Here is a 133,074-nt window from a genome sequence, read left to right as displayed (position 1 = left end):
TGAATAAAATGTGTACGGCTTTGTATTTTTAGCTCTTTGGCCCAGGCCCCAGCCCCAGTCAACCCGACCTCTGCCAGCCGCGGCCCTGTCTTTCCTCAGTTCCACGTTCTTGCTTCTCTTGCTGCTCCCGGATCATCTCCTTGTCAATCTCCTGGACAACACGGGAGAGCTCTTTGAAGTTGCGGAAGATCTCGCCATCTGGCAGGTGGATGCGGCGCATGAGGTGGATCTCTACCTTAGAGTTCATGCACTGTCCCCTGATGTGGGTGACCATGGCATACTTCCCGCTCTTTGGGCTCCAGTCACTTGGAAGCCGCCATTTTGTTTTTTAAATACGTTTCATTGATTTTTTAACAGAGTGGAAGGGAGAGGGATAGAGATTTAGAAACCTCAAAGATAGAGAAACCTCAATCAGCTGCCTCCCGCACACCTCCTACTGGTGATGTGTCCACAACCAAGGTATATGCCCTTGACCGGAATCCAACCTGGGACCCTTTAGTCCGCAGGCCGATGCTCTGTCCACTGAGCCAAACCAGTTAGGCTGGCAGCCGCCATTTTGAAAAGGCAAAGGTCAATCCCTCTCTTTTATCCTCTCCCTGTGCCCCGGATCCGGCATTTTAACTTCCCCGTTTGGATAGCACAAAATGCAAGTCCAAAACATTGTACAAGTATACTTTTTACTACACAAAGGTGGATTAATACCTTTGTGTTGTTGTTGGTGTGTGTGTGTGTGTGTGTGTGTGTGTGCCGGAGCGCGCGTGCGCATCTGTGTGTGTAAATCCGCAGTCACACATGGACACTTCTTGATCTGAATGGTCCTTCAGCATCCATGAGCACCCTTCAGCCCCTGCCTTGTCCCAGACAGCGTCCCCTGCTTGTCCTTCCCCCCTCTTGTCCAGCCAGAACTGGGGAAGTCCAGTCACCTGGCTCTGCCCTCCCTAGAGGAGGCTGCAGGATGGGGGCTTGCATTGGCGCTTCTCGACCAGCAGAGGGCAGGGCTGGCTCTCTGGCCCCGCTTGGGCTGGGCCATCTGGTTGACTTCCAACCACCCGCCCCCCGCCCCCCTCCCCCCCTCCCCCCTCCCAGCCTTACCCCGACTCCTTCTCAGGGTGGATGGTTAGGCCTGGCTCAGAGACCAAGTCCGCGCCAGGTCACATGAGCTTGCAGAAGCCTCCGCCCCTTGAAAGGCTGGATCAATGTCATTTCTAAGGAGGTTTTCCGGTGGGGTTTTTCTGTTTGTTTATTTGGTTTTTTTTTTTATTGGTTTATTATTATTATTACTATTATTTTGGTTTATATTTTATTATTTAATTTATTTTATTTTATTCTATTTTATTTTACAGCCCGTCTCTGGCGGCGGGGACCCCGCCATCCACAGAGAGAGCGCGGTTTGACCAGATGGCCCGAGGCTGACTTGGTCTCAAGCAAGGACCCCATCATGCATAGAGAGCCGGGGTCTACCAGATTGCCCGACCTGGACTTCAGTCTTAGATTGTGGATCAGAGTGATTTGGGTTGATCGAAATGTTGACAGGATACTTTTTAAAAAATATATTTAATTGATTTTTCACACAGAGGAAGGGAGAGAGACAGAGAGTTTAGAAACATTGATGAGAGAGAAACATTGATCAGCCGCCTCCTGCACATCTCCCACTGGGGATTTGCCTGCAACCAAGGTACATGCCCTTGACCAGAATCGAACCCAGGACCCTTCAGTCCGCAGGCCGACACTCTATCCACTGAGCCAAACCGGTTTCGGCGACAGGATACTTTCTGTTTTATTTATTTTTCTTTATTTGATCTGCTTGACCGGGAGCGGGGGCAGGGCCGAAGAGCAAAGAAATGTTGACAGAATACTCACTTTTTTTCTTTCTTTTTAAAAAAATATATTTTATTGATTTTTTACAGAGAGGAAGGGAGAGAGATAGAGAGTTAGAAACATCAATGAGAGAGAAACATTGATCATCTGCCTCCTGCAAGCTGTCTTCTGCACACCTCCCACTGGGGATGTGCCTGCAACCAAGGTACACGCCCTTGACCGGAATCGAACCTGGGACCTTTCAGTCCACAGGCTGACACCCTATCCACTGAGCCAAACAGGTTAGGGCTTTTCTTTCTTTTCTTTCTTTCTTCCTTTCTTTCTTTCTTTCACGTACAGCCCGCATACAATGATACATTCTTATCATGAATCCACATTTACTCTTATTTATTTATTTATTTATTTATTTATTTATTTATTTATTTATTCATTCATTCATTTATATGTACAGCCCGGCTTATCACAGCGTTATACATTTATGAGTCTCTCAAACAAAACCCCAGAAAACACGTTGCAATGCTTACCCGTCCTGTTTCTAATCCTATCAACGCTTCAACCCTTTAGGGATGTTTCCAGGCGGCATTGTTGGCATTGTTGGCATTGGCGGCGGCGGCGGCACAGTGGGGGCGTGTTCACTGAAAGGAAATTCCTAAATCGCCCCATATTCACTCGCGGAGGAAATTTCAAAGTCTAACTGACAGTCTTTCATCCGCATCGTGGGAGTGTCTGTCCTTCTTGACTGCTAGGTGTAAACAAGAGACAAGAGAGAGAGAGAGAGAGAGAGAGAGAGAGAGAGAGAGAGAGAGAGAGAAAATGAGAATATGAAGCTTTCAACCCCCCCCCCCCCCTGCCCCCCGGCAGTACCCGACCCTGCGTTCTCACCACTCTGATGATGACGTGAGGACGATGCAACCTGTCCTTGTCATGTGCCACCTTCCTGGTGACCGCTTTTATAAGCCTCAAAGCGAGGTCGGACAGAGGGCCGGGTTGGTCCGTTGTAGTCACAGGGTGGAGCCAAATCAGGGACAGCGCTTGCGCAGTCGGCAGACAGAGGGGCATGAATGGAAGGCAGTGGATCGCCATACTAGCACTTTGGATGGAGGCACATCCATGATAAATAACACAAAGCAGTACCTGTACCTCAAATGGAAACTTCTTTCGCAGACATGAAAAATGCAGGTCAAGTCACTTGGACACTATGGACCGCTTTGTCCTGTAGAAATGGGCAGGCGTGAATTAGGCATTCTGAACTTTGTCTTCCTTTGGGTTTGTCCTTGTGATCCAAAGGAACTCTCCCCAGACAGGAAAGGTATTAGGTGGACTGAAGTGGACCACAAAGGGATTTCTGGCTGGAAACCACAGACCACACCACTGGCGGCGACCGACTGGGTGTGCCGTGCGGTGCCATGCCGTGCCCTGCCATGTCCCAGAAAGTCATAGTCAGGACTGAACCGAGGACCTTCCTCTTTCTCTCTCTTTCTTTTTCTTTCTTCTTTCTTTCTTTCTTTCTTTCTTTCTTTCTTTCTTTCTTTCTCTCTCTCTCTCTCTCTCTCTCTCTTTCTCTTCTCTTCTCTTCTCTCTCTCTCTCTCTCTCTCTCTCTCTCTCTCTCTCTCTCCTCCTTCCTTCCTTTCTTTTTTCTTTTTCTTTTATTCTATTTTTTTGGCCCTTCCACCCCTAAACTTGGTGCCAAGACAGAGGGGACACACCTCTCCCTCTTCTACTCCAGCTTCCCTGCTGTTCCCCTTGCCTCAGATTTGAGTCTCTGCCAAGAGCAAGCATCGGGCAACCTACTACAGAGCCTTGCAGTCAATGGGTAGTCCTTATTCTTGTGTGTGACCTTAGCTGAACTTCACACAGGTTGTTTTCTGCATAGGTGTCATTCGAGGAGAACAAACAAAATACTCAGAATAAGAGCCATGCCCGGTGTCATGGACTAACGAGGTCCTTTGGCATCCTCTCTTCCCCAGCTTCCCTCCTGCCTCCCTCCAACTCTCTCCCTTCCTCTTGCTCCCCCTCTCCTCCTCTCCATTCCAGTCTATTCCAATCGCCAACCCCCCCCAGATTCTGTCCATCCTGGGGCTTACACACAGTATACATACATACATACTTACATACATCCGTCCTACACCTGAGTATCAACCAAAGACTTGGAAACAATGAGGAGGAGACTCAAGAAGTAATGCCATTCAAAACTAAACATTAAGTCATTGTGTAAATTCTGTGAAAGGAAAAGTGGATAGGGTATGCCTGTAAATGGCATAGCTCTCCCTGCTCACCTAGCCTTTTCAATGACAGCACCCACCCCATACCCACCCCCTTACTGTCATGGATGCTTTTCATGATCCCTGAGAGGAAGAAAATATCCCCTGTTGCTGATCCCTGGCTTTTCACACTGCAGATGACCCTCTTGGACAGATGCAGGAACTCTCTCCCTCCCAGTCCCAGAGAGGATGTTTTGACCCACCCTTGATCTCTTTCTTGGTTTGTTTTCTTTCAATGGTGGTAAACACAGACCTCCTTTGAACCTTTGATAAGCCTACAGTTTACATTCACACTCCTTTAGCTTGATTTTTAATACAACTCCCGGGGTCAGGATCATGACTTTAGAGTCAGGGTTGGTTCGCCCAATGAAAGGACTCGTGTGTGTGTGTGTGTGTGTGTGTGTGTGTATGTATGTGTGTGTGTGTGGGTTCCCCGTTTTGTTTTCTCCAGTCTTTCTAAAATGTCACCAGTGGATTTCATGTAACCCATGTACGGTCTCCTCCTTGGGTTGGAGTGTATAAAATAAGGGGATCGACATTGCCATTCTTTGGAACATCATCTCCCGCCATTGAGATTGTGCTTCCCGGCGTACGAGTGACATTTCTGGACAGTTTGGTTGAAAGACACTCACAGAAATTCTGCACAGGTTGGAACATTTCTTACGTTGTTGACAAATGCCACACACGCACACATGTGTGTGCACTTGGTTCACAGTTGCTGCCTGTGGGGCTCTTTCAGGTGTGTCCATTTTCCTTCCTCTTTTTTCACAGGGAGGAAGGAGGCAGCGAGTGTAATCACCAGTGAGTGTGTGACATGAGACTGAGGATTTCCTGTGGAAAGAGGGTGAGCGGACGGATGGGCGGAGGGAGGAAGGGAGGGAGGGTGGGAGGGAGAACACATCCATCCACCCACTGATCCATCCATCCATCCATCCATCCATCCATCCATCCACAGGGAAGTTAAAGATAAATGATAAAAGGGTGTCTGTCCTGAGTGGCACACTTGGAGCCATGTGTGTGGTGGGGGGTAGGGATGGAGGGATGGATGATCAAAACCGGCAACTGGAGCAGTGTGTGCTGGCCGGTTGGTGACCCAGAGTTATTGAGTCAAATCATCCCTCACCAGGCCTCCCGCGACCCTCATCGCTCCACTCCCACCTATGTCTCTCCTCCTAGGGGATCTAAGACACCGAGATCTACTGTTGACCTTCGCCTTGGACCTTGGACTCACGCCCCTCAAACCCCTCCCTCTCGCTCCCCACATCCCCTCCCGGGATTCCCAAACGGGTGAGGGCTTGTTCCTGGGTTGGCAGTTAGAGGGCACTCTTTTCCACCCGGACAGGCCAGGCCGGTTTCTCAAACAGCCTCCCTCCCCGAAGTTGGTGAGCTGTGGGCCTGAGGGTGGGGGGACTTGGAGAAGCTGGAGGCGAGGTCCGAGGCCCTGAGGTCACTGGAGACCTTTCTGCTTTTGAATGAAGCCCTGGAGTGAGATCCATTGGAATGAATCGCCCTGACCTCCTCCCCTCCCGCTTGCTCCATACCCCACCCCCTACTCCCCATCCCCCACTCCAGCTCCCTTCCTCTCAGCCCTCAGGTCAGGGGCTTCTGAGACTCTGGGCCTGGGGCAGGGAAGGCCTGGGGAGAGGGGAATCACGCAGGCAGGGGGAAAGCTGAGTTGCTTCCTGTGAGTGTATTTGAGCCCCAAGGTCCGTGTGGGCCCAGCGGAAATCTGTGTCTGTGGGGGCTACCCTCCTGCCTGCTAAGAGGTGCTGTCCCACCCTGGCCGGTCATTTCCCTGCCCCATCTGGGAGCTGGGCTCTCCTGCCCTGGTTCTGCACACAGGTGTGCGCCCGGCTCTCCACTCTCCACACAGCCTGGTTCCCAGGACCTGCGGTGAATCACTCAGATCCCCGCTCCCGAGGCCAGTCCTTTCATCTCAGACCCCACAGCTGCCCTTGGTCAGCCCTGGGTGACCAAGCCCTTATTACCTCTGAGGCCCTCTTGCCTGCTGGGAGCCACTGAGCAAAAGGGTTTTATCCTCCGCTCTGAGTTGCCTTTCAGCGGACACCACTTCAGTCCGGCGCTGAAGCTCTCAGTGGACAGACAGGCTGAGGTGGCCAAGCCAGGGCAGGCTGCAGGCAGGGACCGGATCCCCAGGTCAGGTCCCCTTTGTCCAGCCCACCTGTGTTCTGTCCAGGTCGTGGGAGATGGCACTGCCCCACATGGGGGAGTGGCAGCTTGTCACAGCAGCCAGGCTTGCGGTGGACTCAGAACCAGCTCAGGAGGTGCGGCATGCTCCTAGTTCCCTGGTAAACCAGTTCTCCGGGCAGGGAGAGTCCTTGAATGTAGCATCTGGGCAATTTCTGTGGTGTAAATACTCCCACCATGGCCCATTCCAGGCTCCCATAGTGACATCGGTGAATGCACTGAGCTCAGAGTTGGGGAGACAAGCACAGTCTGCTCCCCCCTTCCCCCAGCACACCTTGTGTCTCTTCCTACCTACCTCCCCTCACCCCCAACTACACTGCCATGCCTTCCATGGGGCTGAAATGCTCAAGTCCCAGCCGTCCCTGCTCACAAAAACCTCCGCAGGGTAGGGGATTTCACTGTACACAGCGGCCTTGAAGCTCTTGGGATCCTCAGCAATAAAGCACTTTACATCCCCCCCCCCCCCCCCCCCGGCCAAAAAAAATGATAAGGATAACCAGGAAGCTGATCATGCCCACAGGGGCCTGGAAAGACGGGGCAGGCCCCTAACATTCCAAAACAGGTCTAGCTGCAGGCAAGGTGGGTAGCATTCAACTCAGTGGTGCCAGGAACTGGCCAAACCTCTCCCTCGTCCCACTTTCTAGTGGCGGGGGTGGGGGTGGGGGTGCGGGCTAGGTTGCCAAAGAAGATTAGCTTTTTTGTTTTCTTGGATGGAGGGACCCCTTGAGTCTAATTTCTCCCAAGTGTTGGTGAGTATGTACACCCAAAAAGGGGACTCTCAAGGTACCGCGGCCCGGTTCCCCATCTATGGAGACACATGGGTAGCGAGCTGAGCTGAGAGTGAGAGGCATCTCTGCCATCCTCTGGGGCTGCTTGGGGCCATTCTGAGCGGGGAGGGTCCCCCATGAATCGGGTCGCTCGGGCTCTGCGTGGAAGTTCATCATGGAGAAACGACTGTTGGCAAACAGACATACGTTTAGTCGGTCTCCAGATGAGATTCCTCTCGGGATGTTCCCTTTTTAAAAATCATCATTCTTGCCGTAACCGGTTTGGCTCAGTGGATAGAGCAGCGATGGCGAACCTTTTGAGATCGGCGTGCCAGCATTTTGAAAAACCCTAACTTAACTCTGGTGCCCTGTCACATATAGAAATTTTTTGATATTTGCAACCATGGTAAAACAAAGACTTATATTTCTGATATTCATTTTATATATTTAAATGCATTTAACAAAGAAAAAAATCAACCAAAAAAAAATGAGTTGTGTCATAGGTTTGCCATCACTGGGATAGAGCGTCAGCCTGCAGACTCAAGGGTCCCAGGTTCAATTCCGGTCAAGAGCATGTACCTTGGTTGTGGGCACATCCCCAGTAGGGAATGTGCAGGAGGCAGCTGATGGATGTTTCTCTCTCATCGATGTTTCCAACTCTCTATCCCTCTCCCTTCCTCTCCGTAAAAAAAATAAATAAAGTATATTTAAAAAAAATAAAAACCATCACATTCTCCCCTGTTGGTTCAGTCTCTGGCTCATTGAAGTCTACATACACATGACCCTTCTAATAAAACCCCACAAAAACCAACAACCAACATATGTTGTCGTCACTGGCTTAAAGACAAACACGCAGACAGACAGACAGACAGAGACAAACCTCTCTGTCCCTATAAGGTGAATTGGGGACGATTTGAGCAGGAAAATATAGGTTGCCCCTGTCCCATGCCCTCATTGAAAGGGGACAGGTTCTGATTTTAAAACAGCCATCAGTCGGTTGGTCGGTCGGTCGGTCGGTGGGGCACCCCTACCTACCGCTGTGGGCACACAAGCTTGACTCCCAGGGAGAGGGAGACTTGGTTGGGTAGGGTTAAGTACAGGTAAAGTAGCCCCGGCCGGTCGGTCGGTGTCTCCGAGAGCTTCAGGACCTTCACCTGTTAGGATCATTGCCATTTTTCCAAAAGCGGTATGAGTGAGGAGAAGGGGAGATTCCCTCTCACAGTCCTCGGATCATCCCGAGGTTCGCTTCTGTGTGTTTTCTCTTTGTAAATCCAATGTCTGTCTTTTGTTGTTGTTGTTTTCTACACTCTTTCTAAGGGTGACCTGGCTTCTGACAGACAGCAGAAACAGACGCCTCTACCGTTTCACAGCGGACCTCATGGACAGATTCTGTTGCCTTGCCCTCAGAAACCAGCAGGTGTATACGTCGTGTTCACGGAAAAACATGCAAACCCGTAGAGAACTTTTATGAGTTTACTTGAGCCAAACTGTCCACACTTGCCGGGAAGCAGAACCTCAAGGGGTTGGGACAATGCTCTGGAGAATGGCTGTTTTTCACTGTGTTTTATTCATTTTTCTCTAAATTATTACTTAATACATTTTTATTGATTTCTGAGAGGAAGGGAGAGGGAGAGAGCGATAGAAACACCCGCTAGTGGGGATCGAGCCCACAACCAGGCCTGTGTCCTTGACTGAAATCGAACCCGGGACCCTTCGGTCTCCAGGCCAATGCTCTATCCACTGACCAATACCGGCTAGGTGTTACTTTGTTTTATACGTGACAATCCAATCCAAGGAGGAGACATACGTGGGTTACAGGAAATCCACTGGTAATAGATGAGGGAGAGAGGGAGGGAGGGAGGAAAGGGGCAGTGGGGTGGGGAGTCGGGGTACACCTCTGTGATTGGATATAAAGCAAAATGATAGATGCATACTTCTTTTTTAAAAAAATATTTTTTTATTGATTGCAGAGAGGGAGGGAGAGAGAAACATCATTGATGAGGGAGAGTTGGGGATCAGCGGCCTCCTGCATGCCCCATAGTGGGGCTCGAGCCCGTGACCAGGGCGGGCATACTCCCTGGCCCCGAATCGAACCCGGGACCTTAAGGTCCGCTGTAGGCTGACATCGGCTCTTCCCACTGAGCCAAACTGGCCAGGACCACACCTACTTCTTTTCCTTAGGTGGGTGTAGGATAGATAGGTAACAGGCAACAATACACCTGATAACAATAAAAATGAAAGAGTTTATGGTCTCTTTCCTGCAGGGCGTCCAGGGGCATTTGCTTGTGTGTGTGTGTGTATGGGGGGGGGGGGGCGGAGGTGGGGGGGAGGGGGGGGAGAGTAGGGGGGCTAATGTTATAAGCTCCTCTGACATTTCAGAGGTATGTTGTCTTAGATGCAAAAGGACCATAGGTTCAGTTAAGGTAAACGCTGACCTGGTCAGGGAAGACTCAGTCCTAGGACGCGACTACCCACCACAAGTGCTCTTAGTGACAGCCTCCCTTCAGACCATCCCTGCAGTCGATTTAGGCCTTTCAGTTTGCAAGACTGCCAGGCAGGCCTTCCCCTGAGCTCATGGGGTTAGCATGTGGCCCCTTTTGTCCACAGTTGTGTGGGAATTAAAGAGTCATCCTTTCTGTCAAAAAGGGAGCTTAGGCAGCCTCCATTTTGGCTCCAGGAACTTGGCAGCCGCCATTTAGAAACGGCATAGGTCAACCCCTCCCTCTTATCCTCTCCACCTCCATCCCAACCCCGGTTTTAATTTAGCTGCTTTGTTTATCTGTTAAACAAATTCACATTTCATTTATGTTGAAATACACTGTACGAAATTGACTTTCTTCACCGAAAATAACAGCTATGTTTTCTGTATTCTTCCTAGATAAACCACAAAACACATTCGTGAAGGTTGTCTAGGTTTTGCTTATAAATTGAGACGTGGCAGTAGATGTAACCACGGAAAAAGACAGACAGATCTGTTGTCAGTATCCATGGCCTCTGATCTTGTCTTGACCATGAAACAGAAGTGTTCCGCATATTCTAGCTTATGGAGCCCTAACTGGTTTGGCTCAGTGGATAGAGCATCTGCCTGCTGACTAAAAGGTCTCAGGTTGGATTCTAGTCAAGGGCATGTACCTTGGTTGTGGGCATATCCCCAGTAGGAGATGTGCAGGAGACAGCTGATCAATGTTTCTCTCTCATCAATGTTTCTAACTTTCTATCCCTCTCCCTTCCTCTCTGTAAAAAAAATAAAATACATTTAGAAAAATAAAAATCATCATTCTCCCCTTTTGGTTCAGTCTCTGGCTCATTGAAGTCTACATACACATGACCCTCCAAAAACAAAAAAACCCCAAAAATACCCACCCCACAAAAACCAACAACCAATGTTGGCATCACTGGCTTAAAGACAAACACGCAGACAGACAGACAGACAAAGACAAACCTACCAGGTGAATTGGGGACGATTTGAGCAGGAAAATATAGTTGCCCCTGTCCTAAGCCCTCATTGAAAGGGGACAGGTTCTGATTTTAAAACAGCCATCAGTCGGTCGGTCGGTCGGTCGGTCGGTCGGTGGGGCACCCCTACCTACCGCTGTGGGCACACAAGCTTGACTCCCAGGGAGAGGGAGACTTGGTTGGGTAGGATTAAGAATGGGTAAAATAGCCCCGGTCTGTTTGCGTCTCTGAGAGCTTCCATACCTTCACCTGTTAGGATCATTGCCATTTTTCCAAAAGCGGTATGAGTGAGGAGAAGGGGAGATTCCCTCTCACAGTCCTCGGATCATCCCGAGGTTCGCTTCTGTGTGTTTTCTCTTTGTAAATTCAATGTCTGTCTTTTGTTGTTGTTGTTTTTTACACTCTTTCTAAGGGTGACCTGGCTTCTGACAGACAGCAGAAACAGACGCCTCTACCGTTTCACAGAGGACCTCATGGACAGATTCTGTTGCCTCGCCCTCAGAAACCAGCAGGTGTATACGTCATGTTCACGGAAAAACATGCAAACCTGTAAAGAACTTGTGTGAGTTTACTTGAGCCAAACTGTCCACACTTGCCCGGAAGCAGAATCACAAGGGTTTGGGACAATGCTCCAGAGAATGACTGTTTTTCACTTTGTTTTATTCATTCCTTTTTCTAAATTATTATTTAACACATTTTTATTGATTACTGAGAGGAAGGGAGAAACGTCCAGGATGAGAGAGGATCACCCATCTGCTGCTTCCTGCACACTCGCTACTGGGGATCGAGCCCACAACCGGGCCTGCACCCTTGACTGAAATCAAACCCGGGACCATTCGGTCTCCAGGCCGATGCTCTACCCACTGGCCAAAACCGGCCGGGGCGTCACTTTGTTTTATACGTAACAATCCAATCCAGGGAGGAGACATAAGTGGGTTACAGGAAATCCACTGGTGATAGATGAAGGAGGGAGGGAGTGATGGAGGTACCAAAATGGGGCGGGGGACCTCTGGGATTGAATAAAAAGTAAAATGATAGATGCACACTTCTTTTTAATTTTTTTAAAAAAAATATTTTATTGATTTTTTACAGAGAGAAAGGGAGAGGGAGGGAGAGAGAAACCTCATCAATGAGAGAGAATCTTGGATGGGCAGCCTCCTGCACGCCCCCTAGTGGGGCTCGCTTGAGCCTGTGACCCGGCTGGACGGGCGGGCATGTGCCCGGGACCCGAAATCGAACCCGGGACCTTAAGGTTTGCTGCAGGCTGACGTCGGCTCCACCCACTGAGCCAAACTGGGCAGAGCCACACCTACTTCTTTTTCTTAGGTGGGTGCAGGATAGATAGTTAACAGGCAATAATACACGTGATAACAATAGCAATGAAGGAATTTATGGTCTGTCCTGCAGAGCCCCCAGGCGCATTTGCTTGTGTGGAGGGGGTGGGGGGAGGTCGCAGAGTGGGGACGGCGGGATGTTACAAGTTCCTCTGACATTTTATAGCATAGGTATGTTATGTCTTAGACGCAAAAGGACCATAGGTTCAGTTAAGGTAAACACTGACCTGGTCTGGGAAGACTCCGGCCTAGGTAGGACGGGACTACCCACCACTACTGCTCTTAGGAAAAGTCTCCCTTCAGACCATCCCTGCAGTGGCTTTAGGCCTCTCGGTTTGCAAGACTGCTAGGCAGGGCTTCCCCTGTTCTCATGGGGTTAGCATGTGGCCCCTTTCGTCGTCCACAGTTGTGTGGGAATAAAGGAGTCATCCTTTCTGTCAAAGAAGGGAGTTTAGGCAGCCTCCCTTTTGGCTCCAGGGTCTTGGCAGCCGCCATTTTGAAACAGCAAAGGTCAAGCCCTCCCTCTTATCCTCTCCACCCCACCTCCCCCTCCCACCCCCGTTTTAATTTCGCTGTTTTGTTTTTCCATTGAACAAATTCACATTTTATTTATGTTGACATAGACTGTACAAAATTGACTTTCTTCACCGAAAATGACAGCGATGTTTTCTGTGTTCTTCGACCAACTACAAAACACTTTTTTGTCGGTTGTCTAGGTTTCGCTTATAAATCGAGACACGGCAGTAGATGTAACCACGGAAAAAGACGGAATGAAACAGACCGATCTGTTGTCAGGATCCATGGCCTCTGATCCTGTCTTGACCATGAAACGGAAGTGTGCCACATATTCTTGCTAAAAAGCTTATGAGGATATAGGCTGAACGAAGGAATGTAAAGAGCAACACTTAGATGTGGGTGTAAGGATGGCGGGTTCTTTCTTCAATGTTTCAGTCGTTTGTGTAAGATCATCGAATAAAGACAAAAATCCACACCGAAATCCTTGTCCGGCAAGCTCACGTTTCTTTCACTAGCTGGTCATTTCACTGTTGGTTACAGATTTCCCTGACAAAGATCAATCTTTCTTTTTTTAAAATTTTTTAAAAAAATATATTTTATTGATTTTTTATAGACAGGAAGGGAGAGGGATAGAGAGTTAGAAACATTGATGAGAGAGAAACATCGATCAGCTGCCTTCTGCATACCCCCCACTGGGGATGTGCCTGCAACCAAGGTACATGCCCTTGACTGGAATCAAACCCGGGACCCTTGAGTCCACAGGCTGACGCTCTATCCACTGAGCCAAACTGGTCAGAGCTGTGTGTGTGTGTGTGTGTGTGTGTGTGTGCTTTTATTGATTTCAAAGAGGAAGAGAGAGAGATCAATGATGACAGAGAATCATGGATCAACTGTCTCCTGAACACCCCCTACTGGGGGGTGGAGGGGCTCTGGGGATCCAGCCCGAAACCCGGGCATGTCTCCTTGGCCCGAATCGAATCTGGGACCCTTTTGTACACAGGACGACACTCTATCTCCACTGAGCCAAACCAGCCAGGGTGTAATTTTCCTTTTTAAATCCCCTCATTTTTATTGAGTACATTGCTGGCCATTAACTATCCTACTCCAACCTAAGTAAGAGAAGTATGAAGAAGTATGTGTCTATCATTTTACTTTAATTTTTATCCAATCCCAGAAGTTTCCCTCCCCCCCCTCCCGCTTTGCTTTCTCTCGCCTCCCTCATCTATCACCAACGGAGTTCATGTAACCCACTTACATCTCCTTTTTTGCTTGTCATGTATACAACAAGGTTAAAACACACACTCACACACACACACACCCTCCATTCTACGGAGCGTTATCCCAATATGTTGAGAATCTGCTTCCTGGCGGCGGACAGAGGGGTCCGGGTTGTGGGCTCGATTCCCAGTAGGGGGCATGCAAGAGACAGCCGATCCATGATTCTCTCTCATCGTGGATGTTTCTAGCTCTCTCTCCCTCTCCCTTCCTCTCTGAAATCAATAAAAAAGGAGTTTAGGCAGTCGCCATTTTAGCTCCAGTGACTTGGCAACCACCATTTTGAAACGGCTAAGGTCAACCCCTCCCTTTTATCCTCCTCCCCATCTCTCCCATCCCCCCTTTTAAGTTCACTGTTTAAATAACAGGAAATAGAAAACATCGTACAAGGACACTTTTTACTACGTAAAGGTGAAATAATACATTTGTGGTTGTTTTTTTAAAAAATATATCTTTATTGATTTCAGAGAGGAAGGGAGATGGAGAGAGCACTAGAACATCAACAATGAGAGAGAGAGAGAATCACCGGTCAGCTTCCTCCTGCACACCCCACACTGGGGATCGAGCCAGCAACCCAGGCATGTGCCCTTGACTGGAATCGAACCCGGGACACTTCGCGGTCCACAGGCTGATGCTCTATCCACTGAGCCAAACCGGCTAGGGATGTTTTGTTGTTGTTTAAAGAGAGAGTGAAAGGGAGAGGGAGGGGGCAGGGAGAGAGAGAGAGAGAGAGAGAGAGAGAGAGAGAGAATTGTTTTTCCACTTGTGTATTCATTTGTCCCTAGCTTTTAAAAAAATATACAGCAGTAGCAATGAGGGAATTTGTGGTCTCTACCCTGGGACCCTGGGCTGTGCCCTGAGGGCACGGGAAAAAGGAAAGTGACTAGTTACCAGGGCATTCACTACTCCAAAGACATGTGATTCTAGACTCTAGGACCTAGAGGCATAGAAAGACAATAGGCTCAGATGCCAGTAAGTTCAAAGGTGATCTCTCTCAGGGGAGATACCGGGCCTAGGGCATGACTGCCACTCACTATACACTGCTTTCCACTTTAAAAAGTTTTTTTTTTTTAATTCAGAACATCCTGGGTGGTCACTTGAGGTGTCTGAGTTTGCAAGGCCAGGTCTCCCCCGAGTGGGTCAGGTTAGCATGTGTCCCCTTTTCATCCACAATGCAAAGCTTTTTATGTATTTACACCTTTCATTTTATCCTATTGCATTCCATTTCATTTAATTCACCGATGTGTCCCCCAATAAATTCAATTCCGAAAAAAATAATAACTGAAAGGAAACAGAGAAAATGATTCCTCCGTTGTTGCCCCGTGAATACTGGCCGCCTTTAGGTCTTCAGAGGTCCCCTCCCTACCCCGTCCCGGCCCCCTCCCCTCCCCTCCCCGGGTTGAGGTTTTAAGGGTCCCGGGCCCGCAACAAGTGTTCTGGGTACGTCCTCTGGGTCATCTGTTAGGCCCCACCCCCAAAAAAACTTTTCCAGTCCCCGCTCCGCTGCCAGGCTATGTGTGTGCGTGCACGGGGCCTTCCTGGGCAAACCCTAGGTGGGGGACGCCCCCCCTCCCCCGCCCCACCACCCGCCACGGGTCCCACTGGAGAGGTGGGTGCGGGGAGGAGATCGGTCACCCTTGCCCCCTGCCCCCCTCCTCCCCCCAAACACACACACAGCAGGCAGTGGGGCTCCTGCCCTGGGCTAGGCCTGGCCCATGGCCCCGGAGCTGCCCCACTGACGTTCTCGCTGGTGTTTGCGCGCCACCTGGCAGCCGTTTTTATATGGTCTTTCCCTTTCTGCTGGGTGGCTGTCTGGCTGGGCCCTGGAATTCAGTTCATTCTGGAAACCTTTTGCTACTGGGGTGCCACTGTGTGTGAGTGTGAGTGTGTGTGTGTGTGTGAGGGGGGGGGGGGTGGAGGGGAAGGGGAGAGGGAGGAATCCCGGGAGAAACTCCCCTGTCTTCCTGTTTCTTAAAGGAAGGGCGCTAGTCAGAGCCACTACAGATCCTTTGCGTTTTCTGGTCAATGGACTGGCCTGGCCCGCATACCCCCATGTCCTGTCCTGCCACGCTTTCTTGCAGAAATACCTCCACCCGAAGAGTTCTTCACCTTTGTTTAAAAAAAGAAAGTAAGAAAGAAAATGACATCAACAAAGGAGCAAACAGACCCCAGGCCCTCCCCATCCCCTGCAAGCCCCCAGCCAACAAACAGAACTCCAGCTGCTCTCCTCCTACCGCATGCCCTTACCAGAGTCTCTCACTGTCTTAGAAATACGTTGGGGGCCGCTCAGCGACTGACTCCTGTCCCCCCACCCCCCCCCCCACCTCTGGCACAATTCGGTGCCTGGAACCAACCCGATCTTCTCCTTTCCTTCCTTAAGTGACTATGCTGCCACTGCAGCTGCTCAGGCGAGCCAGAGACAATATTCCAAAGTGGCCAGATGGCAAAAAAGACTCCAACTGGACATAAAGATCGAGGGGTTGGGGGTGGGGGGAGAGACGATGAGCGCACACGGGGACTCGTTTTTGCACTTCAGGCAGGAAGCCAGCTGAGAGGCAGAGGAATCTGTAGGAACGGGCCTCCCTCATCTCTCCTTTCTCCTCCCCACCTACTTATTGGCTTGCCCACAATCGCCCCTCTCCTTTCCACCCAGTATGAGAAAGCATGGATGTTTTGCCACCTCTCCGGCTCTTCCACGGTCTCCTTAGGAGCTCTCCCTGTGTCACAGCAGACACTTTAGGAAAACAAAAAAGAAAACGGTGCCCTCATATCTCTCTCTCTCTCTCTCTCTCTCTCTCTCTCTCTCTCTCTCTCTCTCCCCTGTGTGTCAGGTGAATTTTTCAGGGCTGCCTCCTCCACAAACCCTAAGAAGGTGGAGGTAAGATTTTGGCTTCGGTGACATTTTCCTCTCTGGCATCTTAGAACGTTACCAGTGACTTCCAAGTGTTTTCAAACACTTTTGCACCATTTCCTGCCATTTGGAAGTGAATTTCAAGTGGTTTCCAAAACTGTTGTACAGTGTCCTGCACTTTAGAAGTGATTCCCAAGTGTTGCCCAACACTGTCCTACACTGCTTCCTGATCTAGATCAGTGATTTTGATGCACTTAAACCAATTTTAGATAGTTTCCAGCCATTTAGACGTGAATTCCAAGTGGTGTCAAATACTGTTCTACAGTGTGCTGCTTTATATAGCAGTGATTCCCAAGTGTTTTCAAACACTATCACTCTGTTTCCTGCCATTTAGAAGTGAATGCCAAGTGTTTTCACACACCGTTCTACACTGATTCCTGATCTTTTAAAAAATATATTTTCATTGATTTCAGAGAGGAAGGGAGGCAGAGGGAGGCAGGGAGGGAGTGGGAGAGAGAGAGAGAGAGAGAGAGAGAGAGAGAGAGAGAGAAACATCAGTGATGAGAGAGAATCTTGGATTGATCGGCTGCCTCTTGCACACCCCATCACCCCGTACTGGGGATCAAGCCCACAAACCAGGCATGTGCCCTTGACCGGAATCAAACCTGGGATCCTTCAGTCCGCATGCTGATGCACTATCCACGGAGCCAAACTAGCTAGGGCTAGTTTTGTTTGTTTGTTTATTTTGTTTATTAAAGAGGGTGTGGAAGGGAAGGAGGGAGAGATAGAGACAGAGATGGAGACAGAGAGAGAGAGAGAGAGAGAAAGAGAGAGTTGTTGTTCCAGTTGTATATTCATTCTTCGGTAGCCTTTTAAAAAATAGATATTTTTGCCCTAGCATTCTGATGACGCTTCCCACTTGAAAACTGGATGTGGTATGTATGTATGTATGTATGTATTCAGATGATATTTTCTTGAGTTGTCCACTTGAATAACCTGAATGTTTTTGTTGTTGTTTTTTTTGTTTAGTTCCATACAAAGATTCCTATTTATTCATATCTGATTTATTCATTTTTTATTTTATTTTAAAACCTGTATGGTTTATGAACCGGTGCCTCCCTAATAATTTCAACGAGAGAAAGAGAGAGAGAGAGAGAGAGAGAGAGAGAGAGAGAGAGAGAGAAAGAGAAAAGATGAGACGATCGGATCCATGAGTACTGCCTCATTTAGGTTTCAGCTCCCAGGTTTTTGAATATGGAAAAACTTCTTCCAAGTTATAGACACAAGATCACTGTGAGTTGTTTGAGAGCCAAACGAGTGCTTCAGAAGAATGGTCATGTTCCGAGCGATCCAACTCTTTTTAAATCCTATGCAGAATATGGCCACTTTGTGGTCATTAGGATAGCAGCTCTGGAAGCAGTTGTTGATTATACTAAAGTGGACAGGAGTTATGAAGAACTGCAGTGCCTCCTTAATATGATTCAGAATGACCCTCTACCCTATGTAAGACATAGGATTTTACACATGCTGACTAAGAACCCACCATTTACTAAGAACATGGAGTCTCCCTTATGCAATGAAGCCCTGGTGGATCAACTTTGGAAACTTATGAATTCGGGTACTTCACATGACTGGAGGCTACGGGGTGGCGCTGTGGACTTGTACTTCACACTTTTTGGCCTCAGTAGACCTTCCTGCTTACCCTTGCCAGAGCTTGTGTTGGCTCTTAATCTAAAAGAGAAAAAAGCTCCCTTGAATCCAACCATAATTCCAGAGGTCATCACAGGCAACCAAGAAACTGCAATGAATCCAAGTGGCCACGCACAGCTAGCTGGATTTCAGAACCCTGAAGTTGATCATCTTGCCAAGGAAGCATCATGTAATATATCAGCTCATCAGCAGGGAGTGAAGAGGAAGTCTGATACAAAACTGGGGTCCCCACTAGAACCTGGTCAAATACTGGAGAAGAATGAGGATAGCAGTAAAGTTAAACTGAAAATTAGATTTTCAAGTTCTCAAGACGAAGAGGAGATTGATATGGATACTGTTCATGGCAGCCAGGCGTTCATTTCTCAGCATTTGAACATGCTTGAAAGGCCGTCTACTCCAGGGCTTTCTAAATGTCAGCCAGCTAGCTCTCGGGCTTTAATGCTCCAGCATTCACCAGGGGGTGATTGCACACCTGTCACAAAGCCCCAGTGGGGGATGGAACTTGCATGGAAGGGATCAGGTAAAGAGCAGTCACCTTTGGAGATGAGTATGCATCCGGTTGCAACAGCCCCACTCTCGGTATTTTCTAAGGAACTGACATCCTCCAAAGACAGTGTCCACCATCACCACCACCACAACGAGCACAAGAAGAAGTAGCACAGACATAAGCACAAGCACAAGCACAAGCATGTGAGCAAAGAGAAGGACAAGGAGCCTTTCACCTTCTCCAGCCCCGCCAGCAGCAGGTCTATTCGCTCTCCTTCTCTCTCCGACTGAAATCTTTGCCTCTGTCCACAAGAGGTATAACTGAAGCTCTGGCCTCTGTAAAGAATGATAAAAGGAAAAAAAATTGCCTCTCAGAGAAATTCGGAATCCATTTAAATTCTAAATATTTGATTTCTATTATTTACACAGTTGGGATGTGATAAGGAAATTGTGTTTATGTTCTGAATAAACGATTTCATCCCATTACCTTCTTAAAGTGTGCGCACACACATGCAACCCACACACAGAGCAAACGATTTTTCATACAGGCCCTGTACCCAATGGCAGTACCCGTTCACACCACGGACTCCATGCGTGCTGCCAGAAACCATGTTTGAAAGCCTTTGACGGATGTTATTGAGCCAAATTTTAAACAGAATCTACTGCCAATCCTGTGGTGGAACCACTGTTTCCAGTGACAGATTACATAACACCGTTTGGAACTACTGAAGAAAACAGAAGCTTTTCTATAGGAGTCTCTCTATTGCAGTGTGTGTGTGTGTGTATGCGTGCGCACGCGCGTGTTACCCATAGAGTCTAAGCATCAGAATTTATAAACAAGACTACATTGTATTTTCTTTTGTCCAAAAATCCTGAAATTTTTGGAAGCAGCTTTATAAAAAAATTGAAAAAGAAAGAAAAAAATTTTAAAACTCTTTTGATAATGCATTTGGCAATTACGATGTTGGAATTTAACAGAACCATGAGATCCAATTCTTAAATCAAGATGTTTAAATTATGTTATTTTTTTCTTTAATATAAGTGAATATGTCCATACGTAGAATATATTTGCTAAATGTGAACAATTTACACACTGAACACATTCTAAAGTTATTTCTCTGTGACACAAGCTATAATACGTTAAAATGGTGTTGATAGACTGTTTACCTACTTGGACATAGACAATTTGGCCCTCATGTGAGTATACACAGGCATTTAAAAGACATGAACATTTTGGTTTCATACTTCAATAGTTTGTATGTTTTTGTTTGCCACGGATGGAAAGGACAGACAGATATATGACAGGCAACGATAAGCACTGAAATAGTCCTTAAAAATCCAGAAATTCTACTGATAAAAAAATACAAATGGTACCGATGTTTGTAACCATTCATTGCTGAGAAATAGAATCAATTGCAATGAATGAAGAGAAATGAGCAAAGAAATAATAAAATAACATAAAATAAAATACCCACACCCCCAACACTCTTCAAGGGTCCTGGGTCCGAGAAGCCTGCACAAGAGGTGATGGTGAAGCACACCAGGCATTGCAGCCACGTTCAGGAGAACCTTTCCTTGAGATGCTTTTGGTGAATGCCACCTGAAGGGCGTTCCGTGCGGGAGCCTAGCCTGGGGCATGAGCGCCCCCACCCTAAACTTGACCCCCAAGGGGTGACGATGCTTCAGTCCTGGGGCCGGCTGATTGGTGGGTCAATGGCTCCTCCCACCACGCTCTGGGGCTATAAAAGGGAGCAAGGTGAGAGGCCCAGGGCCTTCATTTGCAGAGCTTCTCAGCCCTTGGAGCTTCGTCATCATCGTAGTCGTCATCGTCTTCTTCGTTCTCCAAGGGGGCTTTCAGGGGAGAGATCTCGCAAAGAACCTGTCCTGGGTTTAGAGGTCGCTGAAGCACTTGGCTAGAACCTGGCTAGGCTGTTGATAAACTGAAGGCTGTCTCCGTGTCATTTCTTCTTCACTGACTCCATGCACACCTTTGGGAACCCCTGCACTTGCTGAGTTTAAACCCCAACAGGCGTTATGCTCTTTTACAAATGGGTCTCTGAAGTCCACACTCCTCCCATCATAAGCTTTTCTGTCATAGGGTGGTGGAAAGTCTCTGTATCTCTTAAAATATTCACATTCTGTTTCCCCTTCTGGTACAGTGCATTTATCTCATCACTGGACTTGTAGGTTCTCTTGATTTTCTAGAAGGTTCCAACAACTCTGGGCTTAGAAAGCCTTCACTTTCTTCCGCCTTCGAAGTTCCTTATGTTTACATCCTGGACCATCTCCTGCAGCACTGTCCCTCTCCTTCTCTTTTGACTTTGTACTGTCCTTCCGATCGTGGCTGTCTCTTGTTGAAAGCTTTTCTGGATGGTTGCTACCACCTATGCTTCTACTTCTACGACTTCTCCCACCCTAATCATCTTCTCTGCGGCCCCTTGTAAGGGGAGAATTCCTGATATGAAGCGGTAGAAAGCTCTCTGGAGAAAAGTTCTCTCCATTTGCTGATGGTTGAGGCTGTGCTCCAGCAGCATAACCTTTGTAGCGATTTTCGTACCACTCCCTGTATTTCCTCTCCCATTCTCGGTAATGCTCTCTTACAAATGGGTCTCTAAAGTCAACACTCCTCCCATCATAAGCTTTTCTGTCATAGGGTGGTGGGACGTCTCTGTATCTCTTAAAATATTCATGTTCTGTTTCCCCTTCTGGTACAGTGCATTTATTTGGAGACTGTCCCCTAAATGCTTGAGGGGACCTTGATCGAGAAGGATGTCACCTATATAGTGGTGACCTTGACCTAGATCGACGACGATATCCATGAGATCTAGACCTAGACCTTGGGCGGTAATTTCGACTCTTGCCTCTGCCTCTTCTGGGGCATGGCAGTGATCGCGAATAGGAATGAGTGTGAGTGGCTAAGTGACCAAGAATGAGAACGTGAGCGCCCTGAACCACATCTTGATTTAGCGTAAGCAGAAGGACTTCTGGAGTATGAGGAACCACTATAGGGATATTTAGACTAAGACTCTTCTTGTAGCCGTCGCTGCTCTCTATAGAATTCTTCCCTGGACAGAAGTGGTGCTTGTGCTGTTGGGATGGTATTTGAGTGAGCAGTCTGCACTCCTGATGATCCCCAAGGTGTCGATAAGTTGGCAGAAGGACTTCTGGAGTATGCGGAACCACTGTAGGGATATCGAGACTCTTCTTGTAGCCATCGCTGCTCTCTGTAGAATTCTTCCCTGGACAGAAGTGGTGCTTGTGTTGTTGGGATGGTATTCATGATGGAAGTGACAGTCTGCCCTCCTGATGATCCCCAAGGTGTGGATAAATTGGCTGGCGCTGCAGGGAACCCAGGGGGAGGGACGCTATATCCAGCAGGTGGTGACTGTCCAAGCAAAGATGAGTTTCCGAGCACAGGCACCTGGTAACCTTTCTCCTCCACAAGGGCAGTCATTGCTATTGAAGAGGTTCCCTTTGAATGTTCGAAGGCGAGGGCTGCGGCCGGCAATATTTTACGATCGGAATCCCGGAAAGGCCCATCTGATTTTTCCGAGTGGAATGATTTGGAGACCGTTGCAGTTACATCGGGTACAGGCACTGGGGTAGGTGGATTTCCAGGAGCAGCAGGGGCTAAGGAAGTCTGATTAGAATTGAACTAAGGTATAGAGGGAGCCGGGTGGCCTGATGACGACGCCACTGGAATCATCGGAGGATCTTGCTGTCTTGATATTGGAGATCTCATCAGAGGCTGTAGATTCCGCTGAAGGAGTGGTCTCCGAGGCGGTGTCGGTGGCGGTGGTGGGGGTAAGGGTTTCCGTAGTCCTCTTGTATAACCACCAGTTCCATTTTTGAAGTTATTAACAGCCTGTCGCAAGGCTTTATTGGCAACTAAAGCATCGGGAGAGACATCATGTTGATGACACGTTGGGCATGTATGGTCCTCTGATTCCAAGAGCGCTGTTCTTATACACTCATCACAGTAGCTGTTCGCACAGCAGGGAATGATAGCGGCATCAGTCACGATGTCTTTGCAGATGGGACAGAGCAACTCGTCTGGGATAGGGTCGTCCTTTACAGAAGACGAAGAGGGCTCCTCTGGGAAGAAAGGTGGCTTTTCTTTCTTCCCAATTGCATATGCCTCTGCCTCTATAGTCGGTATTGCGTATGTCCCGGTGCTGGTGAGCTTTGCACCTTTCATGGTAGGATCTGTCACTTCCATCATGAAACTTCTGGGGATTCCCGTGCTCTTTTTAATCCTAGGACGAGATTCGACGTTTTTGACCCCATTTGTTGGGCAATTCTTAATATAATGGCCAGGTCTACCACAGCAGAAACAGGTGTAAGATGGAGGTGGTGGACCTAGAGGCTTCTTCATGTAATTGATGGGGTCGTATGCACGGCCAGACTGCCACATCATGGCTTTAATTTTATCTTCTTCAGAAGCATTGGCTTCAGCCAGATTGGCAGCCTTTGTAAGCTGGGCCAGAGACATAGGTGCAGAAGAGTCGTCAGTGACTTTTGAAGTTCCCATCACTGGTTCAGTTCGACGTATAACGTCCGTCTGGCTTGTAGATTTCACACCTCCAATAGGAATTCTTCTAACAATGACAGACGTATTCTTAGGAATCAGAGCATTATCGTCAGTGTATTCTTCCTCGGTCTGCGCTTGCTGATCTGCAGGTCGCACTTGGCAGCTTTCAGCTTCTCTCTCCCCATAATCTGCGTCTTTAGGTCGCGGAGGGAGATGTGCCGCCCAGCAAAGGTGACGATGGCATAGTTGAGTGTGGAAGCGAATTTATAATGCACACAGGACATGGTGCCAAAGGACTCCTCGGGTTGGGCGAGGAGACGTGGACACGCTCAGTATACGTATACTTATGAACTGAAGAGCAGAATATGGGCATACACAGAACACTCGCGAGTCACCAAAGGACCGAAGGCCTTGGGTTGAACACCCCCTCCCCACAGCAGGGGCGTGAGAACCGCAATCCAGTCCCCGACCACGGACTCACTTCATGTGCAGGAGGGCGGCCCGGGGCTCCGCCAACGGGCACCGCGTCACCCGGTCCGGGTCCCCCTCGCTCAAGCTCAGGGCCAGCAGGTGGTGCAGTCCGCGGCGGTGAGGCCACACGTTACAAGTCTGAGTGACCCAGTGGGGTCCGGGGTCCGTAGTGTGGCCGCACCTCCCGGGGGCTCTCTCCGTGGTTTGGAGTGACCCGGGCCCCGCGAGAAGGCCAGAGTCGGCGAAGAAGAAATGACACACAGACAGCGGTCAGTTGATCAGCAGCCTAGCCAGGTTCTAGCCAGGTGCTTCAGTGGCTTCTATGTCCCGGGACCGCGTCTTGGCGAGACGTCTCCCCTGAAAGCTCCCTTGGAGAAGGAGGTCGGCGACGGTGACCAAGACAACAAGCCTAGGGCTGAGAAGCTCCGCACCCAGGACCCTGCTTTCTTTTATAGCGCCAGAGCGTGGTGGGAGGAGGCAAATCAGCTGCTCGACCAATCAGCCCCCCCTGGGCTGTGAAGTCACAAGTTGGGTGCACATGCCCCCAAGCTAATATCTTTCTGTCAGTTGGTGTGTGTGTGTGTGTGTGTGTGTGTTTTAAAATATATCATTATTGATTTTGGAGAGGAAGGGAGAGGGAGAGAGCGATAGTACATCCACGATGAGAGAGGATCAGTGGTCAACTGCCTCCTGCACACCCCACACTGGGGATCTAGCCCGCAACCCAGGCATGTGCCCTTGACCAGAATCAAACCCGGAGTCTTCGTGGTCCACAGGCTGAGAGAGAGAGAGAGAGAGATAGAGATCAATGATGACAGAGAATCATGGATCAACTGCCTCCTGCACACCCCCTACTGAGGGGTGTGGGGGCTCTGGGGATCCAGCCCACAACCTGGGCAGGTGCCTTTGGCCCGAATTGAACCTGGGACCCTTTAGTATGCAGGCCGACACTCTATCTCCGCTGAGCCAAACCAGCTAGGGTGTAATTTTCCTTTTTAAATCCCCTCATTGTTATTGAGTACATTGCTGGCCATTAACTATCCTACGCCAACCTAAGTAAGAGAAGTATGAAGAAGTATGTGTCTGTCATTTTACTTTAATTTTTATCCAACCCCTGAGGTTTCCCTCCCCTCCCCACCCCAGTTTACTTTCTCTCGCCTCCCTCATCTATCATCAACGGAGTTCATGTAACCCACTTACATCTCCTCTTTTGCTTGTCATGTATACAACAAGGTTAAAACACACATGCGTGCACACACACACACACACCCTCCATTCTACGGAGTGTTATCCCAATATGTTGAGAATCTGCTTCCCGGCGGCGGACCGAAGGGTCCAGGTTGTGGGCTCGATCCCCAGAAGGGGGCATGCAAGAGACAGCCGAGCCATTATTCTCTCTCATCATGGTGGATGTTTCTAGCTCTCTCTCCCTCTCCCTTCCTCTCTGAAATCAATAAAAAAGGAGTTTAGGCAGTCGCCATTTTAGCTCCAGTGACTTGGCAACCACCATTTTGAAACGGCTAAGGTCAACCCTTCCCTTTTATCCTCCTCCCCATCTCCCCCCCCCTTTTAAGTTCACTGTTTAAATAACAGGAAATACAAAACATCGTACAAGGACACTTTTTACTACGTAAAGGTGAAATAATACATTTGTGGTTGTTTTTTTAAAAAATATATCTTTATTGATTTCAGAGAGGAAGGGAGATGGAGAGAGCACTAGAACATCCACGATGAGAGAGAGAGAGAATCACCAGAAAGCTTCCTCCTGCACACCCCACACTGGGGATCTAGCCCGCAACCCAGGCATGTGCCCTTAACTGGAACCGAATCCAGGACGCTTCACAGTCCACAGGCTGATGCTCTATCCACTGAGCCAAACTGGCTAGGGCCGTTTTTTTGTTTTGTTATTTAAACAGAGAGTGAAAGGGAGAGGGAGGGGGCAGGGAGAGGGGAGAGAGAGAGAGAGAGAGAGAGAGAGAGAGAATTGTTTTTCCACTTGTTTATTCATTCGTCCCTAGCTTTTTAAAAAAATATACAACAGTAGCAATGAGGGAATTTGTGGTCTCTACCCTGGGACCCTGGGCTGTGCCCTGAGGGCACTGGGAAAAAGGATAGTGACTAGTTACCGGGACATTCACTACTCCAAAGACATGTGATCCTAGACTCTAGGACCTAGAGGCTTAGAAAGACAATAGGCTCAGATGCCAGGAAGTTCAAAGGTGATCTCTTTCAGCCTAGGGCTGAAAGGGCGAAGGCTACGCCCTCCACCTTCCCCCAGGGTAAGGGCTACGTCCTCCATCTTACCTTGGCCACGTGTTGGGCAAGGAGCTTCTTCACGGAAGTCTAAGACTCTGCTAGCCACACCCAGGAACGGGACATCGACTTGTGCCTGGCCAATCAAAGCACAGTCCTTTCTCCTCCCTTACTCCAACCGCCCCCTATATAACCGGTCTCTGTGAGGGGTTCGGTCTCTCTTGGCCACTTGGCTAGCCGATGTGTCAGTGGGTCTGGTGGATGGAGAGCTCAAGCTAGCTTGAATACAGATTCTTATGCTTTTACATCGAATTGGCTCCCTGATGTGGTTTCTTGGGAATCTTGTAATCTGGGCACAACATTTGGGGGCTCGCCCGGGGTTCCCAAGACCATGTAGGGACTCCCCCAATTCGTAGAATCTGCATGGCCGCGGTAAGTGTCTGTGTATTATGTTTGTCTGATCTGTGTGCTTTATCTGTTCTGTGTGAGCTCACTTCTGAAATCTGTATTCGCCCACATTGACCGTGGATGCACATGGGGGTCAAAGGGCGGGAGGAGTCGAGGGACGCCTCGATCCTCCATCTGTATCTGTAGGGGTGTAATTTTGCTTCCGAAAAGTCGGGATGTCTGTAGAAACCCCAATCTGAGACGAGGTGGGCAGTTCCTGCCGGTTTGGCGTAAGCCATCGTCTGTCTCTTCCATGGAAGTGGAAGGCTGTTCTTTGGGGCCCTGTTTGTCTGTCTGTGTTTTTGTTTTCTGTGGACTTAGTGGACGGATGTTATGGGACGGGACGGACTCAGACTGCTCCTTTGGGTATTGTGATTGATCAGTTCAAGGAGATTGCGGGAGGCTTTAGAGCTCCCTCAGAAATTGGGAAGTTGTTAGGAATTGGATGGATTGTTTAAACTCTGAATGAATGTCTGGTGAAAGTATGTGAGTTTAAAGGCAGGGGATCACTGTGCCTAGGGCCGCAGGAAAGGAAAGATGAGCCTGGATGCGGAGGCTGAAGGCGGCTCGGCTGCGGCAGCAGCCCTGGGGGCTCGGCCTCCGGCCCGGTCGGTGGTGGGTGCTGGGAGAGACCCCGAGGCCACTGTTTTTCCCATTCGGGAGCTTCCTCGCGCTGCACGCGGCCAACGGTCGAAAGGGTTGGGGTCGCGGGGCCCGTCGCAGCGATGGGGTCCCCTTCCCTGCCCCGGTCCTGCCGGGGTTGTGGCTCGCGCCGAGGCCGAGTCCTGCGCGGGGTCTTGCCCCGGGGATGAGACGGGAGAGGCGGCGGCAGCCCAGGCAGCCCGAGCCCCGCAGCTTGGGCCTGCGCTCGGCGCCATGGGTGGCGGCGCGCCTTCGGGGGGCGGCTCTGGGGGCTCGGGCCGGGCGCGGACAAGCTCGTTCGCGGAGCCTGGCGGCGGCGGCGGCCTGCATTGGCCGGCGTTGGCCCCGGGCTTGTGGCGAGTGAGTGGAGCCAGATGGAGCGCGGGGGGGCGGGGCCGGCGCGTCGCTCACGCGAGGCGGGAGCAGCGAGGCCCCAGTCGGCATCGGGTCGGGGGAAGGTCCCCCGCGGAGCCTGAGGGCCGGACACCCGAGAGGCCGGGGGCGGCGGCAGCTCTGGATGCGAGCTGGCCTCTTCCCATGGAGATCGCCCCAGCTAGGAATATAAAAGTTTTAAAATGCATCCGGGATTTCTGTGCACGTGTAAAGGGGAAGGGCCAGTTTAAAAACGAGTGGGCTTAGTTTTGAGCTGAACCTTTTTGCTGTGTACAGAATAAAAACCCGAGACTGTTTTGACCTTAAAAAGATGGTCCTAAAGAATGTGGTCAATTTACATCTGAAAAGACCAGGAAGGCCTTTTACTGGTTTCTGTAAATTGATCTGTCCTTATTGTTTGCAGGGCTCAAATGTGGTTTTCCAGAGCCCATTGGAAGTAAAAAAAAAAAGAAGCAAGCAGTTTACTCTAATTTGCCTCATGAGACTGAATGTTTAACTTGCCAGCTAAAAGTTTAAGGTCTTTTTTTCTCTCACTGTTGGGAAGTCTGAAGCTACACCCTTTTTTGGTAGAGGGCAGGGTAGACACGCCCTTCCCCTAGCATGCAGGTGGTCCGGTTCCACCAGCAGTCATCTTTAGAAATGTTAATTTGCATTTCAATGGCTACACCTTTTGCTGACCAACCTTCCCAGAAAAGGTCAAGCGGCCAAGGGGTGGCTCCTTTGAAATCAGCTTTCTACTAGTATAACTTGTTTTTGTACTCATTGATATCTTTTAGGGATTTAAATCACCTTTTCTATCAGAGAACAGTTTAGACAGCCACAATGCTGAGCTGCGTGACTTAGCAGCCGCCACGTTGGCCGAGTTTTATGGGGCTGCAAGCGTGCTTGCTTCGCGGATTTATTTTTAAACTAATCTCTTAAATCTAGAAAACCCTGCTTTCCTTAAACTAAAGACAATTAAAGGTTATAGCCAAGTCTTTAAAAGAAACTGATAGCAGTAATCCAATTTCTAAAGTACAATTATTTCAGGTAGAAACTGGTTTCTGTAAATTGATCTGTCCTTATTGCTTAAATATATATAACTAGTGAAATTTCTATGTCTCTTAAAAATTTTGAATATATTACTAATCTGAGAAATGTTCATTATTTACATGACACCTAGAAATTAAGGCCAAGAGTTCTAACTGGAAGGCATGACTTTGGTATGAATAAATGATAGACCAATGAGCTGGGACTGGTCACTGGTGGATTGTGAGAAGGACTGGACGTGGCCTAACTTCTCCTCCCTTGGTACCCCTGAAACGTCAGAGGGTACTTCTGGCCTTGGTTTTCTTGGGTTTTGGTTTTGAATTTGTTTGTTTATTTATTTGTGATAAATGCCGTTTCTATCTGGGTAAGACATAGGTCAAGGACTTGTTCACTGAAAGAATGTAAATATAAATATTTAATATTTGTATATCTACTTGGATATAATTGTTCATATACATATGAAAGTCTGAGAAAAAAAAAAAAAGAAAGGCAGACGCTTGACTTCTTAAGGCTGAGTGCTCTGACCGATAGCAAAGCACCCTGAGCGGCCGCTGGGATCTTTCTCCAAGGGCGCTTGCTCTCTGCCAGAGGTGGAATCGGCCTGCCTAACTAGTAAACATCTCTATCTGTTTGTTTGCTGGGATTTGCTATGTGATATTCTGTGCTGGGTTGGGATTTTGGAATTCTGGAGTAAACTTAAAAGGTATTTGTACATTTGAGGATAGAGCTCACAGTTCCTCAAGGTAAAGACAATGGGCCTTGGAATCTGTAAAGACAGGCGGGGAATGGGTGGCTCTCCTATCATGTTTGGCAGGCCCCACCCCCTATCATTCCTGACTTTCTTGCTGCAAGAATTGTCTCTTTTCTTGAGAGGGCTCCAGAGGGCGCACGAGGACATTTGGCTGCGCCTCAGCCCCACCCAGGAGACTGGCCCAACCCCAACTCCTCATCAGCGCAGACCAGGAGATTGGGTCTACTATCAAAAGGCACCACCTGGAGCCTCGATGGAAAGGTCCCTACACCCAACTCCGAGGTGCTGGCGACCCCCACCGCTCTCAAGATAGACGGCGTCGCGACCTGGGTCCATCACATCCACGTCTGGTCAGCAGACCCATCCGAGATCTGGAAAAACTTCGTCATCGATCGAGAACAATGCAACCTGCTCAAGCTACGGCGTGCTCGACCTGCCTGATGCTGGTAACATTGAATAGACTTAGATAATGCCTGCGTCTTCATGGACATGGCTCCAAAAAGACAAGGACAATTCATAGGAAGGTCAAGAATAGACTTTAGTATCACATGTTTAGTAGCAGAAGATGTGGCTGCCTAAAGCGGCCATGATGCCTATATTATGCTTCATTGTATTGATGTGTTATATTGACCTTTAATTCTCTTGCAGGTTTGAATGTATGTTGGTTGTCCTGGAAGGGTACTATGTGGGGTGAACCCCAAAAAGTAAAGGGTGCCTAGCTGCCAAGAGGGCAGGTGCCCACCTGGGCAGGGAACAGTGCCCATCAGGTTTTGGTCTCTGTTGAGAGACAGCTAACAGTTGGCAGCCTGTGTACTGCTTGCAGGCCTTTGTGACCATGCCCATGTCAGGGGTAGTCTGAAAAAAGTAGAAGGTCTGAGGCATGGTTATGCATAGAAAGAAAGTGTAATGCCAACAATTAAAAGGAATTGGCAAGGAAAGTCAGAAAATCTTAGAGTAGATCAGTATGTCTTTCTTCTTATGTAATTCCTCCGAAATTTGGCAATGCTAACATGGCAATACGTTTCTTTGCATAGATTCAATAAGACCGGTTCCTAATAGTGGTTTTATTAACGGAAAACTTTGACTGGAGTATCATATTTTAAAGAGCCCTGTCTAAGCTCTAAAGACTTGAAGCCAGTAAAAATGCCACGAAGAAAGCCTGGTATCCTGCTTGGAAGCCCTGAAGATGGCTGGCGCTGGAGGGTCAGGCCCATGCCCTACCATCACTGGCGGTTGGTAAGAGTAGAAGGGGAGCAGTAGGGATGCCTCTACGTTCCTGCGGAACCCCCACACACTCTGGACTGCAACGGGTAGGAGGGCTACTGAGATGGGCCTTAAAGCCTGGAGCATGGGCTCAGGTGGAGTTGCTGCAGGTGAGGGATTCACCTAACTCAGCAGATACTGCAGGCGGGCCTGATGGCAGCTGGATGGCGTGGCTTCCTGGCCCTACGGGGCACATTAAGATTCAACCATGAGATTCCAGCAAAGGTAGTCAGTCACCATTCTTGTTGTGTTTATGCAAACATCAGGACAGTAGATAAATTAATCTTGATTTGGCTTTTTGATAGCCATGGAGGAATTTTAAGAAGAAAAATCCTATTTCAATAAAAGTTGTTAAAGCTAAAATGATTTCTTCCCCTTCCACCAGTTAAGATATGCCCAGTACGGGCCTCTAGCAACGGTGGAATGGAAGTGCAGTCCGTCTCATGACTGAGCCGGAAGTTCCAAGACAAAGGGGGGAATGAAAGGGCGAAGGCTACGCCCTCCACCTTCCCCCAGGGTAAGGGCTACGTCCTCCATCTTACCTTGGCCACGTGTTGGGCAAGGAGCTTCTTCACGGAAGTCTAAGACTCTGCTAGCCACACCCAGGAACGGGACATCGACTTGTGCCTGGCCAATCAAAGCACAGTCCTTTCTCCTCCCTTACTCCAACCCCCCCCTATATGACCGGTCTCTGTGAGGGGTTCGGTCTCTCTTGGCCACTTGGCTAGCCGATGTGTCAGTGGGTCTGGTGGATGGAGAGCTCAAGCTAGCTTGAATACAGATTCTTATGCTTTTACATCGAATTGGCTCCCTGATGTGGTTTCTTGGGAATCTTGTAATCTGGGCACAACAGGGCCTGACTGCCCACTCACTATACACTGCTTTCTACTTTAACAAGTTTTTTTTTTTTAATTCAGAACATCCTGGGTGTCACTTGAGGTGTCTGAGTTTGCAAGGCCAGGCCTTTCATTTTATCTTATTGCATTTCATTTCATTTTATTCACCGATGCGTCCCCCAATAAATTCAATTCCGAAAAAAAAAATAATAACTGAAAGGAAACAGAGAAAATGATTCTTCCGTTGTTGCCCCGTGAGTACTCGCTGCGTTTAGGTCTTCAGAGTCGTGACACCCGGCCCCTCACCCCCCCACCCCCCCACCCATTGAAGTTTTAAAGGTCCCGGGCCCCAAAAAGTGTTCTGGTTATGTCCTCTTGGTCCTCTGTCAGGCCCCACCCCACAAAAAACTTTTCCAGTCCCCCTTCCGCTGCCAGGCCGTGAGTGTGCGCACGCGCATGCACGGGGCCTTCCTGGGCAAACCCCAGGTGGTGGAGCCCCACCCCGCTGCCCCGCCGCCCGCCAGGGGCCCGGGCCGACACGGTCCCACTGGAGAGGTGGGCACAGGGAGGAGATCGGCCACCCTTGCCCCCTGCCCCCCTCTTCCCCCCAAACACACACACAGCGGGCAGCGGGGCTTCCTCTTGGGCCCCGCTGGCCTGGCCCACGGCCCTGGAGTCTACCCACTGAAGTTCTTGCTGGTGTTCGCGCGCCACCTGGCGGCCGTTTTTATATGGTCTTTTCCTTGCTGCGGGGTGGCTGCCTGGCTAGGCCCTGGAATTCAGTTCATTCTGGAAACCTCTTGCTACTCGGGTGCCACTGTGTGTGAGTGTGAGTGTGAGTGTGTGAGTGTGAGTGTGAGTGTGTGTGTGGTGGTGGTGGGGGGGGGGGGGGGTGGAGGGGAAGGGGAGAGGGAGGGACCCCGAGAGAAACTCCCCTGTCTTCCTGTTTCTTAAAGGAAGGGCGCTAGTCAGAGCCACTACAGATCCTTTGTGTTTTCTGGTCAATGGACTGGCCTGGCCCACATGCCCCTATGTCCTGTCCTGCCAGACTTTCTTGCAGAAATACCTCCACCCGAAGAGTTCTTCACCTTTGTTTTAAAAAAGAGAAAGAAAGAAAGAAAGTAAGAAAGGAAATGATATCAACAAAGGAGGAAACGGACCCCAGGCCCTCCCCATAGGCCCTCCCCATCCCCTGCAAGCCCCCAGCCAACAAACAGAACTCCAGCTGCTCTCCTCCTACCGCATGCCCTTACCAGAGTCTCTCACTGTCTTAGAAATACGTTGGGGACCCGCTCAGCGAATGACTCCCGTCCGTCCGTCCCCCGCCCCCCTCCCCTCCCCTCCACCCGCCCGCCTCTGGCACAATTCGGTGCCTGGAACCAAGCCGATCTTCTCCTTTCCTTCCTGAAGTGACTGTGCCGCCACCGCGGCCGCTCAGGCGAGCCAGAGACAATATTCCAAAGTGGCCAGATGGCAAAAAATACTCCAACTGGACATAAAGATTAAGGGGGGTGGGTGGGTGGAGAGACGACGAGCGCACACGGGGACTCGTTTTTGCACTTTAGGCAGGTAGCCAGCTGAGAGGCAGAGGAATCTGTAGGAACGGGCCTCCCTCATCTCTCCTTTCGCCTCCCGGCCTACTAAGTGGCTTGCCCACAATCGCCCCTCTCCTTTCAACCCAGTCTGAAAAAGCGTGGATGCGGCTCTTCCACGGTCTCCTTAGGAGCGCTCCCCTTGTCACATCAGACACTTGAGGGAAAGAAAACGTTGCCCTCATGTCCCCCCCGCCCCCCCTGTGTGTCAGGTGAATTTTTCAGGGCCACCTCCTCCACAAACCCTAAGAAGGTGGAGGTAAGATTTTGGCCTCGGTGACATTTTCCTCTCTGGCATCTTAGAACGCTACCAGTGACTTCCAAGTGTTTTCAAACACTTTTGCACCGTTTCCTACCCTTTGTCAGTGTACTGACTGCACTTTAGCAGTGATTCCCAAGTTTTGCCACATGCTGTTCTCCACAATTTCTGATGTTGATCAGTGATTTCAAAGTGCTTTCAAACACTTTCATATAGTTTCCAGCCTTTTAGAAGTGAATCCCAAGTGGTGTCAAATACTGTTCTACAGTGTATTGCTCTTTAGCAGTGATTCCCAAGTGTTGTCAAACACTGCTCTACACTGATTCCTGATGTTTTTTTAAAATGTATTTCTTTATTGATTTTAGAGAGGAAGGGAGAGGTAGAGAGACTGAAACATCCATAATGAGAGAGGAACATGGATCGGCTGCCTCTTGCACGCCCCCTACTGGGGATTGAGCCTGCAACCCGAGCATGTCCTCTTGGCCAGAATGGAATCTGAGACCCTTCAGTCCGCAGGCTGATGCTCTATCCGCTGAGACAAACCGGCTAGGGCTTGATGTGTTCTTTAAAATATATATTTTTTATTGATTTCAGAGAGGAAGGGAGAGGGAGAGATTGAAACAGCCACAATAAGAGAGGATCATGGATCGGCTGCCTCCTATACACTTCGTACTGGGGATCTAGCCTGCAACCCAGGCATGTGCCTTTGGCCAGAATCGAACCTGGGGCCCATCAGTCCGCAGGCTGACGCTCTATCCACTGAGCCAAGCAAGCTAGGGCATGTACATTCTTCGTGTAATAAAGCAACTTAGTGTGTGACAAAAAAATGTCTTAGCACAGAGAGAATGCTCTACCTGCCCTAAGAAGTCAGCTAGGACAATTTGTAAATCTATGGAAGTGGAAACTGCTTTCTCAAATTGAGTCTTGTTTAGTGGGAGGCGAATGACTTAAGGATCATGTCCTGTGAGTTTAGCACATTGCTGCCTCCCATCTAGGATTAAAGAGCAAATTAAAGGTAGATAAGGCGATAATATTTTGGAGGGAGAATGGGAGCAAAACGACCATTCAGTGAACCTCATTTCAGGAATTAGTTCCCTATAACTCCTGTAGGGGAATGTCTCGTGGGAAATAGAAAATAATTGAAGAGAATGCTGGGGAGAAATTCTATTTAAATATCGTGTATTGAGAGCATTCCCAACCAGGCGGAGTTCTCCTATTCCTTCAGCAGAGAGCTGTCTTGGGGAATTCAAAGCTGGATTCCCTTTTAATATGCTAAACAGGTTTTGTAAATTTGCTGTGGGAATGCTTAAAACCAGTCTTATCCAATTTATATCCCCCAGAAATTTTTGAAAATCATTTAGAGTGTTTATTTCCCTATTATCAAAGATAACATTTTGGGGTCTGATGGTTCTTTCAGTTAAGATATACCCCAGATATTTCCATGGTTTTGTCACATCTGTACCTTTTCAGGGGCTATTAAAAGGCCTCTTAAGGCCGTTTTTTTTTGTACTGAAGAGTACAAACAATATAACAGGTTCCTATCAGGGGCTGCAAGTACAATGTCCTCCACACAACGGATAATTTTTCCAGAAGGGAACTGTTGCCCAGTTGGCGTAAGCGTCTGATATACATGATACTGACACATAGTTGGGCTATTTTGCATTCCCTGTAGGAGGACTTTCCGGTGGTATCTCTGAGCAGGTTCCTCATTGTTAATTGAGGGGAGAGTGAATGCAAATTTCTCCCAATCTCGGTAGCCAAAGGAATGGTATAGGAACAATCTTTTAAATCTATTATAATAATGGGCCATTCTTGTGGGTTCATGGCTGAGGAGGGATGTCCAGGCTGGAGAGCCCTCATGGGTTGAATATTAGAATTAATGTCTCTTAAATCATGTAAAAGCCTCCACTTTTTATAATTTTGGGGAATTACAAAAATAGGAGAATTCAAGGGGCTATTAGAAGGTTCTTTGTGCCTAAATTTTAACTGTTCTTTCATGAGTAGATGTGCCTGTTGTAATTTTCTCCCTTTAAAGGCCACTGTTCTACCCAAATAGGGGTTTAGCTTAACCAAGTAAAGGGTAGGGGAGATATAACAACGGTGGTCATTTCTAAAAAGGTGTCTGTAATGTTAGCCCCTACTTCAAAAGGAGATCTCGTCTCCACAAATTCACTGGAATTTGTAAGATTAGGGGTTATATGTAGCCAATTTGCCCAACTGGCCCTTTACAGCATAACAGGCTGAGAACTTTGTAATGTCTGGAAAACTTCCCCTATTGCCACTATCCTTTGATCTTGTTTTACTGTGGGGCATGAGGAGGGCAAATCAAGATGCCTAAGGATAGATCCATCAATCTGGTGAACTTTTCCCCCTTGGATTTCTATAGTGAGGAGGGGCCTTTCCCTGGTTACTAGGCGATTCCAATAAACCCCTTGCTCTTCAGTACTGCCAAACTCTCCTTGGTTTCTCTCCTTTCCTAAAGCATTTGGGACCCAGCATGGTAGTAACCACAGCTGTGCGATCTTCATTTGCACAGGGAAAATATGCAACTGGATTTATCCCTGGTAATCACTATCAATCACTAGGTACTACTGTGACCCCTTTTAAGTTAAGGTTATAAAATCCCAAAATGATGCCTACTGTGCCTGGTGGCAGTGGACCCCAAATTCTCATAGGGACCCTTTTAGGTTCATCACCTTCCTTGAGAATTAGTTCTGTTTTGGTAAGTCCAACCCTGGGCTCGCAGCAGTAGCTGCTCAGAGGGAGCAGACAGTGGATTTTCTGTCTGCCTCACAAAGGCCGGTCAGTTGTGTCCTGTTTTTTTGTGAGGCCTGGGACTGGCCCCGCTGGGAGCTTCCCTGCAGTGGTGGTAATGAATTGCCATATTTGTCAAATTTAGATTTACATTGATTGGCCCAATGTTGCCCCTTATGGCAGCAGGCACAGAAAGATGGGGCCAAGATATCTCAGCCCAGGAGGCTGGCATTTTAGTCCTCCAATCCTTTTTAAAATGCCCCCACTTTTTTTTCTACATTGGTAACATTTGGAACCTTTCTTGCCCTTATTCACAGCTTGAAGGGCTATGGCCAGCATCTGAGTCAGGTGAGTTTCTGTTCCTACTAGCCACAAGCTCTGATACATTCCCCCACCCGTGGTGGCCTTTCCCCTGATGGGCTGTATAGCTTTTTGACAATCAACATTGGCATTCTCATATGCCAGTTGTAGCAAGAGAATATCCGCAACCTGGCTATGACTGATCTGCTGGCAAATGGATTAAGGCGATTTACAAAATCAACATAAGATCCCTGGGATCCCTGGTGTACATTAACAAAAGAGCCTTGCTGGGATCCGCCTTCTAGAATGCGCTCCCAAGTCCATTGTGCACAGAGAGAGGTTTGGGTAAACACTTGAGGGTGCAGGTCTACTTGCTGTTGTACATTAACATGGTCCCCATCCCTGGAGCATTGGGGCCATAATGTGACCAGCACCTGCTAAGTTATTTTGGTTAGCCTGCTGCTCCCAGACCTCATCATATTGTGCTCTCCATAATAGATATTGACTGACAACCAGAGTTGTTTTGGCCCAAATCTGCCAGTCCCAAGGTGTCCTGTGATAATTTTCAGAAACAGCATTAAGGAGTCCTTTTGTAAATGGACTGTTGTCCTCATTTTCTCTAACACTTTTCCTTATTTCTTTTAAGGTGTTAAAAGAGAGCAGCTCATAAACTCTATTACCTTGTTGATTTTTCATAATTAGGCAAGCCAAAAGCTCGCCTTCTAACATGGCTTGCCTGACACAGGACCCCATAACTAAGGATCTAGTTCAGTGGTCGGCAAACTCATTAGTCAACAGAACTAAATATCAACAGAACAACGATTGAAATTTCTTTTGAGAGCCAAATTTTTTAAACTTAAACTATATAGGTAGGTACATTGTTATTAACTTAATTAGGGTACTCCTAAGGTTTAGGAAGAGCCACACTCAAGGGGCCAAAGAGCCACATGTGGCTCGCGAGCCGCAGTTTGCCAACCATGGATCTAGTTGATGAGCATTCCCACACCAGAGGTGGAGGATCGGGAAATATTTCCTCCAGCGGTAGGGCTTTAGTATTACAAGCTCTACAGGTTCTGCTTCAAGGAAGGGGGGGGAGTAGTAAATTCTCCTGTAGCTCGGTAGGCTTTTGATCTTCAATATGAAATGGGCACAGTGCAGCTCAAATAAAGAGCCCACATAGTTAATGATGATAAGGGCACTCATTTTCTATGGGCTTGATTTCTCTTTAAATTCCTGCCCACTTGTTCCCAGAGATTAAGGTCTAGTGTTCCAGCATCGGGGAACCAAGGATTATAAATTATAACAATCTATAATAATAAAAAGGTAATATGCTAATTAGACCGGACAACCAAACAACCTTCCGGAGGTCATTCCAGACATCTTTCCTGATGAAGCTGCAGCAGTGGGGACTGAGGCAGAGGCAGGTAGGGGCGATCAGGCAGGCAGGCAAGGAGTTAGGGGTGATGAGCCAGGCAAACAGAGTGGTTAGGGGCAATCAGGCAGCCAGGCATAGTGGTTAGGAGTGATGAGACAGGCAGGTGAGTGGTTAGGGGTGATGAGGCAGGCAGGCAGAGTGGTTAGGAGAGATCAGGCATGCATGCAGGCAGGCAAGCAGTTAAAAGGCAGCGGTCCCAGATTGCAAGAGGGTTCAGGCTGGGCTGAGGGACACCCTCCCCCCAGAACGAATTTCATGCACCGGGCCTCTAGTTTTTAATAAGCCTGTTGTTGTTCTTCTGTAACAGAGGGACCACATGCTTTTAATAACTGTTTCAACATTGTGATATATTGCTGCTGTTCTGTGGACAGCTTTTGTCCCATTATGAAACCTTAGCTGAGAAAGAATTCCCTCGAACTTAGAAATCCCAAGTGGGCTCCAATGACTTACTGCACAGTTACTTTCGTTTTTGAGGGTTCTGTTGTGTTTTGTTGTGTTCCTTGGTCCTCACATGGAGCACCACTTGCCAGGGCTGACCAGCAGACCCTAAGCGACAGATAAATAAATTACTCAGACACTCGTTTCTGTGAAAGCGAGGCTAAAGAACTGCTTGGCTATAGGCACCAAGAAGCCCTGTTCATCTGCCTCCGTAGGCTTTTATTGTAACAACAGTTTGAACTAAAATTAACCTCTAGATACAATCAGCAGGGAATGTATCATTGAGAAAACAGATGCTTCTACAAGGTCGGGTCTAAAGGACTAAACAGAAAGATTACAGCAAAATACCCAGGGGCTCAGACTTATTTGGAAAAGTCAAGACAGGGGCTGCCGCCTTCAACAAGGTCCCCCTAAAAGGCCCCCGACCTTTTGGAGAATCCTCTTTACAGATTTCCAACCAAGTCCCGTGCTTCCCTCCATTCCCCCACATACATCCATCCTCACATTCCTTCACAAGGATCCTGGATCATCTAGATCCTCCACCAATGCACATAATCCTTCACAAACATTTCCATTCCACACTCTATATTCCCTGTCAGTCATCAGAGTCTTCCCAAATTCCTCACCTTGCTACATCCTGGGGTTCTATGAACTGACCCTGTGCTTAATCCATCCCTGGAGCCTGAGATGGGACCTCCCAAGTGACACCAGATGCCTGTAAGAGAAGGTGAAGAAGGGGCTCACCTGGGGGTGGGGGAGAAGAATATATTGTTCTCTACATCGCTGCTCTGGAGATTTCCTATTCACTTTCCAATTGGCTGGACCGACTCAGAGAGAAAACTACAGATAACACAAGCACAGAAACACACAGGTACAGAACACCCCCAGCCTCTGCTGGGCACTCAGGTGCCAGGCTTATGTCCAGGCTACAGGCTCACACAGGCCGACACAGTAGACATGGGCAATACCTTGAAGGGGAACACACACACACACACACACAGAACAAACAATTGGGGCCACCCAGACAGTGCCACAGGATACACACAATGGACATTCCTCCATATGATGGCAGGAAATCCTATCATCAATCCTGTCCCAATAAACAACCTCTCTGCCCCATCAACCTCACATCCCATAGTATATTGTCCCTCAGAGTCCAGGGTCTATCACCTTACTTCAGCAGTAGGGGTCTTCTCTGCACTGGCCAAACTTAAGGATGGGGACACCACCTGCATTACAGCCTTCCACCCAATGTGTTATGTTGAGACCAAGTCTCAACTTCTGGAAATGCTTATATTGCAGAATGTTCTTGCCATTGAAAAAAAAACATAGCACTGTTATCCGGAGAATCCATGGTATCTCCAGGACTGGCTGGAAAATTACACAGAAATGTAAAAGTACAGAGATTCAAACAATGCCTGTGGGGCCCATGGGTATGTGTGGGCTGGTTGAAGGTGGGTGAACTGATTTCAGGGCCTCAAGTATCAGGGGCTGCTCCTGAATACCTGGGAGAATTCTGGGCTCCTCAACCACTCAAATACAAAACACCTCAGTCTCAACTCCTGGCTGAATGGGGCAGAGACTACAAGGGGCATGTTCAGGCCCAGAGCTTTTTCCAGGCCCTTAGGTTTTAGTCTTAGGGAGCACAGGTATCATGATTCCCTGTGGGTGATTGTGCAACTCAGCCCATTCCTCACCCTCCTCACTGACAGCAGGGGACCCTCCCCTACTATTCTCTCCTTCACTGTGTGTTCTGCCCGCATGAGAACCCTGCTGGCTGCTTCACCACAGCGTCCCTGGTCTGTGATGGTGTTCACATGTGTTGACTCATCTGGTAAAAACAAACAAACAAACAAACAAACAAAAAAAACCAAAAAGACCCCCCACACATATATATTGATTAGAGAGAGAGAGAGAGAATAATGGGGAAACTTCCATTTGTTGTTTCATTAATTTTATACACTCATCGTTTGATTCTTGCATGGGACCTGAGGGGGGAATGGAACCTGCAACCTTGGCATTATTGAGATGATCATTTAATCAATTGAGCTCTCTGGCCATGGCCAAATTTACCAGGGGTTTTAAATAAAATAAGTCACTAATGTATCTGAGAATAGATAGATATTAGAACTACCATGATGGCAGATAATGATAGAAGGCTGGGGTAAGATTCTTAAAATTTCATAACTGTTTTGTTTATATGAATACTAGAGGTCTGGTGCAAGAAATTCATTCATGGGTAGGGTCCGGCCAATGATCAGCACTGATCAGGTCTTCGGCCTGTCTCCCGGGGACTTTATTTATTCTGTGCTTCCCCCTGGTGGTCAGTACATGTCATAGTGAGCAATCAAACTCCTGGTCTTAGGGTCAAACTCCCAAGGGGGCATTTTGCATATTAGACTTTTATATATATACTAGAGGCCCGGTGCACAAAAATTTGTGCACTCAGGGGGAGGGAGGGTCCCTCAGCCCATCCTCTGCCCTCTCGCAGTCTGGGACCTCTCGGGAGATAACGACCTGCTGGCTTAGGCCTGCTCTCGGGTGGCAGAGGGCAGGCCCAATCCCTAGGTGCAGACCCATGTTGGGCTCAGAGCAAGGCGGATCGGGAGGTTGCGATGCCACCCTCAGTCACGCACAGGGTAGGGCTGATTGGCGGTTTGGGGCACCACCCCCTGTCACAGTCAAGGCAGGGTCGATGGGGAGGTTTTGGTGCCACCCCCTGTCACACACAGCAGGGCCAATCAGGGGGTTGAGGAGCTCCCCCCTGTCACTCACAGAGTAGGGCCCATAGGGGAGTTGGGGCACCACTCCCTGTCACACACAGAGCAGGGCTGATCAGGGGGTTGGGGCGCCACACCCTGTCACAGTCAGGTCAGGGTCGATGGGGAGGTTATGGCTCTACCAGGTCACACACAGAGCAGGGCCCGTGGGGGGCGGTTGGGGCACCACCTCCTATCACCCACAGAGCAGGGTCGATCAGAGGGTTGGGGCGCCGCCACTGTCACACTCAGGGCAGGGCTGATGGGGAGGCTATGGCTCTACCCCGTCACACACAGAGCAGGGCCCCTGCGGGGGCGGGGGGGGTAGTGGGGGAGGGCTGAGGTGCTGCACCCTGTCACACACAGAGAAGGGCCGATCAGAGGGTTGGGGCGCCGCACCCTGTCACACACAGAGCAGGGCCGATCAGGGGGTTGGGGCTCCACACCCTGTCACACACAGAGCCGCAGGGCGATCAGGGGGTTGGGGATCTCCCCCTATGAGGCACAGACAGGGCTGATCAGGGGGTTGGGGCGCCTTCCCCTGTCACAAACAGAGCAGGGCCGATAGTGATGTTGTGACCCCGCCCCCTGTCACACACAGAGCCACAGTGCAATCAGGGGGTTTGGGAGCTGCCCCCGTCATGCTGATCCCAGTGCTGGGAGGCTTCGCGGTTCCACTGATCCCGGTGTTGGGAGGCATATTACCCTTTTACTATATAGGATAGAGGGCTGGTGCACAGGTGGGGCCAGCTGGTTTGCCCTGAAGGGTGTCCTGGATCAGGGTGGGGGGTCCCGCTTGGGTGCCTGTCCAGCCTGGGTGAGGGGATGATGGCTGTTTGCAGCTGGTCACACACCCTTCAGGGTGGGGGTTTCCACTCGGGTGCTTGGCCAGCCTGGATGAGGGGATGATGGCTGTTTGCAGCTGGTCACACACCCTTCAGGGTCGGGGTTTCCACTCGGGTGCTTGGCCAGCCTGGATGAGGGGATGATGGCTGTTTGCAGCTGGTCACACACCCTTAAGGGTGGGGGTCCCCACTGGGGTGCCTGGCCAGTCTGGGTGAAGGGCAAAGGGCTGTTTTCAGGCTGGCAGGTGACTGAAGCTCCCAATGTGTCCTTTTTTTCTTTTTTTTAAATTCTGGGCCAGCTTTAGCTCTTAGACTTGGCTCCAGGTCTTAGGCCTCAGCTTCTGAAAGGAGGTATCTGGTTTGTTTGGGTTTTATAATCGAAACACTGTTTCAACTCCTGCTCTGAGATCCTGGCTGGCTGAAAGCAGGTTTCTGGGGTTTTGTTTAGCTTCTATATTTGTAACAATGTTTCAAACTGCAAGCTCAGAGGCTGGCAGCCGCAGGCGGGGAATGTTGAAGTCCTCCGTCACAGAAGCAAGCAAGCCTCCTGTTAGCTTCAAGCTGCCTGGCTGCCAGCCACAATTTTGGCTGGCAGTTAATTTGCATATCACCCTGATTAACCAATGGGAAGGGTAGCGGAGTGACACCAATTTGCATGTTTCTCTTTTATTAGTGTAGACTAGAGGCCCGGTGCAGGAAATCATGCACAGGTGGGGTCAAGCTTCCAGGAGAGGGGATGTGGGAGATTGGCCACTGGCCCTGTCCCTGATTGGGGATGGGCCGGTCAGGTGAGTGTGGAACAGAGTGCTGATCAGGGGGAAGGACAGCTGAGGGGGAGCCTCAGGAGGTTGGCCAGCTGGCCTCGCCCCCATAGGGTCAGTTGGTCAGCCACAGTGCATGTCAGCAACTGGTCATTCTGTTCATTCCAGTAGTTCTGGTCACTTGGCTTTTATATATATAGGCAGATATTTGAAATAAGCTATTATGCCTTGACCAGTTTGGCTCAGTGGATAGAGCATTGGCCTGCAGACTGAAGGGTCCCAGGTTCGATTCCAGTGAAGGGCATGTAGCTTGGTTGCAGGCACATCCCCAGTAGGGTATGTGTAGGAGGCAGCTGTTCGATGTTTCTAACTCTCTATCCCTCTCTCTCCTCTCTGCAAAAAATCAATAAAATATATATATATATGTGTATATATATATAAAAGAAATAAGCTATTACAAAGGCAGATTATGTCATTGCAGCAGTAATTTCATGTACCAATTAGGAAGCACTGAAAAGGGGAGGAGGATTTAGTTTCAGGTAGGCAGGCATATATGGAAACATAAAAGTGCTTGTTAAAAAGTGTGTTTTAGTCCAGCCAATATTACTCAGTGGATAAGTACAACCTATTAACCAAGAAGTCATGGTTAGATTCTGGTCAGGGCACAAGCCATGATTGCAGGCTTGATAAACAGTGTGGGGCATGCAGGAGTCAGCTGATCAATGGTTCTCTCTCTTCTTTGATGTTTCTCTCTCTCTCCCTTCTCTGAATCAATAAAAACATTTTTAATATATATGTTGTTAAAATGTATGCTTTAAATTAATTACAATTATATCAAACTTTTAAAAATGTTCAACACTTGCCACTTGCCAATAATTCAGATGTTTTATTATAAACTAGAGGCCAGGTGCAGGACATTTGTGCACCCGGGTGGGTGGGGTGTCCTTCAGATTGGCCTGCACTCTTTCACATTCGGGCATCCTTAGTGTTGCTGTGGAGGCAGGAGGGGCTCCCGCTACCACCATTGCACTTGCCAGCCTTCAGCCTGGCTTCTGGCTGAGTAGCGCTCCCCCTGTGGGAGTGCACTGACCACCAGGAGGCAGCATTGAGCTTCTGTCCCCTGGTGGTCAGTGTGCATCATAACAACCAGTTGTTCCGCGGTTTGGTCGATTTGCAGTTTACCCTTTTATTATATAGGATTTTCTTGAGCTCATTCACTGCTACTTTATCAGTATGTTGAAAATAAAATATAACGATGTACTACTATAATATCTTATCATGTCCATGTCCAATGCCATTGTTCTGGCAGTTTGAACCTGGTGATGATGAAAGTACTTAACCAGGGAAACTGACAAATACTACAAATCTAGACTTCACTTAAAGTATTACTAAATGCTTGGACTTAAATAATACTGGTGGGGAATGTTAACAATGCAGATTAAACTTATTAGTGTAGGTTATAAGTGGCTATAAATTGTCCATAGGATAAAAGTTGAGAAAAACAATTTTCTTTCTAAAATTGAAAACCAATGGTTCCATATGGCAAAGAAGTCACTTGAGTAATTGAGGAAGGAGAGAAACTCAAACACATGTCTTACATGCCGCACTGTCCTCCTATTGGTAAGAAAATAAATTAAATTAAAAAATAGGCAAAAGTTCCTGAGCAGACATTTTAGCAAAGGAGTTAAAGACGGTGTAAATTAAAGCAAGAAGAAATGCTCATCATCAAAAATACTTAGGGAAATGTTATCAAAACAAAAACAAGTTAATAGTATACTCATTTCCTGGCCTACTATTTAAAAAAAATAACCGTCATATGTGCTGCCAGGGTAATGTTAAACCTGGAATTTTTATTACTGTGGGTGGGTAGGAAGGCAAAGGGAATGACCATTTTAGATCACAGATCTGCATATCTTAAAATGTAACACGTTCACCGACACTGCAACAGTTAAATAAATAAAACATACACCTGTAGGAAGAACTGAATGCAATATTCCCAGCAGTTTTATTTATAAAACCCCAAACGTGGAAATAACTGTTACCATATACCAATCAATGGATTAAGTGGTTATCCATAGAATACAACATTATTAGCAATAAAAATTAAATTTAACTATTTACATAAACATTACTGTTGAATCTAAAAATACCTGTGTAGCATAAAGGAAGCCAGTGTTTGTTAAAAAATTATACACCTTATAGTGCCTTTAAAATTATGGAAAATATGAACTTATCTATTGTAAGAGGAGGTAAATCAATGGCTATACGGAGAACTGGAGAATCCGAAAGATTATAAAAGGGCAAGAGGTGAATACAGGGTGTGCAAAAGTAGGTTTATAGTTGTTAGTATTGAAAATAATACAACAGTTAATAAATAATAATAAAAGTATAAAGTCTCCATGGCTACTCTTTCTTATTTTTTTTGGTCATGATCACGTTCACTGAAAGGTCATTGGTTTAATTCCAGATCAGGTCACATGTGCGCCTGGGTCTACAGTAGTGGGCATGAAGGAGGCAGAAGATTGATGTGTCTCTCCCTCTGCATCTTCTCTCTAAAAATCAATAAAAATAAAAATAAAAACATATAAAACTAGAGGCCCAGTGCACGAAATTTCTGACCAGGTAGGATCCCAAGGCCTAGCTGGCAATGAGGGCTGATCGGGGCCTTCCTTTCCTAGCTGCTGGTTGCTGGCCAGGGCCTTCCTTCATTCTGTGCCGCCCCCTGGAGGTCAGTGCCCATCATAGCAAGAGATCAAACTCCTGGTCTCCCGTTCAAACTCCCAAGGGGACACTTTGCATATTAGCCTTTTATATAAATAGTTATTTAAAATAAGAAAATAAATTCTGTGTTTTGCATACTCACAACCATAAGCATACTTTTGCCCCACCATGGGTACGGGTAACAGAGAAGCATATTTTACATGTGATGGTTTCTGAGCTTTATCCATACGTTCAACCTCACCAAATAGTGCACATTAGAAAAGTGCTTTTTGTTGCATGTCAGTTAAACATATACCTAAGTAAAGCCTTAAAATGTGGTTCCAAATAAAAACACAGATATCCCTCTGTTGTTAGAAAATTAAATGGAAACTCTATACAGACATCACCATCTCTCTCCTCATTTCCTGAGAGAATCATTGTTGCCTCAGTGGCAGCAAATATTGTCAAGAAGTGAAGACTACTGCCATCATAATGATCAGGAATGCTGAATTGTCAAAAACACATAATTTGGGACTAATCATACGATGATCCTTCCTCTAGCCTTGAGTTCTTGTTGTGATAACCTTGAGGTGCACACCATAGAGTAGTGATCTCAACCTTCCTAATGCTGCAACTCTTTAATACAGTTGCTCATGTTGCGGTGACTCCCAACCATAAAATTATTTTTGTTGCTACTTCATAACTGTAATTTTGCTACTGTTATGAATCATAATGTAATTATCTGATATGCAGGATGTATTTAGGCAACCCCTATGAAAGGGTCGTTTGACCCCCAAAGGGGTCACGAACCACAGGTTGAGAACCGCTGCCATCAAGGGATTTAAGGGAATCCCCAAGACCATGAGATTCTTTTCACAACCAATCACTTCAGCTACACAAAGAACAAACAAGCTTCAAAACTGGGTCATTTGTGGATAATGTTCAGAAGAGGCAATTTTCATCCAATATTCTGCCGTCTCTTCAACTCACTATGAAAACAGTGTTTGTCCCAGTATTACTTGCACTTCACAGTGCTACAACAAATGAAACCAGCCTAAGAAATTTCACACATCATGGCACAGGGCTCTTTTGCAGTATTTAAGACATACTGTGAACAGAGAATATAATTCATATTGTTCACAGAGCACAACAAAGGACTCTTCTTCTGGGTGATCTTTGACCTCACCAATAATACAGGCACCAGGCTAAAAAATTAGAATCAAATACTCATGCAGATTTTCGTTAAAGGACTTGGTTAGCAATAGAAAATATGCCAATATTGTACAAAGAGTGATTTCTTGCCATTATTATGTGCCTTCCAAAACTCAGAATGTTTGGGACCCCACCATATCTGTTCCCCTATGCATGGGACAGATCACAAATATCCTTTCAAATCATCCCATGCAGTGAATATAACCCACAAAATTAAAGGTAAAAAAGAAAAAAAACACCTTTACTAAAAGATTATAAACCAGAACAGAGGACAGCAAGCAGTTTGTAGGTTGGTGAATTAGAACCTAAAATTCCTCAGAGGATAATGTTAGAACAATGATAGAAGCACAAAAAAGGACTCCTCTTCTGAGGGACCACTGACCTCACCAACATTAGAGGCACCAGGCTGCAAATTAGAACCATAAAGTTATGCAAACTTTCTTTCATTGCCTTGGTCAAAGATATAATATAAGCCAATATTGGACAGAGTGATTTTTCTGACATTATTATACACTTTCCAAAGAACAGAAAGTTTGGGACTCCACCATATCTGTGATGATTGATCACAACATTTGTATCAAATCATCCAGAGTGAAATTTCTTTAAAAAATTAAAGCTACAAAAGAAAAAACATCTTTACTAAATATCATTAACCAGAATCAGAGGACAGTAAGCAATTTTCAGGTTGTTGAATTATAAAGTAAAAAAATTCATAAAAGCATAATGTGAGACCCACAATGTCCCTGAATGTGGTAGCACTCCTTAGCTTAGGATATGTAGTCTGGACAAATCTTGGATCAGATGCATTCTCTAGTCAGAGAGAAAGGAATGAAGATCCTGTCAAGAGCTCAGAGTAATCTGAATTTTCCCAAGCACAAGTGAGAACACAGAATACATTTCCCCTGAGCACACAGGGTTTGTGACTGATGCACACTCTTCAGGTGAGCCAGGTGGTAGAGGTGAAATCTCTTCAGCCACACATGCTCACTGTGACATCAATCGGGTGTTAGATCTGGGCATGTTAGCAAGTGCAATATAGCGCCTTCAAGCCTCACTTGTACCCGAAACTTATGAGGAATCTAAAAGAGTGTATGTTCCATTAAAATGGGGTTTAAATTTAGGAAAATAGGCCCCAAAGAGTTGCCTTCAGTGTTGTTATTCTAAGTGAGAAAAATAAAAACATTCCCTGCACATTTAACACATCTCTCCAGTGTGAACTTTCAAGTGTTTAATAAGGTTAGATTTTTGGCTAAAAGATTTCCCACATTCAGTACACTCCTATGGGTTCTCTACAGTGCGAACTCTCAGATGTACAGTGAGTTGAGCCCTTTGCTGAAAGGACATCCCACATTTTCTACATTCATATGACTTTTCTCCACTGTGAACTCTGTGGTGTTTTTCAAGGTAAGACTTATCACTGAAGAACTTCCCACAATCATAGCACTCATATGGCTTGTCGCAACTGTGAACTTTCAGGTGTTTAATAAGGTTAGATGTTTGGCTAAAAGAATTCCCACATTCAGTACACTCATATGGCTGCTCTCCAGTGTGAACTCTGAGTTGTCCAGTGAGGTGACTCCTTTGACTAAAGGACATCCCACATTCTCTACACTCATATAGCTTTTCTCCAGTGTGAACTCTCTTATGTTGAATGAGGTTAAAGATTTGTCTAAAAACTTTCTTACATTTGTTACACTCATAAGTAAGTTCTCCATAACAGACACCCTGAATTTTACCAAATTTCAGGTCGTTGCTGCCAGCGTTTTCATATTCACCCCCCTGATGAAGACTTTTTCCATCAAGAAATTCCTGGGAAATCCCACTGCCACAGTGTAGTTCCTCAGCGTTGGAAGTGGGCTGGTGCTGGGGAAACTCTGAGTTGTATTTAAAGTCTTCTCCAACCTTCCTGCTGGTTGAAGGCACTGAAGATAAGTAGAAGCTGCACCTGTTCACAAAGGAGGCCCTATCCATAGCTTATTTCCAGGGCCCCTGTCCACACTCATTCCTCTGTTGCTGGTGAGGGTTTGCACTGAAACAGACGTCTCCAACACGTGCGTCACTACAGAATGCTTTATGCTTAAAATATGCTACATCTGACTCAGTCAGGTAATAAAATATGTTGTAACACAGAGAAACACCGCTTACACAGAAGGGTTTTCTGGGTTGCTGGAGCTGTCTTAAAAGCCCTGACCTGTGACTCTCCTTGTATAGATACACTTTGACCAGAACAGGCCTCCTTATCATCCATGTTATGCCAACAACCTGAAAAGTGAGAAACGGTGAGGAAATGAATGTTGAATGTGGTGACAGGGGGAATTTCCATTGCAAAGGTTTGTTATGTATCACAGTTGGTACATGCAATTCTCTGAAAATAAGAGATATGCAGAAAGGATTAATAAGAGGCTCTTGTAACTTTCTGGGCTAATGAAGATCATAAAACAGAAAGGCCTTGCCAGAAATATGACACAAAAATGGCAAGCACCACATGGATTAGAATATGGAGCTCCAGCTAATCCTTCAACTAACAGCATTTAGCAGGGCTTGTTGACTGGGGAAGGGGGCAAGCTGAGCAAGAGGTTGGTTCCGTCTTACTCCAAGTAAAATTCAATAAAGGAGTAGCTGGTTTTGAGGACTAATTACCACATATGTGCACCTCATAACACATGTGCACATCAAAGTTGCAGATGATTGCAGAGGCACCAGTGCAGAGAAACAGGTGATGAAGAGGTGAGCAGTCATCACTGGGCCAGAGCTACACAGCTTGCTATAGTATTCAGGGAAGAGAATATTCAAAAAAATTGAATGAAAGCCTTAAAAGAACAGCCCATAGTTCATGTAAGTGAAGACCATAACATGACCCAGGTTGCCACAAAGAACCGTTACCCAGAGAAAGAGTACAGAAGTTGAAGCCATGCATATGGACACTGTCAGCCTCCCATGAAGAGAAAGTGCAAGCTGGGACCTATTAAGCTCACTTCAAGACTCCTCACTCTGTTTCCTTTACTTTTTGAGGTAACAGGTGTTAGGGATGTTCATGGAGACCTTGTTCAGGGCTCTACATCCAGCTCAGCCCTGTCAGCCACAGCACATTTGACAAGGCAGTGGGTAAAATGATCAGAGGCCATGTTCCCACAGTGGGAGAGAGAAAGCTTTGCCTGAGGAATAAAGGAAGAGAGGTCATCACCTCAGGACACTGGGAGAACATCAAGGTCTTACCTACAGATGACACAAGTGCAAACACTTCCAGCATCACATCATAGTATAGAAGTCTCTGAGCCTCATCTAAGAGCCCCCATTCCTCCTGAGAGAAGACAATGACCACATCCTCAAAGTTCATATCCTGTCATAATGGGGACAGTACAGCCCAAGATCAGCTTCACTCCTAAGATTCTTAGTCTGTCATACTCCCCACCCTCCACATCCATCTGCTCTGTCCACTCCACACATCAGAGAAAATACCAGGCCTTCATCCCATGAAAGCCATTGTCTTCTTATATTCCTACTGACATTTTCTCTTCCCACTATAATAAAGGCAGATAAGACACCTGAGCTATGGACTCCTGTGTACACCACACTGACTTTTATCAAAAGAATGGGTGTCAAAACCATAGGTTAAAGAGAGATGCTGGCCATAAAGATAGTGTGAGTGATTTGATACTGGTCTTGTCAGGCAATACCCTCATATTGTTTCTCCAAGACACCAAATACATGGCATCACACTGCACCCTCTTGACCCCAATCCCAAGGTACTGAGGCCATGGCTTTGCACTACCTGTTGCTCAGAGTTCTTTGAACAACACTTCTCTCACACAGCTTCCTTCTCAGAAGCACAACTTCAAAGGTAATGCAAATTTGCTGTGGTGAGGACAAATTGTTTCCTAATCACTTTTTTCAAAATTATAGTTCACCACATCCATAATCTCTTACCCCTTACCCTTCTCCCTTACCCATTCCAGTGGAGATTTTGAAGCCTGCGTAATACTGATGTAGGCTATCTCATTCTTATCAACCTGTGTGTCACCCCCAACAATAAAAGGCAGGTGGTTAGTTAAATGGCAGCGAAGCTCTGTACCTAGAATGTAGCACCAAAACACCCCTCTTTACAGGCAATCACCCTAAAAGTCACTGTATTGGATCATCCAGACACCACCAGAAATGGACTCTCTCGTCATTCACTCTTATGTCAATGTCAGGATGCTGTGGTCATCAATTCACCTTCCCTCTTCAAGTGCACATCACTCTTTTCCACACGTGGCTCACACCTGCACTCCCTCAGCCCCAGGCCCCGTAGTGCTCTCCTTGGCCTCTGAGTTAATTCAGCATTTGTTGTCCAGAGAGTGCTTGCCAACATCTCTCACTTAACTGCAACTCAAGTCCCATACCCGATGGCGTTCTGACCATGCCCAGTGAGTTTCACAGATGACCACTCAAACCTCTAAGCTAATCCACAAGACTGTCTGCAACTCTCCAAAACCAGGCCACACCAAGGGTCACAACAAAATCCTGGTGAGTGTTTAGAGAAGTTAATATGTACCAGCCCTAGTCTCACTTTGTTGGAATAACTCTTCCGCTTCTAAATAATATCAGGTCCACTCATCTTTTAAAGGCCTTGGCCACTGCAAAATGATTACCTCTCCCCCACACTCTACATGACAACTTCTATCTCTCTGCGGTGTTGTGACACCCACCTTCCACGGTGGCCCCAGCAGGAAAGCTAGACCTTAGGGTCACACTGTCCTTTCTGAGCTACTACTACCATTACCAACCTGACCATGATTTCCTATATATTTTTAAAAATATATTTTTATTGATTTCAGAGAGGGAGAGGGAAAGAGAGATAGAAACATCAATGATGAGAGAGAATAACTGATTGGCTGCCTCCTGCATGCTCTCTAGTAGGGATCAAGCCTGCAACCTGTGCATGTGCCCTTGACCAGAATCAAACCTGGGAGTCTTCAGTCCACAGGCCGATGCTCCATCCACTGAGCTAAAACAGCCAGGGCTCCTATATTAAAGTGATTTACAGTCCTGGCTGATGTGTCTCAGTTGGTTGAGTATAGACCAGTGATGGTGAACCTATGACACGTGTGTTAGAGGTGACACACAAACTCATTTTTTGGTTGATTTTTCTTTGTTAAATGGCATTTAAATATATAAAAATAAATATCAAAAATATAAGTCTTTGTTTTACTATGGTTGCAAATATCAAAAAATTTCTATATGTGACACGGCACCAGAGTTAAGTTAGGGTTTATCAAAATGCTGACACGCTGAGCTCAAAAGGTTTGCCATCACTGGTATAGACACATGCACATGACTTGGTTGTGGGCTGGATCCACAATAGGGGTAGTGCAGGCTGCAACCAATCCTTGTTTCTTGCTCATCATTGTTTCTCTGCCCCCTCCCTCTCCCTTCCTTTCTATATCTAAAACTTTATATATATAATTTAAGTACCTGCCAGTTCCTAAATCAGCTCACTCTTCACTACAAGCCTTTGCACAATCTGTAACCAATGCCCTGCAGGAGCTACCACGCATAACATTGGTTGCTAAATACAAGGTCCACTACATGAAGCCCTAGTCATGACCTTAGGAGTCTGGGCTTAGTATCTGTTCAAAGTCCCCAGGTCCAAGGGATACAAGAGCAGCTGGACAGCCCCAAGACACAACTATCTCAGAGGCCACAAGAGTGTGAAGACCTGAATTATCTTCACCATCCCGTACACCCAACTCATTCTGCATTTGCAGGAATTTGTGTAAAGAAAATGGTCTGTTGAGAGCCTGGCAAACACCGCCAAGATTTATGGGCTCAGGCTGCTCAGTGCCCTTGCCCAGCCCAGAGGCCAGGTGCCCTCCAGATGCCTGTATTATCTCAGGCCTCCTCCCTCAGTGCTCACTCTTGCCAGTTACCCGATCATTTATAGGACTTCACCTTCCTGTCCACAGATGCTGTCTTCTAGTCTGTCCTTCCTCTGAGCAATGTTAGGAAAAGTTAGAACCCTACCTCACAAAATGTCCCTCCTTTTCCCCCAACCATCTATGTTTCCAGCATTCTGAGGGTGAAAGTAAAACTCCTCCTGCAAAACCTCACCTCATCTTCTTTGCTGCCTTTAGACCCAAAACAGGCCAGGGTTTTCCTAATCCTCATGGATCAGCCTCACCACCGTGTCCTTACAAGGTGGCACTGCAGCCTGTGGCCCTCTTCCCCCATCACACCCTGTGTCACCCAGGAGAGACTCACTATTCTGGATGCGACTTCCTGGGCTGCAGGACCTGAGGGGCGCCAGTCCCCAAGGCTGGAGGGTGAAATGGGGTGAGGCTGTGGGAACGCTGTGGTCAGAGAGGAGTCCCGGAGGCTTGGAGGCCCCACTCCCAGCCTGTTGGTGCTCAGCAAGCCTCAGACACATGCTGCACAGCAAGGACGCTGCCTCCTAGGCCTCCTCCTACACATGTCCAGTGGGCTGAAGACTGTGAGTCCTTGAACTGAAGAGGTCAAAATGCCCGCCAGGAGGAGGAAGGTGGAAGTCCTGCCCTAAGGGGATGCACTAACACCAAAAACACCCATTAGCTCCGCCCACGTGGGCCCATTCCTTTCTGGGAAATGTAGTTTTCTCAAAAGCCAAGGCGAGGGCTAGCATTCAGGCCAATGACACTAGTGAATAAAGGTGATGTGGTTCAGCAAGTGGCCCTGCGGAAAGACAAGATGGGACCAGAGGCCTGGTTAACTGGAACAGACTGGCAGGTCTCCCAGGGGCAGGGTATGGGGAGGACTGGGAGAGATCCCCCAAAGAATATATGCACGGGGAAAATGGGAGACTTCTATAATACTAGAAACAATAAATACATTGTTTTTTTTCAATTTTTAAATAATATAGCACCGCTGGTGTGACTCAATGGTTGAGCAGCAATCTATGAACCAGTAGGTCAAGGTTCTATTCCTGGTCAGGGAACATACATGGTCTGTAGGTTCAATTCTCAGTTAGGGGAGAGGTACGTGAAGGAGGCAGCTAATCAGTGATTCTCTCTCATCATTGATGTTTTTATCTCTCCTTCTCCCTCCCTCTCTCTAAAATCAATAAAATTATATTTTAAAGTATATACATATATACATAGCCCAAGGACATAGACAATAAGGTGGTGAGGGCCTAGAAGCAGTGGGGGCAGTGTAGAGGGAGGCAAAGGGGGATGGAGATGGGGGAAAATGGGAACATCTGTAATAGAGTTAATAATCAATAATAAAAAAGAATAGTTTGCCCACATGCCATGGTTCATTGCTTGCATGTGGACCCATAAACCATGAGATCACTGGTTCAATTCCAGGTCAGGCACATACCCAGGTTGGAGAGCTCCATCCCTGCAGGGGGCATGCAGGAGGCAACTGATCAATGATTCTCTCTCATCATTGATGTTTCTCAGTCTCCCTCACTCTCTAAAAAAGCAATAAAAACATTTAAAAAAGAATAGTGGTAAGATTGATTTGATTCAACAACACCCAAATGAAGAGGCACTTTTCATCTAATTCACTGCAATCTTTCACACTCACTATGAATGCAGTTTCTGTCATACTGGTGGTTATATTGAAACCTCAGAGTCATACAAAAAATGACACCAGTGCCCAGTTGATAGAGCATCAACCTACAGACTGAAGGGTCCAAGGTTCAATTCTGGTCAGGGGCACACGCCTGGATTGCAGGCTTGATCCCCAGTAGCGGGCATGCAGGAGGCAGCCAATCTATGATTCTCTCTCATCATTAATGTTTCTATCTCTCTCTCCCTCTCCCTTCATCTCTGAAATCAATTAAAAAATATATAAAGAATGACACCAGTGTATGACATTTCATACATCACAGGACATGGCTCCTTTAGTGTATGTGGGGAACAATTCCCCTAAACATTGTTGAGAATTATGTAATACTTATTGTGACCAGAGACTATAATTAATATTGTGCACAGAAACACAACAAAGGCCTCCTTTCCAGTATGAACATTGACCTCACCAATAATAGAGTCACCAGGCTGCAAATTAGAACCACAAAGTCATGCAGATAATTTTTTAAGGCCCTGGGCAGAAGTTAAAAAAAAAATGCCAAAATTGGACAAACTGACTTTCTGCCATTACTATGTGCCTTCCAAAGCACAGAATGTTTGGGACCCCATCATATCTGTTCCCCTCTCCATGCTGACAGGTCACAACTTTCCTTTATAGCCATCCCAGGAAGTGAACATAGTCCCCAAAATTAAAGGTACAAAAGAAAACAACAACACCTTTACTGAATGATCATAGCCCAGAACAGGACAGCAAGCAGTTTGCAGGTTGGTGAATTAGAACCTGAAACAATTCATCCCAGCATAATGTGCAAACCACAATGTCCCTGACAGATGTAGCACTTTTTAGCTGAGGATGAGTGCCCTGGATGAACCCTGTATCAGGTGCATTACCTCGTCATAGATAAAGAAATGAAGATACTGCCAAGAGCTCGGAGTAATCACATTTTTCTCAAGCACAAGTGAGAACACAGAATATATTTCCCCTGATCACACAGGGGTTGTGACTTATGCACACTCTTTAGGTGAGCCAGGTGTTAGAGGTGAAATCTCTTCAGCCAGAAATACTCGCTGTGACACCAATCGAGTAGTAGGTCTGTGAAGATGTGATCCATAGAATACAATACTAGTCAGCATTAAAAATAATTCAGTATTCACATAAGCATTTGTACTGAGTCTCAAAATATCTGTAGCATTAAGGAAACCAGTATTTGTTTAAAAGTACACACCTTACAGTGACTATAAAACTATGAATAATATGAACTAATTTAATGTAAAGGACGGAAAATGAATGATTGCATGGAAGAGTGGGAAAGTCAGAAAGAGAGATTATAAAAGGGCAGGAGGAAAATGTAGAGTGTGGGAAATGTAGGTTTAGAATTGTTGGTATGGAAAATAATACATAAAAAATACTGGAATAAACTCTGCTTTCACCATGTACCTCAGCTGGGTGGGTATCAACCAGTACACTGAAACGTCCTGGTTCAATTTCAGGTCAGTACACAGCCCCACCTGTGGCCCCAGTAGGGAGTGCGCAAGAGGCAGCTCATGTATATATATATATATATTTTAAATATATTTTATTGATTTTTTACAGAGAGGAAGAGAGAGAGATAGAGAGTCAGAAACATCGATGAGAGAGAAACATCGATCAGCCGCCTCCTGCACATCTCCTACTGGGGATGTGCCCGCAACCCAGGTACATGCCCTTGACCGGAATCGAACCTGGGACCTTTCGGTCTGCAGGCCGACGCTCTATCCACTGAGCCAAACCGGTTTCGGCAGCTCATGTATATTTATCTCTCTCCCCCTTCCCTCTTTTCCTAAAAAAATAACATAAAGTTATTTTTTAAAAGCACAAGTGCTGTGGTTTATGTACTCATAACTGAACGTCCACTTATGCCACACCTTGAATATAGTGACAGATAAAATTATTTCAATTGTGATGTTTCACAGCTTTATCTCTAAGTAAAGGCTCACAAAATAAGACACCGTAGAAAAGTGCACTTTCTTGCATGTCAGTGCTCATTTCCTGGGAGGAACAGATTTGCCTCAGTGGCAGCAAATGTTGGCAAGCAGTGAAGACTACTGCCATGGAATCAACAGGAATGCTGACTGGTTACAAAAGACACATCCTGGGATTGATTATAGGATTATCCTTCCTTTAGTTTTGAGTTCTTACATATTGAGAAATGACTTTGTGGTGAACACCTTACAGAGACCAGGGGAATCCACAAATCCTTTAAATTATTTTCTCTGCCAATGACTGCAGCTACAGGAAACATTTTTGGAGGTGCTGAGAATATCTGTACACAAAGGTCACACAAGCCACAGGCCAGGAACATTTGTGGATTTATTTTCAGAAGAGACACTTTCCATATAATTTACTCCAGTCTCTCTCATTACTATGAATACAGTGTTTCCATCTCAATGGTAGTTTAACCTCAGAGTCTTACAACAAATGTCACAAGAGTATGAAATATCATACTTCATGGCACTTGGCTTCTTTGCAGTATGTGGGGAGGAGTTCCCCTAACCACTGATAAGAATTAAGAAATACCTACTGTGAAAAAGAACATAATCCATATTCTTCACAGAAGGACAGCAAAGGCCTCCACTTCTGGGTGACCATTGACCTAACTCATAACCATGATACCAGGATATAAATTAAGACTACAAAGTTATGCAATCTTCCTTTCAACACCTTGGGCAGCAATGCAAAATAAGCCAGTTTGGGATGAAGAATGATTTTCTGCCATTATATTCTCCTATCCAAAGAACTGAAGGTTTGATGTCCCCGCAATATTGTTTCACATTTACATGCTGACAAATCACCAGAGTGCTTTCAAAACATTGCAGGCAGTGAATAGAACCATCACAATTAAAGGTACAAAAGGAAAAACACCTTTACCAAAATATCATAAACCATAGCCAGTGGTGTTCAGATTGGTGAAATAGAACCTAAGCCAATCATCACAGCATAACATGAGAACCACGAACTCCCTGAGAGAGATACCACTTCTGTTCCGAGGATGGGTGTTCTGGACAAACCCTGGATCAGGCCCATTCCCTAGGCAGAGAGAAAGGAATGAAGATCCTTCCAAGCGTTCAGAGTATTTAGAATTTATTCAAGCACAAGAGAGCACACAGGGATTGTGACTGATGCACACTGTTGAGGTGAGCCAGGTGTTAAAGATGAAATCACTTCAGCCCCAATCACTCATAGTGACATCAATTGGATAGGAGGCCTGGGCAGAATGGCAAGTTCAAGTAGCTCCTTGAAGCCTCACTTGTACGTGAAAATTATGAGGAATCTAGCAGAGTGTATGACCTGATCAAAAGGGATCATATTAAGGCAACTGTGTATCATAAAGTCTCCTTTAGTGTTGTTATTTGAGTAAAAAAAATGAAGCATTCCCTTCACATTTATGGCTTTTCTCCAGTGTGAAGTCTCAGGTGTCTCATAAGGCTATATTTTTGGCTAAAATATTTCCCACAATCTGTACACTCATAAGGTTTTCCCCCAGAGTGAACTGGCTTGTGGATAAGGAGCTGACTATTTTGCCTAAACAATTCCCACATTCACTGCACACATAAGGTTTTTCTCCACTGTGAACTCTATTGTGGATAAGGAGATGACTATTTTGCCTAAAAGACTTTCCACATTCACTGCACACATAAGGCTTTCCTCTACTGTGAACTCTCTTGTGGATAAGGAGCTGACTAATATCCCTAAAGGACTTGCCACATTCACTACACCCATAATGTTTTTCTCCAGTGTGAACTCTCTTGTGTATAAGAAGCTATTTTGACTAAAGAATTGCCCACATTCACAGCATTCATAAAGTTTTTCTCCAGTGTGAATTCTCTTATGGGTATGGAGCTGTTATCCCTAAAAGACTTCCCACATTCACTACACACATACGGTTTTTCTCCAGTGTGAACTCTCTTCTGGATAACGAGCTGACTATTGCGGGTAAAAGATTTCCTACATTCACTACACTCATAAGGCTTTTCTCCAGTGTGAATTCTCTAATGTCAAAAGAGGGTGGAACTCTGACTGAAGTACTTCCCACAATCGATACATTCAAATGGTTTTTCTCCAGTATCAACTCTTTTATGTCGAATGAGGATAAAGATTCATCTATAATTTTTCCTACATTTGCCACACTCTCCAGAACACACATCCTGACATTCAAGAACTTTGAGGATATAGCTGGTCACGTTTTCACAATCACCCCACTGGTGATTACTTTTTCCACTGAGAAATTCCTGTGAAATCTCACTGCCACAGTTTGGCTCCTCAGTGTTATGAGTTTCCTGGTTCGGGAGAAGCTCTGAGGGAGTTTGGGAGTCTTCCCCAACCACCCTGCTTTTTGAAGGCACCTCTGTCTGATAAGTAGAAGCTACACCTGGTCACAAATGAGGCCTTGTCCATACCTTCTTTCCAGGACGTCTCTCCCCTGGCATTCCTCCATTGCTGGTGAGCATTTGCACTGAAACAGAAGTCTCTCACACATGCCTCACTGAAGAAGTCTTTATGCTCCAAATGTGCTGCTTGTAACTCATTCAGATGCAAAATATCTTTAAACACCGAGAAACACTGCTTAAATGGATGGTTCTTCTGGGTTGCTGGAGCTGTCTTAGAAGCCCTGACCTGTGACTCTCCTTCTATAGCTATGCTCTGATTAGAACAGACCACCTCATCATCCTATTTATGCCAACAACCTGAAAACAGAAAAAAGGTGAGGGAATGAATGTTGATTGTGGCGCCAGAGGGAAGTAACATTACAAAAGTGTGTGTCTCATGACACCATGGCTCTATGAAGTTTTATGAAAAGAAGAGATATGCAAGAATGATTAATAAGAGGCTTTTGTGAATTTCTGGGCCTCTGAATATTGTAAAGGAAGGAAGACCACACCAGGAATATGAAACAAAGATGGCAAGCACCACATGGAAGAGAGGTAAGACTTCCAGCCCTTCGTTAGGCTAACAATGTTCAGTAAGGCTTGTCTGCAGGTGACATAGGCAAGCTCTGAAGAATTTTGTCTATGTCTAATCTCAGGAAAAATTCAATAAACGAGTAGCTTTTTTTCTAGGACTACTTAAATATGTTTGTGCACCTCATAACACATGTGCAGGTCAATCTTGAAGAATACTGCAGAGGCAGCAGTGCAGAGGAGCAAGTAATGTAAAAATGCCACGAAGGTGAACATGGCGGAATGCTGGGAAATCAAAGGTGAAATGACATATCAGAAAGTGTAAAGTAGTTCAAAGAAAAGATAAAATGAGGTGTGGGCATTGCACCTGTGTCTGAGCAGTGATGGAATTGATCTGGTTCCCGATATAATTTGAAAACAGCCTTTGTGTCATACATTCTGCTAGTTTCCACTCAGCTGGGCCAGGCCTCTTATGAGACCATCCTGCATGTTCACCCTGTGAAAAAAAACTAGGGTTCTCCCTGTACCAACTTCTCTACAAATACATAAAGCCGAAATATTCCAAGTATTAATGAAAGATGACAGAGGTGACCATCCAGCCTTGGTCCAGAGAAAATCCACTTGTAATAGTATACAGGGAAGGTAATATTACAAACACCAATTGAAGGAGGGTCTTACAAGAACAGCCCATGGTTCATGTAAGTAAAGAACATAACCTGACACAGGCAGTCACCCAGAACCTTTATATAGAGGAAAGGTGCAGAAGTGGAAGCCAAGGATCTAGACGTAGTCACCCTCCCAGGGAGGGAAACTGCATGTGGGACCCATTAAGCTTTCTGTAAGATGCCTGGCTCCCAGACACATCCTGCACTTTCTGAGGAAAATAGTGTTAAAGAAGTTTGTGGAGTTTATTTCTCAGGGCTACCACATAGCTCAGCACTGGCATCCATAGCACATTGCACATGAGAGTGAGGAAAATTTGCAGAGCCCATGGTGGGCTGTAGGAGAGAAAGCTACAGGTGGAATATCAAGGAAGAGATGCCATTACCTCAGTCCATTAGGATATATGTGAGGGTCTTACCTAAAGATGATCCAAGTGCAAATACTTCCAGCATCACTTTGCAGTACAGAAGTCTCTGAGCCTCATCAAGAATTCCCCATTCCCCTGGAGAGAAGGCAATGGCCACATCCTCAAAGTTCATATCCTGTTATAATGGGGACAGTTCAGTCCATTATCAGCTTCTCTCCTAGGATTTTACATTTATCATACACCCCAACTTCCATATCCATCTGCTCCCTAGACTTCTGACTACAGAGAAGATATCAGGCCTTTGTTTCATCAGATACACTCACTCCTTATATTCCTACTGATGCAGTGTCTTCCCATGACAATAAGGACAATGAGCATATAGATCATACCTGATTTCTAGTACAAACATTTTGGCCACACTGTTCCTTTTGAATACAGTGGATGTCATGAATATAGGATATGGATAGATGTTGACCATAATGAGAGTATGAGTGATTTGACACTGTTCTTGTCAGGCAATAACCTTGTTGTTCCCTACATTCTCATTCCAAGTCCCTGAAAATTTTGACATCACACTTCACCCTTTTGAAACCAAGCCTAGGGTGCTGAGGCCATCACTTTGCACTTCCTGCCACACATAAGTCTTTGAAACACACAGCTCTCACACAGCTTTATTCCCAGAGTCATAATACCAAAAGTAAGACAAATACATTGTGACTTGAATATTTGTTCTTCATCATCTTCTTTTCCAATACTCCAATTCACCCTTTCAGTAATGAATTTCTCTCTTACCCTTCACCCTTCCCAATGCCAGCCTAGATGACACTGATGTATGCTCTCTCATTCCTATTGATCACTGTAACTGCCCTCCACAATAAAATGCAGGTTGCTCATATATTTCCTCTAATCTCTGGACCAATAATGTACCACTACTATAGACCCTCTTTTTAGGAATTAATATGAAATTTTGTATATCAGATTATCCAAACATCACCAGAAATAAATTCCACTATCATTCCATCTTATGTCAATGTCAGGGGCCCTGAAGCCATGAATGCACATGCCTTCTCCAAGTACACATCACTCTTGCTACCATAACTCTCTCAAACCTACACTTCCACAGTCCCAGTCCCCATAGTCATCTCCCTGACTTCTTACTCATTACTCAGCAAGTGTGGTTTTGTTAATGCCTGGAAAATTCAAACTAAATTAAGTTCTACACCAACTCTCATAGTCCACACTCAATGAGGCACCTTCAGTCCTTCTATGATGACCTCCCTATCTGATTGGTTTTTTTCTTCAACCTCACCTATTGTGAACCACATCAAATCTCAGATAGCCAGAGCTGACCTCTTCTGGTGCTGCACTTAATGTCCCTTCACCAATCACAGCCTTAAGCACTCAAGTCCCATCACCTATGGCCCTCTCTCCCAGGTCCGGTGTATCTCACATATGACGACTCATTCCCATATGTAAATCAGTCAGACTACTGACCACACCAAGGCCCTCAACACAATCCTTCTGTGTGATTCACAAGTAAAGATGCAAAAGCTGTTGTGTCATCTTGTTTTAATTTCTTTTTGCTCTCCAATTAAACAGAAAAAAAAGTTTTTAAAAAGATGACCTACAACTCTTCTCTGGTCGCTACACCCCCGACGTTAAAGAAGTTTTCAACCTGAAGTTCTCCTCAGAGTACCAGATGCTCATGAAATGTTCTCTGAAATATTGCACACCAAAACAGATTAAAAAAAAGTTTGGCCCTAACCGGTTTGTCTCAGTGGATAGAGCATCGGCCTGCGGACTCAAGGGTCCCGGGTTCGATCCTGGTCAAGGGCATATACCTTGGTTGCGGGCACATCCCCAGTAGGGAGTGTGCAGGAGGCAGCTGATCAATGTTTCTCTCTCATCGATGTTTCTAACTCTCTATCGCTCTCCTTTCCTCTCTGTAAAAAATCAATAAAATATATTTTTTAAAAAATAAATAAAAGTTTTTTAACCCCAATGAACATTACACTTCTAATCTGAATATCTGCATCTCAGCTGATAGTGCTTCCATACATGCAGCTGCCAAATTCAAACTTTCATGTCATCCCTGGCTCTTACCTCTCACTCAGACTCAAAATTAGAATATCCAGTTGGCCACACATAAAACACTAATCCAGAATCCAACTGCTTATTTCACCCCCACAGTCACCATCATGGGCCACTTACCATCATGCTCACCTCAGCAATCTCCAGTCTAGACTTTCTACCACCTCCCTCACAGCCATTTTATTTGCTATGCTTCAGCCACAGGAAGTCTAATGAGACCTGGGTCAGATCACCTGCCTCTGCTGCTCCAAATCTTCCAGTACACCCATCACTTGCAGACCAGACTCCAAAGGTGTCACAAGCTCCTCTAGACCTCAGACCTGTCCCATTGTTACCAGTTTCTATTTTAAAAAATGGACACAAGCCCCAGCTGGTTTGGCTAAGTGGATAGAGCATCAGCCTGTGAACTGAAGGGTCCCAGGTTTGATTCTGTTCTGGGGTACATGCCAGGTTTGTGGGCTTGATCCCCAGTGTGGGGGGCAGGAGTCAGCCTACCAATGATTCTCTCAGTTCATTGATGTTTCTATTTCTCTCTCCTTTTCCCTTTCTCTCTGGAAACAATAAAAACATATATATTTTTTAAAAGGACACCAGTAGGTTCCTGCATGAGCTCAGTTATCACTCTAAGCCTTTGCACATATAGGAACCTGTGCCTGAAAAATCTTCTCACATTTGATTCCACTATTTGCCTTAAACAGGGATCATTTCAGCCAACCTTAGACATGTACTTAGAATTCTGGGCTTCGTGTCTCATCAAGATCCCCAAATATATGGGCTAGAAGAGAGGAAAGGCAATCCCAGGCACCACTATCTCAGAAGTTGTAAGAGTGTGAGGCCCTGATATAAGTTCCACAAAACAGCACTGTTAAACCACTCTGCATTTGCAGAAATCTGTGTTCAGAGAAAGATCTGTTGAGACTCTGGCCGCCAACCCCAGGATCCATGGGCTCAGACTGCTCAGTACCATTTACCAGTCAATAGGTCCATGTGTCCTGGAGATGACCACATTCCCTCAAGACTCAGTCCTCAGTGCACACTCTTGCCTGTTACCTTATCTTTTATAGGACTTCTGCATCCTGTCCACAACTGCTATCATCTCTCTTCTAGTCTGTTCCTCTTCTGAGCTGCTTTGGGAAAAGTTTAAAGAACTGTGTCACACAATGTCCCTCTTTTGGTCAGGAACATTCATGTCCCCAGTTTCCTGAGAATGAAAGTGAAAATCCTCATGCAAAACTCTGCCTCATCTTCTTTGTTCCTTTAGACACAAAACAAGGCCTGGGTTTTCCAAATTCTCCTGGTTCAGTCAAACCACCACATCCTCCCATGTAGGTACTGCAGCCTATTAACCTCTTTCCCCCATCACACCTTTTGTCACACACGAGTTACTCACTGTTCCTGGCAGTGCAACCTGGACTTCACGATCCCAGAGGTGTCCACACCCCAGGCTGCAGTGTAAACTCCAGTGAGGCATCGTCGAACTCTGTAAGGAGAGAGGAGTCCAGGAGTCACAAAAGCCCAAATTCTGGCATGTTGGGGCTCAGCTAACCTCAGACACACCACTGCATAGGGAGATCCTGAGAGGAACATCATTGCCTCAACGGCACCAAATATTGGCAAGCAGTGAAGACTACTGCCATGGAATCAACAGGAATGCTGACTGGTTGCAAAAGACACATCCTGGGATTTATTACAGGATTGCCCTTCCCTTAGCTTTGAGTTCTTACATATTGAGAAATGACTTTGTGGTGAACACCTCACAGAGACCAGGAGAATCCACAAATCTATTAAATTATTTTCTCTGCCAATGACTTCAGCTACAGGAAACATTTTTGGAGGTGCTGAGAATGTCTGAACACAAAGGTCACACAAGAGACAGGCCCAAGAATATTTGTGGATTTATTTTCAGAAGAGACACTTTCCATATAATATACTGCAGTCACTTTCTCATCACTATGAATACAGTGTTTCTGTCTCAATGGTAGGTTAACCTCAGAGTCTTACAACAAATGTCACAAGAGTATGAAATTTCACACTTCGTGACACTTGGCTTCTTTGCAGTATGTGGGGAGGAGTTCCCCTAAACATTGATAAGAATTAAAGAATAAATACTGTGAATAAAGAACATAATAAATATTGTTCACAAAAGGACAACAAAGGCTTCCTTTTCTGGGTGACCACTGACCTCACTCATAACAAAAGTACCAGGATATAAATTAAGACCACAAAGGTATGCAGTTTTTCTTTCAACACCTTGGGCAGCAATGTAAAATAAGCCCGTTTGGGATGAAGAATGATTCTCTGCCATCATGTTCTCCTTTACAAAGCACTGAAGGTTTGACATCTGCACCATATTGGTTTACATCTACATGCTGACAAACCACAACAGTGCTTTCAAAACATTTGCAGGCAGTGAATAGAACCATCACAATTAAAGGTACAACAGGAAAAACTCCTTTACTGAAATATCATAAACCATAGCCAGCAGTGTTCAGATTGGTGAAATAGAACCTAAGCCAATCATCACAGCATAATGTGAGAACCATAAACTCCCTGAAGAGATACCACTTCTTTTCTGAGGATGGGTGTTCTGGACACACCCTGCACCAGGTCCATTCCCTAGTCAGAGAGAAAGGAATAATATCCTGCCAAAGGTTCAGAGTATTTAGAATTTATTCAAGCACAAGAGAGCATACAGTGACTGTGACTGATTCAAATTGCTCAGATGAGCCAGGTGTTAGAGGTGTAATCACTTCAGCCCCAATCACTAATAGTGACATCAATCAGATAGGAGGCCTGGACAGAATGGCAAGTTCAATTATCTCCTTAAAACCTCACTTGTACCTGAATCTTTGAAGAATCTAGCAGAGTATCTTCCCTGATAAAAAGGGATCATATTAAGGCAACTGTGTATCATAGAGTCTCCTTCAGTGTTGTTATTCTGAGTAAGAAAAATGAAGTGTTCCCTTCACATTTATAGCTTTTATCCAGTGTGAAGTCTTAGGTGTCTCATAAGGCCATATTTTTATCTATGATATTTCCCACAATCTGTACACTCATAAGGCTTTTCCACAGTGTGTACTGACTTGTGGATAAGAAGCTGTCTATTTTTCCTAAAACACTTCCCACATTCACTACACACATAAGGCTTTTCTCCAGTGTGAACTCTATTGTGGATAAAGAGCTGAATATTATCCCTAAAACAGTTCCCATATTCACCACATTCATAAGGTTTTTCTCCAGTGTGAACTCTCTTGTGGATAAGAAGGGAATTATTGCGGGTAAAAGACTTCCCATATTCACTACACACATAAGGCTTTTCTCCAGTGTGAAAACTCTTGTGGATAAGGAGCAGACTATTATCCGTAAAAGATATCCAACATTCACTACACCCATAAGGGTTTTCTCCAGTGTGAACTCTCTTTTGGATAAGAAGGGAAATATTGCGGGTAAAAGATTTTCCACATACACTACACTCATAAGGCTTTTCACCAGTGTGAATTCTCTGATGTCGAATGAGGTTGGAACTATAACTGAAGGACTTTCCACAACCTGTACACTCAGACTGCTTTTCTCCAGTGTGAACTCTCTTGTGGCTAAAGAGCTGAAATTATCCCTAAAAGACTTCCCACATTCAACACATGCATAAGCTTTTTCTCCAGTGTGAACTCCCTTGTAGATAAGGAGCAGATTATTATCTGTAAATGATATCCCACATTCACTATACCCATAAGGGTTTTCTCCAGTGTGAATTCTCTTGTGGACAAGAAGGAAAATATTACGGGTAAAAGATTTCCCACACCCACTACACTCATAAGGTTTTTCTCCAGTGTGAACTCTATTGTGGATAAGGAGATTATTATTATCCCTAAAAGATTTCCCACATTCACTACACCCATAAGGTTTTTCAACAGTGTGAACTCTCTTGTGGATAAGAAGGGAATTATTGCGGGTAAAAGATTTCCCACATTCACTACACTCATAAGGCTTTACACTAGAGTGAATTCTCTGACATCAAATGAGGTTGGAACTCTGACTGAAGGATTTCCCACAATCTGTACACTCATACCGATTTTTTCCAGTGAACTACTTTATGTCGAATGAGGTTAATGATTCATCTATAATTTTTCCTACCTGTGCCACACTCTCCAGAACATACACCCAGACATCCAACAACATTGAGGTTGTGGCTGGCAGCATTTTCACATTCACCCCACTGGAGATGACATTGCCCACTGAGAAATTCCTTTGAAATCTCACTGTCACACTGTGGCTCCTCAGTGTTATGAGTTGCCTGGTACTGGAGAAGCTCTGAGGGAGTTTGGGAGTCTTCCCCAACCACCCTGCTGTTTGAAGACACCTCTGATAAGTAGAAGCTGCACCTGGTCACAAATGAGGCTCTGTCTGTAGCTTCTTTCCAGGGTGTCTTTCCCCTGGCATTCCTCTGTTGCTGGTGAGGGTTTGCACTGGAACAGAAGTCTCTCACACATGCTTCACTGAAGAAGCCTTTGTGTTCCAAGTGTGCTGCTTGTAACTCACTCAGGTGCAAATTTTCTTTTAACACCGAGAAACACTGCTTACATGGATGGTTCTTCTGGGTTGCTGGAGCTGTCTCAGAAGCCCTGACCTGTGACTCTCCTTCTACAGATACACTCTGATTAGAACAGGCCTCGTAATAATCCTTTTCATGCCAGTAACCTGGAAACAGAAAAAAGGTGAGGAAATGAATGTTGATTGTGGTGACAGAGGGAAGTTCCATTACAAAAGTGTGTTGCCCATGACACCTCAGCTTCATGCAATTTTATGAAAAGAAGAGATATGAAGGAAGACTATTAACAGGCTTCTGTGAAATTATGGGCCTCTGAAGATCATAAAGGAAGGAAGACTTCACCACGAATATGACACAAAGACGGCAAAAACCACATGGAAGAGAGGTAAGACTTCCAGTCCTTACTTACACTAACTGTTCAGTAGGGCTTGTCTGCAGGTAACATAGGCAAGCTCTGCAGAATTTTCTTTGTGTCTCATTCCAAGAAAAATTCAATAAACTAGTAGCTGTTTTTCCAGGACTACTTAAGTATGTATGTGAACCTCGTAACACATGTGCAGGTCAAAGTTGAAGAATACTACAGAGGCAGCAGTGCAGAGGAGCAGGCAATGTAAAAATGCCACAAAGTTGAAAACGGTGGAAAGCTAGGGAGAAGCAGGTGAAATGACATGCCAGGAAGTGTAAAGTAGTTCAAAGGAAAGGTAAAAATGAGGTGTGGGCAGTGGCACCTGCATCTGTACAGTGATGGAATCAATCTGGGTTCTGGTATAATTTGATAACAGCCCTTGTGTCACACATTCTGTTAGTTTCCACTCAGCTGGGCCAGAACTCATCTGAGACCATCCTGCATGTTCACCCTGTGAAAAAAAACTAGGGTTCTGTCTGTACCACCTTCTCTACAAATACATAAAACCGAAATATTCCAAGTATTAATGAAAGATTACAGAGGTGACCATCCAGCCCTGGTCCAGAGAAAATCCACTTGGAATAGTATACAGGGAAGGTGATATTATAAACACCAAATGAAGGAGAGTCTTACAAGAAGAGTCCATTGTTCATGTAAGTAAAGAACATAACCTGACACAGGCAGTCACCCAGAACCTTTATCTAGAGGAAAGGTGCAGAAGTGGAAGCCAAGGATCTAGACGTAGTCACCCTCCCAGGGAGGGAAACTGCATGTGGGACCCATTAAGCTTTCTATAAGATGCCTGGCTCCCAGACACATCCTGCACTTTCTGAGGAAAATAGTGTTAAAGAAGTTTGTGGAGTTTATTTCTCAGGACTCTCAACACAGCTCAGAACTGGCATCTATAGCACATTTCACATGAGTGTGAGGAAAATTTGCAGAGCCCACGGTCTGGATGTAGGAAAGAGGAAGCTACAGGTGGAATATCAAGGAAGAGATGCCATTACCTCAGTCCATTAGGATATATGTGAGGGTCTTACCTAAAGATGATCCAAGTGCAAATACTTCCAGCATCACTTTGCAGTACAGAAGTCTCTGAGCCTCATCAAGAATTCCCCATTCCCCTGGAGAGAAGGCAATGGCCACATCCTCAAAGTTCATATCCTGTTATAATGGGGACAGTTCAGTCCATTATCAGCTTCTCTCCTAGGATTTTACATTTATCATACACCCCAACTTCCATATCCATCTGCTCCCTAGACTTCTGACTACAGAGAAGATACCTGGCCTTTGTTTCATCAGATACACTCACTCCTTATATTCCTACTGATGCAGTGTCTTACGATGACAATAAGGGCAAAGAGCATATAGATCCTACCTGCTCTCTAGTACAAAAATGTTGTACACACTACGCCTTTCAATACAGTGGGTGTCATGAACATAGGATATGGATTGATGTTGTCCATAATGAGAGTGTGAGTGATTGGACACTGTTCTTGTCAGGCAATAACCCTGTTGTTCCCTAGAATCTCATCCCAATTCCCTGTAAATTTTGGAATCAGACTTTACCCTTTTGAAACCAAGCTTAGGTTGCTGAGGCCATCAATTTGCACTTCCTGCCACACATAACTCTTTGAACAACACTTCTCTCACATAGCTTCATTCCCAGAGGCATGATGCCAAAGGTAACACAAATACGTCATGACTTGGACCATTTTTCTTAATCATCATATTTTCCAATACTCTAATTCACCCCTTCAGTAATGTATTTCTCTCTTACCCTTCAACATTCCCAACACTAGCCAAGATGCCACTGATATATGCTCTCTCATTCCTATTGATCACTGTAACTGCCCTCCAAAAAAAAACACGCCACAACCTCTCCTATTGAGATCCACATCAAATCTCAGATATCCAGAGCCTACCTCTTATAGTGCTGCACTTGATGTCCCTTCACCAGTCACAGCACTCAAGTCCCATCACCTATGGCCCTCTGGCCCAGGTCCAGTGTATCTCACATATGTCCACTCATTCCCGTATGTAAATCAGTCAGACTACTGACCACAAAAAGGCTCTCAACACAATCCTGGTGTGTGATTCACAAGCAAAGATGCAACAACTACCGTCTCATCTTGTTTTAATTTCTCTTTGCTCTCCAATTAAACAGAAAAAAAAGTTTTAAAAAAGATGATCTGCAAGTCTACCCTGGTCACTTCACTTCCAACTTTAAAGACATTTTCAACCTGAACTTCTCCTCAGAGTTCCAGATGCTTATGAAGTGCTCTCTGAAATATCACACACCAAAACAGATAAAAAAATAACAATTTTGTATTCCCAATGAACATTACACTTCTACTCTGAATATCTGCATCTCAGTTGATAGTGCTTCCATACATGCAGTTGTCAAATTCAAACTTTCAAGTCATTCCTGGCTCTTACCTCTCTCTCAGACTCAAAATTAGAAAATCCAGTTGGCCACACATAAAACACTAATCCAGAAAACAAAAGCTTATTTCACCCCCACAGTCACCATCATGGGTCACTTACCATCATGCTCACCACAGCAACCTCCAGTCTAGACTTTCTACCACCTCCCTCACAGCAATATGGTTGGTTATGCTTCAGCCACAGGAAGTCTAATTAGACCTGGGTCAGATCACCTGCCTCTGCTGCTCCAAATCTGCCATTACTCCCATCACCTGCAGACCAGACTCCAAAGGTTTCACAAGGTCCTCTAGACCTCATTCCTGTTCAATTGTCACCAGTTCCTATTTTAAAAAATGGACACAAGCCCCAGCTGGTTTGGCTCAGTGGATAGAGCACCAGCCTGTGGATGCCGCTTCGTTCTTGAATGAGCTCAGTCTTCACTCTAAGCCTTTGCACATAAAGGAACCTATGACTAGAAGGTCTACTCACATCTTATTCCATTGTTTGCCAAAAACAGGTGTCATTTCAGACAACCTTAGACATGTACTTAGAATTCTGGGCTTGGTGTCTCACCAAGGTCCCCAGATATAAGGGCTAGAACAGAGGCAAGACAATCTCAGGATACCACTATCACAGAAGTTGTAAGAGTGTGAGGCCCTGATATGAGTTCCACAAAACAAAACCCTTAAACCACTCTGCATTTGCAGGAATCTGTGTTCAGAGAAAGATCTGTTGAGACTCTGGCCACCAACCCCAGGATCGATGGGCTCAGACTGCTCAGTACCGTTTCCCAGTCAATAAGCCCATGTGTCCTGGAGATGACCACATTCCTTCAAGACTCAGTCCTCAGTGCACAATCTTTCCAGTTACCTTATCTTTTATAGGACTTTTGCCACCTGTCCCCAGCTGCTATCATCTCTCTTCTAGTCTGTTCCTCTTCTGAGCTGCTTTGGGGAAAGTTTACAGAACTACCTCACACAATGTCCCTCTTTTCGTCAGGACCTTTCATGTCCCCAGATTCCTGAGAATGAAAGTAAAACTCCTTGTGCAAAACTCTGCCTCATCTTCTTTGTTGCCTATATACACAAAACAAGTCCTACGTTTCCCAAATCCTCCTAGTTCAGTCACACCATCATGTCCTCACATGGAGGTATTGTAACCTGTTAACCTCTTTCCCCATCACACCTTTTGCTACACATGAACTCACTGTTCCTGGCAGTGGGACCGGGACTGCAGGACCCCAGAGGTGCCCACACACCAGGCTGGAGGGTTAACTCAACAAGGCATCGTCGAACTCTGTAAGCAGAGAGGTGTCCAGGAGTCACAAAAGCCCAAATTCTGGGCGTGTTGGGGCTCAGCAAACCTCAGACACACTCCTTCATAGGGGGATACTGCCTCTGATGCCTTGTCCTTCTGGAGACCTGGCGCTGGGAAGCCTCACTCTCTGTGAACAGACCAAAGAGGTCAATATGACCACCAGGTAGATGCAGGAACTCCCACCCTCAACCATGTACACCTGGATAATATGCCTCTCCTGGGTTTTCATTGGCTAAACCCAGCCATCATTAGGGGCATAGCCCTTTGGGTAATATACCTTTCCAGGCCTCCCAGGTGTAAATAGTATCCCAGTCACTCACTGACCATTGAGAATATAGGTGTTTGGAAGCCAGAATGTTGCTGGGAAATAACAACATTAGGATTGGGTGGCCAGTGGTAGTTTCTGCGGTCTGTTGTCTCCAACTGATTTTTTTGTTAATTTGTTTTTTGAGAGATAGGATGGGACAGGGAAAATAGAAACATGGATCAGCTGCCTCCTGTCAACCCCTCACCCTCCCACTGGGAATCCAGCCAGATTCCTGAGAACAGTGCCTATTTCAGAGGCACTAGACTGTGCCTCATGAATAATTTCACCAGAAACCTTTCTGTGCATGGGAAGATTCTAAATCCTCTGGGCTATACCAGCTCTCAGATTTTTTATTTTTAATAAAAAATATGACATTTTTAGGAGACAAATCAGGCTATGAGAGAATATATACAGTACAATTTCATTTGTTTAAAAACAACATTTGAAATACTACAAAGAACAAAAGGTTAACCCTTCATACAATGTTAGAATGTTTGTATTCAGTACACATTGTGGAACTATGGAGCTAATAGCTACCAAATGTTTACTGCATGTGCCAGACCTGGAATTCAGTGCTTTACATGCATTATTATGTCATTTAGTCCTTTCTGCAAACTGAGATTTTATGAAGAGCAAATTGAGGCTCAGAGGCTTTATGTAAATTGCCTGATAGTAGAGTTAAATAAAGGCAGGGCTGGAAGGCAAACCCAAGTGTTTCTAATAACAGAGATCTGACTTAAAATGTTAGACTCTGCTGCCTCCAGGAGAGTAGAATTGTTAAAGCACACCCATTAGGACCAGCTAGATCAGTGGTTCTCAACCTTCCTAATGCTGTGACCCTTTAATAGAGTTCCTCATGTTGTGGTGACCCCCAACCATAAAATAATTTTCGTTGCTACTTCATAAATATAATTTTGCTACTGTTATTAATCGTCATGTAAATATCTGATATGCAGGATGTATTTTCATTGTTACAAATTGAATATAATTAAAGCATAGTGATTCATCACAAGAACAATGTGTAATTACACATGTGTTTTCCGATGGTCTTCAGCAACCCCTGTGAAATGATTATGTCGTTCAAGCCCCAATATGGTCATGACCCACAGGTTGAGAAACGCTGGGCTAGATGTTATGGTGAGTAACAAACATTCCCAAAACTTCAGTGGCTTATACTAAGGAAGGTCTCTTTCTTCTTTTTTAAATAATAATTTTGTTATTGCTTAAATTATTACTAAGTGTCTTACATATGTCTCCGTTTTTTGCCCATTTCCTTGACAATGCCCTGGCCTCCCCTACCTCCCAGTGTCTTATGTCCATTGGTTATGCTTATATGCATGCATACAAGTCCTTTGGTTGATCTATTACCCCTCCTTTGCCCTCCCCCCTCCCAGGCCTTCCTGCTGTAGTTTAACAGTCTGTTCGAGGCAACTCTGCCTCTGTATCTATTATTGTTCAAAAGTTTATAATGGACTCTATTATCCATGAATGAGTGAGATCATGTGGTATTTTTCCTTCATTGACTGGCTTATTTCACTTAGCACAATGCTCTTCAGTTCCATCCATGCTGTTGCAAAAGGTAAGAGTTCCTTCTTTTTTACAGCTGCATAGTATTCCATCGTGCAGATGTACCAGAGGTTTCTAATCCATTCATCTACTGATGGGCACTTAGGCTGTTTCCAGATCTTAGCTATGGTGAATTGTGCTGCTATGAACATATGGGTTCATATATCCTTTCTGGTTGGTGTTTCTGGTTTCTTGGGATATATTCCTAGAAGTGGGATCACAGGGTCAAACAGGAGTTGCATTTCCAGTTTTTTGAGAAAACTCCATACTGTCTTCCATAGTGGCTGCACCAGTCTGCATTCCCACCAGAAGTGCACAAGTGTTCCTTTTTCTCCACATCCTCTCCAGCACTTATCATTTGTTGATTTGCTGATGATAGCCATTCTGACAGGTGTGAGATGGTACATCATTGTTGTTTTGATTTTCATCTCTCTGATGATTAGCGACTCTGAGCATGTTTTCATATGTCTCTTGTCTTTCTGAATGTCCTCTTTTAAAAGGTGTCTATTTAGGTCCTTTGCCCATTTTTTGATTGGATTGTTTATCTTCCTTTTGTTAAGTTGTATGAGTTCCCTATAAATGTTGGAGAATAGGTGCTTATCAGATATAATGTTAGCAAATATATTCTCCCATGTAGTGGGCTTTCTTGTTGTTTTGTTGATGGTTTCTTTAGCTGTGAAGAAAATTTTTATTTTGATGTAGTCCCATTTGTTTATTTTCTCTTTAGTTTCCAATGCCCTAGGATTAGTATCGGTGAAGATATTGCTTCAGCATATGTCTGAGATTTTGTTGCCTTTGGATTCCTCTAGTATTTTTATGGTTTCCCATTGTATATTTAAGTCCTATATCCATTTTGAGTTTATTTTTGTGTATGGTGTAAGTTGATGGTCTAGTTTCATTTTCTTGCATGTATCTGTCCAATTTTCCCAATACCATTTATTGAAGAGACTATCTTGACTCCATTGTATGTTCTTGCCTCCTTTGTCAAATATTAATTGAGTGTATTGGTTGGGGATGATTTCTGGGCTCTCTATTCTATTCCATTGATCTATATGTCTGTTCTTGTGCCAGTACCAGGCAGTTTTGAGAACAGTGGCTTTGTAATACAGCTTGATATCTGGCATTGAGATCCCACCTATTTTGTTCTTTCTCAGGATCGCTGCAGCTATTCGGGGTCGTTTTTTCTTCCAGATGAATTTTTGAAGAGTTGGTTCTAGGTCTGTGAAATATGCCCTTGGTATTTTAATGAGAAGTGCGTTGAATTTATAGATTGCTTTGGCAGTAGAGACAATTTAATGATGTTGATTCTACCAATCATTTCAGCAGCGCTTGGCGGTGTGGGACTAACCAACAGAAGAATTCCTGCTGGATGGTGACGGCTCCCGTGGGAGCATCATCCAGGAGAGTGCTGGGTTCCAGGCTGATGGGTGAGTGCGCCCCCTCTCCAGAGCCCAAGCGCGCCTCAGGGACCAGAGACACTGGCGGGACTGACCTGGGCTCGGGCTCGGGTTTGGGCTCCAGCACCGTGTTGACGCTAGGCAGGGCACAGCCTTCAGCCATGACTAGCACTGAGGTGAGCGAGTCTACAGCCCAGGGCACCGGGGGGCCTTGCAGGCTGGGCACCATCCCATCTTCAGGGCCCGCGGGCTCCTCAATTTGGCAGCACTCGGCGGGCCGGGGTCCTCCGGAGTCCGGTTCACACTGGGGTGCAGCATGGGAGCTGAGGCTGAGGAGGTGGCTGCCTAACATCCCAGTGGCGCTGTGGGCGGTGCTTCTGGAGAATGGCAGAGGGCGAGTGTCACTCACTGTCTGCAACGGGGGGGGGGGGGGGGGGGGGGGGGGGGGGGGCGGGCTTGGTGAAGCGTCTGGCGCCCGCCCCGTCGGGTGCAGGGGGCAAGTCCACTTGATCAGCGGCCTAGCCAGGTTCTAGCCAGGTACTCCAGCGCCATCTATGTTCAGGGACCGGGTCTTGGCGAGATCTCTCCCCTGAAGGCTTGCTTGGTGAACATGGTGGATGACCAAGACAACAAGCCTAGGGCTGAGAATCTTGGAAGAGTAGACTGTGCTTTCTTTTATAGCTCCAGAGCGTGGTGGGAGGAGCCAAACCAGCTGCCCACCGGCTCCACCAATCAGCCACCCCCAGGAGTGAAAGCGTCACCTCTTGGGCCTCATGTTTCAGGTGGAGGCACACATGCCCCAAGGGAGGCCCCGCACTGCATGCCCCTTCAGGTGGCATTCACCCAAAGGATCGAAAGGAAAGATTCTGCTGAACGTGGCTGCGCCTGACATTCATTCCTCGAAGCGAATGGGCTGGGAGAGGGTGGGGTGTTGTTGTGGGTGGGTGGTGGGCGGGGGTAGACCGGAGACGCAGACACACCGAATGAAGCTGGCCTTGGAGGTCATGGGAGGCAGAGGCTGAAGTTGATGTGTATAAAATGTGTATGGTTTTGTATATTAGCGAGCCCCTTGCTTGTCCTTCCCTGCTCAGGTCAAGTCCAGGCACAGGGCTCTGGCTGCAGGAGGGCGTCTTGCCTAGGCGCTTCTCAACCAGCACAGGGCGGGACGTCCTTGCCCTGGCTGGGTCATCTGGTCCACCTCCCAAAAACCCACAATGCTCCCTCTCTGGATGGATGGTCAGAGACCAAGTCCCGGCCAGGCCACGTGGGCTTGCCCAAGCGTCTGTGCATTGAGTTGAAAGGCTCGATTGATGTCATTTCTAAGAAACGGGGTTTTGTTGATTTGTTTGTTTGTTTGTTTGTTTTTAAGGTGGGGTTTTTTTAAAGGAGGTTTTTATTTATTTTTTGTTGTTTGTTGTTTAAAAAAAAAAAAAAGAAAAAAACTCCCTCATTGGCCAGAGGACCCCGCCAGCTCCCCCCTTGGTAATCAGTGAGGGATTGCAGCCCGTTCATCCCTAAAACAGGCCTCTCCGGGTCTTGGGAGCAGGCCCCGGATGGCGCCGCCAGCGGCGGGGCGAAGCCAACAGGGGCCTTAGAAAACGGGCTTGCAAACCAATTAAAAATCCCTGTTGTGTAAGGAACTAGCCAATCAGAATAGACTAGACAGGAATGACGATTTTATTTCTGTCCAAATAAAGTTTATTATGAAAACAGGCCGGTGTGGGGGATTAGGGGGCAGACAAGTACATATAGGTTGGGTGGCTCAGGTGAAATAGGGCGGTGTGTTCACATCGATGCCATACTTGCTGAGGGCAGCGGCCAAGTCCTCCATGGTTAGAGTGTACTTGCCGGAGCCACGAGAGGCGGTGCCCTTCGTTTTGCACAGCTGCAGTGCATCGTTGGCAATATCTGCGATGAATTTCTGGGCAGCTATGGAGAAGAGCCTAACTATGCGAGGGTCTGCAGCTTCTAAGCCAGCGTGGTTTAGGTAGAAATGAGTCACCGGATCTGGGATGGTAGGTGTGTAACCTTCCAGCTGCCCCAGAAAGTCCAGCAGGTGTGTGCTGGACACCACTGGCTTCACGCCTCCATTGGCCGAGCTCGGCAGCATATAAACCCCATTAGACATGGCCCCCTCATGTGGCTCGCATCCAGCGGTTGTTGGAAAACCTGGCGTGGCTGGGGGGCCTTTGGCATTACTTGATTTTCCCAGGGCCCGCGAGGAAGACGTGTCTGCTTTCACATCACTCTTCTTGCGCAGTGCATGGGAAACCTGCACAGACTCCAGCAAGTGCCTCTGGAGGCCGCTGCGAGGCCTTTAGATGGCCTCTTTCGGCAGCTCAGGATGACTTCTCTTCCCCTTCCTCTTGGGAATAGCGAGCTTCTCCTCTGCCTTTGTTGGGGTGCCAGCCCCGCCGCAGCCTCCCCGCTGGCTCCGGTTCAGCTGAGTGACGTCGTCCACAGACATGTTCACTTTGTTGGCCATTGCGGGCGCGGAGTCGGCCTGGGATCGAGGCAGCGCTTCAGCTCGGCCGTCCGTCACTTCTCGCGCAGCGCAGGAGCTGTTCCTGTGCGGCCTCCAGATGTTGGGGTCCGAGCCAGCTTTCTCATCCTTCTTCCTTTGGCCCAGTGCATGGAGAGCCTGCGTAGACTCCAGCAAGTGCATGTGCAGGCGGCTGCGAGGCTTTTGGATGACCTCTGGCGGCAGCTCAGGATGACTTTCCGTTCTCTTCATCATCTTGGGATATGGCTAGCTCCTCCTGTGCCTCTGCTGGGACCCCAGCCCAGGCGTTCCAGGCGTTCCCAAAGGCGGGGACAGAGCCGGCGAAGACGAAACGGCACAGAAACGGCGTTCAGTTGATCAGCAGCCTAGCCAGGTGCTAGCCAGGTGCTTCAGCGGCTTCTATGACCCAGGACCGGGTCTTGGCGAGACCTCTCCCCTGAAAGCTCCCTTGGAGAACGAGGAAGGCGATGGCGACCAAGACAACGAGCCTAGGGCTGAGAAGCTCCGCACACAAGACCCTGCTTATTTTTATAGCCCCAGAGCCTGGTGGGAGGAGCCCAATCAGCCGCTCGACCAATCAGCCGCCCCCTGGACTGTGACAACTGTGAAAGCATCACCTGTTGGGCGCACATGCCCCCAAGTTAGGCCCTGCGAAAGTACTGAAATAAAAGGTTCTGCTGAACGTGGCTTCGCCTGGCATTCATTCCTCGAAGGAAATGGGCAGGGCGTGGGTGGGGGATGAGGGGGGGTGGGGAGGGGGCGGAAGGTGGTAGCCCAGAGACGCAGACACACCGAATGTAGCTGGCCTTGGAGGTCATGGGAGGCAGAGGCGGAAGTTGATGTGAATAAAAGGTGTATGGCTTTGTATATTAGCATGCCCCTTGCTGGTCCTTCCATGCTCAGGTCAAGTCCAGGCACAGGGCTCTGGCTGCAGGAGGGCGGCTTGCATTGGCACTTCTCGACCAGCACAGGGCGGGATGGCCCCGCCTGAGCTGGGTCATCTGGTGGACACCCGCCCCGCCACGCTCCCTCCCTGCATGGCTGGTCAAGCCTCTACCTAGAGACCAAGTCCGGGCCAGGCCACTTGGGCTTGCCTAAGCTTCTGGGCATTGAAAGGCTGGATTGATGTCATTTCTAAGGAGGGTTTTTTTTTTTTTAAAGAGTTTATTTTTTTTAAAGAAGGTTTTTATAAGGAGGGTTATTTTAAGATTTTTGTTTGTTTGTTTGTTTGTTTTCAACTCCCTCATTGGACACAGCACCCTGCCAGCTCCCCCTCGGTAAGCAGTGCAAGACGACGTCCTGGCTTAGCTCCATGCACACACGGACTTGCCGGTGCTTTACCTGGTGGTGACCATTGATCGACAATTCTGCAAAGCAGCCTACATCAAAAGAGCATCTGTCTTTATTCATTGTTTTCACATGTGTGGTAAACTCACAACAGCTATCAGAATCCCTTCTCCTGGTCCTCAGCCCCTTGAGGAGGGATTGCATCCCATTCATTCCTAAAACAGGCATTTCCAGGCCTTTGGAGCAGGCCCCAGAGCATGCAGCCAGGGGCGGCAAACCCGAGGACCTGGACTGGGGCTTGGGGACAGAGGTAGAGTTTGGAGCGGTGAGCTTGGGAAGGGCTCCCACAGGTTAAAGCTCAGGTTGGAGTAGGGCCCAGGTGCGTTTCTCTCTGGACTAGGCCTCGGGGGTGGAGGCCATGGCCCTCGGATGGGGCCGTGTGGGAGCAGTGGGCTGCCTGACCGGGTTCCAGTGAGCCAGCCTGCAGGGAGCATCAAGGGAGCCTGGAACCAGGAGGACATCTCCTCGTCCTGGTGGGGGGCCTCTATTGGGAGGGCGATGTGTGGGGTTGACGTGCAGAATTCCTGCTGGATAGTGATGGCTCCTGTGGGAGCATCATCCAGGAGAGTGCCGGGTTCCAGGCCGACGGGCGAGTGAGCCCCCTCTCCAGAGCCCAAGCGTGCCTCAGGGACCAGAGATACTGGTGGGACCAATGTGGGCTTGCTTTGGGTCTCGAGGACCGTGTTGACGCTAGGCAGGGCACAGCCTTCAGCCACGACCAGCACTGAGGTGAGCGCGTCTGCAGCCCAGGGCACCGGGGGGCCTTGCAGGCTGGGCGCCATCCCGTCTTCAGGGCCCGCAGGCTCCTCAATCCGGCAGTGCTTGGCAGGCCCGGGTCCTCCGGAGTCTGGTTCACACTGGGGTGCAGCATGGGAGCTGGGGCTGAGGAGGCGGCTGCATCCTATTCAATTCCTAGAGTCGCCATGTCCCTCTGCCACCAAAGAAGGGGGTTACAAGAACAGAGAGGAATCCCCTGAGAGTCCAGATGCCAGGAGTCACAAATCAAGGTGGCCGTGGGACCCCTTTCCATCTGGGGGCTCTGGGGGCTCCTCGCCTGCCTCCACCAGCTGCTGGTGGCCTCTGGCATCCTGCTCTCAGAGCTAATATACAAAAGCATACACATTTTATTCACCTCAACTTCAGCCTCTGCCTCCCATAACCTCCAAGGCCTGCTTTGTTTGGTGTTTTTGGGTCTCCGGTCTCCCCCTTCCCGCACCCCTCCCTTGTGGCCTCCTTTGGAGGAATCAACACCAGGCATCGCAGCCACGTTCAGCAGAAGGAGAGAGAGAGAGAGAGAGAGAGAGAGAGAGAGAGAGAGAAACAGTGATGTGAGAGAAACATGAGTTGGTTGCCTCCCACAAAAGCACCCTGCCCAGAGCCAGGATAGAACCTGGTCAGTGCAACCACGCGTGTGCCGTTGACCAGGATTCCCTTGTGACCCCGAATGGAACCCTCAGCTTTCCATTGCATGATAGGACCTCTCACCTACTGAGCCACACCTGCAGGGTTCTGTTTTGTCTTTCAGTTGGATCTTGTCATCTGTTTATACTGGAAGAGCTTATTGCCAGTTAAGGGTGCTTGCGATGTTATGGTTTACTGAGTGTTTTGAATTCCTTTCTCACATTTCTCGCTTGCCTCCCATAGACTTTCGTTGTGTGGTTACCTGGATTCTTGACTTAGGACAAATGAACAGCCTCTCCTTACAGTGGAGGTTGAAAAACCAAGAGAAACACACACACACACACACACACACACCCCAAACCACCCCCAAGGTAAAGCTCTACCTCACACCACATTCCATCACTGCTAGATGTATTCAAGGACAGTTGACAACTTGGATAGCAGAGACAGTGAACAGGGCTTCTATAGACTTACATGTCAATTCTTAAATGAAGCATGTGGTTAAGGTCATTTTAAGTTTTTTTTTTTTTTAGTAAATTCATTAGGTTTAAGGGCATCCGTTTGCCACGGATGGAAAGCACAGACAGATATGTGACAGGCAACGATAAGCACTGAAATAGTCCTTAAAATCCAGAAATTCTACTGATTAAAAAAATACAAATGGGACCGAAGTTTGTAACCATTCATTGCCGAGAAATAGAATCAATTGCAATGAATGACGAGAAACGAGCAAAGAAAAAATAAAATAACCTCCCCCCCCAACACTCTTCATGGGTCCTGGGTCCGAGGAGTCCGCACAAGAGGCGACGGTGAAGCATGCCAGGCATCGCAACCAGGTTCAGGAGAATGTTTCCTTGAGATGCTTTTGGTGAATGCCACCTGAAGGGCGGGCCCATGCGGGGGCCTAGCCTGGGGTATGAGCGTCCCCACACTAAACCTGACCTCCAATGGGTGACGGCGATTCATAGCCATTTTGATGTCATAGCCATTGTAATGTCATAGCCATTGTGATGGCGTATCCATTGTTATGTAATGGCCATTATAAGGTCATAGCTATAGTGATGACATAGCCATTGTGATATCATAGTCATACCCACTTTAATGTCACCGCCATTGAAAAGTCATAGCTACTAAAATGCCACAGGAATTGCATCGTCAGATGCCATAGCCATCATTACCTCAAAACAATAGTAACGTCATAGCCACTGAGATGGCATAGCCATTGTAACTTTGTAGCCTTTGTGATGTCATAGCCATTGTCACGTCATAGCAGTTGTAACATCATAGCCCTTGTGGTATCAGGGTCATTGTGAAGTTATATCAATTGTGACTTCATAGCAATTGTTATGTCATAGCCATTGTAATGTTATAGCCATAATGGCATAGACATTGTGACATCATAGCCACTATAACATCTATTGTAGAGTCATAGCTATTGTAACATCTTAGCTATTGTAATGTCTTAGCCAGTGTAACATCGCATCCATAATAATGAAATAGCAACTCCAGTGTCATGCCATTGTGCCTTCATAGCCATTGTGACATCATAGCCATTGTAACCTCATAGCCACTTTAATGTCACAGCCAATGAAACGTCACAGCTACTATAATGCCACAGGCATTGTACCATCATAGCCACAATAATGTGATAGACACTGTAACGTCATTTTTTTTTGGACATCATATGCAACATAAAATTGTAGCCATTGTGAGGTCATAGCAACTATAATGTCACAGCCACTGTAAAATCATTGGCACCATAATGACATAGACATAGTTAGGTCACTGCAAATGTAATAACATAGATGTTTTAACGTCATGGCCATTCAAAGGTCATAGCCATTGTGATGCCATAGCCATTGTGATATCATAGCCATAGTAATGTCATAGCCATTGTGATGGCATAGTCATTGTGACATCACAGTGAGTATAACACAACATATATTGTAACGTCATAGCCACTGTAGTTAGCCATCATGATGTCATAGATATTGTGATGTCATAGCCACGATAATGTCACAGCCATTGTAACATGATAGGCACTATAATGTCATAGATATAGTAAAGTCATTGCCACTGTCTTGTCATAGCCGTTGTGACGTCATAGGCATTGTGATGTCGTAGCTCTTGTGACGTCATAACCATTGTAACATCAAAGCCCTTGTGGTATAATAGTCATTGTGAAGTCATATCAATTGTGACTTCATAAAAATTGTGATGTCATAGCCAGTTTGATGTCCAAGATATTGTAACGTCATAGCCATTATAATGTCATAGCTATTGCAAAATCATGGCCATTGTGATATCGTAGCCATTGTAATGTCATAGCCATTGTGATGTCTTAGCCAATGTAACGTCAGAGTCAGTATAAAGTCATGGCCACTCTGATGGCATAGCCATTGTAACTAGATAGCCACTGTGATGTCATGGCCATTGGAACGTCATAGCCACTATGATGTCATAGAAACTGTGATGTCATAGCCATTGTGATGTCATAGCCATTGTGATGGCATAGCCATTGTGACATCACAGCGATTATAACATCATATATATTGTAAGGTCAAAGCCACTGTAGTTTCATAGACATTGTAATGACATTGCCGTTGACTTCATAACCATCATAATGTCATAGACATTGTGATGGCATAGCCACAATAATGTCACAGCCATCGTAACGTGATAGGCACCACAATGTGATAGAGATAGTATAGTCATGTCCACTGTCCTGTAATAGCCATTGTGACGTCACAGCCATTGTGATGTCATAGGCATTGTGACATCATAGCCATTGAAATCTCATAGCCACATTAATGTCATAGCCATTGAAAGGTCATAGCAATTGGAATATCGTAGCCCTTGTGATATCATAGTCATTGTGAAGGCTTGTCAATTGTGACTTTATACCATTTGTGATGTCACAGCCACTAGCACATCATATCTACTGTAAAGTCATGGCTCTTGCAATATCATAGCTACTGTAACGTCATAGCCAATGAAACATCGGATCCATAGTAATGGCCTAGCCACTCTATGCCATAACCATTGTCCCTTCATACCCATTGTGACATCATAGCCATTGTAACCTCATAGCCACAATAAGGTCACAGCCATTGAGACGGCGTAGCACTTTTAAGGTCATTGACATTGGAAAGTAATAATATTTGTAATATCATAGCCCTTGTGTTGGCGTAGCCATTTTCAAAATAGCCATCGTCACGTCATAGACATCATAACATCAGAGCCATTGTAACTTCATAGCCACTGGGACGACCTACTCACTATAATGTCATAGCTTTTATAACGTCACAGTCATGATAAAATCACAGCCATTGCAACGCCATAGGAATTGTGACGTTGTAGCAATTGTGACATAGCAATATTAACATCATAGCTGTTGTGACATCACATAAATGTGAAGTCATATCGAGTGTGACTTTGTAGCAATTGTGATGTCATGGCCATTATCAAGTCATAGCCATCGTGATGACGTAGCCATTGTGACGTCATATCCACTTTAATTTGGTAGCCATTGAAAAGTCATAGCACCTACAATGCCACAGGAATTGCATCATAATAGCCACGATAATGTCACAACCAATGTAACGTCACAGGCACCGTAATGACGCAGACATATTTAAGTCCTTGCAAATTTCACGTCATAGCCATTTTGATGTCATAGCCATTGGAACGTCATAGCCACTATGATGTCATAGAAACTGTGAAGTCATAGCCATTGTGATGTCATAGCCATTGTGATGGCATAGCCATTGTGACATCAGAGCGACTATAACATCATATATATTGTAAGGTCAAAGCCACTGTACTTTCATAGACATTGTTATGTTATTGCCGTTGACTTCATAACCATCATGATGTCATAGACATTGTGATGGCATAGCCACTATAATGTCACAGCCATCGTAACGTGATAGGCACCACAATGTCATAGAGATAGTATCGTCATTTCCACTGCCCTGCAATAGCCATTGTGACGTCATAGCCATTGTTATGTCATAGGCATTGTGACGTCATAGCCATGGAAACCTCATAGCCACATTAATGTCATAGCCATTGAAACGTCGTAACCTTTGTCATACCATATGCATTGTAAAGTCATCGCATTTGTAATATCCTAGCCATTGTGTCGGCATACTCATTGTGATCATAGCCAGCGTCATCATGGCCATGAAAACATCAGAGCCGTGGTAACGTCATAGCGACTATGACATCATAACCACAATAATGTCATAGCCTTTGAAAAGTCAGTCACAATAATATCACAGACATTGTACCGTTATAGCCATTGTGTCCTCATTGCCATTGTGATATCAGAGCCACTGTAATATCGTAGCCCTTGTGACATCATAGTCAGTGTGAAATCATGTCATTTGTGACTTCATAGCAATTGCGATGTCATTGCCCTCATGATGTTACAGCAACTGTGAAGTCCTGGCGACTATAATGTCACAGCCATTGTAACATCACAGGCAACGTAATGACACAGACATATTTAAGTCATTGCAAATTTAACGTCATAGCCATTTTGATGTCATAGCCATTGGAACGTCATAGCCGCTATGATGTCATAGAAACTGTGATGTCATAGCCATTGTGATGTCATAGCCATTGTGATGGCATAGCCATTGTGACATCACAGCGACTATAACATCATATATATTGTAAGGTCAAAGCAACTGTAGTTTCATAGACATTGTTATGTCATTGCCGTTGACTTCATAACCATCATGATGTCATAGACATTGTGATGGCATAGCCATTATAATGTCACAGCCATCGTAACGTGATTGGCACCACAATGTCATAGAGATAGTATCATCATTTCCACTGTCCTGTAATAGCCACTGTGACGTCATAGCCATTGTTAGGTCGTAGGCATTGTGACGTCATAGCCACTGAAAGCTCATGGCCACATCAATGTCATAGCCATTGAAAAGTCATAGCTACCTACAATGCCACAGGAATTGCATCGTCATAGCCACGATAATGTCACAGCCATTGTAACGTCACAGGCACCGTAATGACACAGACATATTTAAGTCAATGCAAATTTCAGGTCATAGCCATTTTGATGTCATAGCCATTGGAACGTCATAGCCACTATGATGTCATAGAAACTGTGATGTCATAGCCATTGTGATGTCATAGCCATTGTGATGGCATACCCATTGTGACATCACAGCGACTGTAACATCATATATATTGTAAGGTCAAAGCCACTGTAATTTCAAAGACATTGTTATGTCATTGCCGTTGACTTCATAACCTTCATGATGTCATAGACATTGTGATGGCATAGCCACTATAATGTCACAGCCATCGTAACGTGATAGGCACCACAATGTCATAGAGATAGTATCGTCATTTCCACTGCCCTGCAATAGCCATTGTGACGTCATAGCCATTGTTATGTCATAGGCATTGTGACGTCATAGCCATGGAAACCTCATAGCCACATTAATGTCATAGCCATTGAAATGTCGTAACCTTTGTCATACCATATGCATTATAAAGTCATCGCATTAGTAATATCCTAGCCATTGTGTCGGCATTATCATTGTCATCATAGCCAGCGTCATCATGGCCATGAAAACATCAGAGCCGTGGTAACGTCATAGCTACTATGACATCATAACCACAATAATGCCATAGCCTTTGTAAAGTCATAGTCACAATAATATCACAGACATTGTACCGTTATAGGCATTGTGTCCTCATAGCCATTGTGACATCATAGCCACTGTAACATCTTAGCCCTTGTGACATCACAGTCAGTGTGAAGTCATGTCATGTGTGACTTCATAGCAATTGCGATGTCATTGCCAGCATGACGTTACAGCAACTGTGACGTACTGGCCACTATAATGTCACAGCCAATGTAATATCTTAGGCACTACAATTCAATAGACATTGTAAAGTCATTCCCACTGTATGGTCATAGCCATTGTGAAGTCGTAGCAATTATGACGTCATAGCAATTGGAACATCGTAGCCCTTGTGATATCGTAGTCATTGTGAACGCTTGTCAATTGTGACTTCATACCATTTGTGATGTCACAGCCACTAGCACATCATATCTACTGTAAAGTCATGGCTCTTGCAATATCATAGGTACTGTAACGTCATAGCCAATGAAACATCGGACCCATAGTAATGGCCTAGCAACTCTAGTGCCATAACCATTGTGTCTTCATACCCATTGTGATATCATAGCCATTGTAACCTCATAGCCACAATAACGTCACAGCCATTGAGATGGCGTAGCATTTGTAAGGTCATAGACATTGGAAAGTAATAATATTTGTAATATCATAGCTTTTGTGTCGGCGTAGCCATTTTCAATATAGCCATCGTCACGTCATAGCCATCATAACATCAGAGCCATTGGAACTTCATAGCCCCTGGGACGTCCTACCCACCATAATGTCATAGCTTTTATAACGTCACATTCATGATAATATCACAGCCATTGCAATGCCATAGGAATTGTGACGTTGTAGCAATTGTGACATAGCAATTTTAACATCATAGTTGTGACATCACATAAATGTGAAGTCATATCGAGTGTGACTTGGAAGCAATTGTGATGTCATGGCCATTATCAAGTCATAGCCATCGTGATGACGTAGCCATTGTGACGTCATACCAACTTTAATTTCGTAGCCATTGAAAAGTCATAGTTACCTACAATGCCACAACAATTGCATCGTCATAGCCACGATAATGGCACAGCCACAGTAACGTCACAGGCACCGTAATGACACAGACATATTTAAGTCAATGCAAATTTCACGTCATAGCCATTTTGATGTCATAGCCATTGGAACGTCATAGCCACTATGATGTCATAGAAACTGTGATGTCATAGCCATTGTGATGTCATAGCCATTGTGATGCATACCCATTGTGACATCACAGCGACTGTAACATCATATATATTGTATGGTCAAAGCCACTGTAGTTTCATAGACATTGTTATGTTATTGCCGTTGACTTCATAACCATCATGATGTCATTGACTTTGTGATGGCATAGCCACTATAATGTCACAGCCATCATAACGTGATAGGCACCACAATGTCATAGAGATAGTATCGTCATTTCCACTGCCCTGCAATAGCCATTGTGACGTCATAGCCATTGTTATGTCATAGGCATTGTGACCTCATAGCCATTGAAACCTCATAGAAACATTAATGTCATAGCCATTGAAACGTCGTAACCTTTGTCATACCATATGCATTGTAAAGTCATCGCATTTGTAATATCCTAGCCATTGTGTCGGCATACTCATTGTGATCATAGCCAGCGTCATCATCGCCATGAAAACATCAGAGCCGTGGTAACGTCATAGCTACTATGACATCATAACCACAATAATATCATAGCCGTTGTAAAGTCATAGTCACAATAATATCACAGACATTGTACCGTTATAGCCATTGTGTCCTCATAGCCATTGTGACATCATAGCCACTGTAATATCGTAGCCCTTGTGACATCATAGTCAGTGTGAAATCATGTCATGTGTGACTTCATAGCAATTGCGATGTCATTGCCATCATGACGTTACAGCAACTGTGACGTCCTGGCCACTATAATGTCACAGCCAATGTAATATCTTAGGCACTACAATGCAATAGACATAGTAAAGTCATTCCCACTGTATGGTCATAGCCATTGTGACGTCGTAGCAATTGTGACGTCATAGCAATTGGAACATCGTAGCCCTTGTGATATCGTAGTCATTGTGAAGGCTTGTCAATTGTGACTTCATACCATTTGTGATGTCACAGTCACTAGCACATCATATCTACTGTAAAGTCATGGCTCTTGCAATATCATAGGTACTGTAACGTCATAGCCAATGAAACGTCAGATCCATAGTAATGGCCTAGCCACTCTAGTGCCATAACCATTGTGCCTTCATACCCATTGTGATATCATAGCCATTGTAACCTCATAGCCACAATAACGTCACAGCCATTGAGATGGCGCAGCCTTTGTAAGGTCATAGACATTGGAAAGTAATAATATTTGTAATATCATAGCCCTTGTGTCGACGTAGCAATTTTCAATATAGCCATCGTCACGTCATAGCCATCATAACATCAGAGCCATTGTAACTTCATAGCCCCGGGGCGTCCTACCCACTATAATGTCATAGCTTTTATAACGTCACATTCATGATAATATCACAGCCATTGCAATGCCATAGGAATTGTGACGTTGTAGCAATTGGGACATAGCAATTTTAACATCATAGCTGTTGTGACATCACATAAATGTGAAGTCATATCGAGTGTGACTTGGAAGCAATTGTGATGTCATGGCCATTATCAAGTCCTAGCCATCGTGATGACGTAGCCATTGTGACGTCATACGTACTTTAATTTCGTAGCAATTCAAAAGTCATAGCTACCTACAATTCTACAAGAATTGCATCGTCATAGCCACGATAATAGCACAGCCACAGTAACGTCACAGGCACCGTAATGACACAGACATATTTAAGTCAATGCAAATTTCACGTCATAGCCATTTTGATGTCATAGCCATTGGAACGTCATAGCCACTATGATGTCATAGAAATTGTGATGTCATAGCCATTGTGATGTCATAGTCATTGTGATGGCATATTCATTGTGACATCACAGCGACTGTAACATCATATATATTGTAAGGTCAAAGCCACTGTAGTCTCATAGACATTGTTATGTCATTGCCATTTACTTCATAACCATCATGATGTCATAGACATTGTGATGGCATAGCCACTATAATGTCACAGCCATCGTAACGTGATAGGCACCACAATGTCATAGAGATAGTATCATCATTTCCACTGCCCTGCAATAGCCATTGTGACGTCATAGCCATTGGTATGTCATAGGCATTGTGACGTCATAGCCATGGAAACCTCATAGCCACATTAATGTCATAGCCATTGAAACGTCGCAACCTTTGTCATACCATATGCATTGTAAAGTCATCGCATTTGTAATATCCTAGCCATTGTGTCGGCATACTCATTGTGATCATAGCCATCGTCATCATGGCCATGAAAACATCAGAGCCGTGGTAACGTCATAGCTACTATGACATCATAACCAAAATAATGTCATAGCCTCTGTAAAGTCACAGTCACAATAATATCACAGACATTGTACCGTTATAGGCATTGTGTCCTCATAGCCATTGTGACATCATAGCCACTGTAATATCGTAGCCCTTGTGAAATCATAGTCAGTGTGAAATCATGTCATGTGTGACTTCATAGCAATTGCGATGTCATTGCCCTCATGATGTTACAGCAACTGTGAAGTCCTGGCGACTATAATGTCACAGCCATTGTAACATCACAGGCAACGTAATGACACAGACATATTTAAGTCATTGCAAATTTAACGTCATAGCCATTTTGATGTCATAGCCATTGGAACGTCATAGCCACTATGATGTCATAGAAACTGTGATGTCATAGCCATTGTGATGTCATAGCCATTGTAATGGCATAGCCATTGTGACATCACAGCGACTATAACATCATATATATTGTAAGGTCAAAGCCACTGTAGTCTCATAGACATTGTTATGTCATTGCCGTTGACATCATAACCATCATGATGTCATAGACATTGTGATGGCATAGCCACTATAATGTCACAGCCATCGTAACGTGATAGGCACCACAATGTCATAGAGATAGTATCGTCATTTCCACTGCCCTGCAATAGCCATTGTGACGTCATAGCCATTGTTATGTCATAGGCATTGTGACTTCATAGCCATGGAAACCTCATAGCCACATTAATGTCATAGCCATTGAAACGTCGTAACCTTTGTCATACCATATGCATTATAAAGTCATGGCATTTGTAATATCCTAGCCATTGTGTCGGCATTCTCATTGTCATCATAGCCAGCGTCATCATGGCCATGAAAATATCAGAGCCGTGGTAACGTCATAGCTACTATGACATCATAACCACAATAATGCCATAGCCTTTGTAAAGTCATAGTCACAATAATATCACAGTCATTGTACCGTTATAGGCATTGTGTCCTCATAGCCATTGTGACATCATAGCCACTGTAACATCTTAGCCCTTGTGACATCACAGTCAGTGTGAAGTCATGTCATGTGTGACTTCATAGCAATTGCGATGTCATTGCCATCATGACGTTACAGCAACTGTGACGTCCTGGCCACTATAATGTCACAGCCAATGTAATATCTTAGGCACTACAATGCAATAGACATAGTAAAGTCATTCCCACTGTATGGTCATAGCCATTGTGACGTCGTAGCAATTGTGACGTCATAGCAATTGGAACATCGTAGCCCTTGTGATATCGTAGTCATTGTGAACGGTTGTCAATTGTGACTTCATACCACTTGTGATGTCACAGCCACTAGCACATCATATCTACTGTAAAGTCATGGCTCTTGCAATATCATATGTACTTAAAGTGGGAATGATGATATTTACCTTGTTGGGTGTCCTTTACCACTTAAGGAAGATTAAATCTTGGCTTAGTGCATGGTAGATGCTCAATTAATGTTTATTTCTTCCATTTTATGATAAGTATATAGCCTGAATTAAAACCTGGATATCTTAAAATGCAGGCCAGTGCTCTTTTCCTATAGACTATATAAATTGTTGTGTAATCTGTCAGGCCACTGAGAAGGTTGGGGAGTAAAGATTGTAAAAAAAAACACCCTAATAAATTTTTAAATGTTCAGATCAAAAAAAAAAAAAAAAAAAAAAAAAAAAAAAAAAAAAAAAAAAAAAAAAAAAAAAAAATATCATATGTACTGTAACGTCATAGCCAATGAAACGACAGATCCATAGTAATGGCCTAGCCACTCTAGTGCCATAACCATTGTGCCTTCATACCCATTGTGATATCATAGCCATTGTAACCTCATAGCCACAATAACGTCACAGCCATTGTGATGGCGTAGCATTTGTAAGGTCATAGACATTGGAAAGTAATAATATTTGTAATATCATAGCCCTTGTGTCGGCGTAGCCATTTTCAATATAGCAATAGTCACGTCATAGCCACCATAACATCAGAGCCATTGGAACTTCATAGCCCCTGGGACGTCCTACCCACTATAATGTCATAGCTTTTATAACGTCTCATTCATGATAATATCACAGCCATTGCAATGCCATAGGAATTGTGACGTTGTAGCAATTGTGACATAGCAACTTTAACATCATAGCTAATGTGACATCACATAAATGTGAAGTCATATCGAGTGTGACTTGGAAGCAATTGTGATGTCATGGCCATTATCAAGTCATAGCCATCGTGATGACGTAGCCATTGTGATGTCATACCCACTTTAATTTCGTAGCCATTGAAAAGTCATAGCTGCCTACAATGCCACAAGAATTGCATCGTCATAGCCACGATAATGGCACAGCCACAGTAACGTCACAGGCACCGTAATGACACAGACATATATAAGTCATTGCAAATTTCACGTCATAGCCATTTTGATGTCATAGCCATTGGAACGTCATAGCCACTATGATGTCATAGAAACTGTGATGTCATAGCCATTGTGATGTCATAGCCATTGTGATGGCATACCCATTGTGACATCACAGCGACTGTAACATCATATATATTGTAAGGTCAAAGCCACTGTAGTCTCATAGACATTGTTATGTTATTGCCGTTGACTTCATAACCATCATGATGTCATAGACATTGTGATGGCATAGCCACTATAATGTCACAGCCATTGTAACGTGATAGGCACCACAATGTCATAGAGAGAGTATCGTCATTTCCACTGCCCTGCAATAGCCATTGTGACGTCATAGCCATTGTTATGTCATAGGCATTGTGACGTCATAGCCATGGAAACCTCATAGCCACATTAATGTCATAGCCATTGAAATGTCGTAACCTGTCATACCATATGCATTGTAAAGTCATCGCATTTGTAATATCCTAGCCATTGTGTCGGCATACTCATTGTGATCATAGCCATCGTCATCGTGGCCATGAAAACTTCAGAGCCGTGGTAACGTCATAGCTATTATCACGTCATAACCACAATAATGTCATAGCCTTTGTAAAGTCATAGTCACAATTATATCACAGACATTGTACCGTTATAGCCATTGTGTCCTCATAGCCATTGTGACATCATAGCCACTGTTATATCGTAGCCCTTGTGAAATCATGTCATGTGTGACTTCATAGCAATTGCGATGTCATTGCCCTCATGATGTTACAGCAACTGTGAAGTCCTGGCAACTATAATGTCACAGCCATTGTAACATCACAGGCAACGTAATGACACAGACATATTTAAGTCATTGCAAATTTAACGTCATAGTCATTTTGATGTCATAGCCATTGGAACGTTATAGCCATTGTGATGGCATAGCCATTGTGACATCACAGAGACTATAACATCATATATATTGTAAGGTCAAAGCCACTGTAGTTTCAGAGACATTGTTATGTCATTACCGTTGACTTCATAACCGTCATGATGTCATAGACATTGTGATGGCATAGCCACTATAATGTCACAGCCATCGTAACGTGATAGGCACCTCAATGTCATAGAGATAGTATCGTCATATCCACTGTCATGTAATAGCCACTGTGACGTCATAGCCATTGTTAGGTCGTATGCATTGTGACGTCATAGCCATTGAATGCTCATGGCCACAGCAATGTCATAGCCATTGAAAAGTCATAGCTACCTACAATGCCACAGGAATTGCATCGTCATAGCCACGATAATGTCACAACCATTGTAACGTCACAGGCACCGTAATGACACAGACATATTTAAGTCAATGCAAATTTCAGGTCATAGCCATTTTGATGTCATAGCCATTGGAACGTCATAGCCACTATGATGTCATAGAAACTGTGATGTCATAGCCATTGTGATGTCATAGCCATTGTGATGGCATAGCCATTGTGACATCACAGCGACTGTAACATCATATATGTTGTAAGGTTAAAGCCACTGTAGTTTCATAGACATTGTTATGTCATTGCCGTTGACTTCATAACCATCATGATGTCATAGACATTGTGATGGCATAGCCACTATAATGTCACAGCCATCGTAACGTGATAGGCACCACAATGTCATAGAGATAGTATCGTCATTTCTACCACCCTGCAATAGCCATTGTGACGTCATAGCCATTGTTATGTCATAGGCATTGTGACGTCATAGCCATTGAAACGTCGTAACCTTTGTCATACCATATGCATTATAAAGTCATCGCATTTGTAATATCCTAGCCATTGTGTCGGCATTCTCATTGTCATCATAGCCAGCGTCATCATGGCATGAAAACATCAGAGCCGTGGTAACGTCATAGCTACTATGACATCATAACCACAATAATGACATAGCCTTTGTAAAGTCATAGTCACAATAATATCACAGACATTGTACCGTTATAGGCATTGTGTCCTCATAGCCATTGTGACATCATAGCCACTGTAACATCTTAGCCCTTGTGACATCACAGTCAGTGTGAAGTCATGTCATGTGTGACTTCATAGCAATTGCGATGTCATTGCCATCATGACGTTACAGCAACTGTGACGTCCTGGCCACTATAATGTCACAGCCAATGTAATATCTTAGGCACTACAATGCAATAGACATAGTAAAGTCATTCCCACTGTATGTTCATAGCCATTGTGACGTCGTAGCAATTGTGACGTCATAGCAATTGGAACATCGTAGCCCTTGTGATATCGTAGTCATTGTGAAGGCTGGTCAATTGTGTCTTCATACCATTTGTGATGTCACAGCCACTAGCACATCATATCTACTGTAAAGTCATGGCTCTTGCAATATCATAGGTACTGTAACGTCATAGCCAATGAAACATCGGATCCATAGTAATGGCCTAGCCACTCTAGTGCCATAACCATTGTGCCTTCATACCCATTGTGATATCATAGCCATTGTAACCTCATAGCCACAATAACGTCACAGCCATTGAGATGGGGTAGCATTTGTAAGGTCATAGACATTGGAAAGTAATAATGTTTGTAATATCATAGCCCTTGTGTCGGCGTAGCCATTTTCAGTATAGCCATCGTCACGTCATAGCCATCGTAACATCAGAGCCATTGGAATTTCATAGCCCCTGGGACGTCCTACCCACTATAATGTCATAGCTTTTATAACGTCACATTCATGATAATATCACAGCCATTGCAATGTCATAGGAATTGTGACGTTGTAGCAATTGTGACATAGCAATTTTAACATCATAGCTGTTGTGACATCACATAAATGTGAAGTCATATCGAGTGTGACTTGGAAGCAATTGTGATGTCATGGCCATTATCAAGTCCTAGCCATTGTGATGACGTAGCCATTGTGACGTCATACCCAGTTTAATTTCGTAGCCATTGAAAAGTCATAGCTACCTACAATGCCACAAGAATTGCATCGTCATAGCCACGATAATGGCACAGCCACAGTAACGTCACAGGCACCGTAATGACACAGACATATTTAAGTCAATGCAAATTTCACGTCATAGCCATTTTGATGTCATAGCCATTGGAACGTCATAGCCACTATGATGTCATAGAAACTGTGATGTCATAGCCATTGTGATGTCATAGCCATTGTGATGGCATAGCCATTGTGACATCACAGCGACTATAACATCATATATATTGTAAGGTCAAAGCCACTGTAGTTTCATAGACATTGTTATGTCATTGCCGTTGACTTCATAACCATCATGATGTCATAGACATTGTGATGGCATAGCCACTATAGTGTCACAGCCATCGTAACGTGATAGGCACCACAATGTCATAGAGATAGTATCGTCATTTCCACTGCCCTGCAATAGCCATTGTGACGTCATAGCCATTGTTATGTCATAGGCATTGTGACGTCATAGCCATGGAAACCTCATAGCCACATTAATGTCATAGCCATTGAAAAGTCGTAACCTTTGTCATACCATATGCATTATAAAGTCATGGCATTTGTAATATCCTAGCCATTGTGTCGGCATTCTCATTGTCATCATAGCCAGCGTCATCATGGCCATGAAAATATCAGAGCCGTGGTAACGTCATAGCTACTATGACATCATAACCACAATAATGCCATAGCCTTTGTAAAGTCATAGTCACAATAATATCACAGACATTGTACCGTTATAGGCATTGTGTCCTCATAGCCATTGTGACATCATAGCCACTGTAACATCTTAGCCCTTGTGACATCACAGTCAGTGTGAAGTCATGTCATGTGTGACTTCATAGCAATTGCGATGTCATTGCCATCATGACGTTACAGCAACTGTGACGTCCTGGCCACTATAATGTCACAGCCAATGTAATATCTTAGGCACTACAATGCAATAGACATAGTAAAGTCATTCCCACTGTATGGTCATAGCCATTGTGACGTCGTAGCAATTGTGACGTCATAGCAAGTGGAACATCGTAGCCCTTGTGATATCGTAGTCATTGTGAACGCTTGTCAATTGTGACTTCATACCATTTGTGATGTCACAGCCACTAGCACATCATATCTACTGTAAAGTCATGGCTCTTGCAAAATCATAGGTACTGTAACGTCATAGCCAATGAAACGACAGATCCATAGTAATGGCCTAGCCACTCTAGTGCCATAACCATTGTGCCTTCATACCCATTGTGATATCATAGCCATTGTAACCTCATAGCCACAATAACGTCACAGCCATTGTGATGGCGTAGCATTTGTAAGGTCATAGACATTGGAAAGTAATAATATTTGTAATATCATAGCCCTTGTGTCGGCGTAGCCATTTTCAATATAGCCATCGTCACGTCATAGCCACCATAACATCAGAGCCATTGGAACTTCATAGCCCCTGGGACGTCCTACCCACTATAATGTCATAGCTTTTATAACGTCTCATTCATGATAATATCACAGCCATTGCAATGCCATAGGAATTGTGACGTTGTAGCAATTGTGACATAGCAATTTTAACATCATAGCTGTTGTGACATCACATAAATGTGAAGTCATATCGAGTGTGACTTGGAAGCAATTGTGATGTCATGGCCATTATCAAGTCATAGCCGTCGTGATGACGTAGCCATTGTGACGTCATACCCAGTTTAATTTCGTAGCCATTGAAAATTCATAGCTGCCTACAATGCCACAAGAATTGCATCGTCATAGCCACGATAATGGCACAGCCACAGTAACGTCACAGGCACCGTAATGACACAGACATATATAAGTCATTGCAAATTTCACGTCATAGCCATTTTGATGTCATAGCCATTGGAACGTCATAGCCACTATGATGTCATAGAAACTGTGATGTCATAGCCATTGTGATGTCATAGTCATTGTGATGGCATACCCATTGTGACATCACAGCGACTGTAACATCATATATATTGTAAGGTCAAAGCCACTGTAGTGTCATAGACATTGTTATGTTATTGCCGTTGACTTCATAACCATCATGATGTCATAGATATTGTGATGGCATAGCCACTATAATGTCACAGCCATTGTAACGTGATAGGCACCACAATGTCATAGAGAGAGTATCGTCATTTCCACTGCCCTGCAATAGCCATTGTGACGTCATAGCCATTGTTATGTCATAGGCATTGTGACGTCATAGCCATGGAAACCTCATAGTCACATTAATGTCATAGCCATTGAAACGTCGTAACCTTTGTCATACCATATGCATTGTAAAGTCATCGCATTTGTAATATCCTAGCCATTTTGTCGGCATACTCATTGTGATCATAGCCATCGTCATCGTGGCCATGAAAACATCAGAGCCGTGGTAACGTCATAGCTATTATCACGTCATAACCACAATAATGTCATAGCCTTTGTAAAGTCATAGTCACAATAATATCACAGACATTGTACCATTATAGCCATTGTGTCCTCATAGCCATTGTGACATCATAGCAACTGTTATATCGTAGCCCTTGTGAAATCATGTCATGTGTGACTTCATAGCAATTGCGATGTTATTGCCCTCATGATGTTACAGCAACTGTGAAGTCCTGGCCACTATAATGTCACAGCCATTGTAACATCACAGGCAACGTAATGACACAGACATATTTAAGTCATTGCAAATTTAACGTCATAGTCATTTTGATGTCATAGCCATTGGAACGTCATAGCCATTGTGATGGCATAGCCATTGTGACATCACAGCGACTATAACATCATATATATTGTAAGGTCAAAGCCACTGTAGTTTCATAGACATTGTTATGTCATTACCGTTGACTTCATAACCGTCATGATGTCATAGACATTGTGATGGCATAGCCACTATAATGTCACAGCCATCGTAACGTGATAGGCACCACAATGTCATAGAGATAGTATCGTCATATCCACTGTCATGTAATAGCAACTGTGACGTCATAGCCATTGTTAGGTCGTATGCATTGTGACGTCATAGCCATTGAATGCTCATGGCCACAGCAATGTCATAGCCATTGAAAAGTCATAGCTACCTACAATGCCACAGGAATAGCATCGTCATAGCCACGATAATGTCACAGCCATTGTAACGTCACAGACACCGTAATGACACAGACATTTTAAGTCAATGCAAATTTCAGGTCATAGCCATTTTGATGTCATAGCCATTAAAACGTCATAGCCACTATGATGTCATAGAAACTGTGATGTCATAGAAACTGTGATGTCATAGCCATTGTGATGGCATAGCCATTGTGACATCAGAGCGACTATAACATCATATATATTGTAAGGTCAAAGCCACTGTAGTTTCATAGACATTGTTATGTCATTGCCGTTGACTTCATAACCATCATGCTGTCATAGACATTGTGATGGCATAGCCACTATAATGTCACAGCCATCGTAACGTGATAGGCACCACAATGTCATAGAGATAGTATCGTCATTTCTACCACCCTGCAATAGCCATTGTGACGTCATAGCCATTGTTATGTCATAGGCATTGTGACGTCATAGCCATTGAAACGTCGTAACCTTTGTCATACCATATGCATTATAAAGTCATCACATTTGTAATATCCTAGCCATTGTGTCGGCATTCTCATTGTCATCATAGCCAGCGTCATCATGGCATGAAAACATCAGAGCCGTGGTAACGTCATAGCTACTATGACATCATAACCACAATAATGACATAGCCTTTGTAAAGTCATAGTCACAATAATATCACAGACATTGTACCGTTATAGGCATTGTGTCCTCATAGCCATTGTGACATCATAGCCACTGTAACATCTTAGCCCTTGTGACATCACAGTCAGTGTGAAGTCATGTCATGTGTGACTTCATAGCAATTGCGATGTCATTGCCATCATGACCTTACAGCAACTGTGACGTCCTGGCCACTATAATGTCACAGCCAATGTAATATCTTAGGCACTACAATGCAATAGACATAGTAAAGTCATTCCCACTGTATGTTCATAGCCATTGTGACGTCGTAGCAATTGTGACGTCATAGCAATTGGAACATCGTAGCCCTTGTGATATCGTAGTCATTGTGAAGGCTTGTCAATTGTGTCTTCATACCATTTGTGATGTCACAGCCACTAGCACATCATATCTACTGTAAAGTCATGGCTCTTGCAATATCATAGGTACTGTAACGTCATAGCCAATGAAACATCGGATCCATAGTAATGGCCTAGCCACTCTAGTGCCATAACCATTGTGCCTTCATACCCATTGTGATATCATAGCCATTGTAACCTCATAGCCACAATAACGTCACAGCCATTGAGATGGCGTAGCATTTGTAAGGTCATAGACATTGGAAAGTAATAATGTTTGTAATATCATAGCCCTTGTGTCGGCGTAGCCATTTTCAGTATAGCCATCGTCACGTCATAGCCATCATAACATCAGAGCCATTGGAACTTCATAGCCCCTGGGACGTCCTACCCACTATAATGTCATAGCTTTTATAACGTCACATTCATGATAATATCACAGCCATTGCAATGCCATAGGAATTGTGACGTTGTAGCAATTGTGACATAGCAATTTTAACATCATAGCTGTTGTGACATCACATAAATGTGAAGTCATATCGAGTGTGACTTGGAAGCAATTGTGATGTCATGGCCATTATCAAGTCATAGCCATCGTGATGACGTAGCCTTGTGACGTCATACCCACTTTAATTTCGTAGCCATTGAAAATTCATAGCTACCTACAATGCCACAAGAATTGCATCGTCATAGCCATGATAATGTCACAGCCATTGTAACGTCACAGGCACCGTAATGACACAGACATATTAAAGTCAATGCAAATTTCAGGTCATAGCCATTTTGATGTCATAGCCATTGGTACCCATAGCCACTATGACGTCATGGAAACTGTGATGTCATAGAAACTGTGATGTCATAGCCACTGTGATGTCATAGCCATTGTGACATCAGCGACTATAACATCATATATATTGTAAGGTCAAAGCCACTGTAGTTTCATAGACATTGTTATGTCATTGCTGTTGATTTCATAACCTTCATGATGTCATAGACATTGTGATGGCATAGCCACTATAATATCACAGCCATCGTAACGTGATAGGCACCACAATGTCATAGAGATAGTATCGTCATTTCCACTGCCCTGCAATAGCCATTGTGACGTCATAGCCATTGTTATGTCATAGGCATTGTGACGTCATAGCCATGGAAACCTCATAGCCACATTAATGTCATAGCCATTGAAACGTCGTAACCTTTGTCATACCATATGCATTGTAAAGTCATCGCATTTGTAATATCCTAGCCATTGTGTCGGCATACTCATTGTGATCATAGCCATCGTCATCATGGCCATGAAAACATCAGAGCCGTGGTAACGTCATAGCTACTATGACATCATAACAACAATAATGTCATAGCCTTTGTAAAGTCATAGTCACAATAATATCACAGACATTGTACCGTTATAGGCATTGTGTCCTCATAGCCATTGTGACATCATAGCCACTGTAACATCTTAGCCCTTGTGACATCACAGTCAGTGTGAAGTCATGTCATGTGTGACTTCATAGCAATTGCGATGTCATTGCCATCATGACGTTACAGCAACTGTGACGTCCTGGCCACTATAATGTCACAGCCAATGTAATATCTTAGGCACTACAATGCAATAGACATAGTAAAGTCATTCCCACTGTATGGTCATAGCCATTGTGACGTCGTAGCAATTGTGACGTCATAGCAATTGGAACATCGTAGCCCTTGTGATATCGTAGTCATTGTGAAGGCTTGTCAATTGTGACTTCATACCATTTGTGATGTTACAGTCACTAGCACATCATATCTACTGTAAAGTCATGGCTCTTGCAATATCATAGGTACTGTAACGTCATAGCCAATGAAACGTCAGATCCATAGTAATGGCCTAGCCACTCTAGTGCCATAACCATTGTGCCTTCATACCCATTGTGATATCATAGCCATTGTAACCTCATAGCCACAATAACGTCACAGCCATTGAGATGGCGCAGCCTTTGTAAGGTCATAGACATTGGAAAGTAATAATATTTGTAATATCATAGCCCTTGTGTCGACGTAGCCATTTTCAATATAGCCATCGTCACATCATAGCCATCATAACATCAGAGCCATTGTAACTTCATAGCCTCGGGGCGTCCTACCCACTATAATGTCATAGCTTTTATAACGTCTCATTCATGATAATATCACAGCCATTGCAATGCCATAGGAATTGTGACGTTGTAGCAATTGTGACATAGCAATTTTAACATCATAGCTGTTGTGACATCACATAAATGTGAAGTCATATCGAGTGTGACTTGGAAGCAATTGTGATGTCATGGCCATTATCAAGTCCTAGCCATCGTGATGACGTAGCCATTGTGACGTCATACGTACTTTAATTTCGTAGCCATTCAAAAGTCATAGCTACCTACAATGCCACAAGAATTGCATCGTCATAGCCACGATAATGGCACAGCCACAGTAACGTCACAGGCACCGTAATGACACAGACATATTTAAGTCAATGCAAATTTCACGTCATAGCCATTTTGAGGTCATAGCCATTGGAACGTCATAGCCACTATGATGTCATAGAAACTGTGATGTCATAGCCATTGTTATGTCATAGTCATTGTGATGGCATACCCATTGTGACATCACAGCGACTGTAACATCATATATATTGTAAGGTCAAAGCCACTGTAGTCTCATAGACATTGTTATGTCATTGCCATTGACTTCATAACCATCATGATGTCATAGACATTGTGATGGCATAGCCACTATAATGTCACAGCCATCGTAACGTGATAGGCACCACAATGTCATAGAGATAGTATCGTTATTTCCATTGCCCTGCAATAGCCATTGTGACGTCATAGCCATTGTTATGTCATAGGCATTGTGACGTCATAGCCATGGAAACCTCATAGCCACATTAATGTCATAGCCATTGAAACGTCGCAACCTTTGTCATACCATATGCATTGTAAAGTCATCGCATTTGTAATATCCTAGCCATTGTGTCGGCATACTCATTGTGATCATAGCCATCGTCATCATGGCCATGAAAACATCAGAGCCGTGGTAATGTCATAGCTACTATGACATCATAACCACAATAATGTCATAGCCTCTGTAAAGTCATAGTCACAATAATATCACAGACATTGTACCGTTATAGCCATTGTGTCCTCATAGCCATTGTGACATCATAGCCACTGTAATATCGTAGCCCTTGTGAAATCATAGTCAGTGTGAAATCATGTCATGTGTGACTTCATAGCAATTGCGATGTCATTGCCCTCATGATGTTACAGCAACTGTGAAGTCCTGGCCACTATAATGTCACAGCCATTGTAACATCACAGGCAACGTAATGACACAGACATATTTAAGTCATTGCAAATTTAACGTCATAGCCTTTTTGATGTCATAGCCATTGGAACGTCATAGCCACTATGATGTCATAGAAACTGTGATGTCATAGCCATTGTGATGGCATAGCCATTGTGACATCACAGCGACTATAACATCATATATATTGTAAGGTCAAAGCCACTGTAGTTTCATAGACATTGTTATGTCATTGCCGTTGACTTCATAACCATCATGATGTCATAGACATTGTGATGGCATAGCCACTATAATGTCACAGCCATCGTAACGTGATAGGCACCACAATGTCATAGAGATAATATCGTCATTTCCACTGCCCTGCAATAGCCATTGTGACGTCACAGCCATTGTTATGTCATAGGCATTGTGACGTCATAGCCATGGAAACCTCATAGCCACATTAATGTCATAGCCATTGCAACGTCGTAACCTTTGTCATACCATATGCATTATAAAGTCATGGCATTTGTAATATCCTAGCCATTGTGTCGGCATTCTCATTGTCATCATAGCCAGCGTCATCATGGCCATGAAAATATCAGAGCCGTGGTAACGTCATAGCTACTATGACATCATAACCACAATAATGCCATAGCCTTTGTAAAGTCATAGTCCCAATAATATCACAGACATTGTACCATTATAGGCATTGTGTCCTCATAGCCATTGTGACATCATAGCCACTGTAACATCTTAGCCCTTGTGACATCACAGTCTGTGTGAAGTCATGTCATGTGTGACTTCATAGCAATTGCGATGTCATTGCCATCATGACGTTACAGCAACTGTGACGTCCTGGCCACTATAATGTCACAGCCAATGTAATATCTTAGGCACTACAATGCAATAGACATAGTAAAGTCATTCCCACTGTATGGTCATAGCCATTGTGACGTCGTAGCAATTGTGACGTCATAGCAATTGGAACATCGTAGCCCTTGTGATATCGTAGTCATTGTGAACGCTTGTCAATTGTGACTTCATACCATTTGTGATGTCACAGCCACTAGCACATCATATCTACTGTAAAGTCATGGCTCTTGCAATATCATAGGTACTGTAACGTCATAGCCAATGAAACGACAGATCCCTAGTAATGGCCTAGCCACTCTAGTGCCATAACCATTGTGCCTTCATACCCATTGTGATATCATAGCCACTGTAACCTCATAGCCACAATAACGTCACAGCCATTGAGATGGCGTAGCATTTGTAAGGTCATAGACGTTGGAAAGTAATAATATTTGTAATATCATAGCCCTTGTGTCGGCGTAGCCATTTTCAATATAGCCATCGTCACGTCATAGCCACCATAACATCAGAGCCATTGGAACTTCATAGCCCCTGGGACGTCCTACCCACTATACTGTTATAGCTTTTATAACGTCACATTCATGATAATATCACAGCCATTGCAATGCCATAGGAATTGTGACTTTGTAGCAATTGTGACATAGCAATTTTAACATCATAGCTGTTGTGACATCACATAAATGTGAAGTCATATCGAGTGTGACTTGGAAGCAATTGTGATGTCATGGCCATTATCAAGTCATAGCCATCGTGATGACGTAGCCATTGTGACGTCATACCCACTTTAATTTCATAGCCATTGAAAAGTCATAGCTACCTACAATGCCACAAGAATTGCATCGTCATAGCCACGATAATGTCACAGCCATTGTAACGTCATAGGGACCGTTATGACACAGACATATTTAAGTCAATGCAAATTTCAGGTCATAGCCATTGTGATGTCATAGCCATTGGAACATCATAGCCACTATGATGTCATAGAAACTGTGATGTCATAGAAACTGTGATGTCATAGCCATTGTGATGTCATAGCCATTGTGACATCAGAGCGACTATAACATCATTTATATTGTAAGGTCAAAGCCACTGTAGTTTCATAGACATTGTTATGTCATTGCCGTTGACTTCATAACCATCATGATGTCATAGACATTGTGATGGCATAGCCACTATAATGTCACAGCCATCGTAACGTGATAGGCACCACAATGTCATAGAGAGAGTATCGTCATTTCCACTGCCCTGCAATAGCCATTGTGACGTCATAGCCATTGTTATGTCATAGGCATTGTGACGTCATAGCCATGGAAACCTCATAGCCACATTAATGTCATAGCCATTGAAACGTTGTAACCTTTGTCATACCATATGCATTGTAAAGTCATCCCAATTGTAATATCCTAGCCATTGTGTCGGCATACTCATTGTGATCATAGCCATCATCATCATGGCCATGAAAACATCAGAGCCGTGGTAACGTCATAGCTACTATGACATCATAACCACAATAATGTCATAGCCTTTGTAAAGTCATAGTCACAATAATATCACAGACATTGTACCGTTATAGCCATTGTGTCCTCATAGCCATTGTGACATCATAGCCACTGTAATATCGTAGCCCTTGTGACATCATAGTCAGTGTGAAATCATGTCATGTGTGACTTCATAGCAATTGCGATGTCATTGCCCTGATTATGTTACAGCAACTGTGAAGTCCTGGCCACTATAATGGCACAGCCATAGTAACGTCACAGGCACCGTAATGACACGGACATATTTAATTCAATGCAAATTTCACGTTATAGCCATTTTGATGTCATAGCCATTGGAACGTCATAGCCACTATGATGTCATAGAAACTGCGATGTCATAGCCATTGTGATGTCATCGCCATTTTGATGGCATAGCCATTGTGACATCACAGCGACTGTAACATCATATATGTTGTAAGGTCAAAGCAACTGCAGTCTCATAGACATTGTTACGTCATTGCCATTGACTTCATAACCATCATGATGTCATAGACATTGTGATGGCATAGCCACTATAATGTCACAGCCATCGTAACGTGATAGTCACCACAATGTCATAGAGATAGTATCGTCATTTCCACTGTCCTGTAATAGCCACTGTGACGTCATAGCCATTGTTAGGTCGTAGGCATTGTGACGTCATAGCCATTGAAAGCTCATGGCCACATCAATGTCATAGCCATGGAAAAGTCATAGCTACCTAAAATGCCACAGGAATTGCATCGTCTTAGCCACGATAATGTCACAGCCATTGTAATGTCACAGGCACCGTAATGACACAGACATATTTAAGTCAATGCAAATTTCAGGTCATAGCCATTTTGATGTCATAGCCATTGGAACGTCATAGCCACTATGATGTCATGGAAAATGTGATGTCATAGAAACTGTGATTTCATACCCATTGTTATTTCATAGCCATTGTGACATCAGAGCGACTATAACATCATATATATTGTAAGGTCAAAGCCACTGTAGTTTCATAGACATTGTTATGTCATTGCCCTTGATTTCATAACCTTCATGATGTCATAGACATTGTGATGGCATAGCCACTATAATGTCACAGCCATCGTAACGTGATTGGCACCACAATGTCATAGAGATAGTATCGTCATTTCCACTGCCCTGCAATAGCCATTGTGACGTCATAGCCATTGTTATGTCATAGGCATTGTGACGTCATAGCCATTGAAACGTGGTAACCTTTGTCATACCATATGCATTATAAAGTCATCGCATTTGTAATATCCTAGCCATTGTGTCGGCATTCTCATTGTCATTATAGCCAGCGTCATCATGGCCATGAAAATATCAGAGCCGTGGTAACGTCATAGCTACTATGACACCATAACCACAATAATGTCATAGCCTTTGTAAAGTCATAGTCACAATAATATCACAGACATTGTACCGTTATAGGCATTGTGTCCTCATAGCCATTGTGACATCATAGCCACTGTAACATCTTAGCCCTTGTGACATCACAGTCAGTGTGAAGTCATGTCATGTGTGACTTCATAGTAATTGCGATGTCATTGCCATCATGACGTTACAGCAACTGTGACGTCCTGGGCAGTATAATGTCACAGCCAATGCAATATCTTAGGCACTACAATGCAATAGACATAGTAAGGTCATTCCCACTGTATGGTCATAGCCATTGTGACGTCGTAGCAATTGTGACGTCATATCAATTGGAACATCGTAGCCCTTGTGATATCGTAGTCATTGTGAAGGCTTGTCATTTGTGACTTCATACCATTTGTGATGTCACAGCCACTAGCACATCATATCTACTGCAAAGTCATGGCTCTTGCAATATCATAGGTCCTGTAACGTCATAGCCAATGAAACATCGGATCCATAGTAATGGCCTAGCCACTCTAGTGCCATAACCATTGTGCCTTCATACCCATTGTGATATCATAGCCATTGTAACCTTATAGCCACAATAACGTCACAGCCATTGAGATGGCGTAGCATTTGTAAGGTCATAGACATTGGAAAGTAATATTTGTAATATCATAGCCCTTGTGTCGACGTAGCCATTTTCACTATAGCCATCGTCACGTCATAGCCATCATAACATCAGAGCCATTGGAACTTCATAGCCCCTGGGACGTCCTACCCACAATAGTGTCATAGCTTTTATAACGTCACATTCATGATAATATCACAGCCATTGTAATGCCATAGGAATTGTCACGTTGTAGCAATTGTGACATAGCAATTTTAACATCATAGCTGTTGTGACATCACATAAATGTGAAGTCATATCGAGTGTGACTTGGAAGCAATTGTGATGTCATGGCCATTATCAAGTCATAGCCATCGTGATGACGTAGCCATTGTGACGTCATACCCACTTTAATTTCATAGCCATTGAAAAGTCATAGCTACCTACAATGCCACAAGAATTGCATCGTCATAGCCACAATAATGGCACAGCCACAGTAACGTCACAAGCACCGTAATGACACAGACATATTTAAGTCAATGCAAATTTCACGTCATAGCCATTTTGATGTCATAGCCATTGGAACGTCATAGCCACTATGATGTCATAGAAACTGTGACGTCATAGCCATTGTGATGTCATAGCCATTGCGATGGCATAACCATTGTGACATCACAGCGACTGCAACATCATATATATTGTAAGTTCAAAGCCACTGTAGTGTCCTAGACATTGTTATGTCATTGCCGTTGACTTCAAAACCGTCATAGACATTGTGATGGCATAGCCACTATAATGTCACAGCCATCGTAACGTGATAGGCACCACAATGTCATAGAGAGAGTATCGTCATTTCCACTGCCCTGGAATAGCCATTGTGACGTCATAGCCATTGTTATGTCATAGGCATTGTGACGTCATAGCCATGGAAACCTCATAGCCACATTAATGTCATAACCATTGAAACGTCGTAACTTTTGTCATACCATATGCATTGTAAAGTCATCGCATTTGTAATATCCTAGCCATTGTGTCGGCATGCTCATTGTGATCATAGCCATCGTCATCATGGCCATGAAAACATCAGAGCCGTGGTAACGTCATAGCTACTATGACATCATAACCACAATAATGTCATAGCCTTTGTAAAGTCATAGTCACAATAATATCACAGACATTGTACCGTTATAGGCATTGTGTCCTCATAGCCATTGTGACATCATAGCCACTGTAATATCGTAGCCCTTGTGACATCATAGTGTGAAATCATGTCATGTGTGACTTCATAGCAATTGCGATGTCATTGCCCTCATGATGTTACAGCAACTGTGAAGTCCTGGCCACTATAATGGCACAGCCATAGTAACGTCACAGGCACCGTAATGACACAGACATATTTAATTCAATGCAAATTTCACGTCATAGCCATTTTGATGTCATAGCCATTGGAACGTCATAGCCACTATGAAGTCATAGAAAATGCGATGTGTAGCCACTGTGATGTCATCGCCATTGTGATGGCATAGCCATTGTGACATCACAGCGACTGTAACATCATATATGTTGTAAGGTCAAAGCCACTGTAGTCTCATAGACATTGTTATGTCATTGCCATTGACTTCATAACCATCATGATGTCATAGACATTGTGATGGCATAGCCACTATAATGTCACAGCCATCGTAACGTGATAGGCACCACAATGTCATAGAGATAGTATAGTCATTTCCGCTGTCCTGTAATAGCCACTGTGACGTCATAGCCATTGTTAGGTCGTAGGCATTGTGACGTCATAGCCATTGAAAGCTCATGGCCACATCAATGTCATAGCCATTGAAAAGTCATAGCTACCTACAATGCCACAGGAATTGCATCGTCATAGCCACGAAAATGTCTCAGCCATTGTAACGTCACAGGCACTGTAATGACACAGACATATTTAAGTCAATGCAATTTCAGGTCATAGCCATTTTGATGTCATAGCCATTGGAACGTCATAGCCACTATGATGTCATAGAAACTGTGATGTCATCGCCATTGTGATGGCATAGCCATTGTGATGGCATAGCCATTGTGACATCAGAGCGACTATAACATCATATATATTGTAAGGTCAAAGCCACTGTAGTTTCATAGACATTGTTATGTCATTGCCGTTGACTTCGTAACCTTCATGATGTCATAGACATGGTGATGGCATAGCCACTATAATGTCACAGCCATCGTAACGTGATAGGCACCACAATGTCATAGAGATAGTATAGTCATTTCCGCTGTCCTGTAATAGCCACTGTGACGTCATAGCCATTGTTAGGTCGTAGGCATTGTGACGTCATAGCCATTGAAAGCTCATGGCCACATCAATGTCATAGCCATTGAAAAGTCATAGCTACCTACAATGCCACAGGAATTGCATCGTCATAGCCACGAAAATGTCACAGCCATTGTAAGGTCACAGGCACTGTAATGACACAGACATATTTAAGTCAATGCAAATTTCAGGTCATCGCCATTTTGATGTCATAGCCATTGGAACGTCATAGCCACTATGATGTCATAGAAACTGTGATGTCATAGCCATTGTGATGGCATAGCCATTGTGACATCACAGCGACTATAACATCATATATATTGTAAGGTCAAGCCACTGTAGTTTCATAGACATTGTTATGTCATTGCCGTTGACGTCGTAACCGTCATGATGTCATAGACATGGTGAGGGCATAGCCACTATAATGTCACAGCCATCGTAACGTGATAGGCACCACAATGTCATAGAGATAGTATAGTCATTTCTGCTGTCCTGTAATAGCCACTGTGACGTCATAGCCATTGTTAGGTCGTAGGCATTGTGACGTCATAGCCATTGAAAGCTCATGGCCACATCAATGTCATAGCCATTGAAAAGTCATAGCTACCTACAATGCCACAGGAATTGCATCGTCATAGCCACGAAAATGTCTCAGCCATTGTAACGTCACAGGCACTGTAATGACACAGACATATTTAAGTCAATGCAAATTTCAGGTCATAGCCATTTTGATGTCATAGCCATTGGAACGTCATAGCCACTATGATGTCATAGAAACTGTGATGTCATCGCCATTGTGATGGCATAGCCATTGTGATGGCATAGCCATTGTGACATCAGAGCGACTATAACATCATATATATTGTAAGGTCAAAGCCACTGTAGTTTCATAGACATTGTTATGTCATTGCCGTTGACTTCGTAACCTTCATGATGTCATAGACATGGTGATGGCATAGCCACTATAATGTCACAGCCATCGTAACGTGATAGGCACCACAATGTCATAGAGATAGTATAGTCATTTCCGCTGTCTTGTAATAGCCACTGTGACGTCATAGCCATTGTTAGGTCGTAGGCATTGTGACGTCATAGCCATTGAAAGCTCATGGCCACATCAATGTCATAGCCATTGAAAAGTCATAGCTACCTACAATGCCACAGGAATTGCATCGTCATAGCCACGAAAATGTCACAGCCATTGTAACGTCACAGGCACTGTAATGACACAGACATATTTAAGTCAATGCAAATTTCAGGTCATCGCCATCTTGATGTCATAGCCATTGGAACGTCATAGCCACTATGATGTCATAGAAACTCTGATGTCATAGCCATTGTGATGGCATAGCCATTGTGATGGCATAGCCATTGTGACATCACAGCGAATCTAACATCCTATATATTGTACGGTCAAAGCCACTGTAGTTTCATAGACACTGTTATGTCATTGCCGTTGACTTCGTAAACATCATAATGTCATAGAAATGGTGATGGCATAGCCACTATAATGTCACAGCCATCGTAACGTGATAGGCACCACAATGTCATAGAGATAGTATAGTCATTTCCGCTGTCCTGTAATAGCCACTGTGACGTCATAGCCATTGTTAGGTCGTAGGCATTGTGACGTCATAGCCATTGAAAGCTCATGGCCACATCAATGTCATAGCCATTGAAAAGTCATAGCTACCTACAAGGCCACAGGAATTGCATCGTCATAGCCACGATAATGTCACAGCCATTGTAACGTCACAGGCACCGTAATTACACAGACATATTACGTCAATGCAAATTTCAGGTCATAGCCATTTTGATGTCATAGCCATTGGAACGTCATAGCCACTATGATGTCATAGAAACTGTGATGTCATAGCCATTGTGATGGCATAGCCATTGTGATGGCATAGCCATTGTGACATCACAGCGACTATAACATCATATATATTGTAAGGTCAAAGCCACTGTAGTTTCATAGACATTGTTATGTCATTGCCGTTGACTTCGTAACCATCATGAAGTCAAAACCATGGTGATGGCATAGCCACTATAATGTCACAGCCATCGTAACGTGATAGGCACCACAATGTCATAGAGATAGTATAGTCATTTCCACTGTCCTGTAATAGCCACTGTGACGTCATAGCCATTGTTAGGTCGTAGGCATTGTGACGTCATAGCCATTGAAAGCTCCTGGCCTCATCAATGTCATAGCCATTGAAAAGTCATAGCTACCTACAATGCCACAGGAATTGCATCGTCATAGCCACGAAAATGTCTCAGCCATTGTAACGTCACAGGCACTGTAATGACACAGACATATTTAAGTCAATGCAAATTTCAGGTCATAGCCATTGGAACGTCATAGCAACTATGATGTCATAGAAACTGTGATGTCATAGCCATTGTGATGGCATAGCCATTGTGACATCACAGCGACTATAACATCATATATATTGTAAGGTCAAAGCCACTGTAGTTTCATAGACATTGTTATGTCATTGCCGTTGACCTCGTAACCATCATGATGTCATAGACATGGTGATGGCATAGACACTATAATGTCACAGCCTTCGTAACGTGATAGGCACCACAATGTCATAGAGATAGTATAGTCATTTCCGCTGTCCTGTAATAGCCACTGTGACGTCATAGCCATTGTTAGGTCGTAGGCATTGTGACGTCATAGCCATTGAAAGCTCATGGCCACATCAATGTCATAGCCATTGAAAAGTCATAGCTACCTACAATGCCACAGGAATTGCATCGTCATAGCCACGAAAATGTCTCAGCCATTGTAACGTCACAGGCACTGTAATGACACCGACATATTTAAGTCAATGCAAATTTCAGGTCATAGCCATTTTGATGTCATAGCCATTGGAACGTCATAGCCACTATGATGTCATAGAAACGGTGATGTCATAGCCATTGTGATGGCATAGCCATTGTGATGGCATAGCCATTGTGACATCACAGCGACTATAACATCATATATATTGTAAGGTCAAAGCCACTGTAGTTTCATAGACATTGTTATGTCATTGCCGTTGACTTCGTAACCATCATGAAGTCATAACCATGGTGATGGCATAGCCACTATAATGTCACAGCCATCGTAACGTGATAGGCACCACAATGTCATAGAGATAGTATAGTCATTTCCACTGTCCTGTAATAGCCACTGTGACATCATAGCCATTGTTAGGTCGTAGGCATTGTGACGTCATAGCCATTGAAAGCTCCTGGCCACATCAATGTCATAGCCATTGAAAAGTCATAGCTACCTACAATGCCACAGGAATTGCATCGTCATAGCCACGAAAATGTCTCAGCCATTGTAACGTCACAGGCACTGTAATGACACAGACATATTTAAGAAAATGCAAATTTCAGGTCATAGCCATTTTGATGTCATAGCCATTGGAACGTCATAGCCACTATGATGTCATAGAAACTGTGATGTCATAGCCATTGTGATGGCATAGCCATTGTGACATCACAGCGACTATAACATCATATATATTGTAAGGTCAAAGCCACTGTAGTTTCATAGACATTGTTATGTCATTGCCGTTGACTTCGTAACCATCATGATGTCATAACCATGGTGATGGCATAGCCACTATAATGTCACAGCCATCGTAACGTGATAGGCACCACAATGTCATAGAGATAGTATAGTCATTTCCGCTGTCCTGTAATAGCCACTGTGACGTCATAGCCATTGTTAGGTCGTAGGCATTGTGACGTCATAGCCATTGAAAGCTCATGGCCACATCAATGTCATAGCCATTGAAAAGTCATAGCTACCTACAATGCCACAGGAATTGCATCGTCATAGCCACGGAAATGTCTCAGCCATTGTCACGTAACAGGCACTGTAATGACACAGACATATTTAAGTCAAGGCAAATTTCAGGTCATAGCCATTTTGATGTCATAGCCATTGGAACGTCATAGCCACTATGATGTCATAGAAACTGTGATGTCATAGCCATTGTGATGTCATAGCCATTGTGATGGCATAGCCATTGTGACATCACAGCGACTCTAACATCATATATATTGTAAGGTCAAAGCCACTGTAGTTTCATAGACATTGTTATGTCATTGCCATTGACGTCGTAACCGTCATGATGTCATAGACATGGTGATGGCATAGCAACTATAATGTCACAGCCATCGTAACGTGATAGGCACCACAATGTCATAGAGATAGTATAGTCATTTCCGCTGTCCTGTAATAGCCACTGTGACGTCATAGCCATTGTTAGGTCGTAGGCATTGTGACGTCATAGCCATTGAAAGCTCATGGCCACATCAATGTCATAGCCATTGAAAAGTCATAGCTACCTACAATGCCACAGGAATTGCATCGTCATAGCCACGAAAATGTCTCAGCCATTGTAACGTCACAGGCACTGTAATGACACAGACATATTTAAGTCAATGCAAATTTCAGGTCATAGCCATTTTGATGTCATAGCCATTGGAACGTCATAGCCACTATGATGTCATAGAAACTGTGATGTCATAGCCATTGTGATGTCATAGCCATTGTGATGGCATAGCCATTGTGACATCACAGCGACTATAACATCATATATATTGTAAGGTCAAAGCCACTGTAGTTTCATAGACATTGTTATGTCATTGCCGTTGACTTCGTAAACATCATGAAGTCATAACCATGGTGATGGCATAGCCACTATAATGTCACAGCCATCGTAACGTGATAGGCACCACAATGTCATAGAGATAGTATAGTCATTTCCGCTGTCCTGTAATAGCCACTGTGACGTCATAGCCATTGTTAGGTCGTAGGCATTGTGACGTCATAGCCATTGAAAGCTCCTGGCCACATCAATGTCATAGCCATTGAAAAGTCATAGCTACCTACAATGCCACAGGAATTGCATCGTCATAGCCACGAAAATGTCTCAGCCATTGTAACGTCACAGGCACTGTAATGACACAGACATATTTAAGTCAATGCAAATTTCAGGTCATAGCCATTTTGATGTCATAGCCATTGGAACGTCATAGCCACTATGATGTCATAGAAACTGTGATGTCATAGCCATTGTGATGGCATAGCCATTGTGAAATCACAGCGACTATAACATCATATATATTGTAAGGTCAAAGCCACTGTAGTTTCATAGACATTGTTATGTCATTGCCGTTGACCTCGTAACCATCATGATGTCATAGACATGGTGATGGCATAGACACTATAATGTCACAGCCATCGTAACGTGATAGGCACCACAATGTCATAGAGATAGTATAGTCATTTCCGCTGTCCTGTAATAGCCACTGTGACGTCATAGCCATTGTTAGGTCGTAGGCATTGTGACGTCATAGCCATTAAAAGCTCATGGCCACATCAATGTCATAGCCATTCAAAAGTCATAGCTACCTACAATGCCACAGGAATTGCATCGTCATAGCCACGAAAATGTCTCAGCCATTGTCACGTAACAGGCACTGTAATGACACAGACATATTTAAGTCAAGGCAAATTTCAGGTCATAGCCATTTTGATGTCATAGCCATTGGAACGTCATAGCCACTATGATGTCATAGAAACTGTGATGTCATAGCCATTGTGATGTCATAGCCATTGTGATGGCATAGCCATTGTGACATCACAGCGACTCTAACATCATATATATTGTAAGGTCAAAGCCACTGTAGTTTCATAGACATTGTTATGTCATTGCCATTGACGTCGTAACCGTCATGATGTCATAGACATGGTGATGGCATAGCAACTATAATGTCACAGCCATCGTAACGTGATAGGCACCACAATGTCATAGAGATAGTATAGTCATTTCCGCTGTCCTGTAATAGCCACTGTGACGTCATAGCCATTGTTAGGTCGTAGGCATTGTGACGTCATAGCCATTGAAAGCTCATGGCCACATCAATGTCATAGCCATTCAAAAGTCATAGCTACCTACAATGCCACAGGAATTGCATCGTCATAGCCACGAAAATGTCTCAGCCATTGTAACGTCACAGGCACTGTAATGACACAGACATATTTAAGTCAATGCAAATTTCAGGTCATAGCCATTTTGATGTCATAGCCATTGGAACGTCATAGCCACTATGATGTCATAGAAACTGTGATGTCATAGCCATTGTGATGTCATAGCCATTGTGATGGCATAGCCATTGTGACATCACAGCGACTATAACATCATATATATTGTAAGGTCAAAGCCACTGTAGTTTCATAGACATTGTTATGTCATTGCCGTTGACTTCGTAAACATCATGAAGTCATAACCATGGTGATGGCATAGCCACTATAATGTCACAGCCATCGTAACGTGATAGGCACCACAATGTCATAGAGATAGTATAGTCATTTCCGCTGTCCTGTAATAGCCACTGTGACGTCATAGCCATTGTTAGGTCGTAGGCATTGTGACGTCATAGCCATTGAAAGCTCCTGGCCACATCAATGTCATAGCCATTGAAAAGTCATAGCTACCTACAATGCCACAGGAATTGCATCGTCATAGCCACGAAAATGTCTCAGCCATTGTAACGTCACAGGCACTGTAATGACACAGACATATTTAAGTCCATGCAAATTTCAGGTCATAGCCATTTTGATGTCATAGCCATTGGAACGTCATAGCCACTATGATGTCATAGAAACTGTGATGTCATAGCCATTGTGATGGCATAGCCATTGTGACATCACAGCGACTATAACATCATATATATTGTAAGGTCAAAGCCACTGTAGTTTCATAGACATTGTTATGTCATTGCCGTTGACCTCGTAACCATCATGATGTCATAGACATGGTGATGGCATAGACACTATAATGTCACAGCCATCGTAACGTGATAGGCACCACAATGTCATAGAGATAGTATAGTCATTTCCGCTGTCCTGTAATAGCCACTGTGACGTCATAGCCATTGTTAGGTCGTAGGCATTGTGACGTCATAGCCATTAAAAGCTCATGGCCACATCAATGTCATAGCCATTCAAAAGTCATAGCTACCTACAATGCCACAGGAATTGCATCGTCATAGCCACGAAAATGTCTCAGCCATTGTAACGTCACAGGCACTGTAATGAAACAGACATATTTAAGTCAATGCAAATTTCAGGTCATAGCCATTTTGATGTCATAGCCATTGGAACGTCATAGCCACTATGATGTCATAGAAACTGTGATGTCATAGCCATTGTGATGGCATAGCCATTGTGATGGCATAGCCATTGTGACATCACAGCGACTATAACATCATATATATTGTAAGGTCAAAGCCACTGTAGTTTCATAGACATTGTTATGTCATTGCCGTTGACTTCGTTACCATCATGAAGTCATAACCATGGTGATGGCATAGCCACTATAATGTCATAGCCATCGTAACGTGATAGGCACCACAATGTCATAGTGATAGTATAGTCATTTCCGCTGTTGTAATAGCCACTGTGACGTCATAGCCATTGTTAGGTCGTAGGCATTGTGACGTCATAGCCATTGAAAGCTCATGGCCACATCAATGTCATAGCCATTGAAAAGTCATAGCTACCTACAATGCCACAGGAATTGCATCGTCATAGCCACGAAAATGTCTCAGCCATTGTAACGTCACAGGCACTGTAATGACACAGACATATTTAAGTCAATGCAAATTTCAGGTCATAGCCATTTTGATGTCATAGCCATTGGAACGTCATAGCCACTATGATGTCATAGAAACTGTGATGTCATAGCCATTGTGATGGCATAGCCATTGTGATGGCATAGCCATTGTGACATCACAGCGACTATAACATCATATATATTGTAAGGTCAAAGCCACTGTAGTTTCATAGACATTGTTATGTCATTGCCGTTGACTTCGTTACCATCATGAAGTCATAACCATGGTGATGGCATAGCCACTATAATGTCACAGCCATCGTAATGTGATAGGCACCACAATGTCATAGAGATAGTATAGTCATTTCCGCTGTCCTGTAATAGCCACTGTGACGTCATAGCCATTGTTAGGTCGTAGGCATTGTGACGTCATAGCCATTGAAAGCTCATGGCCACATCAATGTCCTAGCCATTGAAAAGTCATAGCTACCTACAATGCCACAGGAATTGCATCGTCATAGCCACGAAAATGTCACAGCCATTGTAACGTCACAGGCACCGTAATGACACAGACATATTTAAGTCAATGCAAATTTCAGGTCATCGCCATCTTGATGTCATAGCCATTGGAACGTCATAGCCACTATGATGTCATAGAAACTGTGATGTCATAGCCATTGTGATGGCATAGCCATTGTGATGGCATAGCCATTGTGACATCACAGCGAATCTAACATCCTATATATTGTACGGTCAAAGCCACTGTAGTTTCATAGACACTGTTATGTCATTGCCGTTGACTTCGTAACCATCATAATGTCATAGAAATGGTGATGGCATAGCCACTATAATGTCACAGCCATCGTAACGTGATAGGCACCACAATGTCAGAGAGATAGTATAGTCATTTCCGCTGTCCTGTAATAGCCACTGTGACGTCATAGCCATTGTTAGGTCGTAGGCATTGTGACGTCATAGCCATTGAAAGCTCATGGCCACATCAATGTCATAGCCATTGAAAAGTCATAGCTACCTACAAGGCCACAGGAATTGCATCGTCATAGCCACGATAATGTCACAGCCATTGTAACGTCACAGGCACAGTAATTACACAGACATATTACGTCAATGCAAATTTCAGGTCATAGCCATTTTGATGTCATAGCCATTGGAACGTCATAGCCACTATGATGTCATAGAAACTGTGATGTCATAGCCATTGTGATGGCATAGCCATTGTGATGGCATAGCCATTGTGACATCACAGCGACTATAACATCATATATATTGTAAGGTCAAAGCCACTGTAGTTTCATAGACATTGTTATGTCATTGCCGTTGACTTCGTAACCATCATGAAGTCAAAACCATGGTGATGGCATAGCCACTATAATGTCACAGCCATCGTAACGTGATAGGCACCACAATGTCATAGAGATAGTATAGTCATTTCCGCTGTCCTGTAATAGCCACTGTGACGTCATAGCCATTGTTAGGTCGTAGGCATTGTGACGTCATAGCTATTGAAAGCTCCTGGCCACATCAATGTCATAGCCATTGAAAAGTCATAGCTACCTACAATGCCACAGGAATTGCATCGTCATAGCCACGAAAATGTCTCAGCCATTGTAACGTCACAGGCACTGTAATGACACAGACATATTTAAGTCAATGCAAATTTCAGGTCATAGCCATTGGAACGTCATAGCAACTATGATGTCATAGAAACTGTGATGTCATAGCCATTGTGATGGCATAGCCATTGTGACATCACAGCGACTATAACATCATATATATTGTAAGGTCAAAGCCACTGTAGTTTCATAGACATTGTTATGTCATTGCCGTTGACCTCGTAACCATCATGATGTCATAGACATGGTGATGGCATAGACACTATAATGTCACAGCCTTCGTAACGTGATAGGCACCACAATGTCATAGAGATAGTATAGTCATTTCCGCTGTCCTGTAATAGCCACTGTGACGTCATAGCCATTGTTAGGTCGTAGGCATTGTGACGTCATAGCCATTGAAAGCTCATGGCCACATCAATGTCATAGCCATTGAAAAGTCATAGCTACCTACAATGCCACAGGAATGGCATCGTCATAGCCACGAAAATGTCTCAGCCATTGTAACGTCACAGGCACTGTAATGACACAGACATATTTAAGTCAATGCAAATTTCAGGTCATAGCCATTTTGATGTCATAGCCATTGGAACGTCATAGCCACTATGATGTCATAGAAACGGTGATGTCATAGCCATTGTGATGGCATAGCCATTGTGATGGCATAGCCATTGTGACATCACAGCGACTATAACATCATATATATTGTAAGGTCAAAGCCACTGTAGTTTCATAGACATTGTTATGTCATTGCCGTTGACTTCGTAACCATCATGAAGTCATAACCATGGTGATGGCATAGCCACTATAATGTCACAGCCATCGTAACGTGATAGGCACCACAATGTCATAGAGATAGTATAGTCATTTCCACTGTCCTGTAATAGCCACTGTGACATCATAGCCATTGTTAGGTCGTAGGCATTGTGACGTCATAGCCATTGAAAGCTCCTGGCCACATCAATGTCATAGCCATTGAAAAGTCATAGCTACCTACAATGCCACAGGAATTGCATCGTCATAGCCACGAAAATGTCTCAGCCATTGTAACGTCACAGGCACTGTAATGACACAGACATATTTAAGAAAATGCAAATTTCAGGTCATAGCCATTTTGATGTCATAGCCATTGGAACGTCATAGCCACTATGATGTCATAGAAACTGTGATGTCATAGCCATTGTGATGGCATAGCCATTGTGACATCACAGCGACTATAACATCATATATATTGTAAGGTCAAAGCCACTGTAGTTTCATAGACATTGTTATGTCATTGCCGTTGACTTCGTAACCATCATGATGTCATAACCATGGTGATGGCATAGCCACTATAATGTCACAGCCATCGTAACGTGATAGGCACCACAATGTCATAGAGATAGTATAGTCATTTCCGCTGTCCTGTAATAGCCACTGTGACGTCATAGCCATTGTTAGGTCGTAGGCATTGTGACGTCATAGCCATTGAAAGCTCATGGCCACATCAATGTCATAGCCATTGAAAAGTCATAGCTACCTACAATGCCACAGGAATTGCATCGTCATAGCCACGAAAATGTCTCAGCCATTGTCACGTAACAGGCACTGTAATGACACAGACATATTTAAGTCAAGGCAAATTTCAGGTCATAGCCATTTTGATGTCATAGCCATTGGAACGTCATAGCCACTATGATGTCATAGAAACTCTGATGTCATAGCCATTGTGATGTCATAGCCATTGTGATGGCATAGCCATTGTGACATCACAGCGACTCTAACATCATATATATTGTAAGGTCAAAGCCACTGTAGTTTCATAGACATTGTTATGTCATTGCCATTGACGTCGTAACCGTCATGATGTCATAGACATGGTGATGGCATAGCAACTATAATGTCACAGCCATCGTAACGTGATAGGCACCACAATTTCATAGAGATAGTATAGTCATTTCCGCTGTCCTGTAATAGCCACTGTGACGTCATAGCCATTGTTAGGTCGTAGGCATTGTGACGTCATAGCCATTGAAAGCTCATGGCCACATCAATGTCATAGCCATTGAAAAGTCATAGCTACCTACAATGCCACAGGAATTGCATCGTCATAGCCACGAAAATGTCTCAGCCATTGTAACGTCACAGGCACTGTAATGACACAGACATATTTAAGTCAATGCAAATTTCAGGTCATAGCCATTTTGATGTCATAGCCATTGGAACGTCATAGCCACTATGATGTCATAGAAACTGTGATGTCATAGCCATTGTGATGTCATAGCCATTGTGATGGCATAGCCATTGTGACATCACAGCGACTATAACATCATATATATTGTAAGGTCAAAGCCACTGTAGTTTCATAGACATTGTTATGTCATTGCCGTTGACTTCGTAAACATCATGAAGTCATAACCATGGTGATGGCATAGCCACTATAATGTCACAGCCATCGTAACGTGATAGGCACCACAATGTCATAGAGATAGTATAGTCATTTCCGCTGTCCTGTAATAGCCACTGTGACGTCATAGCCATTGTTAGGTCGTAGGCATTGTGACGTCATAGCCATTGAAAGCTCCTGGCCACATCAATGTCATAGCCATTGAAAAGTCATAGCTACCTACAATGCCACAGGAATTGCATCGTCATAGCCACGAAAATGTCTCAGCCATTGTAACGTCACAGGCACTGTAATGACACAGACATATTTAAGTCAATGCAAATTTCAGGTCATAGCCATTTTGATGTCATAGCCATTGGAACGTCATAGCCACTATGATGTCATAGAAACTGTGATGTCATAGCCATTGTGATGGCATAGCCATTGTGAAATCACAGCGACTATAACATCATATATATTGTAAGGTCAAAGCCACTGTAGTTTCATAGACATTGTTATGTCATTGCCGTTGACCTCGTAACCATCATGATGTCATAGACATGGTGATGGCATAGACACTATAATGTCACAGCCATCGTAACGTGATAGGCACCACAATGTCATAGAGATAGTATAGTCATTTCCGCTGTCCTGTAATAGCCACTGTGACGTCATAGCCATTGTTAGGTCGTAGGCATTGTGACGTCATAGCCATTAAAAGCTCATGGCCACATCAATGTCATAGCCATTCAAAAGTCATAGCTACCTACAATGCCACAGGAATTGCATCGTCATAGCCACGAAAATGTCTCAGCCATTGTCACGTAACAGGCACTGTAATGACACAGACATATTTAAGTCAAGGCAAATTTCAGGTCATAGCCATTTTGATGTCATAGCCATTGGAACGTCATAGCCACTATGATGTCATAGAAACTGTGATGTCATAGCCATTGTGATGTCATAGCCATTGTGATGGCATAGCCATTGTGACATCACAGCGACTCTAACATCATATATATTGTAAGGTCAAAGCCACTGTAGTTTCATAGACATTGTTATGTCATTGCCATTGACGTCGTAACCGTCATGATGTCATAGACATGGTGATGGCATAGCAACTATAATGTCACAGCCATCGTAACGTGATAGGCACCACAATGTCATAGAGATAGTATAGTCATTTCCGCTGTCCTGTAATAGCCACTGTGACGTCATAGCCATTGTTAGGTCGTAGGCATTGTGACGTCATAGCCATTGAAAGCTCATGGCCACATCAATGTCATAGCCATTCAAAAGTCATAGCTACCTACAATGCCACAGGAATTGCATCGTCATAGCCACGAAAATGTCTCAGCCATTGTAACGTCACAGGCACTGTAATGACACAGACATATTTAAGTCAATGCAAATTTCAGGTCATAGCCATTTTGATGTCATAGCCATTGGAACGTCATAGCCACTATGATGTCATAGAAACTGTGATGTCATAGCCATTGTGATGTCATAGCCATTGTGATGGCATAGCCATTGTGACATCACAGCGACTATAACATCATATATATTGTAAGGTCAAAGCCACTGTAGTTTCATAGACATTGTTATGTCATTGCCGTTGACTTCGTAACCATCATGAAGTCATAACCATGGTGATGGCATAGCCACTATAATGTCACAGCCATCGTAACGTGATAGGCACCACAATGTCATAGAGATAGTATGGTCATTTCCGCTGTCCTGTAATAGCCACTGTGACGTCATAGCCATTGTTAGGTCGTAGGCATTGTGACGTCATAGCCATTGAAAGCTCCTGGCCACATCAATGTCATAGCCATTGAAAAGTCATAGCTACCTACAATGCCACAGGAATTGCATCGTCATAGCCACGAAAATGTCTCAGCCATTGTAACGTCACAGGCACTGTAATGACACAGACATATTTAAGTCCATGCAAATTTCAGGTCATAGCCATTTTGATGTCATAGCCATTGGAACGTCATAGCCACTATGATGTCATAGAAACTGTGATGTCATAGCCATTGTGATGGCATAGCCATTGTGACATCACAGCGACTATAACATCATATATATTGTAAGGTCAAAGCCACTGTAGTTTCATAGACATTGTTATGTCATTGCCGTTGACCTCGTAACCATCATGATGTCATAGACATGGTGATGGCATAGACACTATAATGTCACAGCCATCGTAACGTGATAGGCACCACAATGTCATAGAGATAGTATAGTCATTTCCGCTGTCCTGTAATAGCCACTGTGACGTGATGGCCATTGTTAGGTCGTAGGCATTGTGACGTCATAGCCATTAAAAGCTCATGGCCACATCAATGTCATAGCCATTCAAAAGTCATAGCTACCTACAATGCCACAGGAATTGCATCGTCATAGCCACGAAAATGTCTCAGCCATTGTAACGTCACAGGCACTGTAATGAAACAGACATATTTAAGTCAATGCAAATTTCAGGTCATAGCCATTTTGATGTCATAGCCATTGGAACGTCATAGCCACTATGATGTCATAGAAACTGTGATATCATAGCCATTGTGATGGCATAGCCATTGTGATGGCATAGCCATTGTGACATCACAGCGACTATAACATCATATATATTGTAAGGTCAAAGCCACTGTAGTTTCATAGACATTGTTATGTCATTGCCGTTGACTTCGTTACCATCATGAAGTCATAACCATGGTGATGGCATAGCCACTATAATGTCATAGCCATCGTAACGTGATAGGCACCACAATGTCATAGAGATAGTATAGTCATTTCCGCTGTTGTAATAGCCACTGTGACGTCATAGCCATTGTTAGGTCGTAGGCATTGTGACGTCATAGCCATTGAAAGCTCATGGCCACATCAATGTCATAGCCATTGAAAAGTCATAGCTACCTACAATGCCACAGGAATTGCATCGTCATAGCCACGAAAATGTCTCAGCCATTGTAACGTCACAGGCACTGTAATGACACAGACATATTTAAGTCAATGCAAATTTCAGGTCATAGCCATTTTGATGTCATAGCCATTGGAACGTCATAGCCACTATGATGTCATAGAAACTGTGATGTCATAGCCATTGTGATGGCATAGCCATTGTGATGGCATAGCCATTGTGACATCACAGCGACTATAACATCATATATATTGTAAGGTCAAAGCCACTGTAGTTTCATAGACATTGTTATGTCATTGCCGTTGACTTCGTTACCATCATGAAGTCATAACCATGGTGATGGCATAGCCACTATAATGACACAGCCATCGTAACGTGATAGGCACCACAATGTCATAGAGATAGTATAGTCATTTCCGCTGTCTTGTAATAGCCACTGTGACGTCATAGCCATTGTTAGGTCGTAGGCATTGTGACGTCATAGCCATTGAAAGCTCATGGCCACATCAATGTCATAGCCATTGAAAAGTCATAGCTACCTACAATGCCACAGGAATTGCATCGTCATAGCCACGAAAATGTCACAGCCATTGTAACGTCACAGGCACCGTAATGACACAGACATATTTAAGTCAATGCAAATTTCAGGTCATCGCCATCTTGATGTCATAGCCATTGGAACGTCATAGCCACTATGATGTCATAGAAACTGTGATGTCATAGCCATTGTGATGGCATAGCCATTGTGATGGCATAGCCATTGTGACATCACAGCGAATCTAACATCCTATATATTGTACGGTCAAAGCCACTGTAGTTTCATAGACACTGTTATGTCACTGCCGTTGACTTCGTAACCATCATAATGTCATAGAAATGGTGATGGCATAGCCACTATAATGTCACAGCCATCGTAACGTGATAGGCACCACAATGTCATAGAGATAGTATAGTCATTTCCACTGTCCTGTAATAGCCACTGTGACATCATAGCCATTGTTAGGTCGTAGGCATTGTGACGTCATAGCCATTGAAAGCTCCTGGCCACATCAATGTCATAGCCATTGAAAAGTCATAGCTACCTACAATGCCACAGGAATTGCATCGTCATAGCCACGAAAATGTCTCAGCCATTGTAACGTCACAGGCACTGTAATGACACAGACATATTTAAGAAAATGCAAATTTCAGGTCATAGCCATTTTGATGTCATAGCCATTGGAACGTCATAGCCACTATGATGTCATAGAAACTGTGATGTCATAGCCATTGTGATGGCATAGCCATTGTGACATCACAGCGACTATAACATCATATATATTGTAAGGTCAAAGCCACTGTAGTTTCATAGACATTGTTATGTCATTGCCGTTGACTTCGTAACCATCATGATGTCATAACCATGGTGATGGCATAGCCACTATAATGTCACAGCCATCGTAACGTGATAGGCACCACAATGTCATAGAGATAGTATAGTCATTTCCGCTGTCCTGTAATAGCCACTGTGACGTCATAGCCATTGTTAGGTCGTAGGCATTGTGACGTCATAGCCATTGAAAGCTCATGGCCACATCAATGTCATAGCCATTGAAAAGTCATAGCTACCTACAATGCCACAGGAATTGCATCGTCATAGCCACGAAAATGTCTCAGCCATTGTCACGTAACAGGCACTGTAATGACACAGACATATTTAAGTCAAGGCAAATTTCAGGTCATAGCCATTTTGATGTCATAGCCATTGGAACGTCATAGCCACTATGATGTCATAGAAACTCTGATGTCATAGCCATTGTGATGTCATAGCCATTGTGATGGCATAGCCATTGTGACATCACAGCGACTCTAACATCATATATATTGTAAGGTCAAAGCCACTGTAGTTTCATAGACATTGTTATGTCATTGCCATTGACGTCGTAACCGTCATGATGTCATAGACATGGTGATGGCATAGCAACTATAATGTCACAGCCATCGTAACGTGATAGGCACCACAATTTCATAGAGATAGTATAGTCATTTCCGCTGTCCTGTAATAGCCACTGTGACGTCATAGCCATTGTTAGGTCGTAGGCATTGTGACGTCATAGCCATTGAAAGCTCATGGCCACATCAATGTCATAGCCATTGAAAAGTCATAGCTACCTACAATGCCACAGGAATTGCATCGTCATAGCCACGAAAATGTCTCAGCCATTGTAACGTCACAGGCACTGTAATGACACAGACATATTTAAGTCAATGCAAATTTCAGGTCATAGCCATTTTGATGTCATAGCCATTGGAACGTCATAGCCACTATGATGCCATAGAAACTGTGATGTCATAGCCATTGTGATGGCATAGCCATTGTGATGGCATAGCCATTGTGACATCACAGCGACTATAACATCATATATATTGTAAGGTCAAAGCCACTGTAGTTTCATAGACATTGTTATGTCATTGCCGTTGACTTCGTAAACATCATGAAGTCATAACCATGGTGATGGCATAGCCACTATAATGTCACAGCCATCGTAACGTGATAGGCACCACAATGTCATAGAGATAGTATAGTCATTTCCGCTGTCCTGTAATAGCCACTGTGACGTCATAGCCATTGTTAGGTCGTAGGCATTGTGACGTCATAGCCATTGAAAGCTCCTGGCCACATCAATGTCATAGCCATTGAAAAGTCATAGCTACCTACAATGCCACAGGAATTGCATCGTCATAGCCACGAAAATGTCTCAGCCATTGTAACGTCACAGGCACTGTAATGACACAGACATATTTAAGTCAATGCAAATTTCAGGTCATAGCCATTGGAACGTCATAGCAACTATGATGTCATAGAAACTGTGATGTCATAGCCATTGTGATGGCATAGCCATTGTGACATCACAGCGACTATAACATCATATATATTGTAAGGTCAAAGCCACTGTAGTTTCATAGACATTGTTATGTCATTGCCGTTGACCTCGTAACCATCTTGATGTCATAGACATGGTGATGGCATAGACACTATAATTTCACAGCCTTCGTAACGTGATAGGCACCACAATGTCATAGAGATAGTATAGTCATTTCCGCTGTCCTGTAATAGCCACTGTGACGTCATAGCCATTGTTAGGTCGTAGGCATTGTGACGTCATAGCCATTGAAAGCTCATGGCCACATCAATGTCATAGCCATTGAAAAGTCATAGCTACCTACAATGCCACAGGAATGGCATCGTCATAGCCACGAAAATGTCTCAGCCATTGTAACGTCACAGGCACTGTAATGACACAGACATATTTAAGTCAATGCAAATTTCAGGTCATAGCCATTTTGATGTCATAGCCATTGGAACGTCATAGCCACTATGATGTCATAGAAACGGTGATGTCATAGCCATTGTGATGGCATAGCCATTGTGATGGCATAGCCATTGTGACATCACAGCGACTATAACATCATATATATTGTAAGGTCAAAGCCACTGTAGTTTCATAGACATTGTTATGTCATTGCCGTTGACTTCGTAACCATCATGAAGTCATAACCATGGTGATGGCATAGCCACTATAATGTCACAGCCATCGTAACGTGATAGGCACCACAATGTCATAGAGATAGTATAGTCATTTCCACTGTCCTGTAATAGCCACTGTGACATCATAGCCATTGTTAGGTCGTAGGCATTGTGACGTCATAGCCATTGAAAGCTCCTGGCCACATCAATGTCATAGCCATTGAAAAGTCATAGCTACCTACAATGCCACAGGAATTGCATCGTCATAGCCACGAAAATGTCTCAGCCATTGTAACGTCACAGGCACTGTAATGACACAGACATATTTAAGAAAATGCAAATTTCAGGTCATAGCCATTTTGATGTCATAGCCATTGGAACGTCATAGCCACTATGATGTCATAGAAACTGTGATGTCATAGCCATTGTGATGGCATAGCCATTGTGACATCACAGCGACTATAACATCATATATATTGTAAGGTCAAAGCCACTGTAGTTTCATAGACATTGTTATGTCATTGCCGTTGACTTCGTAACCATCATGATGTCATAACCATGGTGATGGCATAGCCACTATAATGTCACAGCCATCGTAACGTGATAGGCACCACAATGTCATAGAGATAGTATAGTCATTTCCGCTGTCCTGTAATAGCCACTGTGACGTCATAGCCATTGTTAGGTCGTAGGCATTGTGACGTCATAGCCATTGAAAGCTCATGGCCACATCAATGTCATAGCCATTGAAAAGTCATAGCTACCTACAATGCCACAGGAATTGCATCGTCATAGCCACGAAAATGTCTCAGCCATTGTCACGTAACAGGCACTGTAATGACACAGACATATTTAAGTCAAGGCAAATTTCAGGTCATAGCCATTTTGATGTCATAGCCATTGGAACGTCATAGCCACTATGATGTCATAGAAACTCTGATGTCATAGCCATTGTGATGTCATAGCCATTGTGATGGCATAGCCATTGTGACATCACAGCGACTCTAACATCATATATATTGTAAGGTCAAAGCCACTGTAGTTTCATAGACATTGTTATGTCATTGCCATTGACGTCGTAACCGTCATGATGTCATAGACATGGTGATGGCATAGCAACTATAATGTCACAGCCATCGTAACGTGATAGGCACCACAATTTCATAGAGATAGTATAGTCATTTCCGCTGTCCTGTAATAGCCACTGTGACGTCATAGCCATTGTTAGGTCGTAGGCATTGTGACGTCATAGCCATTGAAAGCTCATGGCCACATCAATGTCATAGCCATTGAAAAGTCATAGCTACCTACAATGCCACAGGAATTGCATCGTCATAGCCACGAAAATGTCTCAGCCATTGTAACGTCACAGGCACTGTAATGACACAGACATATTTAAGTCAATGCAAATTTCAGGTCATAGCCATTTTGATGTCATAGCCATTGGAACGTCATAGCCACTATGATGTCATAGAAACTGTGATGTCATAGCCATTGTGATGTCATAGCCATTGTGATGGCATAGCCATTGTGACATCACAGCGACTATAACATCATATATATTGTAAGGTCAAAGCCACTGTAGTTTCATAGACATTGTTATGTCATTGCCGTTGACTTCGTAAACATCATGAAGTCATAACCATGGTGATGGCATAGCCACTATAATGTCACAGCCATCGTAACGTGATAGGCACCACAATGTCATAGAGATAGTATAGTCATTTCCGCTGTCCTGTAATAGCCACTGTGACGTCATAGCCATTGTTAGGTCGTAGGCATTGTGACGTCATAGCCATTGAAAGCTCCTGGCCACATCAATGTCATAGCCATTGAAAAGTCATAGCTACCTACAATGCCACAGGAATTGCATCGTCATAGCCACGAAAATGTCTCAGCCATTGTAACGTCACAGGCACTGTAATGACACAGACATATTTAAGTCAATGCAAATTTCAGGTCATAGCCATTGGAACGTCATAGCAACTATGATGTCATAGAAACTGTGATGTCATAGCCATTGTGATGGCATAGCCATTGTGACATCACAGCGACTATAACATCATATATATTGTAAGGTCAAAGCCACTGTAGTTTCATAGACATTGTTATGTCATTGCCGTTGACCTCGTAACCATCATGATGTCATAGACATGGTGATGGCATAGACACTATAATTTCACAGCCTTCGTAACGTGATAGGCACCACAATGTCATAGAGATAGTATAGTCATTTCCGCTGTCCTGTAATAGCCACTGTGACGTCATAGCCATTGTTAGGTCGTAGGCATTGTGACGTCATAGCCATTGAAAGCTCATGGCCACATCAATGTCATAGCCATTGAAAAGTCATAGCTACCTACAATGCCACAGGAATGGCATCGTCATAGCCACGAAAATGTCTCAGCCATTGTAACGTCACAGGCACTGTAATGACACAGACATATTTAAGTCAATGCAAATTTCAGGTCATAGCCATTTTGATGTCATAGCCATTGGAACGTCATAGCCACTATGATGTCATAGAAACGGTGATGTCATAGCCATTGTGATGGCATAGCCATTGTGATGGCATAGCCATTGTGACATCACAGCGACTATAACATCATATATATTGTAAGGTCAAAGCCACTGTAGTTTCATAGACATTGTTATGTCATTGCCGTTGACTTCGTAACCATCATGAAGTCATAACCATGGTGATGGCATAGCCACTATAATGTCACAGCCATCGTAACGTGATAGGCACCACAATGTCATAGAGATAGTATAGTCATTTCCACTGTCCTGTAATAGCCACTGTGACATCATAGCCATTGTTAGGTCGTAGGCATTGTGACGTCATAGCCATTGAAAGCTCCTGGCCACATCAATGTCATAGCCATTGAAAAGTCATAGCTACCTACAATGCCACAGGAATTGCATCGTCATAGCCACGAAAATGTCTCAGCCATTGTAACGTCACAGGCACTGTAATGACACAGACATATTTAAGAAAATGCAAATTTCAGGTCATAGCCATTTTGATGTCATAGCCATTGGAACGTCATAGCCACTATGATGTCATAGAAACTGTGATGTCATAGCCATTGTGATGGCATAGCCATTGTGACATCACAGCGACTATAACATCATATATATTGTAAGGTCAAAGCCACTGTAGTTTCATAGACATTGTTATGTCATTGCCGTTGACTTCGTAACCATCATGATGTCATAACCATGGTGATGGCATAGCCACTATAATGTCACAGCCATCGTAACGTGATAGGCACCACAATGTCATAGAGATAGTATAGTCATTTCCGCTGTCCTGTAATAGCCACTGTGACGTCATAGCCATTGTTAGGTCGTAGGCATTGTGACGTCATAGCCATTGAAAGCTCATGGCCACATCAATGTCATAGCCATTGAAAAGTCATAGCTACCTACAATGCCACAGGAATTGCATCGTCATAGCCACGAAAATGTCTCAGCCATTGTCACGTAACAGGCACTGTAATGACACAGACATATTTAAGTCAAGGCAAATTTCAGGTCATAGCCATTTTGATGTCATAGCCATTGGAACGTCATAGCCACTATGATGTCATAGAAACTCTGATGTCATAGCCATTGTGATGTCATAGCCATTGTGATGGCATAGCCATTGTGACATCACAGCGACTCTAACATCATATATATTGTAAGGTCAAAGCCACTGTAGTTTCATAGACATTGTTATGTCATTGCCATTGACGTCGTAACCGTCATGATGTCATAGACATGGTGATGGCATAGCAACTATAATGTCACAGCCATCGTAACGTGATAGGCACCACAATTTCATAGAGATAGTATAGTCATTTCCGCTGTCCTGTAATAGCCACTGTGACGTCATAGCCATTGTTAGGTCGTAGGCATTGTGACGTCATAGCCATTGAAAGCTCATGGCCACATCAATGTCATAGCCATTGAAAAGTCATAGCTACCTACAATGCCACAGGAATTGCATCGTCATAGCCACGAAAATGTCTCAGCCATTGTAACGTCACAGGCACTGTAATGACACAGACATATTTAAGTCAATGCAAATTTCAGGTCATAGCCATTTTGATGTCATAGCCATTGGAACGTCATAGCCACTATGATGTCATAGAAACTGTGATGTCATAGCCATTGTGATGTCATAGCCATTGTGATGGCATAGCCATTGTGACATCACAGCGACTATAACATCATATATATTGTAAGGTCAAAGCCACTGTAGTTTCATAGACATTGTTATGTCATTGCCGTTGACTTCGTAAACATCATGAAGTCATAACCATGGTGATGGCATAGCCACTATAATGTCACAGCCATCGTAACGTGATAGGCACCACAATGTCATAGAGATAGTATAGTCATTTCCGCTGTCCTGTAATAGCCACTGTGACGTCATAGCCATTGTTAGGTCGTAGGCATTGTGACGTCATAGCCATTGAAAGCTCCTGGCCACATCAATGTCATAGCCATTGAAAAGTCATAGCTACCTACAATGCCACAGGAATTGCATCGTCATAGCCACGAAAATGTCTCAGCCATTGTAACGTCACAGGCACTGTAATGACACAGACATATTTAAGTCAATGCAAATTTCAGGTCATAGCCATTTTGATGTCATAGCCATTGGAACGTCATAGCCACTATGATGTCATAGAAACTGTGATGTCATAGCCATTGTGATGGCATAGCCATTGTGAAATCACAGCGACTATAACATCATATATATTGTAAGGTCAAAGCCACTGTAGTTTCATAGACATTGTTATGTCATTGCCGTTGACCTCGTAACCATCATGATGTCATAGACATGGTGATGGCATAGACACTATAATGTCACAGCCATCGTAACGTGATAGGCACCACAATGTCATAGAGATAGTATAGTCATTTCCGCTGTCCTGTAATAGCCACTGTGACGTCATAGCCATTGTTAGGTCGTAGGCATTGTGACGTCATAGCCATTAAAAGCTCATGGCCACATCAATGTCATAGCCATTCAAAAGTCATAGCTACCTACAATGCCACAGGAATTGCATCGTCATAGCCACGAAAATGTCTCAGCCATTGTCACGTAACAGGCACTGTAATGACACAGACATATTTAAGTCAAGGCAAATTTCAGGTCATAGCCATTTTGATGTCATAGCCATTGGAACGTCATAGCCACTATGATGTCATAGAAACTGTGATGTCATAGCCATTGTGATGTCATAGCCATTGTGATGGCATAGCCATTGTGACATCACAGCGACTCTAACATCATATATATTGTAAGGTCAAAGCCACTGTAGTTTCATAGACATTGTTATGTCATTGCCATTGACGTCGTAACCGTCATGATGTCATAGACATGGTGATGGCATAGCAACTATAATGTCACAGCCATCGTAACGTGATAGGCACCACAATGTCATAGAGATAGTATAGTCATTTCCGCTGTCCTGTAATAGCCACTGTGACGTCATAGCCATTGTTAGGTCGTAGGCATTGTGACGTCATAGCCATTGAAAGCTCATGGCCACATCAATGTCATAGCCATTCAAAAGTCATAGCTACCTACAATGCCACAGGAATTGCATCGTCATAGCCACGAAAATGTCTCAGCCATTGTAACGTCACAGGCACTGTAATGACACAGACATATTTAAGTCAATGCAAATTTCAGGTCATAGCCATTTTGATGTCATAGCCATTGGAACGTCATAGCCACTATGATGTCATAGAAACTGTGATGTCATAGCCATTGTGATGTCATAGCCATTGTGATGGCATAGCCATTGTGACATCACAGCGACTATAACATCATATATATTGTAAGGTCAAAGCCACTGTAGTTTCATAGACATTGTTATGTCATTGCCGTTGACTTCGTAACCATCATGAAGTCATAACCATGGTGATGGCATAGCCACTATAATGTCACAGCCATCGTAACGTGATAGGCACCACAATGTCATAGAGATAGTATAGTCATTTCCGCTGTCCTGTAATAGCCACTGTGACGTCATAGCCATTGTTAGGTCGTAGGCATTGTGACGTCATAGCCATTGAAAGCTCCTGGCCACATCAATGTCATAGCCATTGAAAAGTCATAGCTACCTACAATGCCACAGGAATTGCATCGTCATAGCCACGAAAATGTCTCAGCCATTGTAACGTCACAGGCACTGTAATGACACAGACATATTAGAGTCCATGCAAATTTCAGGTCATAGCCATTTTGATGTCATAGCCATTGGAACGTCATAGCCACTATGATGTCATAGAAACTGTGATGTCATAGCCATTGTGATGGCATAGCCATTGTGACATCACAGCGACTATAACATCATATATATTGTAAGGTCAAAGCCACTGTAGTTTCATAGACATTGTTATGTCATTGCCGTTGACCTCGTAACCATCATGATGTCATAGACATGGTGATGGCATAGACACTATAATGTCACAGCCATCGTAACGTGATAGGCACCACAATGTCATAGAGATAGTATAGTCATTTCCGCTGTCCTGTAATAGCCACTGTGACGTCATAGCCATTGTTAGGTCGTAGGCATTGTGACGTCATAGCCATTAAAAGCTCATGGCCACATCAATGTCATAGCCATTCAAAAGTCATAGCTACCTACAATGCCACAGGAATTGCATCGTCATAGCCACGAAAATGTCTCAGCCATTGTAACGTCACAGGCACTGTAATGAAACAGACATATTTAAGTCAATGCAAATTTCAGGTCATAGCCATTTTGATGTCATAGCCATTGGAACGTCATAGCCACTATGATGTCATAGAAACTGTGATATCATAGCCATTGTGATGGCATAGCCATTGTGATGGCATAGCCATTGTGACATCACAGCGACTATAACATCATATATATTGTAAGGTCAAAGCCACTGTAGTTTCATAGACATTGTTATGTCATTGCCGTTGACTTCGTTACCATCATGAAGTCATAACCATGGTGATGGCATAGCCACTATAATGTCATAGCCATCGTAACGTGATAGGCACCACAATGTCATAGAGATAGTATAGTCATTTCCGCTGTTGTAATAGCCACTGTGACGTCATAGCCATTGTTAGGTCGTAGGCATTGTGACGTCATAGCCATTGAAAGCTCATGGCCACATCAATGTCATAGCCATTGAAAAGTCATAGCTACCTACAATGCCACAGGAATTGCATCGTCATAGCCACGAAAATGTCTCAGCCAT

General features: G+C 44.5%; 2 protein-coding genes and 2 pseudogenes across 2 annotated transcripts; all 4 read right to left on the bottom strand.

Annotated features, from left to right (window-relative positions):
* Positions 1-20,847: 20,847 nt before the first annotated feature.
* On the bottom strand, positions 20,848-23,498 carry LOC139000812 (E3 ubiquitin-protein ligase RBBP6 pseudogene; annotated as a pseudogene).
* Positions 23,499-47,632: 24,134 nt separating this feature from the next.
* LOC139000811 (zinc finger protein 211-like) lies at positions 47,633-74,278 on the bottom strand. Its single transcript, XM_070402826.1, has 6 exons — positions 73,882-74,278; positions 66,092-66,655; positions 65,427-65,655; positions 65,044-65,313; positions 63,351-63,440; positions 47,633-48,299 (listed from the first exon to the last, which is right to left on the bottom strand). Exons 1-6 carry the CDS (start codon positions 74,276-74,278, stop codon positions 47,633-47,635), a joined length of 2,217 nt encoding a protein of 738 aa, XP_070258927.1.
* Positions 74,279-75,688: 1,410 nt separating this feature from the next.
* LOC139000810 (transcription initiation factor TFIID subunit 10 pseudogene) lies at positions 75,689-76,054 on the bottom strand (annotated as a pseudogene).
* Positions 76,055-77,931: 1,877 nt separating this feature from the next.
* LOC139000809 (proline-rich protein 23C-like) lies at positions 77,932-91,217 on the bottom strand. The gene is made up of 2 exons (XM_070402825.1): positions 91,193-91,217; positions 77,932-78,677 (listed from the first exon to the last, which is right to left on the bottom strand). Exons 1-2 carry the CDS (start codon positions 91,215-91,217, stop codon positions 77,932-77,934), a joined length of 771 nt encoding a protein of 256 aa, XP_070258926.1.
* Positions 91,218-133,074: the final 41,857 nt, after the last annotated feature.

The sequence above is a fragment of the Myotis yumanensis genome, unplaced genomic scaffold (assembly GCF_028538775.1).
Source record: "Myotis yumanensis isolate MYYU_CA2020_CCGP unplaced genomic scaffold, mMyoYum1.0.hap1 SCAF_31, whole genome shotgun sequence".
Classification (NCBI taxonomy): Eukaryota; Metazoa; Chordata; class Mammalia; order Chiroptera; family Vespertilionidae; genus Myotis; species Myotis yumanensis.
The sequence above is the reverse complement of the archived record's forward strand: the minus strand, read 5'-3'. Positions and strand labels throughout refer to the sequence as shown.

Excerpts from the sequence above, each read along its gene's own strand:
- LOC139000811 (XM_070402826.1), bottom strand. The coding sequence starts at position 74,278 with ATGTTAGGCAGCCACCTCCTCAGCCTCAGCTCCCATGCTGCACCCCAG. Across the intron at positions 65,656-66,091 it reads TTCTGGAGAGTGTGGCACAG|ATAATAATCTGCTCCTTATC; the intron begins GTAGGAAAAATT and ends TATCATTTACAG. Across the intron at positions 65,314-65,426 it reads AAAAGCCTTATGAGTGTAGT|TCTGCTCCTTATCCACAAGA; the intron begins GTATGTGGAAAA and ends TACGGATAATAG.
- LOC139000809 (XM_070402825.1), bottom strand. The coding sequence starts at position 91,217 with ATGACGATGGCTATGATCACAATGA. Across the intron at positions 78,678-91,192 it reads GATGGCTATGATCACAATGA|GATGCAGCCGCCTCCTCAGC; the intron begins GTATGCCGACAC and ends GGAATTGAATAG.